At 49.3% G+C, this 141926-nt stretch overlaps 4 protein-coding genes across 5 annotated transcripts in view; 2 read left to right on the top strand and 2 right to left on the bottom strand.

Moving 5' to 3' along the window:
- The window catches only part of TDRD6 (tudor domain containing 6), a gene marked incomplete at both ends in the record, with an annotated part of 8849 nt that extends 2360 nt beyond the window's left edge, over positions 1–6489 (bottom strand). The window contains 2 exons of the mRNA XM_079550413.1: positions 953–1071; positions 1746–6489. Coding sequence (XP_079406539.1) covers positions 953–1071; positions 1746–6489 — 4863 coding nt within the window. The remainder of the gene's footprint in view (positions 1–952; positions 1072–1745) is intronic.
- A 2869-nt stretch (positions 6490–9358) lies between these two features.
- On the top strand, positions 9359–29067 carry CYP39A1 (cytochrome P450 family 39 subfamily A member 1; the record flags this gene model as incomplete). Its single annotated transcript, XM_079550279.1, has 12 exons — positions 9359–9535; positions 11113–11248; positions 12787–12961; positions 13959–14108; positions 16327–16420; positions 18027–18125; positions 19580–19670; positions 20426–20559; positions 21481–21576; positions 24156–24244; positions 27426–27513; positions 28996–29067. The coding sequence occupies 12 exons, from the start codon at positions 9359–9361 to the stop codon at positions 29065–29067; spliced, it is 1401 nt and encodes a 466-aa protein (XP_079406405.1).
- Positions 29068–49688: 20621 nt separating this feature from the next.
- On the top strand, positions 49689–121421 carry RCAN2 (regulator of calcineurin 2; the record flags this gene model as incomplete). 2 transcript variants are annotated; one of them, XM_079550477.1, is made up of 5 exons in its annotated part: positions 49689–49913; positions 88644–88739; positions 110129–110302; positions 112331–112502; positions 121261–121421. In XM_079550477.1, 5 exons carry the CDS (start codon positions 49689–49691, stop codon positions 121419–121421), a joined length of 828 nt encoding a protein of 275 aa, XP_079406603.1. The 2 variants fall into 2 exon arrangements, with proteins under 2 accessions (XP_079406603.1, XP_079406604.1); XM_079550478.1 differs by lacking the exon at positions 88644–88739.
- An 11451-nt stretch (positions 121422–132872) lies between these two features.
- On the bottom strand, positions 132873–137172 carry LOC306958826 (bis(5'-adenosyl)-triphosphatase ENPP4-like; the record flags this gene model as incomplete). Its single annotated transcript, XM_079550412.1, has 3 exons — positions 132873–133240; positions 135423–135596; positions 136353–137172. 3 exons carry the CDS (start codon positions 137170–137172, stop codon positions 132873–132875), a joined length of 1362 nt encoding a protein of 453 aa, XP_079406538.1.
- Between the last annotated feature and the right edge of the window lie 4754 nt (positions 137173–141926).

The following is a 141926-nucleotide window of genomic DNA, read 5'->3' as shown; positions in this document are numbered from 1 at the left end:
CGTCACATTTGGTTCCCTCTACAGCACCCTAGCTCAAACCTCTCCTCGGATGCTAATCCAGGTATTGTGAGAGAGAAAGGCTGGAAAGCATCAATCAGAGCCAGCAGGAGGCAGATTGAAAGAGATGCCACCCTATAATCTGACATTCATCACCTACAAGCAGCTGGATCAGCCTCAGATAGCTAAGGAATTTACTAGCGATGGTCTTGGCTTCTACAACCTCAAGCATTCAGCCTTTCAGAGTTACTGTCATGAAATAATCACTTGAATTTGCAATTGCAAATTACAGTTCAAGGAACTTTTATAGATATACGATGTCTGTGTATGTATAGACATGTCTGTACAAACACACACACCCCAAACTGGAGGAAGAATCACAACCCATTGACAAACTGACTCCAGCTTTAAGAACAGTAGCACAAGGCAGCCCTGTCTGTTGTAACGCAGTGTTCACGTCAACTCCCACCAGCCATACACCCAGCCAAGATGCCTATTTCACACAGTAAGAGTAGTTGTATGTCAGTCATAATACATGCTACAATTTCAATTTCTTTCCAAGTCTTCACCGTTTTAACACTAATTCCTTAAAGAATCAGTAAAAAGATGCCAAGTTCCATGAGCATTTAATGGTAACACAGCTTCAAAGCTAAATACTAAGTTGCAATCCCAACATCACAGAACTACACCAGGAAACATCCCAGAAACCAGGGACACATCTTTCTGTCCTCACAGACCATGAAGGTGAGAAAGATTGTGAAGGCAATATCAAGTACTCAGAGAGCATCCATTCAGGATGAGATGGCTGTTTCTATCCAGCCTAGAAGCCCAGAATCACACTTTGTATTACTAAGTGGGTTTTTTTTCCTGCAGCAGACTTCTGAAAAGTTTGGCATAAGACAAAAGAAGGACCATGCCTTAACAACTACAGCAAGGAGCATTCAGTCATACTTACCCTGGTGCCCTTCTCAGATACCTCCAAAATGAGAGCCTCGCACCACTGCTGAGATGTCCACACCACACACTTGGAGCCAACAGCAAAGCCCTTCAGCTTACAAGTATATCCACTGCATCCTGCAACATCACAGAACCACAGAATGGTTTGGGTTGGAAGGGACTCCAAGGATCACAAAGCTCCAACCCCCCTGTGCCATGCAGGGCCACCAACCTCCCCATTTCACAGCAGCCCAGGCTGCCCAGGGCCCCATCCAACCTGGCCTTGAACACCTCCAGGGATGGACGGGGCATCACAGCCTCTCTGGGCAGCTGTTCCAGCACCTCACCACTCTCACAGCACACAACTTCCCCTGACATCCAACCTCCAGCTGCCCTCCTTGTGACGTATGAATGGAGAAGGAAAGCAAATCAAAAGACTCAGCTCCCTCACTACTGCCCCACAGTCCCCCAGCAGCCCTCCAAACTAGTTAATTACTTACTTAATAATTACTAATTATTACTTATGAATTAATTACTTCATTAATAAGTAATTGGAAGCCAGCAATCTGTTATACTGAACAGCCTTGAAAATGTATTCTTGTTTAGAGGTTGTTACATCAACCTCTTAAAGACTGACTGCTGTGTTACCTATGAGATACTAAACATTCTGCTTTCCACAACCCATCTGAAGTTACCACTAACATAAAGTCCTCACAGCTTATTAGGGAATAAATCAGACTTCTATAGGAAAGCTATTTTCATGTTTAAATGAATATTTTGATTACTTAGCCCCTGAAAATCAGATACTCTACCTGCACTATAGTCAGCCATGTTATCACTTTGCTTTTTTCCTGCTTCTTCGCTAGGTTTACAGTCTGAAGACTGCATGTGTGTAGGAGTGCTTCCACATTCTTTGAACAACTCCTCCATGTCTTGCTGCGTCCATTCTTTCACATAACAGTCATCTTTCTTGTGCAAATGCAGAAGCTGATCAATCTCGGCACTTACTGCTGCCAGCATATCAGGGGCCTTTGGTTGTTCCTCAGGTCTACCATCAGATGAAGGCAGCATGAGGGGAGGCTCTACTTCCATCCATTCTTCTTGCACAGCTTCTGCTCCATGAACCCCAGAGCAATTCAATTCCAGCACCTCTGCAGTCTGCCTCAGAGGCAGAGTATCAGAAGGAAACAGCTCTGCTGTCTTCCCTGCATCACTAACAGAGGGCATTGAGCTCTCTCCCTCACTAAGCGAAGGCAAGGTTCCAGACTGCAGGAGTGCTGAGTGCCCCATCTCCTCACACAGGAGCAGGGGCTCATGTACTTCCAGCGCTTTCTCTCTCGCTTCACTGCCTGAAGCAGTCTGCATTCCAAGTGCCTCTGTTTCAAGTGCTTCCTTCATCTCATCAGTGACTGAGGGCAGCGCTGCTATTTCCTCCAGCTCCAGTATCAACTCTTTCAAGTCATCATAAGAAGTGTGCATTTGCAATTCAACTAGTTCGATCAGTGCCTCTGTTGTATCACCCATCGAAGGCTCTACCTGGAGCCATCCCACCAGCTCTTCTTCATTTCCTGGCAGAGGGCTGGCTGCCTCGCCTTCTGCCTTCACCTCAGCATCCTGCAGAAACAGTAATTCAGGTGGCTCTTGTAGTGCAGATTTCATTCCACCTCCCAAACTGTGAAGACTGCAGCTTCCTCTTGGCTCTAATAATACTTTGCTACTGCTCTCATCTTCCAGTGGAGCAGTCTCTTTCTCAAAGCTGCTTCGATGCTCAGCTGTTTCACATCCACCAGCCACCTCCCGAGACTCAGCAGACACTTTTGCTTCAGACCCACCTGAACACCCACAAGGTTCACCCGAGGAGCACTGGGAACAAAGCAAAGCACTTTCCTTCACTTCTTGAGCTAATCCACCAGTAGCAGTTTCTCTTTTGAGACAAAGACCCGCATCACTGTTTGAACTTCTGTTTCCTTCTAAGGAACCCTCAGGGTCTGGAATATCTTTGTGACCACTTCCCATATCAGCCTTCCAAAAAGATTTCATCTCTTCATTAATATTCCTCCCAGGAGACTCCAGTTTGACAGCACACAGAGGGACTTCAAAAGCTTTATTCTCCTGGGTTCCAAGAACTTCAGCTTCTAGTAGGAGCTCTACAGTCATATCATAAAACTTGTCTTTGGCTTCACTAAGCCACGAGCCCTCTGAGGGACTGAAACCTGACAGACAGCAAGCAAATGCTTGATTAGGCACCTGAAGCAATTCACCTGGAATTGCTTTGAGCATCTCCAAGCTAACAGTCTCCTCACTTCCATAGTCCACATGGATAACAGCTACATCGTTGCCCTTCACGCTGCTGACCTTAGCTCTGTAGAACTTGCCATCTTCGCTGTACTTTGCTAGGCAAATATCACCACTTTTAATGCAGCTGTCCATAGAGTTTAGTCCAAGGTTTTCGGCTTCCTTTATTTTTTCCTCTATGTAGGTCATGTTTTTTTCATCAGCACTGCAACTCCAAAAATAGTCTGGACCATTCACCACCGTGATATAAACATTTACAGTCTGGCCTGCCTCGGGGAACTTCCAGGTAAGTGATGTACAGTCACAGGAAGCTTCATTTTGCGCCCCAGGAGACGAAGGCTCACACGTATTTATCACATCACTTCTATCAAGCATTCCATTTGAATAAGATCTTTCATCCACTAAATCCACTGTTATTTCACCTTGATCATCACTCAGAATAACTCCCCATTTACCATCAACCTCCTCCACAAATTCACATGTTAGCAGAGCCTCACTTACCCTCTTCGTGAAGCAAGGAGCTGCTTTCTCTGCCCAGCCTGTACTCGTTTTGCATTTAAGCCCACCTAGGAAGCAGTGAATGCCTATTGCTGGAATAGATTCTAAGTCTTCAGGGAGCCTGCGCACTTGATCAACATCAACTACTGAAGTATTACCATAATCAATATATCGGACGCTAATCAAATGGTCAGAAGCCTTCTCTTTTACCACAGCCCGGTACCACAGGCTGTCGTCTGAATACAGAGCACAGATTAAGTCCCCAGCTTGCAAGAGCAGCCCGCAGGGGATCTTTGCTAGCATTTCATCCTTTAAGCGTTCTGAAATGCTGTGAAGTTGAGCCTCATCGCTTGCCAGTTGAACATAAAAATCTAAAGGATTATTTACATAGGAGACATATGCCAACGCTGTGAGAGCCGGCAGCACGCTCTGCTGTGGCAGATCAGTTACACGCTTCAGCAGCACACAGCTGCCTTCAGTGTCACATTTATTATCCGACTCTGCATCCATCTCGGCAGAGAGCAGAGACTGCATTTCCTCCACCTTATTTAACAGAGCATCTTTCTTACTGCTGACCTTCCCCTCAGATGCCAGTAACCCAGCAGCCCATTCTCTCTTTGCAGCAGGCTGGAGAAGGTTTACATCTTTTTCTTTGACCTGCATTTTGCTACTCCTCTCTCCTCCTTGGGCTTCAGGTCTGCAGTTTTCACTTTCTCCTGCATTTGGAGGAGAGTGTGCATCCCCATTCCTCTTTTCCATATCCATACTAGAGTACAGAGCTGTACTCCTTACACACCTACACACTTCTGCATTGTTTCTTAATCTGAACTCCTCCTTCAATTTTGCATTGATTTGCATGTTACCATCAAACAGCTCAATCAACAGTTTACCATCAGATTCTTTTGCTACAACAATTGCTTTTAATTGCCTTTCAAGGACAGCTTGCTTAAACCACGCTGTAGCTTCCTGGGGAACATCAGGTACGTCAGCCAAGGAACACTTTATGGCCTGCATTGGCAAAAGCAAGATATCATGAGCATCACCCGGTATAGGAAGCAGATGATCTTCTTCAATGGTCTCTGTGTTCCCAAAATCCACAAAAAAGACTTCCTTGGTGGGTTTGGTTTTTGTAAGGACCCCCCGGTACCAGTGGCTGTCAGTATACCTGGCGAGACACAGCTCACCAAACCTCTGCCAGGTTTCTAAGCCTGACATCGTTCCTCTGAGACGAGAAACGTTTTCACTGAGCTGCAACAGGACATTCGCACACCTTTCAAGTTGGCAGTAAAATGTCTGAGGATCATCAACGTGCGTAATAAAAACATCTTCTTCACTCCCGATTTTGATCTCGTGCATGGAATAATAGAAAGAATGCAGTTGAACGGAGGCTGCCAGAGGCGTTTGAGGCGGCAGACGTTTGGCCACACCTCTGTCTGTCAGAAATTGGGATGCGCTCTGGAAAGGCGTCATTAAATCGACGATGTTGAACAGCTCCCTGTTGTTCCTCGAAGCCAAGGCAAATATGGTACATTGCAGTTCAAACTGATTTGAGGAGGCATCGACAAACTCCTGGAAAGCCAGGATCGCAGCTTCATCCCAAACAAACGGGTCTGGACCATTAGGGTGGATTAGGTTGTAAAGGCTGCACCTGAAGGCCTGGGCCTTCAGCTCGAGGAAGCGCTCATTAATGGAGCGGAGACTCGTTAGGGACACCAGCTCCCTGTTGCCGTAGTCCACATACATGACCTCTACTTCCCCCGCAGGACTGACATCGCTGACAATTAAAGCCCTGTACCACCGTTTGTCCTCTGAGTACCGGGCCAAACATGCCGACTGCGGCCGGGTGTGCGGCTGGGACGCGCTCTCACAGTACTCCTGGATTTCAGCCATCAACGCAGTGAACTCGCTGCACTTCTTCAACTGGCACCAGAAATAACCGGGGCTCTCAGCACACGTTACAACCACATCGACCGTGCATCCCACTTCCAGCTGACCCCCGTAGGAGGGACCGGGCCTCATTTCCACGTAGCTCCGCCCGCACGGGGCCGCCGGCTCTCCTTCGCCATCGCACAGGTGGGCAGGGGAGGCGCCGCTTTCGGCCTCGAGCGGCAGGCAGCGCCGGAGCAGCTGGCCGAAGGCGCCGGGAGACGCGTGCCCGGCCAGGCCCAGCCGCCGCATCTGAGCCACGAGCAGGGGCAGCTCCAGCACCAGCAGCCGCTGCGGCACCAGCAGCTCCCGCACGATGCCGGGCAGCTCCTTGCCGTGCAGGCAGCGCAGCAGCTCCATCGCCTCCTCCGTCCAGGCGGAGCTCGACGCGTCTCCGCACGCTCCGGCCGCGGGGCTCTCGGGCGGCACCAGATCGGCCACCACGCAGCCCAGCGCCTCGGGCGGCGGACCGAACAGCTCCGGGCCGCCCCGCGCCAGGTACTCGGCGGACACCGTCACCGCACGACCCTCGTCGAGCAGGAACACGCGGCGGCCGCGGCCGCGGAGGCTCAGCACCCGGCAGCGGTGCCACAGCCCGGCCAGCTCCACCAGCCCCAGCTCCCCGGCGCGAAGCTCCGCGCCTCCCGCCGGCCGTCCGGCTCCACGCTCGCTCCCCGCGGCCGCCCGGATGTCGGCGCACGGCCAGACGCGCTCCGCGCGGCGCTCACCCAGCGCACCCCACAGCCGCACCACGGGCGCCGTCGGTCGCACGTCCACGGCCCGGACCTGCAGCGAGACGGCGGCCCCGGGGCCGGGCAGCTCCGGCACGGAGCCCATCGCGCCCCGCGTAGACGGTGGCCGCCTCTCCGAGCGTGCAGCGGCGCGGCGGACGGCGACCGGGCAGCAGGTGAGCCCATGGGCGGCCCCGGAGGGGCGGAGCAGCAGGAGGAGGAGGAGGAGCGGCGCCGTCCCGTTACGGCAGGTGTACGCAGCTCCGTAAATACGCGAGTTACCGTCGGGGCGCGCCGAACCGGCTCGGCCCCCCTTCGCCGCGCACGGGCCGCCCCACGCCGGCTGTGCGGTAACGGCACGGCGCGGGGCAGAGCCTCCCGAGCGCGCTTCGCCGCCATTGGCCGAGAGGGCGCCGGGGGCGGGACATAGGAGCGGGGCTTGGCGGCTATTGGCTGGCGGACCGGCGGTGTCAGGGCGGGCCGGAAGGCGCTCTGGCGCTCCCTCGGCGCGGCCTGCAGTTCGGGGCGCTGCCGGCAGGGGGCACGCGCGCCGCCTCTGAGAACGTCTGGCCGCAGCGAAGGTGGGCGCCGCGCTTGGCGGCACTGTGGGCCGCGTGTCCCCGCTCTCACAGACCGGCTGTGTCTCTAGGGACAGCTGGAAGCTGAGAGGGGCAGCTCCGAGGCTGAGCAGGAAGGGATGCTCCTTTAGGGCTCTCTGACTGCTATAAGCTGCATAAGAATGAACGACCAGAGCCCTCCCTTCCAAGCCGGCACAGCACGGCCCGCTGCCCCCAGGTGTCGCAGCGCCCACAGCACAGCCCTGCTTGCACTCACTGCACCTCCCTGCGCCGGGACTTTACTTACACTTTTCTCTCCAAACTGGCTCTCGTTCAGCACTGTCTCCCCGAAGGCAGGCGCTGCTCCTTCCCTGCAGCTTTTCTCCAAAGGGAAGGAAGCAAAGCAATCCGTACAGCCCTAATTTCTTACACTGAATATGCTCAGAGGCTTCCGAAGTGACCCTTACGGCAGCAGAGCTCGGCACAGAACTGGTCAATAAAGATAGGAAACAGGACGGGCCGGGTGGGGTTGCCTGAGGGAAGGGAAATTTGGCTTTCCTGTTCTTTGTTTTGTAAATATTGACATGGTTTTGTAATGTTAAAAAGAACAAACACTGCAGAGCCTTCTGATCTGTCTGTAAGCCAGAATACCGGTGGCCAGGGAGCCTGCTCACACTTTAATGACACACTGCTCAACTTGGTAGAACCACAGAATCACAGGACAGGCTGGGTTGCAAAGGCCCACAACACCCATCCAGCTCCAACCCCTGCTGTGTGCAGGTCGCCAACCAGCAGCCCAGGCTGCCCAGACCCACATCCAGCCTGGCCTTGAATGCCTGCAGGGATGGGGCATCCACAGCCTCCTTGGGCAACCTGTTTCACCACTCTCGTAGTAAAGAACTTCTCCCTGATATCCAACCAAAATCTTCATCTGCTCTCGCTCGGGGCTTGCAGGCAGGGCAGCACAGAAAACAAGGGATGTAATTTTGTAATAACTGACTGTCAATCTGAAACTCAAAGCTGCTTGGTAGTGCATGTAATCCTTCCCCATAGCATTGGGCATGACAAGTATTATAGACATTGTATAATTCCATCTTAAAACACATTTTAGAGCCAAGATTTGATTTTGGCTCTAATCAGTTGATTGAATATTGGCTCTAAATACGTCATTGAATACAATCCTGTGTGTGATTATGAGAATATCTGACCAACACCGTAGCAATAAGGGCTTAATAATTAGAATGTATTGATTTTTGCAGAGTTTGCAGCTGGCCAGGCAGGGAGCCAGGTTGCCTCCCCCTGGGCTGCCCACAGGGCTGCTCTTCAAACACTGCAGGTGCTTAGCTGCCACCCCCAGTACAAAATCCTCAGCAGGCAGAGGACTCGGATTTGTCTTGCAGTAACGTGCAGATACCATGAGAAGCCAATTCTTGCAAAGTCAGGGCAGGCAGTGGGTTGTCCCAGCTCCGGCAGAAGCCGCTCGCATTGACCACAGCAGTGCTGTGCTCATGGCTGCAGGCACCCCAGGCAACCCTACAGGCTTGGGGAAGGACGGCTGAAAAGCTGCCTGATGGAAAGGGACCTTGGTGTGCTGATGGACAGGAGGCTGAGTGTGAGCCAGCAGTGTGCACAGGTGGCCAAGAAGGCCAGTGGCATCCTGGCTTGGACCAGGAATGCTGTGCTGAGCAGAACCGGGGAAGTCATCCTGCCCTGTACTCAGCACTGCTGAGGCCTCACCTCGAGTGCTGGGCTCAGTGTTGGGCACCTCAGTACAGAAAGGACATGGAGGTGCTGCAGCAGGTCCAAAGAAGGGCAGCAAGGCTGGGGAAGGGCTTGGAGAATGTGGCCTATGGGGAGAGACTGAAGGAACTGGGGCTGTTTGGGCTGGGGAAGAGGAGGCTGAGGGGAGACCTGGTTGCTCTCTGCCAGTACCTGAAAGGGATTGCAGCAGAGCGGGGTTGGTCTCTGCTCACTGGTGACAGGACGAGGGGAAATGGCCTCCAGTGGTGCCAGGGGAGGTTGAGGTTGGATGTCAGGAAACACTTCTGTACAGAAAGGGCTGCTAAGCACTGCCATGGGCTGCCCAGGGAGGTGGTGGAGTCCCCATCCCTGGCTGTGTTTCAAACCGTTTGGATGTGGTGCTCAGGGCCATGATTTAGCGGAGGGCTGGTAGAGTTGGGGTGGGATGGTTGGGCTGCGGTTGGACTCCATGGTCTTTAAGGTCTTCTTAACCTGAGCTGTTCTATGAAAGTTTCCATCTGCAACGCCCTACGGACATCGGCTCTGCGGGCACGTCGTTCCTGCCGGCCGTTACTGCAGAGGAGCGGCGCTCCGGTTCACACTCGTCACAGCCCCGCGCTGCCGCCGGCTCTGCCCCTCACGCCGCCCGAGGTCGCAGAGCGGCGGGGCGGGGCGGCGATGGCGGCGGCGCTGCTGCTGGCCGCTGTCGTTGCGGTCGCCGTCATCGCGTGGCTTTTGCGTCCTCCGAGCGATCCGCGCCGCCCCCCCTGCATCGGGAGCCGCGTGCCCTGCCTGGGAGCCGCGCTGCGCCTCGCCGCAGCGCCGCTGGACTTCATCGAGCGAACCAGGGCCGAGGTGAGGCTGCGGGACGGGGCGCGGAGCGGGCGGATGGAGCAGAGTTCCGTCCTAGCAGCCGATACAGCGAGCAGGGCCACAGAAGTGATCAGGGGGCTGCAGCACCTCCACGACAAAGACAGGCTGAGGGAGCTGGGCTTGTTCAGCATGGAGAAGAGAAGCTGCGGGGTGACCTCAGTGCAGCCTGCAGTACCTGAAGGGAGCCTGCAGACAGGAGGGGAGTCAGCTCTTGGAAAGGGGAGATGGCAGCAGGACAAGGGGAAATGGTTTGGAGTTGAGGGAGGGCGGATGGAGGTTGGATGTCAGGGGGAAGTTGTGTGCTGTGAGAGTGGTGAGGTGCTGGAACAGCTGCCCAGAGAGGCTGTGATGCCCCGTCCATCCCTGGAGGTGTTGGAGGCCAGGTTGGATGGGGCCCTGGGCAGCCTGGGCTGCTGTGAAATGGGGAGGTTGGTGGCCCTGCATGGCACAGGGGGGTTGGAGCTTTGTGATCCTTGAGGTCCCTTCCAATCTGGGGCATTCTGTGACTCTGTGATTCTGTGCCAGCAGGTGGGCTTTGAGCAGCCCCACAGGTGCACTGAAATGTACCAAAATCCATCAGAACTGCCCCAGAGGTGCACAAAAATGCCCCAGATCCCCCCCCAAATGCCTTAAAATTACTCCAAAAGACACTGAAAGTGCCTCAAAGTGCATCCAAATCCTCAAAATGCAGCAAAACTGCCCTAAAATGGCCTCCAAATGCACCATAACTGCCCCAGAAGCGCATTGAAATGCACCAGAATGCACCCAAACTCCCCTAAAATGACCCCAGAATACACTAAAACTGTCCTAGAGTGCACCAAACCTGCCCTGAAACGGCCCCCCAAATGCACAAGACTGGCCCAGAATTGCACTGCAATGCACCGAAGCTGCCCTATGCCTCCTGCTCTTCCTCCCCCGTTTCTGTCAGGAGTCCACAAGCTGCAGTTTGGCTCCAGCTGATCCTGCTGTAGTACCCAAACCCCTGTTGTTATACTGCTTATTTTGCCTTCTTCAGCATCCTGTGGCCGTCCATCTGTCCTGTAACCTCATAGTGAACAGCTTGCCCTGCTTTCAGCCGACCAGCCGCTCGTAGGCTGCCAGCTCTGCTACAAGAGAAACTGGCATTCCTATGGGAAAGAGAACTGGCATTCCTATGGAGAAGTGTGTTCAGGCTTGAGAAGCTCCATTGGTTCTGCCCACATTTGCTAGCTCCTTTGGTTAGCCTTACAAGAAACTGTCCAAAAAAAAAAATAAAAAAAAGAACATTAGTATTAGCAAACCTTTAAACTAAGGGAAAATGCATTTAGAGATGCAGGAGGGGGGACTGCTGGTCAGTAAAACATGGATTGAATGAGGTGGAATGGCAGTGTGGGTGCCTTGCTCCAGCAGCTGAGGGATGCGGGGATGTTCCTCCATTCTTCAAACCCAGGTGTGCTGTGCTGTGTGGGACTCTGCCATGGGGGGGATGCTCAGGGGGGGATCTCTTCTGCTCCCAGCCCTGCAGCTTTGGGTCCTCCTGTGGGAGCTGCAACGTAACCCCGCACCCTGCTTTGTTCCAGCATGGGCCCGTCTTCACTGTGTGCGCCCTGGGGAAGCGGTTCACGTTTGTGACTGAGGATGAAGGAGCTGAAGTGTTTTTCACTTCGAAGGACCTCAATTTTGAGCAGGCAGTACAGCGAGTTGTTGAGAATGCAGGTAAAGGAGAGCTGCCTCTTATCAGAAATCACACCTACATGCCCAGCAGCGTTAAAGGCCAAACCAGAGTCCCATGAGCACGTTACAGAATCTGGGGAAAATGGCATTCCTTCCTGAAGGCCCAGCACTGCCGTCTGCAAAGTGGTTTGGGGTCAGTCACAGGAGTGATAGAATCATGGAATCATAGAACAGCTCAGGTTGAAAAGCCCTTAAAGATGATGGAGTCCAACCGCAGCCCAACCATCCCACCCCAACTCTACCAGCCCTCCGCTAAATCATGGCCCTGAGCACCACATCCAAACGGTTTGAAACACAGCCAGGGATGGGGACTCCACCACCTCCCTGGGCAGCCCATGGCAGTGCTTAGCAGCCCTTTCTGTACAGAAGTGTTTCCTGACATCCGACCTCAACCTCCCCTGGCACCACTGGAGGCCATTTCCCCTCGTCCTGTCACCAGTGAGCAGAGACCAACCCCGCTCTGCTGCAATCCCTTTCAGGTACTGGCAGAGAGCAACCAGGTCTCCCCTCAGCCTCCTCTTCCCCAGCCCAAACAGCCCCAGTTCCTTCAGTCTTTCCCCATAGGCCACATTCTCCAAGCCCTTTCCCAGCCTTGCTGCCCTTCTTTGGACCTGCTGCAGCACCTCCATGTCCTTTCTGTACTGAGGTGCCCAACACTGAGCCCAGCACTCGAGGTGAGGCCTCAGCAGTGCTGAGTACAGGGCAGGATGACTTCCCCGGTCCTGCTCAGCACAGCATTCCTGGTCCAAGCCAGGATGCCACTGGCCTTCTTGGCCACCTGTGCACACTGCTGGCTCACATTCAGCCTCCTGTCCATCAGCACACCAAGGTCCCTTTCCATCAGGCAGCTTTTCAGCCGTCCTTCCCCAAGCCTGTAGGGTTGTCTGGAGTTGTGACCAAAATGCAGGACCCGACACTTGGCCCTATTGAAACTCATGCAGTTAACCTTGGCCCATCGATCCAGTCTTTCCAGATCAACATGCTGTTGCTCCCGTGCTGTTCCACACAGTGGAGTGTTGGTGCAGGACAGGGCTGGGGCTGCATGGGGATGACAAAATGACAGTTCCAGGGCAGAGACCTTTATGTGGATCCTCCAGCCTTCCTATCCCTGCCAGACATGTCTGGTTGTACAGCCGAGACCCCTGGAGTCGCCACACTGAGCCTCTCCTTGCACGGCCGAGAGGACATGCTGTAGCATGAAGACCCAAATCCTTTCTTTCTTGGTTTCATTTTCATTGGCTTGTTAGGGTGTATCTGTCCAGCTGTGGGAGGTATGGGAGGAGACACGGCTGGCCATGTGGGCACTGAAGAGCAGGCAGGAAGATGCTGTGTGGATGGACAGAGGCAGAGGGGCTCACTGAAATCCTGGCAGGGCCGGGAGGGAGGCTGCATGGAATCTCACTGCAGACAAATGAAGGTTCAGGCACTTGAGGCAGTCACAGATTACATGTGAGCACTTTCACTCTGCCATTTGCTAACTGCTGTACCTCCATCACGCTTCTGTTCCTTTTTGTCTATAGTCTCTGTTCCCGCAGAAGCCTTCTATCAGAATCATGGCAGGCTGTACAGCATGATGAAGGGGAAAATGGGTCCCTCCAACGTGCACCTGTTCACAGGCACGCTGTGTAAGGAGCTGCACGAGCACATGGCGCACCTGGGCACTGCTGGCACGGGCGACCTCATGGAGCTGGTGAGGTGAGGACCTTCCCTCGTGTCTGCAGTGCGTGGAGCACAGGTGGCACCAGGAAGCACGTGGAGCTCGGGCCCTCAGCCCTTCGTGGCAGCAGCACAGCCCTTGGGTCACCGCAGTCAGCGGTGCTGTGGGTGCACAGAGCTCTGCGTGCTCTCCCATCCCTGGTGCAGCCCTGGGGAACGGAGTGTGCCATGGCCACGGCTGATCAAACCCAGGTCTGATTGGCCTGAAATGTAAAGAAGTGCTCGTGGATTATAAACTGTAGGATCTGTAAGAGGAACCCATGGTAACTTTGTATTGAGTGTGACCTGTTTTTCTGACTCTGCTGGATGAGGTGAGGTAGAAGAATTAGAATGCAATGTCCTGGCTGTTTTATCTTGCTGGCTCAACGTTGCATCCATAGAACCAGCAGGTGGCTCCATCTCCCTTGTGATCTGTAGATAGGCAAGAAAGTGAGAGGCATTGCCTGAGACACAGGGTTAGAAGTAGCTGGAACCAAGCAAAGACTTCCTGGTAAGGATTTTCTGGAGCACAGCAGTCCAGGTCTGGGAAGGGAGCAAGGAATCTGCAGGATGATGGAGGAGCACAAAGGGCAGGGGCAAGATGGAAGGAAGGTAAACAAGCATCGTGCAGTCCAGCAGAGCTGCGGCCAGAGGAGGGATTGCTGTGGGGTCTGGTTGCAGAAGGGGCTGTGCCAGGAGGCTGGCATGGCCAACCTGGAAGAAGGTGGCTGATAATGGGAGCAAGGGGACCTCAGTGCCACCACTCAGGGAACCGAATGCCCACTGATGAAACCTGGCTATACTCGGGGCAGAGCCCGAGGTCTGTGCATCTCCCACCTCTGCGGAGATCTGTGAGAAGGGTCTGGCTGAGGTGCAGATGTTGTGCCAGCACTGTGCTGTGTGCTGCACGAGGCTCAGCTGCAGCTCAGCGCTGTGTCCTGAGCTCCACGTGCTCCTCCTTCCCTGCCGCTCTCTCAGGGCCATCTTGTCCTTGCAGGCACGTCATGTATCCAGCAGTGGTGAACACTTTGTTTGGGAAAGGCGTCTGCCCGACCAGCCAGAGCCAACTGAGGGAGTTTGAAGAACATTTTTGGAAGTACGATGAGGACTTTGAATATGCTTCTCAGATGCCAGAGTGCTTCCTGAGGTAACGGTAGAGTCTGTGCACGTGGTGTGCTGCATGCGGGCACCTTGATGGCTGTGATAGGAACACTTAGGGATCTTCTCCTCGAGAGAGATGTGCTGTCCTGTGGCAGGCTAGGCATGGACTCCAGTGCTGGTTCAGAATGAAGACATTTATTGTAGGTGCTCACAACCACCCATCAGACCAACCCTGTGAGTTTTCAACACGTAGCTTTTGCCTCACAATCAACCATTTTCTGAGGTAGTTGCATTGCTTGATGCCGAGAGGTTGGCTGCGTTATCTGCAGTCCGGTTGCCTCTGTAGGCTTCAGTTGGGAGGATACCCAGGAGGTTGCTGTGCTTCCAAGAAGCAGCAGTAGATGCTGATGGTACAGGGAAGCTGGGCTTTATGGCTCTGGCTGGAACTCATTGCAGGCTGGCACCTGCACAAACCTCTTCCCCTCTGTTGTTTGTTTGTTCCAGCTGTGACTGATTTCTTTCATTCTGATGTAAATCAGAATGTTGCACAACAGCACAGATCACCTTTTATAAAAGAGTGAAATATAGGACATGTGGGATACAGTGCAATAAGGGGAAGAGGTGGATTATTCTTCTCCTTTTAAGAACCCATTTAGAATATGATAATCAAGTGAAATGTGGCACAAACATCAGAGTGTTTTCTTTTAGAGGTGCTTGTACTCCTTGCACTTCATTATTGGATTAAAAGCATACTTTGGAAGCTCACACTTCTTGAGCCTGGTCTGCTGGTTGGCGACCCTGCACATAGCAGGAGGTTGAAACTAGATGAGCACTGCGGTCCTTTCCTACCCAGGCCATTCTGTGATTCTGTGGTTCTATGACTTCAGTGTGACGCTAAAGCCAAAACACACCTGGTACACTTCATCTTCATCTTCCAGACCACTGTCAGTTGTTTTACTTAAAAATGCATTAAGCGTCCAGCTCAATTCTTAACCCAACTTGACCTCCAGCACTGAAATTCTTGCCATCAATGAAGCCTGAGATGGTCAGCTTTACACCAGGTTGAAGAGCAAGAGTATATGTAACCAGTGCCAATCAGGCTGGAATTATTCAAGGCCAGGCTGGATGTGGCTCTGGGCAGCCTGGGCTGCTGGTTGGCGACCTGCACACAGCAGGGGTTGGGACTGGAGGAGCGCTGTGGGCCTTTGCAACCCAGGCCGTGCTGGGATTCTGTGATCCTCATTAGCATTTTCTATAGCCATCTTTCCTAGCAGTATTTCCTGTGCCTTATCACTGGCCACCTGTTTGTCCAGACTGTCTCAGTTTATCAGTGAACTGCATGGAAGGTTCACCTTGCCCCTGCTTTAGGCTGGTAAATGAACATTGGGTCTTAAGCTGCATCAGGGACCTTAGAAAGGCACCAAGGGCTGTCATTGGATTGGTCTAAGGCCACAACATTCAGCTGTACTTGATCCATTGTGGCAGCCCCGAGCAAGGCTTCTGTACCAATGACTTGTAAAGGGCCTCCATTTGGTCCACCCAGATTCTCTGTTGCCTTTTGTTGTGCAGATTCTCTCCAACAGCCCATCATGTATTGAGAACTGGTTAAAATCAGTTGTGCAAAGTCTTGTAATCACGAGGACAAAAAGTGTAACTTCTCATCACAGAGCTCAACAGATTGCTGGTATAAGGGGAGCCCAGCCCAAATTCAAGGACCACTTTTCTGAGCTCTTTTATTATTTGAAAGCTTGTACCCTCCCGTCTCTCCTCTGGGACCCCTCTCTGTGCTTTCTCACACCTTTGCTTCTTGCTGCTGGTCTGACCCTGGGTTACACTGCTGCAGAGCTGACCTTGGGTAGAGGCAACCAGAACCCAAGGAAAGAGCTTGCAGAGCTCTCAGGGCCACAGCAACACCTTGAGTACCTCAGAATCGCCTTCAGAGAGAACTGGGGATGCTCTGAAAATGAGGCTTTTATTTACTCAGAGATCGACCGAAGGGAGCCAAAACCAAAAAGAAAACCTCAGGTGGAGCGACTGGAAGTTCAGGACTCTCAACCTGGCTGCAGGGTGAGCCCTGGCCAAGGGAAAGGGTTCAGTGCTGCTCCTCCATCAGCCAGCACTGCTGCCCGGCACAGTGATGTTCATCAGCTGGCTGCTGCTATGGTGTTTTTGGAAGGAGACCAAGGAGTCCTTCTCATGCAAAAGGAAATGTTGGTTTGTGCTGCCTCGGTTAAGTGCTCCTTGCTTGTTGCTTTTCTTTACAGGAACTGGTCTAAATCCAAAAAATGGCTTCTAAAATTATTTGAGAAAGTAGTGTCAGATGCTGAAAGAACCAACCCTTCAGAGACCACATCCAAGGTAAACATCCGAGGCTCCGAAATAAGAGGACTTTGTTGTATATTCTGACTGAAGGAATGAAGGGCACTATTTAAGTACTGGAAGAAATACACCAGATGGGTCAGCTTTTATAGCTACACATTAATTGTCCAGTAGTGCTGTTTCTTCCGTTAAGCCTTACTTTGTGAGCACTGCTGCTCAGTGTTGTTTGTCTCCTACAGTTCCAAGACTTTCAGATCCTGTGCGGAGTTTGAAGCCAGAGGGTTGGTGCTGTGACCCATCTGTCCTGGGTTCAGTGCTGCAGTTACAGTGAGCAGCTGAAGGAGAGGGAAGGGCCTCTTCATTGAAAGAGGTTTGGTTACATTAGGTTAGGTTAGATGTTAGGAGGAAGTTTTTCCCCCCGAGGATGGTGAGGCAGTGGCACAGGTTGCCCAAGGAGGCTGTGGATGCCCCATCCCTGCAGGCATTCAAGGCCAGGCTGGATGTGGCTCTGGGCAGCCTGGGCTGCTGGTTGGCGACCTGCACACAGCAGGGGGTTGGAACTGATGAGCATTGTGCTCCTTTGCAACCCAGGCCATGCTGGGATTCTGGGATTCTGTAATTCTATGATTCTATGATTCATTGCCTCTCGGGGGCACTGGACTGTGCAATTTCAAAACCTTCCATGTACTATTTTTAAGCCTTGGTGTAGAGTGATTAGATCCTCCAGCAGCCAGATGAGCAGGAAAAAGGCAGATAAGTGGATTGGAAGGCAAGTACCCTAAATATTGCTTGTGTCAGAATGGTGATAAGTCGTCCTGCTGGTTATTCTCCTGTGCCATGGCAGGAATGCTGCTGGTGTGGATGACAGGCTTGAGTGCAGGCTGGCCTGGGAGTTTCCATCTACCACATGGTTATAAAACAGATCATTAAACAAACCATATTTTGGGGCAACTTCAAAAGCTTTGCACGCCACAGTTTCATAAAATACATGAGAATAATGGAAAGAGACCAAGAGGGGAGGAGAGAGGACGGCAGGAATGGGACGTGCAGGGAGCAGGGGGCACAGACTCGGGGTCTTAGGTGGGCAGGAACTTTTGCTCTAAGCAAAAGCGGATGCTCAAACATTCTGAGGCTGCTGCAGCTGCAGGGAATGTTACACCATGAAGGCCACTGGTCGGGTCAGTAAGGAGCACCCAGAGCTGGGACTGCTGGCACTCAGACCCCCGCTGATGGGCCGTGGCAGGAGCAGCAAGAACGTCATTGCTCCTCATCCTGATGGTTCAGTCCGGGTATTGGGCTCTTCAGAGGGCAGAAGTGAGGTGACAATGACGTAGGAAGAGTTTTTTCTTTGCCCCACACACAAGCAATGATGGAAAGTGGGGGAATAAGACACCCTGAAAGCACTGAGGGAGTGGAGGTCGTGCACATACTCAGTGGGGCTCTCACGGCGTGGGTTTCCCTGGGCCCTCTGCGTACAAGGGAGGCTCACTTTCTCTTAGCAGCTGTCACTGCCATGATTTGGGGCTGCTAACATCGTAACTAATGCTATTGCTTTGATGCTACCTCCTTGAATTCCACTAAGTCATCCCCTAAGCTACGTTTTAATGTATTCAGAGGAATACTTTGCATTGTTTATTTATAACAGACACTACTTCAGCACCTCCTGGATAACTTGCAAGGAAAACATCTGGCTCCCAACTATGGTCTCCTGATGCTCTGGGCCTCCCAAGCAAATGCTGTCCCTGTGAGTACCTGGGTGGGAGCAAGGCCTTTCCTGCTTGGAAGCCTGCACTGGGGAAGCACAGTGCTTAACTCCAGGTCACCATGCTGTGTGTATTCCAGGAAGGGATTATCACACCCACCTACATCACCACAAATACACCCAGGTTGCAATGTTGCAGAGGCAGTGACAAGAAAAGTTCGTCCTGTATTTTTCCTAGATCATAACGTCCTGCATTGTAACCTTACGGGAGCTATTAATCTGCTAAAGTCAGAATCTTAAGCTGTGAAAAGCATTTAACTTCATTTTGAAGCACTGTATTATAACAAACACTGTATTTTAAATATTCTGTGTAAAGTGCATCGAAAGCATGAAGTAGGGTAACTTGGCCCCTGTGTAAAACCAGAGTGATTGAGGTGGTTGTGCTGCAGGAGTGCAGCCACGAATTCAAGGCCAGGCTGGATGTGGCTCTGGGCAGCCTGGGCTGCTGGTTGGCGACCTGCACACAGCAGGGGTTGGACTGGAGGAGCGCTGTGGGCCTTTGCAACCCAGGCCATGCTATGATTCTATGAATGCCAGTGCTGTGTCAGGAGAAGAAAAGCAGTAGTTTGATGTTTCTACCTCTTCCATTCTGTCCGTGTTGGGAATGGATGTGACAGATAATGATGGAGGCTGTGCTAATGGGATCAGTGCATCTAACACGGCTGATTGTGACCAAAGCCACTTACTGGAAGTGCTTGGATGAGAATTCCGTAGTGGGAGAGCCGTCCTTTATTTGCTGTGACTGTGAGGCTCTTTCAGTTGTGGTACAGCTGTGATTTAGAAGATGCAGTGAGATACTTTTGTCTGTACTCCCAAAGGGGTACCTGCAGCTTTTGTGGGTTGGCTGCAGCCTGCCCTGAAGGAATGTGGTCCATTTCAGTGGGATTTCTGCAGATCCACGTGTCGGAATAAGGGAGAGGCACGGCCTGCTGCCCGTTATCAGGATAACTGGCATTCCTTCCATAATGCTATCATGACTTCCTTCTGTAATATTCAGCTCTAAATAGACCTGCAGATATTTCGCTGTTTCTCAGAATAGTCACAAGGCTCTGGTGAGTGGAATGAGGAAAAAAGGCCTTTCACCTTCCAAGGGGATGTTTGAGAAGAAACTCTTTTATCCGAAACAACTCTGCTGATTTAGTAATTGGTTTTAACACCTCGATACTTGAAATGAATGAGAGGATTCTGTGTTTCTAAGCTCAAAGCCTCACACATAATGCTCAGTGGAGATCTGTACACAGCAGATGGACAGACCTAATCTGCCAGGGTCTGAGCCCTTGGCTATAGATCTGTATGGGAAGCACAGCTCCTCCTTTGCCCCAGCCACGGGAGGCACCTCCGAAAATTGTAGATGTTTTCTCTTTCCTCTCATAGCTACAAAGATGTTGTGATTCTGTTCTGTATTCCGGAGCTAAAATACTCTCATCTCTGTTTAGATTGCATTCTGGACCCTTGTTTTCATACTCTCTTATCCTATGGTTTACAAGAAAGTCATGGAAGACCTGGCTTCTGTTTTTGGCAGTGCAGGTAATGATTCAGATCATGGCCTTTGAAACTCAGCATGGTGGCTCCACGTTGGCCCAGCACACAGCACAGTGGGCAATGGCTGGGAATAGTGGTTGTTGCTGATAAGGACACTACCAACACCACGAGGTCCAGCTCTGCCTGTTCAGCCTGCGCTCACGACTTATTTTTAAGCAAAAGCACTCTTGGTGTTAGTAAGAGAAGGCAGAAGAGCCGTATGTACTCGCCTCTTCATTCTGCACCAATTATTTAGGCCTAGTTTGTTTTTTCCATGCTTCTGTGGTAGGGTCAGATGAGACCTTGCAGTTCAGTTTGGCCCCTTAGAATCACCACAGAGTCACCAAGGTTGGAAAAGACCTCCAAGGTCATCCAGCCCGACCACCCACCCACCACAGCGTTCCCCACCAAGCCACATCTCTCAGTCCCACATGGCTCAGGAGCATCTCCAGGGTCAGCGCCCCACCGTGGTGCAGGGCAGCCCATTCCAGCCCATTCCTCTTCTGATCAATGCCATAACTACAGCTACCTTAGAGTTACTAAATTACTTTCAAAGGCTTTCCTTACCAGTGTTGGACTCAAATTGTTCAGATCTTGCTCTCTTTATTCACTTGGAAATATAAAGGAAAGTTCTGGATGAAAACAATGTCCTGAAGGCTTGAGGTATTCTGTCAGAAGGTCCAAAGCCACACATCAGCAGGTTTCAAAACAAGTGTGAAGTGGCGTTTTAACGTGACGTCTTCTTTCTCACACCCCAACAGGTAAGGATGACATAGAAGTCTCTGAAGAGGACCTGAAGAGCCTCCCTTATGTTAGGTGGTGCACTTTGGAAGCCATACGGCTGAGGTCTCCAGGTGCAATCACCAAGAAAGTAATAAAACCAATAAGAATTCAGGTGAGCAGCGGGGTGTTGGTTGGCTTTGGGTGCTGGGTGGGTTTGGTTTGGTTCTGGTTTGGTTTTTTTGTTTTGTTTTCTTCAGGGGATGCTTTATGATTCTTCTAGAAAGGCCCCTCTGATGGATGTAGATAAAATTAAGAGAGATATTCCACAGTGTTACGTGTGTGCTCTGTTCAGCATAACAGACTTAATAATCATTGTTAATTTCATCATTATTAATACAAGTGTAGCTTTGCTCCTCTTTCTCACAGTTGTACCTTCAGTGATAAATTGAAATTAAAGAGAACTGAACTGAGAGATATTGCACCAAAGGAATAGGGAATGGGAACCAGACCCAACAGTCTGGTTGGTATGTATGAGGGGGGACCACAAATGTATGAGGAGGGACCACAACGTTGTAAGGGCTGAAGCTCCTCTTCTGTTTGTCCCCTTCATTGTCACACGGATAAGAAAGTGCCTGCATTCAGGGCTGTGACAAATGAGTGTCTGAGGGAAAACCCCCCCCTCAAGGAAATGGCACTCACTGCCACTCTGTGGCTCAATGAAGTCCCATAGAGTCTGCTGTCCTGCAAGGCTTTCTGTGAATTCCTTTTTGTTCCGAAGGAAGCGTCTAAGGAAAGATGCAGAAGGACTAAAATGACACAGTTACATCAAGATGTGGGAAAGACAGAAATGAGGTTTCTGTTACTTGCGCTGCTGACAATCTGGGTTAGGACAAAAGGTGTCTTTCCACATTCTCCCCATTTGGGCCTCCCTGATGGGAGAGAGGCACAACACAAAGCATCAGACATGAAATGCCCACTGTGGCTTTGCCACCTTCCCAAACCTTCTGCCAGGACCTTCTGCTGATGGAGGAGAATGGAAGCAAGGACTGCTTTGTTAGCTGATTTTCTCTTTGTTTTCTTTTCTCCCTTTCAGAGTTTCACCATCCCTGCAGGTGACATGCTGATGTTGTCTCCATATTGGCTGCACAGGAATCCAAAATATTTTCCCGACCCAGAAATGTTCAAACCTGTAAGATGTCCCTCATAATATGGGGATTTTGCAGTCTGATCTCCTGTTCACCTGTTATACCACAAAAGCATCTGGCCATGCTGGCTTCAGGTTGGGTGCTTTGCCTCCTCCAAGCAGTGTTCTCATGTGCAGAGATGTGTGAACCTGGTGAGATTCAACACGGCAAAGTGCAGAGTTTGGCACTTGGGCCGGAGGAATCCCAGGCATCCACACAGACTGGAAGGAGCGGTGCTTGAGAGCAGCCCTGCGGAGAAGGACCTGGGGGTCCTGATAGATGAAAAGATGAACATGAGCCAGCAGTGTGCCTTTGTAGATCGGAAGGCAAATGGTGTCCTGGGCTCCATCAGCAGAGGGGTGACCAGCAGGGACAGGGAGGTGATCGTCCCTCTCTGCTCTGCTCTTGTGAGGCCCCATCTGCAGCACTGCGTCCAGGGCTGGGGGCCCCAGTACAAGAAAGACAGGGAGCTGTTGGAGAGGGTCCAGAGGAGCCACAGAGATGAGCAGGGGGCTGCAGCACCTCCACTACAAAGACAGGCTGAGGGAGCTGGGCTTGTTCAGCATGGAGAAGAGAAGCTGCGGGGTGACCTCAGTGCAGCCTGCAGTACCTGAAGGGAGCCTGCAGACAGGAGGGGAGTCAGCTCTTGGAAAGGGGAGATGGCAGCAGGACAAGGGGAAATGGTTTGGAGTTGAGGGAGGGCAGCTGGAGGTTGGATGTCAGGGGGAAGTTGTGTGCTGTGAGAGTGGTGAGGTGCTGGAACAGCTGCCCAGAGAGGCTGTGATGCCCCGTCCATCCCTGGAGGTGTTGGAGGCCAGGTTGGATGGGGCCCTGGGCAGCCTGGGCTGCTGTGAAATGGGGAGGTTGGTGGCCCTGCATGGCACAGGGGGGTTGGAGCTTCGTGATCCTTGAGGTCCCTTCCAACCCTGGCCATTCTGTGATTCTGTGTATGGGCAGAGGGCCCTGCAGGCACAGCCAGGACTTTGAGGCTCAGGTTTATGTCTCAGATAAGACCACACTACCTCATGTCACTCTGCTCCTGATTCAAAGCCCACTGTGGATGAACACCAATGACTTCACTGTTGAAACAACATCCAATAGCCCTGCTCCCTGGCTCTTGTACAGCTTATCTTTGTGTTTCTTTGTGGTTCTTCGGCCCTTCCAGTCAGATGATTTCTGGTCGGTATTAGCTCTGCTAATTTAGCAGCTCATCTCGAGTTTCTTGCTGATTATTCCACCCCAGGTGGCCATGTGGGCAGGCTTGGAGCTGCTCTTTTTAGCACCATCCGCTGTAGAACATTGGTCTTTTTTTAGAAATACATCAAGGAGTAATTGAAACAAAATTCCCCCCGTGGCCAGCTCTTCACCCATTCAAAATCCCTCTCAGCAGTTCCTGCCTCTCTGAAACCCTGCACAGAAACTCTGATGCAGCAGCTTATCTCTCTAATAACACTTTATTGCTGAAAACAAGGTCGCTTGTTTAGAAGTTAGTTCCTTTCCTCATAGGAATGGGGCAGCTGCCCTTGGACGTTGCTTTGTTTCATCACCACTGAGATCTTCGTCCTGCTTTTAATGCATTTTGGTGTGAACAGATTTCCTCTTCAGAAAGCTCTGAAGAGCTGCAGCTGTATAAAAATCCCAAATAAACAGACATAGGATTCTGTCTTCTCGAAGGGCTCCAGCAGAAGCGATAGCTGCAAAAAGCTTAGCAGGTGTTACTGGAAGGCTTCGCTGGAGTTGTGCTGAGCTTCTGGGGGCTGCTCTGCTTGTCACCCAACGGTCAAGCAATGCACTTCTGCCAGTGTCAGTCCACCTCAGCTGCAGCCTGGCTGCTCTGCTGTTCCTTTCCTCCTGCAGCGGCTCAGGCAGGAGCCAGCAGCCCTCTGGGTGCAGAGGCTCTTTTTGCTGCCATTGCCAAGAGTGTATTTTGTCACCCAGTAGCTCATCCCTGAGAACGGGGTGGTGTAACCTTTCCCTTCCCTTCGTGTGACATAAATACACCTTGGGTTTGTTGATGTGTAACCGGTGTGTAACAGAGGCTGTGATGCCCCGTCCATCCCTGGAGGTGTTCAAGGCCAGGTTGGATGGGGCCCTGGGCAGCCTGGGCTGCTGTGAAATGGGGAGGTTGGTGGCCCTGCATGGCACAGGGGGGTTGGAGCTTCGTGGTCCTTGAGGTCCCTTCCAACCCAGGCCGTTCTGTGATTCTGTGATTCTAACACATGGGACGTGCTTTGTGGGAAGGCGCTGCCTGGAGCTCACATCTTCATTGGCATTTCAATAACTCAAGCAGCAGGTTTAGAGAAATAGGGATGTTGAGGAAGATGCTTTGTAGGGGTGATTTTGAGAACCCTTCCGGCATTTGGAGGGTCTCGGTGTGTTTCACATGGGACCCTTGCTTGTTTCCCTGAGTCACTGCTGGTTTTTGAGGCAGACTCCTACAGTACCAGGTTGAAGGCAAAAAATGGCACTAGTGCAATTTGGGATGGAGGATTAGCTGTTCAAGGTCATTTTTAGCCTGGAGAAATAAAGTTGAGCTTTATTTATATAAGTCTGATTTGGAAAAAAAAAAAGTTTCTTCCCACAGGATCGTTGGAAAGAGGCAAATTTAGAGAAGAATGCTTTCTTGGACGGCTTTGTGGCATTTGGAGGAGGGAAGCATCAGTGTCCAGGAAGGTCAGTGAAACAGCTGGGGTTTATTTATTCCCAAACCCTGCAGAGAACAACCCTCCCGAGCTGGGCTCCTCTTACACTTGGAGATAGGCTGTTCTCATTGTTTCGCTTTGTCAGTGCTCTGACGTTCAGCACTATCTGGACTTTATTTAGATTAATTTGAAAGTGGCTTCTTTCCTGGAGCAAGACAGGTGAAGCCACAGTGTAAAAGCAGAACCTGAGATAAGTGGCCCAAGGGATGCTGCTCAGTGAGAGTCAGCCTAACTGTGCTGCTGCTGAGGCCCCTTTACGTCAAGGGAGAGTTGTTCCACTTACAGACATGCTAGTTTACAGACACGGGCTTTAAGGTGCCACAAGGCACTTCCAAACAAAGAACGTTTCTCTGCACTGACACTCTCTATCCGTCCTCTGCCATCTTTGCTGATCTTCAAACGTCTTGAATGGTTCCTCTCTGTTTAAAGCCCTTGCGTTTGCATTACGGCCCACACAACTGTATGATGGCTTAAATTGCAGATCCTGCCTCTGTTCCTTCCTCCAGCAATGCCAGCCTCAGTGCTTCCTGCATTCCTTCTGCTGTTTTCTCTGTGGTCCCTCTTCCTGGAATGATTCCCAAGGAACCAGCTGCTCCACGTTTCTGTGTTAAAACATCCCTGTGCTCATTTCTCTGCCTTCAAAACCCAATCTTCTTTAGGCAGCAAATAAACAAGAATCCTCAAGAGAAGTCAGTTGAACTCAAGAGTCCTATGTGGAGGAAACCAGAGGATGTTGTAAGGGAAGCGAGTTCTTGAGTCTGCACCCTGTATCAGGCTGGGCATGAGCATCAGGTAGACTTTGTGAAGGCATTGCACACGTAAGCAATGTGAGTAAAGCTGTTCAGGCTTGGCAGAGGAAAGTGCCCACTCACTGCTGTACCTCCCCAGCTTGTACAATGTTCCTGAGCTGAATGTGAGCACAGCCTCACTGGCAGCAAAGGCAACAGCCGTGTTCACAGCAGGCACCCACAGGGCACAGCGTGCTGCCCTGCTTGTTTATAACACGGGCCTTTGTCTTTGATCTGGCTGATCTCTGGGCTCTGACAGTATCTCTAAAGTAAGTTTGGGGTGAAAATGAAAATGACTGTCACTGTATAGGCAATGGGTGGAGAATCACTTCTGACAGATGCTGTCCTTGCAGCCACACAGTGACACCTCCACACCTTTTAGTAGTAATTCTGAGAGAGTGACGTGGTGGCCCTGGAAGAAAGGACATTGAATCAAGGATGTGTCTGGATCCCAGGTTGCAGATTTCCATGGCATAACTGAATCAAATAATGATATTACAAGTTTAAGATGTGTTTTCATTTAATTCACTGCTGGCATTTGTAAATGAAGTGCACCAAACATTTAGCTTTACTCCTCGCATTGCAAAAGCTCATCATGAAATTCAAAGCTAGTGCAATCAAACTGAAAGCTAGAAAATGACTTGTTAAATATCCTAGCAAAGTGGTGTGGGAAGAGCTCCCAGAAAACCATTTCTGAACCTAAGGGAAAGGTTTGATGTCCCTAAACCTGCAGTGGGACTTCTGTCTGACCAGGAGAGCTCTGTGGGTGCAGCTGTGCTTATCTCACATGCATGTGTCTGTTGTCTCTGATCTTCTGCTGACATTATAAACCCTTCAGCACTAGAGGTGCCGTTTCATTCTCAGGCTCTGTTTGCTGCAGGATCTCAATGCCTGGGTGCCAGCACCAACAGGTATGTAGCGGTGTGCTGGGGACAAGATTCCAGAAGGTGCATCTTTGTCAAACCTCCTTGGCACTAAATAGAACAGGACTCAGAGCTTTTAGGGGAAAGCTGCTCGAGCACCCAAGAATATGAAGGACAAGTGGGAACTAAAGGGCATTCTGCTGCAGGAGAGCTCTTGGATTCTGACTGGGATGTGGCCAGGAGGAGAGGGGACCTCAGCCGTCTGTTAGCATCCTTGTGCCTCAGCATCTCTGCAGACAGGAGGAATGGCAGCCTGTCTGCAGCAGCACTGTGCAGTCTCGTGGTGGGATGCAGAGGCAGGACTTCAGGAGCCAGCAGCACCAAGCAAGGACTGCAAGGAAGCCGCCTTGGTACAGTGCTGCTGGCATGGAGTTTGGGCTAGGAAGTCCTGCTGACCTGAGCTCATTTCCATTCAAGTATCTCTGCTCTGCATTCCTCTGAGCTCAAGGTCACCAAAAGCACCCAATCTCAAGGTACTGCAATGTGAAACCACAGGGATAATTTGGTTCTCAAGCTGTGTCAAAGCAAGCAGGCGTCTTCTCGCTGCAGAGCGCTGGGCAGTGCAGTGTGCAGATCTGAATGGTTCTGCAGGAGCTGCCTTGGGTCCCATGGGGCTTATTAGCTTCCTCTTCACACCTACCAGGCCATAGCCAGGCTGACACTGTGTGCAGTCATGCTCTCTTCTCCCCAGTGAGCTTCCCAATGGGTGTTTTATTCAGCAGTTCTCACATATTGGAAAATAAACTGTGTAGAAGAGCAAGGTAATATTCCTATTTTAAGCAGCTCTTTAAGACGTATGTCTAACTCCTGCAGTGAGTAATCCCATGAGCTGGCATAGGTAGAGCTGGTGGCTGAATGGAGGATGTTCTTTTACACAGCAGCATTTAAAAATAACAGCTGGGCAGAGCTCACCTGCAGTTACTGCTGCAGTGTGGCTGACTGAGAGCTTTGTGAGCGTGTTGCAGGCACACACCGTGCCCTTGGGTTTATCCTGCATTTGAACACTGACGCACTGAGCACCAACTCCTGCTGTCACATCTACTCTGATGTCACCGGGCTCCCAGCTGTATGGCACGACTTTATATAGCACAATTAGTCATAGAGCCTCTTCTATATTTGACTGTCTGCTCAGTCCTAGGGAGTTATTTCAAATCAGTAAGTCTTAGAAGAACATCAATGTTTACACAGTGGAAAAAACCCCTGATGGCAAGGAGTTGTTGTGAAATGGGCTGTCGGAGGCTACGGCTGCTCTGAAGTGTCCCCAGGCAGAAGGGACGGCCACCACGTTTGCATTCTTCACTGGACAGCATTTTTGTCTGCTGAAGATAAATGCACACTGAGGCATGGAATGCAAGATGTGCAAGAGGCAGCATGCTGCTTGTCTGATAACATGTGTGAGCTGCAGGATGGACACCCAGTGCTCTTCTTCCTTCTCTTGCAGATGGTTTGCTATCATGGAAATCCAGTTGGTCGTTGTGCTGTTCCTGTACAAATACCAATTTGTGCTTTTGGATGCAGTACCAAAGGAGGTAAAAGATCTGTGCCTTTTTCTGGCATTCCACATCTTTAAATCCTTCATGCACTGGGCTCAGCTGAACGACCGTTCTCAACTGAGTTTATGTGTAATGAAGCAGAATGCTTTGAGGGGCATTTGAAAACACAGAATCAATAATTTGATCTTAAATTTTTACTCAGGAAACGCAGAGCAATTCCAGCAATGCAATGGGACTGTGATGTCTATACAAGTGCACCTATCAGAGTAATTTATCTCGTTGTTGCCTAAGCATTACAGGAGGTTTTATGATTTCTGCCACTCACAGCAGCAATGAATTACAGTTAGATTATTGGTACCTGAAGCAGGCATTAAATGAGATGCAGCATCTTAGGGACGTGGCTCAGTGGGCATGGTGGTGATGGCCGACAGCTGGGCTAGATGATCTTAGAGGTCTCTTCCAACCTTAATGATTCTATGATTCTTTGATTCTGTCATTACCTGTGCTCTTCTGCTCCATATTGAGTGGGGGAAGAGAACCAAACAGAATCATGGAATCATAGAATGGCCTGGGTTGCAAAGGCCCACAGCGCTCCTCCAGTCCCAACCCCTGCTGTGTGCAGGTCGCCAACCAGCAGCCCAGGCTGCCCAGAGCCACATCCAGCCTGGCCTTGAATGCCTGCAGGGATGGGGATCCACAGCCTCCTTGGGCAACCTGTGCCACTGCCTCACCACCCTCGGGGGGAAAAACTTCCTCCTCATATCCAACCCAAACCTCCCCTGTCTCACTTTAAAACCATTCCCCTTGTCCCATCACCATCCACCCTCACAAACAGCCGTTCCCCTCCTGTTTATATGCTCTCTTTGAATACTGGAATAGGGTAAGAATGAAGGAACAACCATGACACAGAGGGGTTTTACTGTAAAGAAAGAGTGGCATGATCACTTCTTTCAGCTGTAATTCCCTTCCTCATTTGCTCAGTGTCCCTTTCCAAAGCCGTGGTTCTCACAAACCTGCTGTGAAGAGAACCTGCCTGCTGTCACAGCCTGAACAGGGACACGTGCCCTGCAGCTGAACTGGCAAAGAGAACAGGCAGGAGTTAAAAGTGCCCTGGGCTTTGTGACATTGCCCTTCAGGCTGGAAGTTGAAGAATCCTTGAAGAATGTGAGAGGTTGCTCTCAAGCAGTACTAGGCAGCCCACCCACAGTATGGAGGAAGGTTGGCTCTTCCTGCCTGGTGCTGACTGACATCTTCACCCACCCAGGCGTTATGGTGGTGAATACACTCCAAACCATTGGGGTTTTTAAGATCTCATGTCCTCCTCTGCCACAGGAACTGGAATAGAAGTAGAAAGTAAAGCCCTTTTCAGCTACTCCAGGGGAGCCAAGAAATATTCTCAGTATTTGGTCTTGTTTCTAAGACAAAAGCTCTAAGAATATGCTTATGTATAAATATTAAAGCAAGATGATAATTCCGTTAACTGAACTGACTAAAGTGTTTCTGTCAATCTCTTTGCAGAGCCCTTTGCATTTGGTGGGGACACAGCAACCCCTGACACCATTCCGGGTCCAGTATAAAGGCTGGGAATGAAGGGAGCCCAGTACTGACTTACCTTTCTTTGCCTGGATGAACGAACTGCTGAGCTGCTTCTCTGCTCTCTGTATTCATAGAATCATAGAATCATAGAATCACCAAGGTTGGAAAAGACCTAAGAGATCATCCAGTCCAACCGTTCACCCATTCCCAATAGCTCCCACTAAACCATGTCCCTCAGCACAACATCCAGCCTTTCCTTGGACACCCCCAGGCTCGGTGACTCCACCACCTCCCTGGGCATCCATTGCAGTGCCTGACCACCCTTTCTGAAAAGTAATACTTCCTCATGTCCAGCCTGAATCTCCCCTGCCGTAGCTTGAAACCATTCCCCCTGGTCCTATCACTGATGACACGAGAGAAGAGGCCGACCCCCAGCTCACTACAGCCTCCCTTCAGGAAGTTATAGAGAGCAATGAGGTCTCCCCTGAGCCTCCTCTTCTCCAGGCTGAACATTCCCAGCTCCTTCAGCCTCTCCTCATATGGCCTGTGTTCCAGATTCAGACAAGTTCTCTGCTGTTACAGTCCTTAATCCCAACTTTACATTGTGTACATGCTCTGCGTTGCAATAAGCCATGACAACACAGTCTTATCTATGGTCTTCTTCCCAGTTGCCTACCTCTAGTACTGCAAAATGAAGCTGTCCTGCCAAATTAGTCGCAGTCTAACTGATAGGCTGCACTCACCAACCAGACCTTCAGGACACAAAACTGCTACGTCTGAAAATCCTGCAAGGAAGTGTTGCCAGAGGCAGCAGAAAAGCAGGTTCCTCTTTCCTGCAGGTGTCTTCAAGCCAAGGCCAAAGCTGCAAGCGTGAGAAACAGCTGGGATGCTGTTCCACTGGAGCACCTTCCATGGCTGCTGAGTTTGGTTTGCTCAGAACTGGTCCTGGCATGAATACACAGTGAAAGCTTGATGGTGGTGCTGGCTGCAGTGCAGAGCGATGGCAAGAAATGCCATTGCTCTTCATTAGTTTGATGGTCTGGAATTGGGAACCTTTTTATTTTTAACATGATTTACAGAACACATTAATAAATCTAAAACTATTCAATTCTGTGAGGAGTATCTGGTAAACGTTCAAGGAAACTCTCAAGTAAATAAGTTCAGATACCAACACTTTAACTGCTGTCAGATTTCATGTACAGCAATAGCAGACATGTATTTTTAGTCTTCTAAGTAAAGATTATTCATCGTTTTATAAGTGCTTGCAAAAAAAGCCACTCCAATGGCCTTTGGGCAGTGGTAGGTATGGGAATAACATCCATAGGAAAATAACACGGGATATAATTCATTAACTCAGTTATGGATAGTACAATTTAACAGTACCTGCTCTAGACAGCCAGAGAAGCCAAACAAGAATGTGAATTAGAGTGGCTTTGTGAGTCTCCCTCTGAAATCCCAGCACTGTGTGACTGCCCTGTTGTCAATGGCAAAAAACCATGTGGGGTGGATTAGTAGAGTAGTGTGGTAGTCAGGTGATAGAGCTGAACAGGGTCTTCTACCTGGAAATAATTCAAAAGCTTCGGGGAGAGGGAAGTCCAGCACTACCACTGGGACAGGGTTAAACAGATGTTGAAAGCTCATGGAAAGGCCAGGTTGGATGGGGCCCTGGGCAGCCTGGTCTGGTATTAAATAGGGAGGTTGGTGGCTCTGCCTGAGGCAGGGGGTTGGAGCTTTGTGATCCTTGAGGCCCTTCCAACCCGGCCATTCTGTGATTACAATCCCTTACACACAATTGGATGAAGAGCTTTTAAATCAGTATTTTTCAGATGTCTGTCCAGTCTGCTTTTAAAAATGGCAGTGCTGAAGTTCCGAAGCGATTGTTCCTCTCACTGATTGAAGGCTTCCCTGCAGGTCGATGGGGGTCACAATGAGCTTTTTATTCATGCTACTTGCTGTATGGAGCAGGAGGCTTTAAACCCAAAGAGAAAAAAGGGACAGTATTTGGCCTGTCTTTGTGTTGCTGTCTCCTATATGAAGTATGGATGTTAAAAGAAGTGCAGTGGGTGTCCTGTGGCATCTTCAAACATGAATTATTCTACGTCCAGATGGGCGGCATCCATCAGAGCACAGCCCTCAGCCCGGGCCGGTTGGGATGGTGTGTTGGCATTCATATGGCCAGGAATCAGTGATACCTATTTCTGAGCCACTGCAACAGATGTTAAGTCTTTTTAAGAAGAGAGCAAATGTAGAGTTGTGAGGAATGAAAAATGCAGCCCTTTCAAACTAAGTTTGCTTTAATATTTTTTGGATTTTGTGGTACATTAAAACAGAGCTTCTAGAAGAAACAACACAGGTATTCCCACCAGAAAAGCCACCCCACTGCCGCCAGACATTTTTGATGCTGTTGAGGATGGTAGAAATATTTCATATTTTCACTGCAACAATAATAGAATCACAGAATCACAGAATGGCCTGGGCTGGAAGAGACCTCAAGGATCACGAAGCTCCAACCCCCCTGTGCCATGCAGGGCCACCAACCTCCCCATTTCACAGCAGCCCAGGCTGCCCAGGGCCCCATCCAACCTGGCCTTGAACACCTCCAGGGATGGACGGTGCATCACAGTCTCTCTGGCAGCTGTTCCAGCACCTCACCACTCTCACAGCACACAACTTCCCCCTGACATCCAACCTCCAGCTGCCCTCCCTCAACTCCAAACCATTTCCCCTTGTCCTGCTGCCATCTCCCCTTTCCAAGAGCTGACTCCCCTCCTGTCTGCAGGCTCCCTTCAGGTACTGCAGGCTGCACTGAGGTCACCCCGCAGCTTCTCTTCTCCATGCTGAACAAGCCCAGCTCCCTCAGCCTGTCTTTGTCGTGGAGGTGCTGCAGCCCCCTGCTCATCTCTGTGGCTCCTCTGGACCCTCAATAAATCAGTGGAAATTCAATATTTGGCAGAAGACTCATGAAAACATTTTCTATTAAAATTGTTGAACTGCTGCAAGTGAATCCTCTCCAGTCAGCAGAGTGAGAAGATAACCCTTCATATCAGCAGCCGCCTCCTGGAGTAATTGCAGCTTCTTTCATGTCTTTCCTGTAATGAGCCTCTTGTCTGTGCTTAGCAGTCAAGTACTTGGAGTGGTCTCTCTCGGTATTAGTGGTGGTATCCGACCTTTTCTGTGCTGCTGATTATCACAGAGACCAGAGGTTTGTGTGCCTCCTGCAAACAGATTACTGGGAATGAAAAGATAGGGCTGTGGCCATTGAGAGGTAAGCTAAAAATAATTACTTCCTTTCAGAAAGAAATGCAGCTAAAGGCTGTAGTTCTGTGTCGTGCTTAAACATTGTGTCGACAAAATCCAATTACGTGTTTTGCTTTCAGCAGATGCTTAATTGATTTGCAGAGTAAGAATGGGTTTCAACTCAAGCACATGCTGAAGCACTTCCCTGTGCCAGTCCCGCTGCCCTAGCTGCTCGCCTGCTCGCAGTCTCTCCTGGTGGTTGTGTTGTAATTTTAGGGCTAGATAAGAATCAGTGGAAATACCGAGGTAGCTTTGCTCCTTTCAGGTGAAATTGGCAAACATGAAGGCTTCCAGGAAAAGTATTCTTTTAAAAGCACAGTTATAGCATAAAACAGTAGGCTTCATTGGCAGCAAGCATCTTTCCCAGTTATTTGGTACATTCTAAATGTGTGGCTCATCATATGGCAAAAAGTATTCCCTCTCCACTGGTATGCAGTGGAAGGGGAATTAGACACAGGAAAGGCATTCAAAAGATAGCGAGCGTTGGATTGAAGAACCAAGGAGAAGCTTTCATCATGTGGCCATTCTGAATGACACTGGGCATGTGAGTGATGGGCACAACGTGACTTATTGTGACTTTGATCATAAAATTACTAGGAATGGCTTAATGGAGTTATAAATATCTTGTTTCCATGAGAGTCCTGGGAGGGTAATTATAGCACTGAAGTCTTTACAGAGATAGAGCCTTTATACAGTGATATTATCTAAGGACTGCAGTGCGTAAGGCCGGGAATTCTGCGTTCTGTGAGCAGCTCTGCTCTTGACCCAGTGCACTCGTTGGGCAAATCACTTCATCCCTCCGTGACTCCGTTGTCCCATCCATACAGTGGGGTAATGATAACGACTGCTGCAAACGCACTGAATTACAAGTTGCATTACTCAGACTCAGCAAAGCCTGCTTATCAGTAGGGATGGATGTCTGCAAGACTTTGGATGGGCTCCGTGCTTTCCTTAATTGTACCGGCCATGTGTTATCGAGAATCCACATTACTCTACTAATAGCAAAAAGAATCAGAATAAATGCTTCATATCTCTCAGTTCACACTTGTTAGGATGCTATGTAACAGTTGGATCCTGGACTTCAGGAATGTTTTGTCCTTCGTTGGACTCCAAAGACTTTGGGGAGTTTCTTGCTGAGTAGAAGCACAACCTGCTTGCATAACCCAGCCCCTTGGTAGGAGTGTTACCTAGAAGGGTGTCCAGCACGTACCTGTGAGAAAATAACTACACTTACACTCTAACTTTCTGCAGTTCTGTCAGGCTTTTCTACTTGTGCGCTGTTCTTAAGGCCAGGTTGGATGGGGCCCTGGGCAGCCTGGGCTGCTATGAAATGGGGAGGTTGGTGGCCCTGTGTGTGGTGGGGGGTTGGAGCTTCGTGATCCTTGAGGTCCCTTCCAACCCAAACCGTTCTGTGATTCTGTGATTCACTGCATTAGGAGATGGATACATCATCTTTCTCAAGTACCAAGCAGAGTATTGGAGTGACAAGTACAGAAGGAGTATGTGCAAGTACGGTGCAACTCCTGCTGTTCCATCTTTGTGGCTTTGAAACAAGTCTGGGAGCAGGAGGCAAACGACAGACAACAGGGCCAGATCCAATGGGTGCCGTGCCTGAAAGGGCCAGCGTGAGCTGGGGCCTGAAAATGAGCTGTGCTGCAGAGGAGACACTGCGTCCTGCGCTGAGAATGCTGTAACCACAATGGCTGTGGTTCCAAGGAGTACTGGTAGCTGTGAAGGAGCTCAGAGTCGAATCTCATTGATGAAAATGCTTGTAAGCCTGTCAAGACTTGTAGTCAATTTGTTCAAGTTAATAAAGTGAAAGCTCAGAAGTGTCTCGAGCTGAGGTGTAATTCTCTATTCCTGAACAAAATGAATCCTGTAATGGATGGGCCTTTGGAGCTTGCTGTACCTTTCTGCAGCGGAGTGAAGTGAAATCTAGCAGATTGCTACCTGAGAAAAAAATGCGGATCAGAAAAGGGGGCAGTTTTTGCAAGGACTGACATTACATTTATACATCAATAATTCTGAAAACAAAATTGCGTATTTTTTCTGAAATAAAAGCCTTTTATCTGCTGTCTGCGCACTGGAGTGGAGAGAGGTGGGAAAGCCAACCTGATTACCTCTGCAGAGTCTGCAGAACGTGTATTGAAATATTCTCTACAGGCATTCCCTGACATAAAGCATCTTTCAGTGCATTTACAAGGGCAGAAAATACCTTTGCTGAGGGTGTGATAGTGGTCAGACCAGGCAGGGTTTGGAAGACATCCGATGGTGTAATTGCATCTGGTCCGAGCAGCCTGAGGCTACGGAGGATCTGGTTCTTTACAAAGCCTAACTAGGGAGTGGTGAGATTTGGCATTCTGTTTTCCTTTGGTTGTTTCTTGGGTCTGAGCCGCGTGTGCCCTGAGGATGTAGACCCTGAGCACTGCCTTCCCAGTCCCCTCTATGGAAGGGGTCTCCGACTGGTAAAGTGTGCTGTGTGCTGCAGCCTGGAGGTGAGGCTTTGTTGCTTTCTCATGCCACAGATCTCCATCATAAGTGGACAAGACTTTCTTCAGTTAAATACAAAAGTTTCAGTGGATTTCCCTGTATCAGTCTTTGTTATTGCTGACGTAGATCCAGAGGCAATTGCACGGCACTGGCCTTTTATCCTGTCCCTGTTCTGAAAACTGTCTTGCTCAGAAAAGCATTAAGCGTGCCCTTGTATTTCCTTGATGCCAAAAGAGCACAGAATCACAGAATCACAGAATCACAGAATCACAGAATTGTAGGGGTTGGAAGGGACCTCCAGAGATCATCGAGTCCAACCCCCAATGCCAGCAAACAATGAATGTTTGCCAGCACTATGGCACAGCTGGCTGGATGTCATTCCCAGGCTAAAATGAGGATTCTGAGATAAAAAGTACGGTGTGATGGAGTTCTACACAATTCATCACAGCACGAGACACTGCCTTTGATGCTCTTTCTCTGTCCACATCTTGGTATTACCATTTGCTATTTAAGCTTGCTTATAGAACTGGAATAATGCACAGATAGAAAAGATGATGACAAGGGTGCTTTCAGGCATTACAACTGAGGTTTGGAGGATTTTTTTTTTTTTCCAGAAAAAAGAAACCAAAGGATGTTTTACTTTCTGAAAGCCTAGCAACTGGGCTTTGCTTACTATGAGCTTGAATCGACCACAGTTTGCTAAAAGCCAGTCTCAGAATGATCTGGTTGTTCCTTAAAATAATCAAAAGACCTGAATGAGCAGGAAATGGTCACCCTGTGTCCTTCGGGCATCAATCAACATATCCAGCCCTGCTGTTTGGGCCTAGTTCTTCATTCTGGCTCAGAGGTTGCAGGCACACAGTTTGCACACGTAGGCACACGGCTCTTTAGGAACAAACTGGGTAATGAGTTCTCTAAGTAGCCATAAGCTGTGCAAAGCCAAGTGACAGAACATAGCAAAGGTTGCAATCACTAAAGCATCTGCCCTGAGCTCCCACACCTGCCAGCGCTGATCTGCACATGACAAGGAACATTTGTCCCCCCTGCATGAGGCAGAACTGCACTGGCATCTTCGTGCAGGGCTGGAAGGTGGAAGCTGGGCAAAGCGAGCCAGGGCTGCCGCACTGCTGGACTCTGAGCATCTGTAACTGCTGCGCTGCTGAGCGCCTTCGTGGCCATGGTGTCTGGATAGGACACCTCCAGTGCAGACTCCTTCTGTGGGTAGATTGATGGGATAAATTGGCAGCAGTTTTCATCCCAGAGTTGGCCCTGGAGCAGCCCTGAGGCAGAACTAGCCCAGAGGCCCTTCTCTTCCTCCTCTTTTAACTTCCTTTCACTGTTTTCATTCACTCTGTGAGCTTCATTAGTGCCTTTAGTCACACTCCCCAGCTCAGCTCTAAACCGAGCTTGCTCTTTCCTTCAGGGTTTTCAGATATCTAACCAGCCAAACATCTAGAAAGCTCACAGTGCAAAACTGGATAGTCTAAAAGGGGTAAGCGCCAGTCAGTGCCTCAACAGCACGTAAAGCTGCAAGGACTGGTTATCTCCTGGGGCTGAAGAAGGGCAGACTTCTCTCTGGCTGCTGTCAAGGAGGGCACTCTGCAGAGGCTGCCGTACCGCAGTGCTCAGAGCCATGGAAGCTGTGACACCCCAAGAACGTTTGTGTCACAGCGAGCTTCTCCATTTCGCCGTGCCCAGCGCTCACCCCTCACAAGGGTGCACAGGCACTGGCACCATCTAGGGGCCAACTGTCAGCCATTAATGTGTTTCTAGATCAGTGCCATCAGACACAACAATGATACAGAGAGAAGCACACCTTAACATCATTTGTCTAACCAAAATATGTTTTAACACAAATGTTGAAAAATGCAGCTAAGTCTTCACTTCTGCTCACAACTCAGGAAGAAAAGTCTATTCCCAGTCATTATTACCTGCTTGGGCTGCGTGTCATCTATTAACTGAGATGCTGTGGTGTTATCTGCCACCGCATCACTCACTCACACTTCTCTGCTTCCACTGCTGTAATTATGCCTTCAGTTGCCTGGAAGTGTCAGAATAAGGAATGAAGATTGCAGAGAGAAGGAAAACATACAAAGCCCTTAAAAGTATGGATCACTCTTGTGAATGAAGAGCACAAATATCTTTCAGTACAAACAAAACTCCTTAACCCGGCATTTCTGAAAGCCTTTCTGTTGTCACCTCATTTATTATGGGTAAAAATGAATGCAAAGCAAAGATCATAAAATCACAGAATCCCAGCATGGCCTGGGTTGCAAAGGCCCACAGCGCTCCTCCAGTCCCAACCCCTGCTGTGTGCAGGTCGCCAACCAGCAGCCCAGGCTGCCCAGAGCCACATCCAGCCTGGCCTTGAATGCCTGCAGGGATGGGGCATCCACAGCCTCCTTGGGCAACCTGTGCCAGTGCCTCACCACCCTCTGGGGGAAAAACTTCCTCCTCATATCCAACCCAAACCTCCCCTGTCTCATTTTAAAACCATTCCTCTTGTCCTGTCACTATCCATCAAACCTGTCTTGCACTGCTTCAGAAGTAGGGCTCCTAGATTCTATTTCTCAACAATTAATAAACAATAGTTACCACTTCACTTCACTTCATCGGAGTAAGTTGTGTCCTGCAGTTGATTATACAGTGTGGCTTTCTAATTAGCACGTGTACAAATACTGTTTGTAGAACATGCATTTTCTTAGCTGTTTACATTCTGAAGCAGATTAAATAATATATTCAGAAGCTCGCTCTATATTTAGATACCTAAATAAGCCTCTTGATCTTTTTCAGAGCACCTACAAATGTCAGAATCATACAGTGCTTCTGAAAATCAGGCCATTTAGTTAGGTGTCTATATTTAGGTACATGAGTTTGAAGTGTTTGGCTTGAGGTCACATAGCTACGGCTCATTGCCTTTTTTTATTTCCATTTGGGTCACAACGAGCAAGTCACTTCTGATAATTCTCATCACAGATCTGCGAAATAACGGAGCAGTGATAGGAATTGCTTATTAATACCATCATGGTGATTAGCACTTCCTAAGACATGTGAGGTTTCTTTCCTAGAGAAGAAAAAAGCAGATCAGGAAGGTGAGGCGCTATGTTCTGCTTAGACTGCGTTCATTTCCTGGATATTGTCTGGCATCTTTGGCATTCCCTCTCAAGCTTATGCTCATTTTGACAAGCCAGATGCTTTAGCTTCCTGTATGTTGGGTAAATCCTAGAAATCAAGTGCTTCCACATGTTAACACAAACCGACATTTCATAGAATCACAGAATCCCAGCATGGCCTGGGTTGCAAAGGCCCACAGCGCTCCTCCAGTCCCAACCCCTGCTGTGTGCAGGTCGCCAACCAGCAGCCCAGGCTGCCCAGAGCCACATCCAGCCTGGCCTTGAATGCCTGCAGGGATGGGGCATCCACAGCCTCCTTTGGCAACCTGTGCCACTGCCTCACCACCCTCTGGGGGAAGGAATTCTTCGCAAGGAGTGTGAGCTGATGCTATGACGTGCTGTTGGATTGTAACTATACTTCCTAGACTGCTTTAGAACGTGCACACTAGCTCGCACAGGCCTTGCCCGTAGTGAACGAGTTATCAAATGGAAAGTAAGGTCTTTTGTGTAGGAGTACAGAGAGAAGATTGCTGAGAAAAGGCCATCGGGAGGAGAAGATGATCCTTTCAAGAAATGAGGAAGCAGATTCCTTAACAGCCTCGTTCTGCAGCCTGTCAGCCCCTTTCACACAGCGAGGAGCTTGGAGCTTTGGAAGCAGATACACAGTCAGCAATTCCCACTGCACTGCCTTAACTTTGTACAGGGTGACAGCTGAGAAGATACAGGAGACCAATAGCTGAACACCTCACACGTTTCAGCTTCCACATCCCTGGTCATACGGCGTCAGATTTGAGAGAACCAAGCTTGTACTCTAAGGCAGTATTGTTACAGTACAAAATCTTTCATTTTGCTTTTTTGTTTCTTTTCTTTCTTGAAATAGAGATTGTTTTACAAGTCAAACTCATTTTTCCCTTGATCTGTCATGCATTCAGGCTAAAAAAAAAAAAAATCATCTCTCTGTTAAAAATACTCCTTAAGCAGAAATTGGAACATAGCATTTTTGCTGTCTTCAAAACCAATGGCTAGCTGCAGAATAATACAGCTCCATTTTGTTGGACTAGATGTTGGATATGGAATTTTTTGCAATTTCAAATCAAAAAGACCTTTCCTTCAGGCATTCTCAGAACTGGATAGAAAATGTTGAGTCCTTGTTCCTGTTCTCATTGCCTTAAAGCACAGCCTCCTGTTCCACCTCTGTCTCACCCTGGAAATGCTCAGAAACAGCTGGGCTACTCCAAAGGTTGGGTTTGGGGAGCAGCAGATCCAAATGCAGGGGCTGTCCTGCTGCCAGGGCGGGAGTTCTGGAGTTGTAGAGAAAGGATATAGAGAAGGACAATAAGAAATGGAACAGCTTTTGTATAGGAAGCAGAGAAAACCATATCAGCTTGAAAAAGAGAGAGCTGAAGGGAAATACAATTAAAATCTGCAAAGTAATGATGGAGAGAAGGTTAAAAAGGAAATCTCATTCACTGCCTCTCACAACAAAAGTCATTTAAGAAAACAACCAGGAAATGGACTTGAAATGGTTTTTGCACAGTGAAGAATTACCGTGGCATGGCACAGTGTGGAAAGCAGAGCCAAAAATGGGCTCAGAAAGAGCCAAGGGCAATTTGGAGAGGACAGGGCCACTGGCAGCACTGGTACCACTCTGTACAACCCAGAAGTCCCTAGCTTGCTGCTGGAAAATGATAAGGTAAATAGGAGCGTGGTCTATTTTTACAGTGTTCACTATGCATCCTGCCTTGGCTGCTGAGACAAGACACAGAGCTGGATGGATCCAATTGTTTTCATATTCTAAAAGAGTAACAGAAACAATCAAGGGTGCAGTGATGCTGACATAGCCAGTGTTAATTTTACTTGCTTTAGCCACTCTAATCTCTGGACTCGACCATTTGCAAGAAATCATAACCCATACCTGGCCAAAGAATTTGGGATTATTACAGTGAGCGGAGATGTATAAGGAACACTCCTTGAAAATCTGCTGATTTTGTGACAGTAGTTCCTCATTTCTTCCGAAAAGAGAAAACCTGGCTCTTGAAGGGCTGCAGGAGCGAGTTAGTGCTGACGTCCTGCTGGTCAGAAACCTGCTTCTGCTCTCAGTACTTCTGCTGTGCAATTCACTGTGGTTGCTTCAGTCCATGTGAGAGGCTGCTTTCGCTTCCAGATGAAATGTGTAGATAAGAAGCAGGTGCGAGCTGAAGATAATGAGCAGCTCAGGGTTGGGATGAGACAGTCTAAGCTTGTGCTGTGAGATATCAGTAACCAAACTCCCACTCAGCTCCGTGGGAGCAGGGCTGCAGCACCGCTCACAAATCACGCCACCGGCAGCTGTTTTATCACCTCCTTGGGTATTCTCTCCATAATTTCACCTTCCTCCACATTTTGGTACTCTGCAACTGCCTGGGCTGTAGGAAGATGCCCACAGCATTCTGGAAGCACAGGGTGCCCACTCTGGCTGCATGGCCTGAGCAGCACTAGGACCAAAGCCCACCCGACGCCAAGCAGCTCTCCCACCCAGTCGCTCTCACTCTGATTTTGCAGCACTACTTCTGCATGTCTAAATAACGCACTGTTGGGTGACTTTTCCTGATGAACATTTCCTGACGTCCTGAGAACATTACTGCTTACAGCAGGGAACGCTCAAAACCCTGTGATTATTGCCGAACGTTATTATTGATTACTATTAATAATTTGAAGGACATCTTTTACTGTAAGGAGTGGAATGTGGTAGTTTTCTCCCTGTTCATCTTAGCAATAATGTCTGGATGCATACAAAAGCATTCCCAAATACAGGCTCCTCTCCTCTCCTCTCCTCTCCTCTCCTCTCCTCTCCTCTCCTCTCCTCTCCTCTCCTCTCCTCTCCTCTCCTCTCCTCTCCTCTCCTCTCCTCTCCTCTCCTCTCCTCTCCTCTCCTCTCCTCTCCTCTCCTCTCCTCTCCTCTCCTCTCCCCTCCTCCCCTCCCCTCCCCTCCCCTCCATTTCTATCCCATTTTACAACTCCCTGCACCATCCTCACTTCATATATCCCCCCATCTCATCGCTCACCCAATCCCCATCTCCAATCCCCATCTCTAATCTCTAATCCCAATTCCCAATCCCTAATCCCAGTCGCCATCTCCAATCCCCATCTCCAATCTCCAATCCCAATCCCCACCCCATCTCCCCTCAGCCCACTTTCCCGCCGCGAGGCTCCGCCCCTTCCCACCTGCCCCCTCCCACCTGTCCCCGCCCGAAGCGCCGCCCCGCACACCGCCGTCTGATGCGCGGCGCGAAGCGGCGGACGGTGCGGGGCGTCTCCAGAGGGCTGGGGGGCGGGGCCAGCTGTTTCCTCGTATTCTTACTGGCGGCGCCGCCCGCCCGTTAGGGCGGAGCGCTTTGGTGATTGGGTGTCGGCCGCCCCTTCCCTCCCGCCTCCTCCTCCACCTTCGCCTCAGCGGCGCGGCCAGCCGGCAGCAGCGGGGCGCTCGGCGGGAGCTCGGCGGCGGCGGGGAGGCCGAGGCAGCCGCAGCAGGTGAGGGCTGGGCGACCGCCGCGGGGCTCGCGGCAGCCTCGGTCCGCCCTGCCGACCTCGGGGGCGTTATGTAAGCGCCCTGCCCGCTCCCCGGCCCCGCTCTCGCCGCGGCGCTCGCCGTGCCTTGAGGAGACGGCCGCGCGTTGGGGGCCGTTCCGTCGGGCGGGTCGCGGGGCGGCTCGGGGGGTCGGGCGGCCGGGACTCACCGCGCTCCGCGGGGCGATCCTGGGGGGCGGCGTGGAGCCGGGCAGAGCCCACAGCCGGGGCTGCTTCCCTCCGCTCCCTCCCCAAGGACTCCGCGGGGTTCCTCGGCTCCGTGCGTCCCTTCGGAAGCGCCTCAGCGATGTGCGGCCGCTGTCGGTGCGCTCCGCTGCTGCCTGGGGCGTCGCGGCAGAGCTGGGAGCTGTGGGTGCCCGTCTGCTGCGAGCCGGTGGAGGGCTGAGCGCTGGGAGAAGGCAGAACTCGCAGAAAGAGCGAACGCCTTGGATTGGAGTGGCAGAGGTTTTGGTGCGTTATCGGTTCTGTTACTTTATCTAAGTTAAGCCGGAGCTGTGTGCTCCCCTCCGAGGGACCTGTCGGCTCCGTGCTGTAGCTCTGCCCGCCTCCAGGCTCCACAGGGCATGGGCACAACCAGGGGCTCTGCGTGGCGTTGTGCAGAGTTTGTTTGTTGTCTTGGTTTTCCCATTGTAAGTTGCGTGTATGCAAGTGTATGGACAAGAGGGGGAACGGCTGTTTGTGAGGGTGGATGGTGATGGGACAAGGGGAATGGTTTTAAAGTGAGACAGGGGAGGTTTAGGTTGGATATGAGGAGGAAGTTTTTCCTGCAGAGGGTGGTGAGGCAGTGGCACAGGTTGCCCAAGGAGGCTGTGGATGCCCCATCCCTGCAGGCATTCAAGGCCAGGCTGGATGTGGCTCTGGGCAGCCTGGGCTGCTGGTTGGCGACCTGCACACAGCAGGGGGTTGGAGCTGGGTGAGCTCTTTGCAACCCAGGCCAGTCTGGGATTCTATGAAATGCACCAGCAAAGAAATGTGAGATTTTATTCTGAGTTATACCTGAAGTTTTATTGGTGTTTAAAGCGATTTTATGGTTTGAATGGGTGTTCTTTGTTCTGAAAAACATGGTTTATTAGAGTACATCTTCCTTGTTCCCCTGTTTTGAGTCTTTAAGCATGACAGCAAGCAGCAGGCTCTCAGGCCACCACCAAGCAGGATGTGTGCTCTCATGGCAGGCAGCAGCCCATGGCTCGGTTCTTGGGCTCTTCTTGTCACATTAGTTGTCATCATGGTGTCTGACTCACAGAATCATTATAATTGGAAAAGTCCACTAAGATTATCTAGTCCATGGCTATCCAGCCATGCCCAGTAACCATAGAATCCCAGCATGGCCTGGGTTGCAAAGGCCCACAGCGCTCCTCCAGTCCCAACCCCTGCTGTGTGCAGGTCGCCAACCAGCAGCCCAGGCTGCCCAGAGCCACATCCAGCTTGGCCTTGAATGCCTGCAGGGATGGGGCATCCACAGCCTCCTTGGGCAACCTGTGCCAGTGCCTCACCACCCTCGCGGGGGGAAAACTGCCTCCTAAAACCATGTCCCTATGAGTCTCTTCTAAGCACTAAACACCCTGAACAGTTGCATGTTGCTCTGACTTCGTGGCTTCTTCCTTTCTCCTCCTCACAGGGAAAAAGAAGTAAGTCTTGGTGAGATTTGCAGTGTATGTATGAAGGGCTGTTACACTGCCCTCTGTGTGAGGTGACAAATCTGGCTAAAGGCCGGTGGTGGTGTCACGCTGTGCACCCCTTTAAAACTGGATCGCTTAATAGAGCAGTGCAAGGGCCAAGTGAAGGTAAGCAGAAAGCTTGCTCTGGTTTCTTTGGATTTGGGGAAGATGATTCTGTTTGAACACATTAACATTATCATGGAACCTTTTGTGTCTGATGAATGGTAGCCCAACTGCTTGACCTGAAGTCCCTCAACTCTTGGAAAGGGTAGATGACAGCAGGACAAGGGGAAGTGGCTTGAAGTTGAGGGAGGGCAGATGGAGGTTGGATGTCAGGGGAAGTTGTGTGCTGTGAGAGTGGTGAGGTGCTGGAACAGCTGCCCAGAGAGGCTGTGATGCCCCGTCCATCCCTGGAGGTGTTGGAGGCCAGGTTGGATGGGGCCCTGGGCAGCCTGGGCTGCTGTGAAATGGGGAGGTTGGTGGCCCTGCATGGCACAGGGGGGTTGGAGCTTCGTGAGCCTTGAGGTCCCTTCCAACCCAGGCCTTTCTACGGTAAGGTCTTCACACCTGACTTTGGTTTTCCAGGTGCCATCTTGCATTGTGGCAGGGCTGAGCACAGCTGTCTGCTGCCTTGTTTCCTCCATGCCTGGAGACGCAGAATGCTTGGCTGAGTTCCTGCACCAGGCGTAGGATGCAGCCCTGGCGTGGGAGGCACTCTCGATTCTGTTGAGCAACATGCAGGTCTTGAACAGCTTGAGCCGGGCAGCCTGCTTTAGATGAATAGAAGTGAATAGTCCCTTTGGATGTTGAAAGCCTCCAAAAATAGTTATAAAGGCTCAGCTAAATTTAATACGGCTCTAATGTCAATGGAAGGATTAGAGCTTTTGGGATTTGCACCAGTTAGCATAAAAAAAAAAAAATCCTCTTCCTCTCAGCTCTACCCCTTCTGTGCCGGGGCAGCGGAGCCTGGCGCTGTTCGGTGCGGCGCTGACCGGGCGGGAGCTGAAGTACAGCTGCCATCCGCGTTGTGTCGGGCCGTGGCTGTGGGCCGGGCGGGGTGAGAGAGAAGGCAAAGGAAAGGGGAGACCGTGGGCTGTGCTGCGCTTCAACTGCAGCCCTTCGCTAATCCTGTCACAGGAGCTCCCGTTCTGCTTTCTAATTAAAATGTCTCCATTTAAATTCCCAGTGAAGAATTAGCACCATGTGCAGATAACACCGATCTCCGGTGCTCATTTAGCAGGAAGGAGTGCCGTTGCAGTGGGCTGTTGCTAGCTGGGCTTGTGTGCCTTCCTCCAAGTCTGTGTGGGCCCAGCTGCCTTCAGCAGGAGCTGCATCCTCAGGGTAGCACTCAGACTGCTAACCCTCCTGCTTTTGGGGAATGTTTGAAGTAAGAACTAATTGTTGCAGGAAAATCTTACAAAGGGGGGGGGGATTGGATTAACAGTTCTTTTCCATCTCAGAAATAGGGTAGAAGTTACTGATTTTAAGTTGGAGCTGAGGTGAAATCCTATGCTTTCTCTGGACCCTCCTAGAAAAACAATGCAACTACATTGCTCTGGTTTTCCCCCAATTTCTCTGTTCCTGCAGATTGCTGTTTTCAGGTTTGCAGTCAGGACTCGATAATACTTTTCGTTTATGGTGATTATATTTAAAGCTTGCATTTGTAACAGTTTGTTTGCTTTATTCTATTTTTACTCATGTTGTTTGTCATGGCAAGCAGTGTTTAATAATAATAATAAAAGTAAAGTTTCCTAGCAATTTGAAGAGTTATGGGCCTGTTTCTTGGTGTCCCAAAGGGATTCTTTTTAAAAACTCTTAGGACAGGAAAACGGTCACCAAGGAAATGCCTCCTTGCTTTCCATAAATACAGTGGGTAAGTCTATACATGCATGCTGATGTTTAAGTAGCTGGCCCATTGAAACACAGTAGGGGATGGTGAAAACCTCTCACGCTTGGTGTTTAGAGCTATTGCTAATTACAAGCTGATGGACTCCTTGGTCACAGGAGAAGGAATTCTGGAATCACTGCTACTGGTGTGAAGTGATGCAGACTGTGCCCAAATCGTACAGCAGGAGTCCAAGGGGGTTGCATGGGAGGCCTGCAGGGTGCTGGTTTGCCGTGGGGTAATTGCTGCAGTTGTTGGGATGCTCTGTGGTGTATTTTCTGAGTGGAAGTTTTAGGGTCAAAATTCAAATTCAGAAATAAAGCTGAGGAATACAGATTACTGAGATGGTCAGAGGGCTGGAGCAGCTCTGCTATGGAGAAGGGTTGAGGGAAGTGGGCTTGTTTCTCTTGGGGAAGAGAAGGCTGTGGGGTGACCTCACTGTGGCCTTCCAGTGCTTGAAGGGAGCGGATAAACAGGAGGGCAACGGCTGTTTGTGAGGGTGGGTGGTGATGGGACAAGGGGAATGGCTTTAAAGTGAGACAGGGGAGGTTGAGGTTGGATATGAGGAGGAAGTTTTTCCCCCCGAGGGTGGTGAGGCAGTGGCACAGGTTGCCCAAGGAGGCTGTGGATGCCCCATCCCTGCAGGCATTCAAGGCCAGGCTGGATGTGGCTCTGGGCAGCCTGGGCTGCTGGTTGGTGACCTGCACACAGCAGGGGTTGGGACTGGAGGAGCGCTGTGGGCCTTTGCAACCCAGGCCGTTCTATGGTACCCTTATGGCAGTGTCTTCCCAGGCTTTTGTGATGGTACAAAGGGGGCCATGGGAGGAAATGTAGCTTTCTCAGAAGGAGCTCTGATGTAAGTGAGAGCACCTTCCAGTGATTGTGTTACTGCTGCATGTAAGACAACTTTCAATTGTGTTGACTTTATATTAGGATCCAGCTCATGCAGTAAATGTGACTTAGGGTTAATTGGTTTAAGGGATTTGAAATGTAAATTCTTTTGGTCTAAAGTGATAGAGTAAGTAGAGGATTTTTTTGACAGGGGACTTGTGAAATGGCTGAGTGCATTCAGAAAAGCCATAAGCCTCCACCAGCAACAACAGAACACTTGAGTCTTAAGGGGTTTGGTAGGTTTAAGGAAGGACACATAGTAACGACTTGTATTATTGGGTGTCTAATGCTAGCCAGGGTGAACAAGAATTCCTGCTTATGTCTGGCTGAAAGAAACTTGTCATGTGTTGTTTTGTTATGACAATTAATGCAGAGCTTTGGAAACAGGTCGTAACTTCATGAATGCTCTAAGTAGATCAGATGCTGAAAAATGAAATCCTGGCCTTTGTTGTGACCTTTCTTGACATGGTACTTGGGGACATGGTTTCTGGGGGTGGGTTGATGCTTGGACTAGGTTCTCTCAATGGTCTTTTCCAACCTTAATGGTTCTTGCAGCCATGAAATACATCAAGCCAGCTAACAGCATAGTGGAATTAAGCCTTCAATTTTCAACTCGTTCCATGCCACCAAACTTGCTTCAAGTGAACTGAGTTGTTGTGCCATGAACGTTCTTCAGTATCAGGTGTTGGGGGCCTGCTTCCACGTGGGAAGCTGGGGCTGGAAGTGAGCAGCCCCAGGTGATGGTTGGGTTGTGGCTTTTGGCAGCAGTGCTGCTTTGTTTGCACACAGCTGGACGGTTGAGGAGCACCAGCACACACTGTTGATTCAAGCACTCTTGTCCTCACTGGTTGTCACTGGGCTCAGGATCATCGGTGCCTTGTTTTGTTGGGCATGTATGCCTCCTGGTAGGGAGATCTCTATTTCAGTTGTCTCATGTTAGTCAGTCCTAAGTTTTTTTTTCTTTTCACCCTGCAAACTTTACCATATGATAGTCACTTCATGCAGATGATCTTAGTTGTGCAGGATCCATCCGAAACTGGGCAGAGGATTTAATAGCCAGGTTTAAAAGCCTGATGACTTGGAAAATCAGTCAGCACTTTGGGTGCATCTGAAGTACAGAAGGGGCATGTGTGTGAACATGCACCTCCCCACCACCTCCAAATCCTTAAAGAGAGATGCTCAGAAGGCATGCAGGACAGTGACCCTCATTAGAGAGCTTGCCTTGTGCCCAGAGCTCACGTCCCCCTGAGAAATCTGCCTCTGCACTTGGCTGACGGAAAGGAGCAACCTTTCTTTTTACTTAAAGGCTTTGGCAGAACGAGACTGGCACACTGCAAGAGTGTTTATTGCCTTGCCAACTCAGGTGGAACTTTGATGCCTGTATATGAAGAATCACCTGCTGTATTTTATTCTTATTTCCCTGTTACTATCTCAGATGCTTACAGGCCAAAACTTGATTGTTGCAACTCAAAATTCTGTTCTGTTTAGCTGCTTACTGTTGTGGTTTTGCTCAATTTCTACTTTGTAATGTCTTTATGTACTTTACAATGCAAACACAATAATATTTCTCCTGCAGAAGGAAAAAAGCTGTTTGGCAAGGAGGCCAAAACCTCAAGCTTTGCCCTGCCGGTTCTGTGTCAGTTCCTCCTCATCACTAGAAAGCCCAATGAGTCTTAATTCACACTGGGATTCCTGCAGCTTCTGAGCATTGGTTTGTATTGCCTTTATCCTCTGCAGCCTGCTGTGTAAGGTTGCTTTTCAGTCCCCCTCAGCTGAGTGGGCTCCTCCAGCACAATGCTTGCACATGGGGCAGAAGGCTGTTACCCACAGTGCCCATAAAATGTCCTCGCTGCCTCTCAAGCGCCTTCACCAGCTGCAGGCTGCTTGCCTGCTGGGAGTCAGAGCCCAGATCCTCACTGGTGAGTTTCTCACCTGAGATAAGCTGAGAGCAGCTGTGCTCGGGTCAGGCTGAGCTGGCAAAAATGCTGGTATGTATCTGAGAGCTGAGGAGCCTGTCCTCAGGGTGACTCTGTGGAAGAGATCGTTAGCCTGAGGCTTTCCTATTACTCCTACTTCCCTAAGGCACTGCATCCTTTTTGTTTTAAACCCCTCCCTCGTAAATTAAACATAAGGAATGCAGGGCTCAGAAACCGTTCTGATGTTAGCTGTGACTTCTGGTGCCCAGAGAAAGGAGTGCAGCTCAGATCCTGTGACCTCCTGTGCAGCCCATTATAGGTGCTGTGAGTGCTGCAGCTCAGTGTTCAGCAGGTACGTGGCGGTGTACCTCTGGGAAAGGTCCTGTGCTGCTCTGGTGCGAGCTCATGGCTTGGGCTCCGTGATCTCTGCGCGTGCCTTCCAACCCTGCTGCTCAGTTACAGGCTGTGCAATTGGGCTCCATCACACGCTGTGAGAGCAGAATACAAGTGGACTCAGCTCTGAGCTGGCTTTCGAGTAGGACCCCGGTGTGTTTCCGTGCGGACTTCAGCAGTGCTGATTTCTGGCACTTGTGTAACGTGGTGGCAGAAGGATGTGCTCGGTCATCGGATGTCGCTTCTGAGCTGCAGCAGGAGTGGGGTTAGGTGAAAGCCACAAGCATGGCAAATGAGCTCTGTCATCATTGAGATCGAGCCTAAATAAAGTGTAGAGCTGAATTTTGGACAGCGGTTCCGCAAAATGTAATTGAAGCAATATTTACAACTATTAATAGAGAATAGCAAGTATGCAGTATGGGAAGGGCAAATCTGAAACAGATGAGCACGCTGTGTTTGTGTCATTGCAACTCCTGCTAGGAGCAGTCAATGGCTCCATGTTGTTATTGCAAGAAACATCAATACGAGGGAAGTAATTATTCTTCTGCATTGCTTCCAGTCAGCTAGTTAGAGAGCTCTGGAGGGGTTGCAGCTGTAGCTGTTTAATACACCTCTGCTAGGACTGTCTGTGGCAGCCACAATAAATAGCAGCATTTATAGCAGTGATTTCTTGAACGTTTCCTTTCTCTCCCCCTTGGCTGTTAAGAGGTTTATTCTTGTATCAGTGGTAAGGATGTTGCTCGATGGCCTGTTCCTTCCGTGTCCTTAGAATGGTCTTCCTGTCTGTACTGTGATGGATTTGGGAGTAAGGGCTCCAAAGTCGGCAGGGTTTTCCTAAAAGGTGGTGAGAATTATCACATGGCTCGTCCTTTCCCTTCGCTTACCTCGTTGTTTGCTTCCTAGTGACATCAACGTGCAAAGAAAGGAATTGCTAACAGGCATGGAAAACCAGCGTACGTTCTGTCCTGAAACTGCAGAAGCATTTATCTTTATTCTCTGTAGTCATGTTTCTTAGTTGTGCTGTCTTTATATTATTGCTACTTTTCAATAGGGTTGTCTCTATTCCTTGTTTTTCTGTTAGTCTCATCCTGTGCATCATTTTCTCTGAGCAAGCTCAGAAGCACTAGCCTGGCTTCTCTGGAACAAACAGGACTCCTGAGCACGAATGCAACATGCTATTTTCTTACAGGGTGAGTGAAACTCCAGTCAGGCTTCATTTCTGGCCGTGCTCAGCAGCTTGTGCTGACGTGCTCAGGTTGTTTCCATGCCAGAGAATGAACCTAAAGCAGAGTCCCTGTTTGAGCCTTAGTGAGGCAGGTGTTAGTGCCCAGTTTCACACGTTGTGTTGGAATAGCCTGAAATACACGTCCTGCACATTAAGCCCTGAACTGTGAATTTCTCTACTCGTGTACGTGCTATTGCTAAGTGTGGTGTAACTGTGTCTCTCTTCTTCCTGCTGCTAGGGATGAGGGGAGACTCCTACTTGTTTGGAATGCGAGGCCTCGGGCACTATGGCTGCATCCCAGAGGATGGAGGACAGTTCTTACTCTACTCTATAAACGGTGACAGCGATTTAAAGAGATGTTTTACAGAGGAAGATTTTCATGAAATCATTGACTTCAACGACCTCCCAAATTCTCTCTTTGCCTGTAATGTTCACCAGTCCGTGTTTGAAAGCGTGGACAGTAAGGTACAGTGCCAGTTTCCATCTTTTCAGTGGAAGAGAAGCATATGATTGGTGTGATGTTTGTGTTTGTTGCAGTTTTGAGGAACCAGCAATACTTCTGTCTGTTGTATCCAATCCAGCTTTGCATGAGTTTTTTTCTGAGGTGGCCAACAACATTCAAGAGCCTAAAAGCCTTTTTGCCAACTATGGTGAACTTTGTTTGTTTGTTTTTTTCAGTGGTTCAGGTTTGTAGAGTACTGAAATGTGGGTACGTGTCTCTGTAGCAGCAGAAGTTGCAGTTGTGATGGAGGTGGCAATGTTAAACACATGAAGGGCATTTCTCCTTGCTGATCACACCACTGTAACAGGACACTGCTCTTCTGCATCTTCTCAAGTGCTTTAAGTTATGTCTCTTACCTGGAGCACCTAAATGAATGCTAGTGCAACAAATCAAAGAGCACGAGAATATCTTCTGACTTTGCAATTAGTCTGAAATAAAATAGTTGCTTTCTGTGTTTTATTTTAAGAAGAGCATGTTGTTTTCATCCAGTCAGACAGAAAAACTCCTACATTCTGCGATACGTCTTCAGGTCTGACTTCTAAGCCTACTATGTTTCCTGAGGGAGACGTCAGGAAAGTGGAACTGATCATTTGGGGCACTGATGCCTGATGAGGTCAGTCTGGGCAATAGTTACAGGCACATCTGAGGCTATTTAAGTTTCTTGTCCAGAAAAGTCAATTTGGAGACAAGCTTGCAGCAGTGCAGCCGGGCTTCAGCTGCAGAGCAGGTTTGGTGAGACTGCAGCATGGCCAGGATGGGCGGTGGGCCTTTCTTATGGTAGGAAGATTACCACCTGAAAGGGAATCAGAGCTGGACTTTTAGGGGTCCCTTCATTCAAAGATACTGAGCGAGCTTCCTGGTGAGGCTGTGCTCGTGCCATTGCTTGCAGTGCTTTGGAGTATTTTTTCAGACCTCTTTGTTATCCATACTGATGTCATCTTTGTTTGAGTAATATGGATGAAAAGGGAGTAATGTTCAGACAGCACAGGACTAAACAAAGTGATGTATTCATGTATTTAAAAATCCCACAGACAAACTAAACTGCAGTCTTGGAAAGCGGTGAATCTTTTCTTTTGCCTTTAAATCCTTTTGCTAATAAGCAGCTTGCATTTGTGCTGTGCTAATTTGTAGAATTTTGTAACAAACTGCTAAATAGCTTCAGCTTTCCTAAAGTTCATTATGCATATTTTAGAGGTTTGGGAATGTCTTCCCGGGTGGTTCTGGCATTCAAAGGCTCTGAAAGTACATTTTGAAAGGGAGACAACAAAAGCCTGCCTAGAACTAGGGAATTTCTCTTCCTTCAGCACAGATTCTATCCCTGCTTGCTTCAAAGCTTTCCCTTTTTGAGAGCTGTGTTCCAGTGGTGGCTTAGTCAGAAAATGAAACAGGAGATTATGTAAGTGGGAGAGCAATCCCTGTGGACTTACAGGACTTAAGGATTTGTCTTAGAGCAGCTGGGCTGTAGAGGTGCATCCTGTTCTGTGCGTGGCTGTTAACTGTCACTGCCATGGATTGAACAGCTCTGCTGGCAGGTAAGCCGTTGCTCCTGGAGGGCTGTGTTTAACTGGATGGGATTACCTCCAGATTTCTCATTAAATCGAAGGCCCTGGGGAGGTTTTATTATTGCTGTAGAGCACATACTTGTGTTCCTGGTGGATTTGTACTTGTAGTCCTTTCTATTATTAACTGTTGCTGCAGGATAATGGCATGCATGACTTCAGGAAAAAATGTTTCAACTTCAGATTCTCAATGGCAATTAATTAATACGTCTAAGAATGATCTCATCAATTACGCACTGATCCAGTATATAGAGGTATTTCTACTGCTGCAAAATCTCTTCTGAGAAGATGACCGTCATCTACAGGAGGTTTGTTTTTAATCCATCCTGCAGGAGGTGAAGATGTTGCAGTGTTATCTTTGACTTTCTGGCTGCTGGCCTACACCTGTAGGCGGGCTGCGGAGATGTATTTGATTGAGAAACTGCAAGTCAGTGTGAACGGTTATTTTGGTTTGGCCTGTGAACTTGCTGCATAAACGAAGCTCATGTGTACATGCTTGTGAGTGGCTCTGGCATACATACAGCAAGATCAGTGTAAAGAATTCACTCTGACAGCTTCTGTTCTGTAACAAGTTCTGTTACCTGATGGTCATAGGAGCTGTCAAGTTGAAGCTTTTAATGTGTATCTAAGCAAGACGCTTACTTTGAAATACTCATCTTTAGAATATTTAAGGCACTTACTAATTGAAAGGCATTTAACTAGTATCAGATCTAAGGTAGGTTCTGGTTTGTGCTCAGGTATAGGCTTGTAACAGCCTTGAGGAAAAACATGGCTGCACGTAGGATCAGCTGCCTCGCTTCATCTGTCCTTACCTTGTCCTGCCTCAGTCCATTCCTGCAGCAGCATCGTGTGGTTGTACAGTGCTGCTTAACAAGTCTTCTTGCCTACCAGACAGCTAGAGGGAGCCTGAGTTTGAAGGACTCCCTCTGAAGAGGAGTTCTTGCAGCTGAGGGCTGGGTTCTTCACAGAGAAACTGCCATGCCAGGCTTGAGTTCTATCCTGGTTGGCACCTTCAGATCTCAGTGTGAACAGAGGGGAAGCTGCATGGGAGGACTTCTGCTTCATTTAAACAGCAGCAGAAGAAAGTGAAAATATAGATTACTACTGGCTGCGTGTCTCTGATGATGCTACCATAACAGCACCTGATTGGAAATCTTTCTCTATCTTTTAGACCAGTGTTTGTGACAGAAAGTCTTCACTTAGTCAGGAGAATTTCACATAATTCACACTTTTTCCCCCAGAGGGTGGTGAGGCACTGGCACAGGTTGCCCAAGGAGGCTGTGGATGCCCCATCCCTGCAGGCATTCAAGGCCAGGCTGGATGTGGCTCTGGGCAGCCTGGGCTGCTGGTTGGCGACCTGCACACAGCAGGGGGTTGGAGCTGGATGAGCGCTGTGGGCCTTTGCAACCCAGGCCATTCTCATTCTGTGAGAATGCCTTGGACAGCTGGGTTGATAATAATGGGCTTTGGAGGGTTTGCACGGGAGGGTTTCCCATCTTCAGTGCTTTAACAGCTTGCTCCAGCTAAAGGAAGGTTGTTCTGTTTATGCACACACCTATCATGGACAGCCTGCCCCTCACAGCAAGTGCTGCTACATGTTTTTTACATTGCAGTTAAAAAATACCGTGCTGCTTGCACAGACACTGAAAAACAAAGGCCTGGAGAGTTTAATTAACAGGGCCATTGCAGAGCTGGGATCGGATTTGGCTGTGTCCCCATCATTGTGTTCTTCCTTTCTGTCCTGTGTAATGAAAGGAGCAGATTTTTGAGTGTACAGCACTGCCTTGCTTGGGTCTTAGAAGTCTGATTTTTAAGTATTTGAAGAATGAAATCACTCCTAAATCCTGGAGTTCATCATGCGCCTCTAGGAAAGAAGCTGACGTGACTCCTCATGTTGGCGAGGTGTGGCAGAACTGTGCTGTTATTTTTGGCTGATAATGTGACCGACTGAGAGGTGCTGCTCCTCTTATCTGACCAGATAGAGCTGGTGGGGTGAGGAGCCCAAGGGCACAGCCCTGCTCCTGAGCTTGGAAATACATTTGTTTTAGCAGCTAATTGCTGCCGGTAGCTGTAGGGCTTTCCAGATGATAACACTTCTCCCGTGCTTTTCTCATATTTTGTTTTGTGTAACTCCTTTCTGAACCTTCTGTAGTGTGACTGTATAATTCCCCCAGGCTGATGCTGCTAAGCACTCTGCCACAGTGAGGCCTTTTTGTCTCAGGGTGTTCTTTAGGTGCTGTAATGCCCTGGCAGGTGTTCACTCAGAGATGTCTCCACTGGAATATGTTTACATGTGGGGAAGGTGTGTTTCTTCAACTTGTTTGGAATTTGGTAGGGGGCACGAATGGGACGCAGGAGGCTCCCCTCCCATCAGAAGCAGTTCTGTACTGCACAGGTAGGTGGTGGAGCACTGGTGCAGGTACCCAGAGAGGCTGTAGAGTCTCCTCCTTGGAGATTTCCAGAAGCTGAATGGATGTGGGCCTGGGCACCCTGCTGTTCATGTGAGGGATTCTTATACCTTATGTTTTTTCACTGTTAGCTGTTGGACGACTTCTTGCTTTTAATGCAGAATGCTACGTTAGACTTCCTTTGATTTTTATTGTTTCAGGTTATTGAACCTGAGTCTGGTTAAGGTTATCTCAAATGAGTGCTGGACAGTTTGTCTGAGGAGGATGCTCTCAGATCTCTAGCTATATTTAGGATGACATTTTTTCCCATTTGTTCTAGCTTTCTCACCAAAGCAAACTTTCATGCTACAGTTATGTTTATAGTGCACTGAAAGACTCTGGGCAGCTCAGTGGTCTGCTGTGTTGCCTTTAACTTTACATGTTAATTCTGGAACTGAAACTTCCTACTGATGCTTTGTGACACCAAAGCATGTAATTGAAATGGGTTTGTCTGTTCTGTGTGCCTTTTAACCAAAGTGGAGCCGGTGCGTCTGCTGCCATGCATGTGATGTTGCTCCCTTTTGCACAGGCTGATTCGGGAAGACACTCCAGGAGGCAGGCTGTGTTTCTGCAGGGTAAGATCTATTCCTTCTGCCTTCACTCTGAAGATCTGGATTGGGAAGTCAGGATCTTTTTGGCTGTATTACATCACTGAAGCCGGTAGGTGTTGAGTCATCATTATATTTAGGGGGTGGCACACTTCTTTTTATTCTAATATTAGTATTCAAGCCTGGCCTCGGTGGAAAGTCACCCTAGCAAAGATGAAGTCACCGCTCCAAGGGTGGAATGGAATGCAGGCTTCATTCTGCCTTCTTGGTACTCTCACCGTCGCTTTCTTTTACTTTCAGTTTTTCTACCTTTTAAGGTTGTCTGCTGATGTGATAACATTATCAGAAACTGCCACTCGAAGCAGGCTGTGGCTGGTGCTGTGAAATCTCTGCCTGCTTTGTTTTGTTCTGCTTTGTAAATGGGGTGTTATTCCCTCTCATTCTGATTAAAAAAATAAAATGCACTGTACATGCATCTGCTACTAAGAAACGAGAAGCTGTGGAAGCAGTGTGCTTCAGCACTTTGTGACTCAGACTGTCATGCTGCTGTCTAGGAATCCTGTTGTGTGCCCTTCTCTGGCAGCTGGTTCTGAGAAATAAGATCTAAGAACTTTCATTTCTTAATGATCACAAAGATTGGCTTCCTGTTGGACTTGGTTCTGATCTGACAGCAGGCAGTGCAGAGCTCTGCTCACTCCTGCAGCCCTCGCTACCAAAAGCTTGCACACACCCAATACACTGAGGCATTAACTTACTGGGCGCTCTGCTGCAGATGCAGGAGCCTGTTCATGCTCTGAGACTCATTCTGATAACTCACTTAGTGTGGCATGTAAATTTTATTGTGTAATCAATCTCCAATGCTTTGCTGTGATTCATACAGTAATGCAATACAGTATTTCAGCTACAAACACCTACGAACTGTTCTGGTTGCATCAGAGCTCCCATCTAAGTTGCATGCTGTGGTGATAATCGTAACTAACTGAGCCCCACAATCAGAGAATCGTAGAATGACTTGTGTTGTGTTGGAAGGGACCTTAAAGCCCATTCAGATCCAAGCTCTGCTGTGGGCTCTTTGCCACCCAGCTGCTCAGCCCGGTCAGGGACCCATCCAGCCTGGCCCTGGGCATCTCCAGGGGTGGGGATGGGGTATCCACAGCTTCTCTGGGCCATGATAGAAGTTCCTGTCGCAATCGGCGCTCTTGTTGATCAGTGTTTATAAATGTACCTTAGTTAATTTCCAGTGATATATCTGCTGGACTGCATTAGTGTGTAAAGGAGGAGGTGTACAAATACCTCCCAGGTATTTATATGAACTTTATACAAGGGGGTGAAGAGCCCCTTGAGAGCAGCCCTGTAGAGAAGGACTTGGGGTCCTGGTGGGTGAGAAGCTGGCCATGAGGCAGCAGTGTGTGCCTGCAGCCCGAAGGCCAGCTGTGTTCTGGGCTGCATGAAAAAGGGGCGGCCAGCAGGAGAGGGAGGTGATCGTCCCCCTCTGCTCGGCTCTTGTGAGGCCCCATCTGCAGCACTGCGTCCAAGTGTGGAGCCCCCAGTACAGGAAGGACAGGGAGCTGTTGGAGAGGGTCCAGAGGATGATGAGGGGACTGGAGCACCTTCACCAGGAAGACAGGCTGAAGGAGCTGGGCTTGTTCAGCATGGAGAAGAGAAGCTGCGGGGTGACCTCAGTGCAGCCTGCAGTACCTGAAGGGAGCCTGCAGACAGGAGGGGAGTCAGCTCTTGGAAAGGGGAGATGGCAGCAGGACAAGGGAAATGGTTTGGAGTTGAGGGAGGGCAGCTGGAGGTTGGATGTGAGGGGGAAGTTGTGTGCTGTGAGAGTGGTGAGGTGCTGGAACAGCTGCCCAGAGAGGCTGTGATGCCCCGTCCATCCCTGGAGGTGTTGGAGGCCAGGTTGGATGGGGCCCTGGGCAGCCTGGGCTGCTGTGAAATGGGGAGGTTGGTGGCCCTGCATGGCACAGGGGGGTTGGAGCTCAGTGATCCTTGAGGTCCCTTCCAACCCTGGCCGTTCTGTGAAAACAAAGCTCCGTCTCCACGCAGTCAGACACATGTGCTGCTGTATGGGCTACCTGACCATGGCTGGTCTTAAGATCCCGCAGACAGTCTGGTGAGCAGCAGTGGTAACATGTTAAGGCCTTCCTGGAGGAAGGGAAGCAGTGAGGTCAAGTCACTGACATTTGGGTTCTCTGACCCGTTCGCTCCAGGTTGAGGGAAGAAAGCACTTGCTTTGTCTGGTGCTTGCTGATTCAGCATTTTAACAGGTATTTGTAGGGAAGTTATTAGAGCTCTTGTTGCTGCTAAGAAGACAACTTGCTAAGGGTACTAAAAGCAGCTCTTAGGTACTTATGTGTTTATATGGGGCCTGACGCCAGTCTTTGAAGCTATTGCAGAATTTCTGATGGGACTATAAGGAGCAATTACTGTGATTTCAGCATTCCTTCCTTTTCCTTCCCCCTCAGGTGGTTCTGCCTGTTGCAGCCTCCAGCGTTTGCATGGTTTTTCTGGAGCTGTACATCAGCTTCATGGTTTGGAAGCACGAGGGCGCACTGGGCGTATGGAGGCTGCACAGTGTGAGCAGTATGGTTGGGTTGAGTCTGTGCACGTGCCCTGTTTTGCTTGTGAAATTAGAAGACGCCTTTAGCCAAAGTTATTCTGCTTGTGTCCAGGAATTTGCAAGCTCCAAATATTCCTCAATTCAATGAATATTTATTTCCTGCTCTGAAAAGTTCTTAGAGAAAACAAAACCAAAATAAACAAAACCCCAACTGAAGTAACAAGTCTTTGTGGGCCTGAAATACTGCTCCCTGTAACGTGGATGCTGTCTAATCATTTTTATAGTAGTTGGGGTTATTTTCCCATCTATATTCTGGGTGCTTGGGAGCACAAATGCCCTTGGTTGGATGGGAGAACGTGCCTGGCCTGGGACCAGCTGGGTGAAGGGTGGGCCTGTGTTTGCTGCAGTTCCAATCCGGAGCTCCGAAACATCTAGCTATACTAGTCATTGTAAATGACAGAAATAAACTGATTAATGTTCTTTCCAGACCACATAAGCCTGCAGTTCAGCCTGCTCTTTAAATTTGGAAACATACTTTCTCCCTCAAAGCAGCTCTGGAAAAATGATAGTATTAACTTCTTGTGGTCGTGCTCTACCCCGTGCAGACTGGAAGGTTATCTCATGGAATTGGGATGGGTGGGAAATCGTTCCTGGGAAAGGCCCCTTAGGTTATTTGGCATTTTAAACTATTATTATTTTTTCTTAATGCAGGAATATTATTTTCTTATCAGCTTTGCTAAAATATTGAGGACTTTACGTAATGAGACACATTGAGGTGGTTGTTGAATTCATGCACCGAATTTACCTTCTGTTGGCTCTTGAGAAAACATCTCTGGGAGCCAAAGGGAGTTACAAGGTCTGAATCTCCAGACAGTATTGGATGACTCCTGTTTTAACTACTTCCTTTGGCACAGTGGGCATTGTAGGATGAACTGTGCTGGCTGGATCCACAGATCCCTGACCACTGGACAAACGTAGATTCAGATTGCGCTTGGCAGCTGTCTGTCTCCTGTAATAGGTGGCTCAGAATGCCTGCACTCAGATGCCTTTTGATCTTTGTGGAAGTCAGGCTGTGGCTGCTATGCCTTTCCTCTTCTTGTGCTGTCAGTGCCTGCCAGGACCCAGAGTTCAACCAAGGACTTTGCCTGGTGGAGTTCTTCGTCTTTACTTTCCTTCTGATTATCCTGTGCAGTGGTATTGGAGAGTTTGACTGCGTGGAGGTAGAACAGTGCCTCTCCCCATGATTATTTTTGGATGGTGATGGGACAAGGGGAATGGTTTTAAAGTGAGACAGGGGAGGTTTAGGTTGGATCTGAGGAGGAAGTTTTTCCCCCCGAGGGTGGTGAGGCAGTGGCACAGGTTGCCCAAGGAGGCTGTGGATGCCCCATCCCTGCAGGCATTCAAGGCCAGGCTGGATGTGGCTCTGGGCAGCCTGGGCTGCTGGTTGGCGACCTGCACACAGCAGGGGTTGGGACTGGAGGAGCACTGTGGGCCTTTGCAACCCAGGCCATGCTGGGATTCGGTGATTCTATGATTATGGCAGGGATGATAAGCAGGAGAACCTAGCAGCCATCTCTTCTTACAGTTTCATGTTATTTCCTATCTGCCAGGATAGAGAAGGTGTGATGTAATTGGTGGCACTTGTACTTGCAATTCTTGATCAGCTTTGCTCCCGGTGTGTTTTTTACCTTCTGTTTGTTCCCTTGGCAGCCACTGTAAGGTGTGCAGCATGTTTTTTGTAAGGCAGTCTAAATGTGAGGAGAGAGAGATGGCAGGCTGCATTTGCTGGAGTAAAACTCAGCAGTAATTTCTATGGGAATTTCCTTGCATCTGATTGAAACTTCTGTGGGCACAGAGCTCGTTAAGGAAGTCAGCCTTTCTGGTATCTGTTGATGCAAGCAAATACTGCCTCTTTTAGGAGGAGGAGGGGGAAGAAACCTTTATATTGTCTGTAGTGAAACAAACCAAAGGTTTCATCTGCTGATTCCTGCTAATGATGAAAAGCAGTTTTGCTCTCTCCTGCAAAGTGTCATTCAGGAGCCAACATAAACCTGTTTCTCTAGCTAATCAAAAGCTGTAGTAAAGCCATTCTAATGTGGTTAGGACAGCAGCTGTTCTTTGCTTTAATGCCATCAGAGGTACTGTAATCCATCCCCAGGTTCTGATATCAGTTTTCTGGCCCAAGGAAAAGGCTTCTAAGTGAAGGTCAGCCATCATTACTAATGCATACAGATGTTGCTCTCGAAGTAGCTACGTTCTGGTTTAATCACATTCAAAATAGTAAATCTGTAATTCTAACCAATTAACTGAAGGGAATTTCTCAAATGTTTCCTAAAAAAGTTAATGCTGAACCAGAGTTCAATGTAATTAGTAAATAATGCTTTACAGAGCTTGAAAGAAAGAAGAATACAAGCTTGAAAAGGCAGGTAGTATTGAAAAATAAGAGATACTAAGGGGTGAGTTCAGGTCATGCAAGGTTTGAAAGAGAGCCGTCAGCCTGCAGGCTGCAGCATTGCTCAGGACAGATTCCACCACAGGTCTGAGCAGAGAGGTGAGAGTTGAATCAAGGTGAGAGGAATTAGCAGTTGGTTCTGTGCACTTACCAGCCCTTCTGTGCCAGACAGGTAAATCCCTGTTTCTTTCAGGTTGGTGGATGCTGTAGGATTTGCTGCAGTAGTGCTGGGATTCCTCCGTGGCTGTGTGCGATTCAGTCCTCATGCAGCGTAAGCCACAACAGATATAAGTGATACGCTTCTGTCCGTGGGGATTTGTTCCACTTCATTTCCTAAGCAATACAGTCTATGAATGGTGTTTAAAATGAAGTATCTGGCACTTTTTTCAGTTGTCTTACTTCAGTGTGGTTACTTGTAATGATGGAGGTTCTTTACTAGAACTTGATTGCGTTCTGTAGACGCTTTACCCTGCTTGAGTTACATGACTTCTGTCCTGTGCTTTGAAACTTGATACAGAGGCATTGCAAAGATGCTAACTGTGATGTGTGCGTCTCAGAGGGACGAGAGAAACCTTTTCCATGCAGTAGAGACAGAAGAGCTGGAGGTCAGGATGACAGTAGGATGGGGAAAGAGAAATTACAGTATCTTGGCAAGGGAGTAATGAAGGCATCTATTGCATAGCAGCGGGGTGGATTCAAATCGGTGTGCGTTGTTTCTTAACCGACTTTGCAATTAGTCTGAAAAGCATGAGGAGGTCGTCAGACTGCTGCATGCAATCAGTTAGAAGCTCCTCATTTCATGTTACTGTAAGTAATGTTGCAGAGCTGTCTGATAGTTTCCTCCTGGTTTGGTGGTGTGACTGGCCTACAATGGAAGAACAGAACCAACAAGCCTCCAAGATGCTGAGAGCGTAGTGTGCGGCCCTGCTCGGAGTGAGAGCTGGCCCCTTCCTGACACCTCAGCAACTTGTGTGTGCTCTGGGGATGGCTTCTAAGGGCCATGGGGAGCATCAGACAACGCATCTCTTCTGTGTCCATTCGTTGTGGCTGCTCGGAGTGCTGATCCCCAGTGCTGCCCCTGACTGCAGGCAGTTTGCTGGGGCTGAACTCCCCGTTCCCTTTGCTTCAAGTGGCGCTGTTTGGCTGGCTCAGGTTGTGCTGCAGCAAGGCACGGGGCTGCTGGAATCAGCTTTATGCTGCTTTGGTAACGAGTGGCGTTTTTTGGGTTTGTTTCTCCAGTTCATGGGAACTCACTGATGTACAGAGAGCTTTGTCACAGCACAGGCTCTAGTCCTGAGGCAGCTCCTGTGCCACTTCAGGCATGTTTAATGCACTCTTGCATGCATTCTTCTGACATTAGTTTCTTTCACTTTCTTGCCTTTACAAAGCTTTCAGGTGGATTCTCCTAAGAATCTGTGTTTGACAAGCAAAGAGAAAATCTGAGTCATAAAATAATTGTGAACCTCTCATTCACTTGTTCTGTTTGTGTTAAGATCTTGTCATCCGGTTCCTCTGAATCCGTGTGCGTGGCTGCTTCTATCTGTCTGCCCTATAAGTGTTGCTCGTGAACGGTCCAATTTCCTTTAATTTCTCTCAGCAAACACTGCAAAACCACCCCACAGAACAGCGTTAGGCTGTCCTTCCTTCCCGTCCTCTTCTTACACCCGGAGCTGCAGATCTGCCCTGCTGTTGCAGCCGCTCTCCTGCAGGCGGCGCTGCGCTGCCGGCGGTGCGCTCCGTGCTGCTCCAGCTGCTGCCCCTCCTCGGGCCGTTCGAGGGGACGCACGCAGCGCAAGGAAGATAATCTCTCCCCTTTCTTAGTCCAGTTTCAAATAAGTAACAAAGCTTGTATCTTTCCAGAAGTCCTTCCCGGAGACGTGTTCGTATTCATGACTAATTGTCTTAATGCACCACCACTGAAGTTTTGTAGCTGAGGTTTTATCTGACTCCTCACTGGAGATGTACAGATGCTTCGAGTCCTTCATTGTAGTGTATGGGCTGCTGTTAACACAAATAAATGAAACCTGGGTTGTGTCAGTATCCTGCACAGCTGGTCTTTAGGAGAAGCTCCAGATTCCAGTTCTACTTTTTCTAAGCATCATGATGCACTTGAACTGTTTTCTTTTTGCCATCGTATCTTTAGGTATGTAAGGTTGGGGGGAAGATCTGACACTATGATTCTCACAGAAAAAAACTGTAGGAACATCTATGTTCTGGAAATAAAGATTAAAATTATGGGTGTGGAACGCACTGTTCCTTCTGATCTCTAGTTGCAGCAATTCACCTTAATGGTGGAGATGAACGAAATGGTTGTAAATTAAGTCTATTCATACAGTACAAATCCTGGCTGGGACAATAAATAACAACACTTTGGTGAGTTCTTAGCAGTGTGTGAGCTGAAGGACATCAGCAGATATGTGCTGTGGGCTCACCAAGTGCCATGGGTGCCATCTGCTGACTCCTGCGTGCACAGCATAGCTCTTCAGCTGTGGAAAGGAGGAAGAAGCAGGTACTGATTTTAGGAATGTAGTTCTTAATGTCTTGCTTTGTATCTGGTGTAGTAACAGAACTCAGAGAAGGGGCAAAGTTAACAGGTAGAGTTTCACTAGATCCTAGGCTAGTTAGTAGCGTGTTCATTAGATCAGTTCTAAGGGGAAAATTTGACTTCCTTGACATGGTTGTCTTTAAAATCTGAATTGATGTATTACTTTGTGTCACTCAAATAAATGTCAGTGAGTATCTATTGAAAAGAAATCTGATTCTAACGGGCATGGAAATGTAACATGCTGTAGTCCCAGGTTACGTTGCTGCTGTAAATCAAATGATGTTCTGGCACAGGTTCCAGTGCTGTAATGTGAGATCATCTTTTCAACTGAATTGTTAAAATGGTCCATGATGTGCTTTTGGCTGAGGATGAGGAGTGCTTTCCCTTGCAACTTCCAGGAGTGATCTGAGGGTCCACGTGGGCCCTGAGATCATTCCCAATGAACATTTTGGAAGGCAGGACTTATCAGCATAGGGTTCAGTTTCTGTGACTGGCCTCACCTTCTGCTTATTGGCCTAGGAGCTCTGCTTAGGGCCAGGATGGAGCCTTCCCTCCTGGCCTGAATGATTCCATAGTTTAGCTGTCTCAAGTCCTGTCCTCAGGCCGGTGTGTTAGACTTAGTACTGGAGAGGCTTTAGCACATCTGTCTCCATCTTCTGTTCCTGCTGCTCCCTGTGTGGATCCGCACACCTTCCTGCTGCTTGCTGGTGCTGTGCTCAGCACCCTGCTCTGCCTGCTTGTTCTGTGCTGCAGGGCTGGGCACTGGGCCTGGAGGACCGAATCTGTGTGCTGCCCTCCCTGTGCTTTAACCTCTGCCATGGGGCGGCTCTGCTCCTGCTGCTCCCTGACGGTGGGCCTCAGGCCTTGGCAAGGGGCTTTGGCATTGCTTAACTTTCTTGTAGGAGTAGCTCTAGTGTCCTGATACCAGCTTAAGCTATTGGATTAATTGGAGATTTCTTATGATTGCATGATTGAACATGTGGCAAGGGTTTAGCTGGTTATTCATGAAGTATTGTGTGTGAAATAGGGACCATCATTCTAAAAGCATCTAGTAGAGGAACTGTAATAAAGAGTTGTGCCCATGCTTTGGTTGAGCGCATCTTCTTTATGTGATCCTTTATGCAAATCCAGGTTTGCATCAGGGACTCCTGGAAGAGCTGAATGCAGACTGCAAAGGCCCATCCTGATGGAAGGCAACTTGAACCTTGGAGAACATCAGTGCCAGTCTGTGTGGTGAGCGTACTTTGTTAGCATCATGGCCACACAGCAAGTGAGCACTAAAGCACTGAACTTACACTGGGAAGTAAGAAATGGGTATTGGGAGAAGCATAGAAACACTTTATTTTTTTTAACTGGGTTGTGATCCTTGGAAAATAGCTTTTATTTTATTTTTTTAAGCTTTTACATGTTGTTGGTGCAAGTCATCACAGTAAGTCTTAAACACGAAGTTTGAGTTATGTGAAATTTCAGACAGCTTACAGAGCTGCTCAGATCACAGAATCACAGAATGGTTTGGGTTGGAAGGGACCTCAAGGATCACGATGCTCCAACCCCCTGCCACCAACCTCCACGTTTCACAGCAGCCCAGGCTGCCCAGGGCCCCATCCAACCTGGCCTTGAACACCTCCAGGGATGGACGGGGCATCACAGCCTCTCTGGGCAGCTGTTCCAGCACCTCACCACTCTCATAGCAAAGATGTTGAATAAAATGTCTGCCAGCTTGGACTGTTTGAACTGGAGCTGTAGGAGTCGCCTACAGGGTTTGAACAGAACATTTTCTACAAGTGAAATTTAAGTGCTCTGCAGTGCTGAAGGCAGTCTTCCAAAAAGCAAGTATTGATACAATCACCGCAGGAAACCGATTTGCTTCTTAGTGCTTTATATTAATAAATTGCTTTTGATACTTAATTGTCTGCTGAGCTCAGAATCCTAATGCATTTTTAAATGTCTCCTGTTTCATCTCTGTGTGTATACAGCTCGTGTCTTTGTGTCTGTTCAAGGCTTTGTGGGTCTCCTGCTGTGGCAGCTAACTTTGGATGAAGTGGCTTTACTGCTCTGCTGGTAACAGTGAGCTGAGGCTGGAGAGTTTCTAACCCAGCACTTAATACTGTGTTACATCATAGAACTCGGCCAAGTTAAAGGTTCTTCAGTGCTTCAAGCTGTGTGTTTCTAACATGAGGTGTGTGGCTGGTAGCTTTACAGCAGATAAAAAGGTATCTGTTCAGAAATGGTTTTGAGTGTATTGTTGAGGCATTGCTGAATAGAAATGCAAAAAAAAACCAAAAAGTCTTCATAGAGCCCTAAAAATGTCCAAAGGAGCATGTTATTTACAGGAAAACAGGGTGCTTTCCCTTGAACCTTAAATGGCTTTTGTTTTCATGCCCCACCAACATGGCTATGCTGCCGTGTTAAAGCAGCTGCAGTCTCTCTGTATTGCTTTCTCCTGGTGTGAGCAGGAAGGTCTGTGCAGCTGAGGAAAGCAATGCAGCCACTTGTTTTTCTGAGGGCAGCATCTGCTTCTCAGCATCGACAGTAAATGGGAGCTCTTCTCTGACTGCTGAGGTACGTTTTCCTTCTCACTGCTGGAATCTGATGTGTGTTAAAGGTTCACCAGATGGTGGAGATAAGGCCCTTTTCCAAGGCCTGGAGAGGCAGCATGGGAGCTTCTTCCTTCTGCTTCTTAGTGGCACTTCACATTCAAATCAGGGATGGATAGGAATGGCTGTATGAGCTTTGTTCCTCATACCAACTGACACAAGGGTGTTTCTACCTGCACCTAGGAAGTAAGTGGTCCCAGATAGATAGCAAGTGGGCAGTTTGGAGTCCATGCGATGGTGATGAAGCGTAACTGAGCAATTACAGACCTTTGAGACCCAACTTCCATTCTCAGCTTTATCTTTCTATCCTGACATTGCTTCATCTGTGTGCTAGAGAGCTCTCTTATCTTCCCTAGTGTGACAGGGATGTTGTTAGGTAGCTGTGCTGTGAGGGTTTTCTGAAGCACTCAGCACGTCTTGCTATTACAGGTAGCCCACATTTCTTTTTTTCTCCTTCATTTTAAAAAGGGGAAGAAGGGAATACTGTTGCATGAAGAGAATTGGAATCTGATCCACATTTGTGCATATTAGGTGTCTTCCTTGGTGAAGTCTTTCTGAAGTACTTGGGTTATTTGGACAGCAAGGTAAGATGGATAAAAGATGAGGCAGCAATGGTAACGGGAGGACGGTTGGATGAGATGATCTTGTAGGTCCTTTCCAACCTTGTCATTCTATGATTCTATGGGGTAGAGCAGCACGTGGGACCAACATCATAGCAGCAGTACGTCATCTTCTGAAATGTACAGTGGCTTTTAGACAAAATGGAGAGACTGAGTGCTGCTTTGTGGAGGGAGCAGACGAGGTAAGGAGGCTGGGTTTTGTTTGGAAGGCCTTTCAAATACAGTAAGACCCAGATCATAGAAACATAGAATCATAGAATCACAAGGTTGGAAACGACCTACAAGACCATCTAGTCCAACCGTCTCCTCATCACCATTGCCACCACAAGCACTAAACCATATCACGCAGCTCCTCATCCAGGCGCCTCTTGAACACTGCCAGGGACAGCGACTCCACCACCTCCCTGTGCAGCCATTGCAGTGCCTGACCACTGAGAGAAAAAGTTCTTCCTCATGTCCAACCTAAACCTCCTCTGGTACAACTTGCGGCCATTTCCTCAGGTCCTGTTTGTTGCCTGGGAGAAGAGGCCAGACCCCTCCTCATCACAGCCTCCCTTCAGGAGGTTGCAGAGTGCAGTGAGGTCTCCCCTGAGCTCCTCTTCTCCAGACTCAACAATCCCAGCTCCCTCAGCCGCTCCTCATCAGCCCTGTGCTCCAGACCCCTCACCATTTCGCTGCCCTTCTCTGCACACGTTCCAGGGCCTCAACATCTTTCCTGTAGTGAGGAGCCCAAAACTGAACACAGCACTCGAGGTGCGGCCTCACCAGAGCTGAGTGCAGGGGATGCTCACCTCCCTGCTCCTGCTGGCCACACTGTTTCTAATGCAGGCCAGGATGCCATTGGCCCACCTGGGCACACTGTCGGCTCATGTTCAGCCGAGCATCAACCAACACCCCCAGGTCCTTCTCTTCTTCACACTCATCCAGCCACTCAGCCCCAAGCCTGTAATGCTGCATGGGGTTGTTGTGCCTAAAGTGCAGCACCCGGCATTTGGCCTTGTTAAACCTCAGCCCAGTGATCCAGCCTGTCTAAATCCCCCTAGGTCATCAATAAAGATGTTAAACAAGATGGCCCCAGTACTGACCCCTGGGGGACACCACTTGAAGCGGGTCGCCAGCTGGACTTCACTCCATTCACCACGACCCGCTGGGCACGGCCCTGTAGCCAGTTCCTTACCCAAAGAAGTGTATATATCTGTTCAGACCACGGGCAGCCAGATTTTTATCATCTCTTTGTGCCTCCTGTTCCCATTGTGAGCACGTGTTGCTTGTGTCCTCCTGGCTCTGTCTGGGGGAGCAGTGTGGGGTGTCCATGCTTCCTGAAACATGTAGTAGCTTACATGTAACACTAAAAGGAACATTAAAGATGATATAAAATATTACAATCCTTGCAATCAGGATTTATCTCTCTGATGATGTGTGATTGAATTTCACTGCCCTGTCCTGGAAGCTGTCACAGAATCACAGAATCACCCAGGTTGGAAGGGACCTCAAGGATCATGTAGTTCCAACCCCCCTGCCTAGCAGGGCCACCAAACATCCACATTTAGATCAGGTTGCCCAGGACCCCGTCCAACCTGGCCTTGAACACGTCCAAGGACGGGGCATCCACAACCTCCCTGGGCAGCCCGTTCCAGGGCCCAACCACTCTCCTTGTAAAGAACTTCCCCCTAACATCCAACCTAAATCTTCCCTCCTTCAACTTGGATCCATTTCCCCTAGTCCTGCTATTGTCAGCCCTTTTGAAGAATTGACTCCCCTCCTGGCTGTAGGTTCCCTTCAGGTACTGATAGGCTGCAATGAGGCCCGCAGCCTTCTCTTCTCCAGGCTGAACAAGCCCAACTCCCTCAGCCTGTCCTCATAGGGGAGCTGCTCCAGCCCCCTGATCATCTTAGTCGCCCTCCTCTGGACCCTTTGCAAAATTCAGGCTCTGCTGTTGCAAATTCATTTAACCCTCGTGCAGAATGACATGAAGGAGTTGAGATGAGCGTGTGGTTTGGGACACAGTCACTTCACAGATGCTGTAGCAAAATCCTTTTCATAACGTTGTTCTGTTTCATGTATGGACTCAGGGAAAAAAAGCCACGGCCAATAAAATAAACCCCAAGCAACTGGATTTTGTCATCACCGAGCAGTTGGCGCTGCAGCACTGCCTATGTGGGAGCGTTTCCTGTAAGTTCTTGATATCAATTTCTGTCTTTTGTAACTGATAGATGAACTGTGTGCAAATGGGAAGGTTTGGTCCCTGTGGCTGTACTGAGCCCTTCCAGCAGTGCTGGTGTAGAAGTTGGTGTCCCAGCATGCCAAATAGAAGTTCTGCCCACAGAAATACTGCCTGCTCAGTTACTGGCTACAGAGTTCCAAATGCCAAGCCACTTCTAGCCTCTCATTATTTCACATATTGAAACGTGATGAAACTTTCCTCACCTGTCCCTTGTGCTCTTTGAGGCCATGCCTTAGGTTCTTTTCCAGCAGAGATCACTGTGCTAGGCAGGCTGTAGAGGGATGAGCAAGACCAATATTAATAATCACAACTAGTGGTGCCAGGAATCCTTTTTTTAGGTAGATGTGACTCGTGACTCATACTATTTTGTAACATCCTAAGTGATCTCGAGGTGATGTTGTATTTCTACATCCCTCACTTCTCAATGAATGTGCAGCCAGGCTATTTCATTACAAACTTCCTGTGTTTAAGAACGGCTTTACTGTGTGTGGAAGAAATTAACATAATTTACATTTACATCAACTGAGTGTGGAAAACCTGTGGGTGTTTTTAATATTCTAAGAAAGTAAGGGCAGAAGGTAAATCTTCCATCAGTTTCATGGTTTTTTTCATTCTGAGTGCATGTTGCACATAGCGTGCTCAGGGTATCAGCGTGCCTACTTCAGAAAAAGAATCCTAATGCAGAATGCTAGCAAGAAAGTCAGGTAATTTTAAGTAAGCCAATTCAGAGTTGGCTCGCTGAACTACAAGCAGGCTCCTAACTGGAGCAGGTGAGGTTACTGAAATTGAGAACAAGAAGCTTGAGTAAGTACAGGGCAGCACAGCAGTGATGGCATGGAATATTTCTAGGCAGGGAGACAACTCCTCACTGCAGAAGTGATAGTTCTGTTTGCAATCTGACTTGTTCTCATTGACATCCAGACTTGCACTGTGTCCATTGCTGCCCTGAGCACTAAGTTCTCAATTGCATCTTCATGCCATCGTAGAAGTGTTGGTGGGAAGGAACGTGTGACCTGATGAAAGTGGGGATTTGCCAGCTCTAGATACAGTCAGCTGTGACTTGTTTTGTGTTTTTTTTCCTTCCAGCAAGCTCTTGAAAATATCCAGGAATCTCTAACCTCTGGGTACTTGATGCCTGTGCTGTGTGACCGTTCATGGAATGTTACGGTTGGGAAAGACCTCTAAGATCTTCTAGTCCAACTGTCCATTTACCAGCAGCTACCCACCATACGTGTCCCTTAGTGCCGTGTCTGCCCTTAAACACCTGCAGGAACGGTGACCCCACTGCTTCCTTGGGCACTTTGTTCCAATGCATTTGCACTCTTTTGGAGAAGAAATGTTTCCTGACACCCAGCCTGACCATCCCCTGGTGCAACTTGAGGCCGCTCCCTCTTATCCCATCTCTGTTACCTGGGAGCAGAAGTTATCCCCATCTCACCAGGGAGTTGTGGAGAGCGATAAGGGCTCTCCTGAGCTCCTCTTCTCCAAACTGAACAATCCCAGTTCCCTCTTCTGTTCCACAGAAGGCTCACGTTCCATAGCCCTCGCAGCACTGCTGTTCTTCTGTAGACACGCTCCAGAGGCTTTCCAGTGAAGAAATGTTCTAGTGATACCCCACCAAGACCTCCAAAATTGTAACTTAAGTATTTATCCCTTATTTTACTCAGGTTTATTATAATCTGCATTTTCTACAGATTTGCTGTTTGTCTCGTTGTCTGAAGTGTTTCAGAAGATACTGAACATTGTCTGCTCTGATACTGATCTTAGTGATATTCTGCACATTTCTAGTTGCCAAATGAGTGTTCAGCACTCAATTACTAGCATTTCAGCCTGTCAGTTCATCCAGCTTTCAACCCACAATAAGCCTGTTCATGCAGAACATGTGTGCACTTCTACAGCTTACAAATGAGATTGTTAGGTGAGGACTTTCATCAGCTGGCATTTCTCCACGCTCTCAGAGTGCCTGTGTAACAGGTGATACTTGAATTACAATGCAATGCCAAGCGTTAGCTGTGTCTGTGTGTTTGGGGTGACGTGTTTGTGTGCTTTTTGGTGGGTGGGAAAGCTCAGTTTGCCTTCTGTGAGCTACTGGACCCTGTAATGTGTGCTGCTGGACGGTCAGCCGGATTTCACTTGAAAACTCTGGGAAGTTCAGATGGGTTTCATTGCTGCCTTCACTGCTGGCGAAGGCTTGGTCAGAACAGCACGAGGCTCCTTGCTCGTGTCCTTGCACAGGTGTGGGAGGAGGGAAGGAAAGCATGGAACAGTGGTACCAGTAGGATTTGGTTTCCTATACTAAGGGAAGGAAAGAGGGAATAGGAAAGAATTCAATTGGAAAATTGTGGAACCATAGAATTGGAAATAGGTTGGAAAAGCCCTTAAAGATGATGGAGTCCAACCGCAGCCCAACCATCCCACCCCAACTCTAGCAGCCCTCCGCTAAATCATGGCCCTGAGCACCACATCCAAACGGTTTGAAACACAGCCAGGGATGGGGACTCCACCAGCTCCCTGGGCAGCCCATGGCAGTGCTTAGCAGCCCTTTCTGTACAGAAGTGTTTCCTGACATCCAACCTCAACCTCCCCTGGCACAAAATCCACATTGCGTTCCTCATCATAAGAAATAAAATATGCTGCTCCTTCTTCCTGCCCCCAGTGTGTAACAATGTGTAATGCTGTTTAAAGAACAGGCTTACTCAGACTGATTCTATTCAGAGAATAATCTTCCCCCTCACCTATTTTTTTTATTATTACTGTTTTCTGAGCTCTTAAGAAAATGAGTGGTTGATCACTGCAGTGTTTCCAGCCTTCCGGGCTGTTTATAAATCACAACTTCCTTTTGAATAGCTGCTTCAAGAGAAATAAGTGCAGTTTCTGGTATGGTCTCAGTGTTCTTCAGCCTTGCATTTAAATTGCTGTGAGAGAGGGACGTCATTTTCTGACAGATAGTCTTGCATGATGTGGGAACTTCATATCAGCAGTCCAGCTGATGTGTGTTTAAAAAGTGTTTTTATTTTCTAATTATAGAACTATTAAGGTTGAAAAAGACCACTGTGATCATCTAGTCCAACCATCTACCTACCACCCGTATTGCCCACTAGACCATGTTCCTGAGTACCATGTCTGCCCTTCCTTCAACACCTCCATGGACGATGACTCCACTGCTTCCTAATGTTTTAGAAAACAAAATGCAGCTTTTTGTTGAAATTGCTGATGGCCAACTGAGCATCCAGGTTAGCAGTCAGTGACCCAGAAGCATAGAATGATAGAATCCCAGCATGGCCTGGGTTGCAAAGGCCCACAGCGCCCCTCCAGCTCCAACCCCTGCTGTGTGCAGGTCGCCAACCAGCAGCCCAGGCTGCCCAGAGCCACATCCAGCCTGGCCTTGAATGCCTGCAGGGATGGGGCATCCACAGCCTCCTTGGGCAACCTGTGCCAGTGCCTCACCACCCTCGGGGGGAAAAACTTCCTCCTCATATCCAACCCAAACCTCCCTTGTCTCAGTTTAAAACCATTCCCCTTGTCCCATCACCATCCACCCTCACAAACAGCCATTAAGAAAGCTGAGTATGAAATGCTGTCCAGCCATTGGAGGGTGTGACCCAGAGTCAGAGATCTCTGCTGGGTGGAGGGGAGAGGAGGAAGGCAGGCAGTCTGTGTGTGCTCCATTGTGCTGGAGAAAAAGGCTCCGTGGTAAGTGTGAAGTTGGGTTGAAGTAACTGAGAATGTTGTGTTGTGTGGCTGCTGAAGAGACATCTGCAAAGGCGTTGCTGTGCTAGATTACACTTGGTTGAATCTTGGACATAAGCGGTGAAATAGAAAGCTGTGGGAGTAGAAAGGCAGCCAGTGGGGAGAGAGAAGTGAATCAGATTGGGTTCATTCCTCAGACTTTTGTGTCACATGCTGTAACGTGCTGAGAGTATGGAATTGATGCTTGAGCAGCCTGTTCTGTAGAGAAGCGATACGCTCGGTAGATGAGAGAAGAGGGGTGGATGTTGTTTATCCTGGGTTCAGTAAGGCTTTTGACACTGTCTTCCGTGGCATCCTTGTATGCACACTGACAGGAAGGGTGCAGTCGGTGAGTGGACAGGAAATTGGGCTGTGGCTGTGCAGGCTGTGGGCTTACAGAGGTGCGATGGGCACACGGAGCCCAGCTGGCTGAGCGCTGTGCCAGGGGCTGGCAGTGGGGCCGGTGCTGTGGAGCACCTGTGTAAATGGCTTGGGTAATGGCAACAAGTTTTCCTACAGCAAAACCTCCAGGTTTTTTTTATCTAAAGGCATATTCTACCAAAGCCTGCTTGCACCCGTGCAAATTAATCATTGTAGACCAATTAATTCAAAACGATCCGTTACTTGTACAGATGTAGTGGGCATTAGAGTAGTTTTATTGCACAGATTTGTGAACTTCTCTGTCCGGCACTTCTTGGGGTTTGTACTCAAACTAAAATCAGGCTCTGTGGTAATAAAGCAGCTTCTATAGTCTCCTTATATTAATAAACTCCATTATACTTGGAGTTAATGCTGTGTTCCCAATTTGCTGATGATACATCAGCTATTGTTGCTCCACTCCATTGTTTCTTGTGGTAGGAACCTTCTTTCAGTTGTCTCAGAACATTCCTTTTTTTAACCTGCCTTCAGCTCCAGCTTTTATGCTGCTGACAGAACCAGCTTCCCACTGCCTACCTGCCTTCCTACATCCAGTTGGCCTCTTTTAATGGATTTTCTCATCCGCGTGTGCTTTGCTAGTGGCGTAAAATTTGAGTGACTGAAAATGAATTCCAGTTCCTTTTGTGATGTCCTTCTTGTTGTTTTATGCTGAGTATGTTGTGTCCTTGCCCTGATTCCAGCTGTCAGAGCTGGACAGTCCATCGCCTTCTATGCTGAGCGAACTTCAGCTTGGAGAACCAATCTTTTCTTCTGCTTCTGCTGCTGGAAAGAGCGCGGTGGCCATGGCCATGGCCTGGCTCAGCTGACCACCAGTCTGGGTTTTGTGCCTCCCACACTTTCTCTCATGCTTTTTCATTATCAGAAATTGCTGTTGGGCTTCTTTATGAATCACTGTGGCCATGATTCTGATGATGCAGCATGGCATAGAATGATAGAACAGCTCAGGTTGAAAAGCCCTGAAAGACCATGGAGTCCAACCGCAGCCCAACCATCCCACCCCAACTCTACCAGCCCTCCGCTAAATCATGGCCCTGAGCACCACATCCAAACGGTTTGAAACACAGCCAGGGATGGGGACTCCACCACCTCCCTGGGCAGCCCATGGCAGTGCTTAGCAGCCCTTTCTGTACAGAAGTGTTTCCTGACATCCAACCTCAACCTCCCCTGGCACCACTGGAGGCCATTTCCCCTCGTCCTGTCACCAGTGAGCAGAGACCAACCCCGCTCTGCTGCAATCCCTTTCAGGTACTGGCAGAGAGCAACCAGGTCTCCCCTCAGCCTCCTCTTCCCCAGCCCAAACAGCCCCAGTTCCTTCAGTCTCTCCCCATAGGCCACATTCTCCAAGCCCTTCCCCAGCCTTGCTGCCCTTCTTTGGACCTGCTGCAGCACCTCCATGTCCTTTCTGTACTGAGGTGCCCAGCACTGAGCCCAGCACTCGAGGTGAGGCCTCAGCAGTGCTGAGTACAGGGCAGGATGACTTCCCTAAAATGAAATAGAAAGAAGCTTGAGCACACTGCTTTCTCCAACCCTGGCTCTCTGACATATCCATGCCATTATTTCATCACTGTATTTCAAGTTTTTTACCATCTTTAGTCTGCATTTCTTCTCTCGTGTTTAATTTTTTCATCTCCTTGTCTTTTCTAACAGCAGGCCAGTGTTGTCCTACTAGTGGTCCCATAGGCATCTTAGAGCTTGTTGTAATTGCAAGCATATATGTGTGTGCTCTACCACCATAATAGCTCTGTGAACTCAGTACTGAGTTAGCTCAAGTTGTGAGATGGCATAATGCTTTGTCTCCTCCCCTAGAAGCATTGTGCTGCTGAAGTGCCTTATTGCGAATACTGACTCTGTTACTCTCCCAGTGCTGCTGCAGTGAACCTGTAGTCCTGGTCTTGATCTTTGGTGCTTTGGAGACTCCTCTCACATTAAGCCACTGGCAGCTTTGTGGGTGCCTTTGTGCTGTGTGGGTTGTCACAGGTTGTGCGTGGGTTTCCATTAGCGCATAAAATCCCTCCTGATAATCCAATTCAATAGAATTGCTTTTAATAGTCTCCCTCCAATCCAGTACTTCCTCTGCCTGTACTGCCTGCAGTCCTTTACTGCTGCTGGGGTTTCTCATTCTCATCATAGAATCATAGAATCCTAGCATGGCCTGGGTTGCAAAGGCCCACAGCGCTCCTCCAGTCCCAACCCCTGCTGTGTGCAGGTCGCCAACCAGCAGCCCAGGCTGCCCAGAGCCACATCCAGCCTGGCCTTGAATGCCTGCAGGGATGGGGCATCTGTTCTGTATTAACAAACAACTTGGGTGTCTGGTGCTATATCAGATGATCTCTTGCATGTGATCTTCCTCTCAGATATCTGAAATAAAGCCTGCTGGACAAAATCCATTCAGGACTCTTCAGAAAGTGACTATTTATTTATTTATTTATTTCAAAATGCAGCAAAAGTTTAAAGTTCAAGTGTATGTTTTGCAATGACCTCTTCAAAGAATCACAGAACAGCTTGGGTTGGAAGGGAGCTCAAGGATCACGAAGCTCCAACCCCCCTGTGCCATGCAGGGCCTCCAACCTCCCCATTTCACAGCAGCCCAGGCTGCCCAGGGCCCCATCCAACCTGGCCTCCAACACCTCCAGGGATGGACAGGGCATCACAGCCTCGCTTCCAAGTTTGTTACAACTTGTAAATAATGCACTAAATCAAGAAAACTCAGTAATGAGATCTCAGTCCTAATGTAAGAAACATGATGAGTTAGAAATCTTTACAAATAACAGGAGGAGTCTATCTTATTAAATATTTTTTCTCCACCTCCATCAGTTCCCAGTGGCTCACTGCCTGCAGCAAGTCCTACACATCCCCCAGTGATGATGTATGAGGCCCCAGAAAGAAAGGAGGCTGCTGTTGGCTCTCTGTTCTCTGCCATTTTGAAAACTGGACTCTGTCATAGATCCATTTCTGCCACCACCCCCCTAGGATTCTGACTGGGCCTGGCTTTTAGCAGGGTGTCACCAACCTGTACAGTAAGTTCCTGTGGTGTGAAGCAGGTGTGGAGGTCTGGTGACAACTCAAGAAAGACCAAAAGAAAGTGTTTCTGCTGTGTCCTGCCTCAGTGAGTAATCTTCATACATTTCTTCAGTCAACTCGATATCTTCAAGATGTCACCTTCCCCTGCAGTTCTGTTCTGAGTTTCCAGGTGGTTTTCCATCAAACAAATGAATCAGTATTTCAATCAGAGAGAAAGCAGATGTGGAAAGAAATTCTGTTCAACTGAACTCTGTCACTTCACAGGTATTGCTTGTCCAAATCTAAAGTCGTTTTTAGTTTATATTCCTATCAATATGCCTATATTCTTATTAGTTATTATTACATATTATTAGGGTATGCTCTGGAGTGCAGCTGTCTGCAGGAGGACAACATCTCTGAGGATGCTGATTTTTGCTGTTCAGAAAAGATAGCTCCATTCTCATTTTCAAACTACTGTTTCTTTGTTGCTTCAGTGCTTGTTCTAGAAGTAGCATCAAAGTAGTGCTTAACCCTTAATCCTGTCTCTGTTTTTAGAAGGCAAGAAACTGTAAATAATTTTTTAAGCTTGCATGGATATTTCACTTCCAGAAATGTATATAAAGAGAAGTAAACCAGTGAAAATAATTACTCCTCTTCATCTCAATAAACTAAAGAATGTATTTAGTAAATGGAAACACAGCAGTTATCATAGCCTGGGAATGGTTCAGAGGCTTTAGAGGAAAAGTCTTGGACTCAGGGCTGGGTGGTCGGTTAGTGAGGCATTATAAATACATCATTTTTCCAGATCTTAAAATGGCATTTACAAAAAATAAAATTATCTCCAACCCAGCGTGGCCTTGAGGACTCTGTAGCATTCTTTTGCATTTGATACTTTTCTGCCTGCCTTCCTGAAAGGCTTTTATCTGCATTCTTTCAAAATGCCAAGAGATATTTAAAAGGTTTAGCATTATTTTACAGTTTTGTAATCAGAGACAGTACAGTTCTGTCTCACATATAACCAGAGCTTAATATAGATTTATTTTTCCTGTCGGTCATTGATCTGCTCCTTCATATCTTTGCAGTCTCAACTTACTGCTTTGCTCCAGAATGGCAGATCGTGAAGCTTTGTGAATGAATGTCTTTTCATAGAATCACAGAATCACAGAATGGCCTGGGTTGGAAGGGACCTCAAGGATCACAAAGCTCCAACCCCCCTGTGCCATGCAGGGCCACCAACCTCCCCATTTCACAGCAGCCCAGGCTGCCCAGGGCCCCATCCAACCTGGCCTCCAACACCTCCAGGGATGGACGGGGCATCACAGCCTCTCTGGGCAGCTGTTCCAGCACCTCACCACTCTCACAGCACACAACTTCCCCCTGACATCCAACCTCCAGCTGCCCTCCTTCAACTTCAGACCATTTCCCCTTGTCCTGCTGTTATCTACCTTTGTAAAGAGTTCAGTCTTTTATTCCCTGCTGGGATGGGATGGGGAGGTCTGTGCCTGTGCCCTGCCCCTTCACAAGCATTGCACTTCCTGGCTCACAGCCGGGCTGCTGGGGTTGGCTCTGAGTGCTTTGTGAGATGCTCTCTGTGTGTCCTGTGTGCAGATTTTAGCACTAAGCCCAGCACCCTTCAAGACATCGAACCCACGCAAGACTTCAGTAGCCATCTCTCAGGAGGTTCAGTTATGGGCTGGCCTCTGCCTTGTGGCAGACTGTGTCTTAGTGTAGGAACATGTTACTGTGCAAGGTCTCGCACCCCTTCAAAGACGAGGCTGCATCTTTGGTGTACATTAAATGCTTTGTAAACAGCAACCAGACATTACAGTAATATCTTAAGATGCTATAAGAGCACAGACTGAACTGAGGATGTGCAGCTCTTTCAGTTGCTTGGTCCAAAAGATAAGGAATTATTTTTTGTTCAAGTATTAATTCATTTATCTTCAAGGAATGTCTCCTGGGTCATGACTCTTCAGTTACATCCTTATGTCATAGAAACGTAACCACGCTTGAGAGACACTGAGTGATGTAGAGGAGGCATAAATCCACATCAGCCTCTGTGTATATCCTCGCTTGTGAAGTGGTTGTTATCGTGTGATGTCAGCCAGCGTAAAACAGTGATCTGTAGCAACACAGAACTTCAGCTCCCTGTGTGAGGGAAAGCTGTGAATTCCCCACCCAGCTCTACAAACAAGTCAGCGATGGACAAATTTGTATGACTAGAATGGAATGTTATCTTAAACTCTTAGTAACAGATTGCAACAAAGAAACAAACAAATATCAGTTCAATTGTTACTGCATTTTTACAGAGAATTTGAAGAGCTATGAAGAAATAGGAGGAAGTTTTTCAGCCAAAGGGTGGTGAGGCACTGGCACAGGTTGCCCAAGGAGGCTGTGGATGCCCCATCCCTGCAGGCATTCAAGGCCAGGCTGGATGTGGCTCTGGGCAGCCTGGGCTGCTGGTTGGCGACCTGCACACAGCAGGGATTGGGACTGGAGGAGCGCTGTGGGCCTTTGCAACACAGGCCATGCTGGGATTCTATGAATTACAAAAACTACTGAATATATACTGATTGACATGAGGTGAGGTGAGCTGTGATGAGGTTGTGAGCACAGCTCAAAGCAGGAGAGAATTGTGTCACAAGTGCTGGTGTTCCAAACAGCCTGTGATGGAATATCCAGAGCTGGCAGGGACACTGGGGCACATCCAGCCCCACTGTGGGCTCCACACCCAGCAGCCCCAGTTTGCCGCTGTGAGAGCTCCCAGTGTTCTCCTTTTGTTCTCCCTCTTGAAGGCTGTCAGAACTGGAATGAATTGGAAGTTTTGTGTGGAAGCTTTTTTTCTACTGGAGAACGTCTTCTTCAGTGAAATGGAATACATTAGAATTCATTGCAGCTCCGTGCTTCAGAAGAACGCTGGTTGTTTAGCTGTAGGTAAGGTGCTTTGAAGTAAGATCAATTCTCTGTCACTCACTTGTATTTTCTAATATACTTGCTATTTAATTTCTGTCAATTTAGTATTGAAAGCACATCATGATTCCTTTTATTGTTTTCTCCAAAGGGAACCAAAGTGCACAATGACCCAGTGATTTAGAGCTGTGTTAAATATGCATCTTCTGAAACCACTTGATTTTTATATTAAAAAGTAATGAAATAGTGAGCAAAAAGTGCAAACCAGAGGGATGGGAGACTGGTTTTGTTCCTTCTCTGTTGGAGAGGGAGCAGAGGAGCCACAGAGATGATCAGGGGGCTGCAGCACCTCCACTACAAAGACAGGCTGAGGGAGCTGGGCTTGTTGAGCATGGAGAAGAGAAGCTGCGGGGTGACCTCAGTGCAGCCTGCAGTACCTGAAGGGAGCCTGCAGACAGGAGGGGAGTCAGCTCTTGGAAAGGGGAGATGGCAGCAGGACAAGGGGAAATGGTTTGGAGTTGAGGGAGGGCGGATGGAGGTTGGATGTGAGGGGGAAGTTGTGTGCTGTGAGAGTGGTGAGGTGCTGGAACAGCTGCCCAGAGAGGCTGTGATGCCCCGTCCATCCCTGGAGGTGTTGGAGGCCAGGTTGGATGGGGCCCTGGGCAGCCTGGGCTGCTGTGAAATGGGGAGGTTGGTGGCCCTGCATGGCACAGGGGGGTTGGAGCTTCGTGATCCTTGAGGTCCCTTCCAACCCTGGCCATTCTGTGATCGCTCTGTCTCAGATTTCAGCTTTTGAAACATCCGTTTTTTTAGTGAGAGGAAAAAAGGGGAAACTGATTTCTTATACCCATAACTTGAGGGCCCGATGATTTGCAGTGTTGTTTCTGTCTCTTCTGTGTTTGTGAGATGATGAGAATGACATCAGCCTTGTGGGGACAGACTCAAATCAAACCATGTCATGGAAAAACTACATTTGCTTTTGCAATGAGGATTGTTTCCCCTCCAGCCACCACCTGTACGCTGCTCCAGAGGCACTGGAGAGACGTTACACCTCAGTATGGGTCCCGTATCATCTAATCTCCATCTGTCACGTGAATGCAAATCAGAAAAAATTGCAAGGAAAATTAATAAGGCAGTGCATTCTGTCTTAAACAAAGAAAGTAACAGATACCATTACTGAGTAAAGCTGAGTATTCTCACTGTGGGTTTTTTGGCTGCAGTTGGAGGAGGGATTTTACAGAAGATCTGATTTAAGGAAGTGCTGCAGCAACACGAATACCCACTTCCAATCCATCCTGTGATACGAAAATAGCAATTACTTCAGAAATCCATTATTCATTGCTTCATTACTTGGTGTCTGGCTGCATGTTGTGTGACAGTTTATTTTTTTCCCTTTGAACTGCACCGCTGCTCCCGGCTTGGCAGCAGGCGCTGCTTCCTCTCAGCACAGCCATTAAATCTCTCACCTGCGTGTCCTGTGCAGTGCTGCTGCTGGCAGATAAGGCTGGTGTCTCGCAGCTGTGAGCATTGGTATTCCAGGCTCCTCTTTCAAGGGCATTTTGCTGTGATGAAGCATCTCAAATGACAAGGAAAACATACAGCCCTGTTAAATACCCTTGCTGGTCCGAGACAAGAGAGGGTAAATGGAAAGGATTTTAAAATGCGTTTTGAAACCTTTAACAGAGCTTACGGGTAACAGTAAATCACATTTTTAGGCAGGAGCATTACAGGCCTATTCCAACCAGCATCATCCATTAAATGTCTACTAATGGAGAGTAGCTGTCCTTCCCAGCGTCCGCTCAAAGTCCAAATAAAGCACGGGGAGGCTGAGCTCTTGTGAATATGTGTTCCTGCACCTCCTGTTCAAGGAGGTTGTGCAGTCAGGAGCTGAATCCAGCTCTTCCAGAGCCTCTCTGAGCACTGCAACCACCGCCATGGATCAGGCACAGGGAGAGACTTGTCTTCTGTCTGCTGAAAGTGGCCACGTGCACTCATTTCCTTCCCCTGCCCTTATATGTGCAAGCTATGAACTAGGAATGGTTCTGCGACATCAAAGGTAGTCGTGCAGTTCTGACTCAGAGCTACAACTTGTGTGTTCCTAAATGAGACGACAAAATCATCTTGGCTAAGTGACAGTCACTGAAGTCACTGAAGCGTTCTGACGTTATCAAATGTGGCACATGAAGTCGCTCGATGTTTACTGAAGGGGGGGAAGTATTCCCTAATGTCTGATTTATTTTCTGACTCTTGGATTCTGAGAGCTGTAGGTGTGAGGGGTGGGAAGTTGTTACTTACAGAACATCAAACTGTTACTTAGAGAGAAGTTTCCCCTCCAAGGAATCAAGGGTGGCCCAGACATGGCTCATCTGACAGATGCTCTAAACTCTAGATTTTATATACTTACAAAGAAGCATATTGATTTGGCCTCATTCTAAGTTCAGTTAACCTTCCGTGTTTTTCTGGCCCAAACTCCACATCCTTAAAAGCATTCAAACAATAGGAGTGATTATGTGCTGTGAGAAGAGGTGATTCAAAGCCCTCCTCCCCTCCTTCCCCCATAATTACTGTTAATTCAGAATTTTTAGGAACTTTAGCTTGGGGATCAAACTCATCTTGGAAAGGCTGTGTAGCTGTTGGGTAGCATCTCAGACTGGGTGCTTGGTTTTGGGCCCCTCGCTTCAGGGTGGATACAGAGCTGGTGAAACACATTCAGAGAAGAGCAGTGAGGTTGGTGAAGGGCTGGAAAATGATGTGTGTGAGGGAGCTGGGGTTGCTTAGGCTGGAAAAGAAGAGGCCATTACTCTACAACTACATGAAGGGAGCTGGCAGTGAGGATTTGTCAGTTTATCTCACATGACAAGTAATAGGACCTGAGGAAAAGGCCTCAAGTTGCCTCAAGGGTTCTTTAGATTGGGTATCAGGAAGAGTTTCTTCATGGAGTGCTGGAACAGGCTGCCGGGGAGGGAGTGGAGCCCCCATCCCTGGAGGTATGGATGAGAGGTGTTGTTGTGGCACTAAGGGACATGGCTTAGTGGGGGACTTGGTAGTGCTAAGTCATCTTGGAGGTCTTTTCCAACCTACATGATTCTCTTCATTCAAACTTTCAATTCACCCGGAGTCTTTCAGATATTCAAAGATGCTCTATTTCGTATCTTGTTGTGTTCTTGTAACAACTTTAGTTCATCTGGAAATTGGTGAATCTGAATTCTGAATCACAGAATGGTTTGGGTTGGAAGGGACCTCAAGGATCACGAAGCTCCAACCCCCCTGTGCCATGCAGGGCCACCAACCTCCCCATTTCACAGCAGCCCAGGCTGCCCAGGGCCCCATCCAACCTGGCCTCCAACACCTCCAGGGATGGACGGGGCATCACAGCCTCTCTGGGCAGCTGTTCCAGCACCTCACCACTCTCATAGTAAAGAATTTCCCCCTGACATCCAACCTCAATCTTCATGGTGGTTTTGGTATCTACCAGGATCCTAGGGCAGAGCAGCCCTGTGCAGGTAGCTGCCCCAGCTGAATACTTTGTTGTTGCACTATTGACTGTGCTCTTGTAAGAATTCATTCCTAGCTATTAATGCAGTGTTGGGGGTTTTAATCTGTTAAAACAGGTACACATCAAATGTTAAAATCCCCTTAAACAGAGGCATAACTGGTAACATTTGGTGGCCATTATGTTCAAAAGTTAAGAATGGGAGTGTTATTTCCAGGTAACAGCGAGTTAATCTAGTAGAGCTGGCCCAGCACTGGGTAATGTTGTGTCCCACTGACTTTCGTGGCTTCCTTGGCCCCAGTGCCCTGAAGTCCCAGCCTGTCACCCGCACCTACACACAGCTGGAGGTGCTGAGATCCTGGGTCTTGGCCTGGGTTCCGTGTTCCGATGTGTCCCCAGTGCATTCCTCTGGCTGGGTTTATCTGCTACTTCCATCCTTTTAGAGGGTAATCTATTTTAGCACAAGCCAGTGCTCAGTGCAAAGAGGGTAAAAAAGAATGAAGAAAAATGCACTTTTTTGTTGTTTTCTGGAGTTTAACTTCAGGTCTTTGTGGAAGAAATAGTCAGAGACCTACTGCTCCAGCTGGACTGTCACAAGTCGATGGGGCCAGATGAGATCCACCCGAGAGTGCTGAGGGAACTGGCGGAGGTGAGAGCTGAGCCGCTTTCCATCATCTGTCAGCGCTCCTTGTTGACTGGTGAGGTCCCAGAAGACTGGAGGCTTGCCAATGTGACTCCCATTTACAAGAAAGGTCGTAAGGAGGATCCGGGGAGCTACAGGCCTGTCAGCCTGACCTCGGTGCCAGGGAAGGTGATGGAGCAGATTGCCTTGAGGGAGATCATGCGGCATGTGCTGGGGGATCAGGCCCAGCAGCACGGGTTCGTGAAGGGCAGGTCCTGCTTGACCAACCTGATCTCCTTCTATGATCTAGTGACCCATCTGGTGGATGAGGGAAAGGCTGTTGATGTGCTCTACCTAGACTTCAGCAAAGCCTTTGACACTGTCTCCCACAGCATTCTCCTGCAGAAGCTGGCAGCCCGAGGCTTGGATGGGTACACTCTGTGCTGGGTGAGGAGCTGGCTGGAGGGCCGGGCTCAGAGAGTGGTGGTGAATGGAGTCAAATCCAGCTGGCGACCGGTCGTGAGTGGTGTTCCCCAGGGGTCGGTGCTGGGGCCTGTCCTCTTCAATATCTTGATTGATGACCTCGATGAGGGCATCGAGTGCACCCTCAGTACATTCACAGATGACACCAAATTGGCTGGAAGCGTGGATCTGCCTGGGGGTAGCGAGGCCCTACAGAGGGATCTGGACAGGCTGGAGAGCTGGGCTGAAGCCAATGGGATGAGGTTCAACAAGGCCAAATGCCGGGTCCTGCACTTCGGCTACAACAACCCCAGGCGACGCTACAGGCTTGGGGCGGTGTGGCTGGATGAGTGTGAAGAAGAGAAGGACCTGGGGATATTGATGGATGCTGGATATTGAACATGAGCCGACAGTGTGCCCAGGTGGCCAAGAAGGCCAATGGCATCCTGGCTTGCATCAGAAACAGTGCTGCCAGCAGGAGCAGGGAGGTGAGCATCCCCTGTTCTCAGCACTGGTGAGGCCGCACCTCGAGTACTGTGTCCAGTTTTGGGCCCCTCACTGCAAGAAAGATATTGAGGCCCTGGAACGTGTTCAGAGGAGGGCAACAAAGCTGGTGAGGGGTTTGGAACACAGGGCTGATGAGGAGAGGCTGAAGGAGCTGGGAATGTTCAGCCTGGAGAAGAGGAGCTCAGGGGAGACCTCATTGCTCTCTATAACTTCCTGAAGGGAGGCTGTAGTGAGCTGGGGGTCGGCCTCTTCTCTCGTGTCATCAGTGATAGGAGCAGAGGGAATGGCTTCAAGCTACGGCAGGGGAGATTCAGGCTGGACATGAGGAAGTATTACTTTTCAGAAAGGGTGGTCAGGCACTGCAATGGATGCCCAGGGAGGTGGTGGAGTCACCGAGCCTGGGGGTGTCCAAGGAAAGGCTGGATGTTGTGTTGAGGGACATGGTTTAGTGGGAGCTATTGGGAATAGGTGAACGGTTGGACTGGATGATCTCTTAGGTCTTTTCCAACCTTGGTGATTCTATGATTCTATGATTCTAACTCTTTGGAGGTGCTCACTTTGCTCCTGGAATTTTTTGTTTGCCTGAATTGATCTTCAGCTGCAGACAGAATCTGGAGTTGTTTGGATCTGGGTTGGTGGAGGGGGTTGTTTGTTTTTGGACATTTCTTTTCCAAAATAGTTTATGTTGCTGAAGTCTTGTCAGTGCTTCTTCGTTTTGTTTTTATATTTATCTTTTATTTTCCTGCTGAATAAATAGAAGCCTCCTTTCACAAACAGAATCTTATCCTATGGACACACACGAGAGCTTGGTTTAAATACCTTGACTTTTGTGGTAGGCTGAACAAGAAGGAGCTGCACATTGTTGAAAACATTTGAGTCAGACATAATGTGAGTCTATTTTCGGATCCCATTCAGCACCTATGGGTCATGGTTGTAGGGCTCTGTGTTACTGTGCTGGATTTGTGCAGCACTGCAAACAGCCTGTGAGCAGAGCTGCAACAGAAATAATCCTGCTGTTTGGAGTGGTAATGAGCACAGCCACGCTGGCTTCTGAATGTGGGCAGCATCTTTGTTGCAGTGCTGCTGTAACTGTGAACTCTCCCTAAGGCTCAGTCAGCAATGGTTTGCTTGCAGAGAGGGGTCAAGATGTTGTGCAAGTGGTTTTAATGACTTGGCAGCCGAGCTGAAGAATGTGAAGTTGGGGCACTGTTTGTACGTATCAGGCAGGGCTGGCTTAAAACCGTGGTAACACCAGGCAGAAACCAGAGCCATGCACAGAGGAATAAAGGCTGCAGGGCAGGGCTGCGTGGTCCCACACTGCACAGAGCACGGGGGAGAGGCTGACCCTGGCTGCAGTGTGACTCATTGCCTTCCAGCTTTGGGAGCTGCTGCCTTTCTGAAGGGACTGCTGATTCAGGTATGGGACTCCATCATCACGTGTTCATCATCGGAGAGCCTGAGGATGTTACTGCATTGTGCTGGGTCTTGGGATGGAAAATAACAACTGGAATTACATTTCATCAGCGTTATTCTCAGTTCCAGAACTCGTTTGGTGACTGCGTGTGTCTCTGTAAAAGCTTTGTATTTCTGTGTAGATGTGCAAGCAGATCCGCTCAGTTGCTCCTAAATCCACTCTGAAATACTCCCCTGGGATATCTGCACACACAGTGCCCCTTTATTCCACACACAATTGTCATTATTGTCAAAACGTGAAACAAACGACAAAGCTTCTGAAAGCCTTTTCATAACACTCTCCTTGTTCTCATTCCCAGGAGCAATGTACGTCCCCAACCCAGCATATGGCTGGTAGGGGGCAGCTTTAGGGTCGTGTACTGTGAGATGTCAGTGCTCTCCAAAATGCCCTTCCATCCCTGCACCTTGGCTCTTTGGTGAAGGTTGATGGGATGGACGTGATCCCCAAATCCTCCAGCTTAGCGCCTGCCAACAAGAGAGGGGCTTTCCTGCACTGCTGGGACAAAAGCTGTGGGTAGAGGCATGTGTGTGAGGTGCTGAGGTGCACAGGTGGCTGTGTCAACAACTGGGTATTGAGCATCAGACTTTGCTTTATGTATGAAATAGGGCTTCACTGCTTCCGGGGAGTCTGCTGAACTAAATGTAGCAATGCTGTAGCCAAAGGTAAGGATGGCTTTTAACTCATTTTGAGGGCTGGAGCAGCTCTGCTATGAGGAAAGGTTGAGGCTTGTTTAGCCTGGAGAAGAGAAGGCTGTGGGGAGACCTCATTGTGGCCTTCCAGTACTTGAAGGGAGCGGATAAACAGGAGGGGGAATGGCTGTTTGTGAGGGTGGATGGTGATGGGACAAGGGGAATGGTTTTAAACTGAGACAAGGGAGGTTTGGGTTGGATCTGAGGAGGAAGTTTTTCCCCCCGAGGGTGGTGAGGCACTGGCACAGGTTGCCCAAGGAGGCTGTGGATGCCCCATCCCTGCAGGCATTCAAGGCCAGGCTGGATGTGGCTCTGGGCAGCCTGGGCTGCTGGTTGGCGACCTGCACACAGCAGGGGTTGGGACTGGAGGAGCGCTGTGGGCCTTTGCAGCCCAGGCCATGCTGTCAGTCTATGATTCTCGTTGATAGAACCTTTCAAAAATAAGTTTGCTCTGGGTGCAGCAGACAATGTCAATCTAACAATTTAAAAGTAGATGAACATTTATTAACATTGGGTGAGATTATAAGGAGACCGCATGCCTAAAAATCTCAGGTGGGGATTGCATCATGATTTAAAATCAGAAATGCGTAGTGCTGTAGAACACAACGCATGTTGGGAGATGGAAGTTGAAGTCCTGAAGTGCTCTGTAGAGTTCTTGTGCCTCGTAATCGCTGGTTTTGAGATGGGAACCAACTGGGGAGCTTCTGTAAAGAGCTCCCAAAGTACCCCAGTGAGCTACAGCGGCTTGTAAGGGAAAATCTAGGTTATGCTTAGGGATAGGTGAGAAGAGACAAAAAATGAAAGTAATTGCCATCTCAGCAAGGTTTCTTTACCACGATAGAGAGGAAAAATTGCAATAATTCTATTTTGAAGAGGGATGAATAGTAGAAGTGCAGGAGTAATCACGCAGAGGAACAGAGCAGTTTGCACACCGTGTACCAGCTTTCCTAAGGTGAAGGAGATGCACTGCTGAAATGGGCAGAGGGCAGATGGAGAAGTGGGGAAGAAAAGGACAATGTGAGGAAGCTGTGCTGCTTAGCTGTGTGCTGTGACCTGGGCTCTGTCACTGCTGGGGGAGCACACCGGGCCCGGAGTCACCGCCACGTGCACTGCTGAGGATGCTCTCCCAGTGCTTGGCAATCAGCATTGTGTGACTCTTTTCCTTTTTCATAGAATCACAGAATCCCAGCATGGCCTGGGTTGCAAAGGCCCACAGCGCTCCTCCAGTCCCAACCCCCTGCTGTGTGCAGGTCGCCAACCAGCAGCCCAGGCTGCCCAGAGCCACATCCAGCCTGGCCTTGAATGCCTGCAGGGATGGGGCATCCACAGCCTCCTTGGGCAACCTGTGCCACTGCCTCACCACCCTCGGGGGAAAAAACTTCCTCCTCAGATCCAACCCAAACCTCCCCTGTCTCACTTTAAAACCATCCCTCTTGTCCTGTCCCCTTTTTGGAGATTATTACTTTTTTATCTCGTTTTGGCCGTGCTGTGGATGTCTCACCAGGCTCACATACACATGACTCATTGCTGCTCTCAGAGCTTCTTCCAGCTCTTGGAAAACCACTTAGTAACTTTTCCCTTTCCTGATGACGTGGTTTTTCCATTGCAGCCTACTTAGAACTTCGCTTCGGCGTCTGTCGCTGTTTTCTGAGCTTCCACATATCTGATATTCAAATACAGGAATTGAAGTTCTTCTTAACAGGCACAAAAATGGTAACTTCACATTCTTCCCTAAAAATAATTTACTGTGGTTTGTGCAAATACCCAAAGAGATGCAGTGGATGGTGATCAAACCAGCTGGTTGCCACGATGGCTGTGTCCATTGCTCTGCTGCCTTGCTCTATCTGAGCCATTGCTGTCTGTCTGTATGTTCTTGGGTCTTTAGTCCTGGGATATGTTTCTATTCTGGTTTTGGATTCTCCTTTGTAATTGTTGCTGGTTGGGATTACTATAAATGCAAGTTAGGAAATACTGGGCGAAGAATTGAACAGGTCTTGGAACAGAAATTGCTGCTGTTAGGTGTCAGCTTTGTTGTATCAGCATCTAAATTTACTGCCAGCTCTTGGGGTGAGGAGCTGACGTCTCTGCAGAGATTCTTTCATTAGGTAACGTGAAGTTCCCTGTGCTTCCCAGCTGGAATGGGGAGCTGGGCAGTGTGAGCTGAGCTGAGCTCCTGCTCTTATGTCCATGCCATCCTTTTGGTGCAGGTGTCTTTGTTCTGAATTTCAGCAGGCACATGGCAGGCTGCAGCCCTGTCTGCGCTTCTGCAGAGGCACTGGAGCTAGTTCTACACAAGAGGCTTTAAATATCCAGAGCAAACTATGTGCATCCTCCCAAAGCGTGGCACAAACTGCAGCATCTGGCAGTGAGGCTCAGTGAGTGCCTGGTGTCACATGGAGCTGTGTGCTGTGAGGTGTGTACCAGTAAGGTGTGTTTGCTTTCTGCAGTATGATACCCTGCACTAGTCAAATACTTTAATTCTGCCTGTTAATCTGACTTGGCCATAAGTGTCACAGAATCACAGAATGGGTTGGGTTGGAAGGGACCTCAAGGATCACGAAGCTCCAACCCCCCTGTGCCATGCAGGGCCACCAACCTCCCCATTTCACAGCAGCCCAGGCTGCCCAGGGCCCCATCCAACCTGGCCTTGAACACCTCCAGGGATGGACGGGGCATCACAGCCTCTCTGGCAGCTGTTCCAGCACCTCACCACTCTCACAGCACACAACTTCCCCCTGACATCCAATCTCCATCTGCCCTCCCTCAACTTCAAGCCATTTCCCGTTTCCAGTGTTATCTGTGGGGCTGCAATATCTGAAAGTAACCTACAGATAGTGAGAATGGAAAGAGAAGAAATAATGTTGCCACTTTGGGATAAAGATCGACTTCCAAACATTTACAAAGTCAGGACTTCTATTTCGCAGTACATCTTTGCTGCAAGCAGCCCACCTGACAAGGCACAAGCAGTCCTAATGAACCAATGGATGTAAAACCGCTTTTGCTGGATGCTGAAGGAGCATCTGTAAGGGCAGAGGGTGCAAAGGGTGCTTTGAGGGAGCCTTCTGTGCTCTGTGCTTTGAAGGGGCATTGAGTTCGAAGCGCAGCCAGGTGCTCCTGTGCTCTTCCTGAAGATGAGTCGCAGTGCACGGTGTGTGTGGAAGTGATGGGATCCCATGTGCAGGTGCTGACTGCTCCCGGCGGCAGCTCTGAGTGCTCACTGACCTCATGTGCGGGGTTCTGCAGCCTGCCTGATGACAGAGACGGCCGCTGGTAAAGCAGAACGCTGCCTTTCTTGTTTGTCTTTCGTTAGCGCTCTGCTGTGGGTTTTAAGGTACAATGGAGTAATGAATGGCACCGTAAGGCCGGTAGCTTGAAATGCGGGGTTAATTTACACTCGGAGCGGAGCTCTCAGTGCCAGGCGATCCTTTTTTGCCAACATAAGCACTCAGCTGAAACAACAGCTATGACTCAGTTGCCAGCAAACGCTGCTTGAATTGATTTAGTCCCGGTTCAGATTTAGCACATAATCATGTTCAATTTGATCCACTGTGCTGCCGAGAGATAAAAGGGCTGAAAAAATAGACGTGGCTTATGTCAGTGGTGGCGGTGATGTCATTGCCACGAGAGATGGGCTGTGCACAGCGTTACTATGCTGTGCTGCTCACTGCTGCCTGTGAGGGAGGCACGGAGCCGAGAGCAGCTGGCCGGAGCCAGCCCAGAGTCTGGGGCCGTTCCATAGCAGGAGCACATCGACGCTTCCTGCCTTCTTCCCACCGCTCCATCCCCTGAGGCTGCTGAAGTCTGTGTGCAGCAGGGGGGGATGCCAGCCCGTAGCATGGACTGTGATGTCTCTACTCTGGTTGCCTGCGGGGTCGATGCGGAGATCTTTGCCAACCAAGAGGTTCAGGTACGCACCTCCGAATCTTTTCTTACGGATGCTTCCTAAAAGCCCTCGGGGAGCAATAGGAGTTTGTAGGTAGCTGTCGGTGGTGATAAGGAGGCAGGTGAGGTTCTGCTACAGTAGTAGCAGGCACGCAGTTAAACAGTCTGCTAATTAGCAGAGAGAGCTGCGGGAATGAGCTGCTTTGCGCGGCGTTTTGCTAAGCTGGAAGCAGAGCCCGCTGTTTGCGCCGGACCGAGATCAGAAGCAGGTTATGTAACTGACAGCTGTGTGTGCGTGCCTCATCTTCCTAACGAATCATTGTTAATTTTGTACGGCTGTTTTTAGCTCAGCCGCGCCGAGAATGTTGTTGATCGATATCGACCACCTCCGGGTGGCTTTGCTCCTCTGGGCGGCAGCTGTTCACTGCTTTCAGACCCCAACCAAGCATGCGAGAGCAGCGCCTTCGTGAAGGGTTAAAAGTTAGTGGCAAGTGATGCGCCTGCAGCATGGCAGCACACAGAAAGTTGTGCATCTCCCTGTCGTGTGAATAGCTCAAACCCAGGGCTTCATTCTAACGCTCGGTATCCCGGGCTCATAGTCTCTTAATTAGACATCTGCTGTAGAAAAATCATTGTATGTAATTGCTCGCTGTTGAAATCAATTACCTTTCTCATTTATTACATTACCGTGGGAAAACCACTGCAAATGAAGTTTGAAAGAGGAATTTTAAGTATGCTTTTCGCAGATCATCTGAAAGAGCTCCTAGGCATCATACAGTGCAAGTCAGCACTTTATTTAAAGGGCAATACAGATGGCATTTAATTTCTAATCTGATTACTGTGCTCCTCGTATGAAAATAATGAAGTGGGGGCTGTACGAATTTGAGGTCAAATTCAGAACCCCTCTCTGTTTAACTCTGAGTCGTACATTGAAGTCAACGGAAATGTCTGGAAAAAACGTTTTCATTTGCCAGAGGTTGTGATTTTTATTCCTGTTGGTCGGTTAGGTATCACACATGCTTCTACAAATGCTTTTAGGTTCCAGAAGAGAGTCCTGCTAATTTAAAAGGTTTTCTCTTTCCAATTTAATATTGGGTTCAGAGATGAAACTGATAGAGAGTAATTGTGAGGAGTGGCTGAGGAGGATGGGCCTGCCTGCACCGGGACGCATTTGCTGGGCTGTTCTGAGTGGTAAAATGTGTGTTCTTACTGCCTTCTTTCATTAGAGACTGAAATTGAGAAATTCAGAAATCAATCTGCACTGACAGAGACTCAGAGCTGGAGCGGCTCTTTTAGTGCGGTGTTTGACAGCAGGTTGCACAAGAAATTCAAGGTGTAGGGATCTTCTTGTACCCTCTGAATAAGGAATAATAGCAGTGAGGAAGTGCAAATCTAGATTCCATAAAATCAGCAGAAAGCTTTCCATTGACTTGGATGAGACTTAGAGTAACCTGGTTTAAACTGCAGCATCTGGAAAGCGTGGCTTGAAGTGCACGGGATAACAGTGAACTAAAGGGTTACAGGGATGCTATGGGAACCAAAATCCCTTTCGTGTGCCGTTTTACTTGGTCTTTCTGTGCTTTGTTTGCCTTGGTTAAAACTGTCTTATTCTTGATGTCTGAGTTCAAAGTGAGTGCAAAGGCTCTGGGCATATTTACATTGGAGACTGCACTGCAGACTGCAGTGCAGCTTAGGAACACTAAGTCGACTTCGAAGTCATCTGGCTGAGATGCTGAGAGCAGCCTGTCCTCGCTGACCCACGGCTCCATGCAGAGCAGTTTTCACCTACCAGCCAGCAAACTGGCGTCACAGGCAGCCAGCAGTGCTCTGCAGCCAGGGCCCAGCACCGGGGCACAGTGTGGGCATCCTCCTTGTTGCAGCTTGAGCACTGCTGGTGTTTTAAAGGTGGGGAGAGCTGCTACAAGTTCAGCATAAAGGACACTGGTGTTTTTGTTTGCAAAAAGGGCTCCGTTCTGATCGCACCGTATTTGTGTTGACTTTGATAAGGGAATCATCAAGACTTAAGGTTGGAAAGGAAGAATTGTAGAATCATTAAGGTTGGAAAAGACCTCTGTGATCATCTAGTCCAACCTTCGACCCATCTCCACCATGCCCACTAAACCGCGACCCTAGGAAGGCCATTCTGAGAAGAGATGGGTGTGGAAGTTGCAGGAAAAGATCAAAAGCAAGCACAGCAGTCCCTGCATTCAACTGGAAGACCCAAGTACTGAAAACTAGAGTTACATAGAACCATAGAATCACAGCATGGCCTGGGTTGCAGAGGCCCATGATGCTCATCCAGTCCCAACTCCCTGCTGTGTGTAGGTTGCCAACCAACAGCCCAGGCTGCCCAGAGCCACATCCAGCCTGGCTGTGCTGCTGTTGTGGCCAGGAGCTGCCCCAGGCCAACAGTAGAGGTGCTTAGCTTGTGTTTGCTCCATAGAGCAGCTGGTAATGGAGCTGGGGCTGCTGCTCTCTGGAGCAGTGGCCCAGAAGTACAGGACTGCACTGCGGGGTTTGGAATGGAGAAGCTGCTCAGCTTCTTGCTGCTCTTCCACCCATGGAAATGACCTTAATTCTGTAGGCTCAGTGCCCTTAGCATCTGGCAGCCAGACTCAGAAATGCTCTTTTTCCATTTGGCCTCTGAAATGGGAGAATAATTACTTAACGCAGAAGGCAGAGCTTTGCAGTTCCAGCACATGGAGCGGCTCATCCTTTCGACAAACGGAGGCATGTATGGGGGCCTGAAACTGGCAGCCGGCCACTGTGCTCGCACCCATGGTTTGCCATCCATGAAGCCATGCAGCAGGCCTTTTGCTTTCTACCCGCTGTTGCTTTGAGTTGCCTTTTGTAGCCCAGTAATGAGGTCACGCTGATGAAGGTGCTGCTGTCTGTATTGTGCCTGTATGTATTGTGCCTGTACTGTGCCAGGAATTGGCAAACTTTAGGGCAGGCATGGAAATCATAGAGTGCAGTTCTGCTTTGTAGTACACCTGGATAATTGAGATTCCTCTTTCAGCACCTCTAGAAAATCATTTTGTATCATGTTTGTTACATAGCTAATTAGTTAATTAATATCTTAATTCTAGCAGAGAAATTCTAGACAGTACTTACATACTGGCAGAGAACTTAAGCTCATACTTACTACTCTAAGCAAGACTTACATTATTAATTCTTACCCCATAGAACCGGAAGATCATCTTCATGATCTTCAGTTATTTTCACATGTACCATTCTGCCAGGCAGCATGATGGGATAGAGACAGCAAGGTACAAGGAAACAGAAGGCAAACTAATGACACAGACTGATGGAATTTGCATCTGAAGACTGTAAGGTAATTTAGAGTGGAAGGTTGACCTCATTGTGACCTTCCAGTACTTTAGAAACAGGAGGGGAACGGCTGTTTGTGAGGGTGGGTGGTGATAGGACAAGGGGAATGGTTTTAAAGTGAGACAGGGGAGGTTTGGGTTGGATATGAGGAGGAAGTTTTTCTCCCCGAGGGTGGTGAGGCAGTGGCACAGGTTGCCCAAGGAGGCTGTGGATGCCCCATCCCTGCAGGCATTCAAGGCCAGGCTGGATGTGGCTCTGGGCAGCCTGGGCTGCTGGTTGGCGACCTGCACACAGCAGGGGGTTGGAGCTGGATGGTTGTGCAAAGTTTAGATGTATGGCTAAATGCCTTTCTAGCACAAATGAATCCTTGGCTCTTGAGGTTTTTCAGCACCACTTCATTCTCCATTCGTAAAAGTGACTCATTCAGAGACGTTCTGAGGTTTGCAGCTGAAGTGCTCTAAGGTTGGCGTCAAGTGAAGAAAGCTGTAGAGAAAAGTGCTGCTGCCCCTCTGGGTACTGCAGCTGCCCAATGGCAGAAAGCAGGTCTTGTCTGCACAGTGTCTGCATTCCCTTTTTCAGATTTTTCTCCTCAGCTGTGTAACCTTGATTTATGGGAAGAGACTGCTGCACTGTGATAAGACTGCAACAAACTAGAGATAAGGAGGAAGCAAACAGCAGCAGGACTACCAAAAGAATCCTGTTAGCTAAAAGACCTGTTTTATAACCTCTTCCGTTCGTGTTTTCTGTACCTGATAGTTATTTTTATATAAACTTTTCCATTTGTGAAATCTTTTATGATCCAAATAAAGGACCCAGATCTTCTGGGTTAGTTGGTTTGTTTTTGTGGGAGAAGGAGACAGGGAAGTTCTTTTTCCCAAAGAAGTTTCAGGTCTGTAGTGATGTGATTTTCCTCTGCAGCTCTGCGTATGCACCTCGTTTTCTCTCAAGCATTACCAGTAGTTGTTGCTTCTTAACACGACCGAAGGTTTGATGTTGAGAGAAGCTGCATTTTTTCAGACAAACATCTGTTCCATCTCTATTTTAACAAACACTTTATCTGTAGATTAATGGATATGCTTTATGGTTGGCTGGTTCTTCCTTTAATATCTAAATAATCTGCTAAGTTTTCATCATTCACATGCCAAGCAACATATTTGCTTTGGAAGATACCATCATATGCAGAATGCAACAACCATGACAGTGTGATTTCAAGCAGTGAATTCTTCCTTGGTGAGGAGATGCTGAGCGAAAAGAGGAGCAGGGTTTATCAGACAGCTGAATAACACGCATTGCCAAGGCTGAGAAGCTGGCCAAGCAAAGCGGCTGACTGCTGCTGACTGCTGCTCAGTTGTTGCAGGGCTTTCTGCTGTCCATCCACATGTTTAGACTGGTGCTGGGGCTGCACGTGTAAGCTTAATTATTATTTTTTCTGGCCAAATAGTAAACCTTTCCCCCTTTTTCTCCTTGGCAGTGCATCTCAAAGCATGTACAGCCATAAGTTTGACTCCAGCCTATGCTTTCTGCCTGGATAAGAACTTTATTTTCTGCTTCGTTCATGTTAATTCTGACAGCAGATCACTTTCTCATAACATCAGTGTTCCTACGATGCATTTAATTGCCTTCATTTGGTATTTCTGGTGATGCTCAGAAAAGCCCTTGACAGCACTAGCTGTGTGTAAGCAGCCCCACTGTCACTGAAGGATCCCGTGCAGCAACTGGTGCAGTGGGAAACCAGATCCCAGAGTCACCACAAACCCCCCGGAGGACATCGATTCCAGCCCCAGGCCCCACACAGCACCCAACCCCACCTGGCTGAGTCTGGTGTCCCCATGCTCCCTGTGAGGAGCTGCAGCCGCCGAAAGGCCTCCTGTCAGCCTGCTCTGCTCGGGGCCCAGCCACCTAAGGGGCCTTGGCCACCCCTCAAATGTCCCCTCGAGGCCCTTCTCCACTTTTGTAGCCCTCATCAGAATGCTCTCTAACAGCTTCGTGTCCTTTCAGGACTGTGGCACCCAACACTGCACCCAGTGCTGGAGGTGAGGCTGCACAGAGCACAGTGGGACCTTCCTCCCCTGGCCCACTGGCAGTGCTGGGTCTGGTGCTCCCAAGGCAGGGCTGGCTCTGCTGGTTCCTCAGCAGCCTGCTGGTTCCTGAGCACACGGAATCACAGAATCACAGAATGGTTTGGGTTGGAAGGGACCTCAAGGATCACGAAGCTCCAACCCCCCTGTGCCATGCAGGGCCACCAACCTCCCCATTTCACAGCAGCCCAGGCTGCCCAGGGCCCCATCCAACCTGGCCTCCAACACCTCCAGGGATGGACGGGGCATCACAGCCTCTCTGGGCAGCTGTTCCAGCACCTCACCACTCTCATAGCAAAGAATTTATTGATCCTCAGCGCTGCCATAGGAGCAGGGCTGCTCTCCAGCCTCTCATCCCGTGGTCTGTACTTATCACCAGCGTTGCCCCATCCCAGCTGCAGATTTCCCAGGCGTGCAACTTGTCAAGGTCTCTTTACAAGGCCTCTTCCTCAAAGGAGTCAGCAGCTCCTCTCAATTTAGTGCCATCCAGTCTTACCCAATGTTCCTTCAAGTCCTTCATCCAAGCCACTGATGAAAAGGTTGAAGAGGCCCTAAAATGCAGCCCTGCAGGAGCCCACCACTGGCTGCCAGTTTGGTGTAACCCCATTACTGGAACCTTTGTAGCCCAGCCTGTCAGCCAGGTGTTCATCCATCACCTACCGTAGGTCTTTGCCTTGTTGTACACTGGCCTTTTTTTTACAGAAGGATCCTGTCAGAAACAGTATGGAAGTCTTTAGTGAGATGTAAAAAGGTGGCATCAACTGACTTCCCTTGGTCAGCAGGGTGGTCAGAGGAGGTAAGGTTAATTAAACAGGATTTTTCCCCTGTGAACTTGTGTTGATTAAGCAGGGTAGTATCACTGATAAATAATAAATAAGTAAATTAATCTTGAAAGTTCATCAGTGTCCCAGCACCTTTTGGAGGCTCCCTTCCTGCCTCCAGGTTACAACCTCCACGCAATGTTCCTTGGCTGCTGCCCCTCTCCTTTTATCTTGCTGCTCAGAAGGCTTTGCCATTACGTGTCTCCCGCAGGACTGAGCAGCTGGATGGGGCTGAATGAAGCTGCACATGCCTGTGGCAGAATGTACTTTGTAAGCCTTACCAGGACCTCTTATATTTTCAACACATTTTTACTCTGTCTTCCTTTCTGCTTCATCTTTCAGAATGTGAGGAGGAGCCGCTTTCCCTTCTTGTTAGTCCCATGTAGTAGTCGATACTACTACTGAACGACTCTCTGTATGCACTTTTGATAGTTTCCAAACAGGTTGAGATGCAATGTGCCAAATTGTGAGAGTGTTCTGGGTGATTCTGGGTGACACTACTTTCAGCAAATGGCCGCAGGTAATTTCTGTTTGATTTCAGATTTCATTGTTAGCAGCTAATGGAAAAAACTGTTCACGGCAAGTACTTCTGATGGAAAAGATGATGAAGTGAGCTTCTGAAAAGACAGTCTGAGATCAGATGGGTGAGGAAAGTTATTTTCTTTGTAAGGCCATCATCTCCAATCTTACGGAGCTTAATAGTGTCTCCTGAGCAGATTATCCAAGCACTAAGGAGGGCACGACAATTAGCAGTTAAAAAGGCACTTTTCAGTGCGTAATGCACATTATCCATCCTGATGCAGAGGACAGATGGGACGTACATTACGAACTTGCTGTGGCTAGATCAGCATTTCAGGGATTTATATGTGAAGTGACAATCTAGTTACAAATCCTAGAATCCCAGCATGGCCTGGGTTGCAAAGGCCCACAGCGCTCCTCCAGCTCCAACCCCTGCTGTGTGCAGGTCGCCAACCAGCAGCCCAGGCTGCCCAGAGCCACATCCAGCCTGGCCTTGAATGCCTGCAGGGATGGGGCATCCACAGCCTCCTTGGGCAACCTGTGAACAGTGCGTCGCAAAATGGACTTCAAATATTGGTGAATTTTAAGGAGAGCAAGAAAAGCTCTGTAATGCCTTAGAGGAAGGAGCACAGTGTGCAGATCCACTAACAGCAGGAAGACAGCACATCGTGCTGCAGAGAGAATTCATGTATGACCAATTTCTTGTGTGTTTGTATAAAGAGTTGGACAGATAATGGGCTAACAGTGAAAATAAAGCCATCCCTCTGATGTCATTCCTCTGGATGTCAGGGGAAGTTGTGTGCTGTGAGAGTGGTGAGGTGCTGGAACAGCTGCCCAGAGAGGCTGTGATGCCCCGTCCATCCCTGGAGGTGTTGGAGGCCAGGTTGGATGGGGCCCTGGGCAGCCTGGGCTGCTGTGAAATGGGGAGGTTGGTGGCCCTGCATGGCACAGGGGGTTGGAGCTTCGTGATCCTTGAGGTCCCTTCCAACCCAACCCATTCTATGATTCTGTGAAATCAGCCACCTTTGTTCTTTGGCAAGGCAACAGGGCAGGTGGCATAAAGCAGATGTGGAAAGGAGGTATTTTGAGGTGTGCTTTCACAGTGCTCAGGCTGTCATTGCTTTGTCACTTTGTAGCTCCTATAAGGTGGGTGCACAAGTTTTAAGCACTGCCTAAAGAGCAGTGTGCCAGCTCTGGCTTTGCAGTGCTTGTGAAGCTGTTGCTGAGGGTGGGAGTGTGGCCCCACCTGATGCTCGGGGTCCTTTGCAGCAGGCAGGCAGTTGCTGAATGCACTGTCAGGCTGTGAGTAGTGCTGAGACCTTCTTGGACTCACGGTGATCCTGTGGAGCAGCAGTTGGTCAGTCTGGGCTCTGTGCTGACGTGGCCACAGCAGGGTTGAGGCTTGCTGCTGCAGGTGGGCTGTTGTCTGTTCAGCCTAGTTAGGCTTTTCAGAGGTACATTTTTGGTCTGTAAAATGAGATGTCATCATTGTCTTGTTTACTGATCCTAAGAAGAAAAGTACCAAGTTGAGAAGCACTGCCTTTAGCTTTACAAACAGCTGGACTGCAGGGCTGTGCGACCAGCCGGCTTCCTGCAGGCTGCTGCTGGGCCCTGAACCAGCACCACATCCCTGAACTGAAGGAAAGAGAAACTACTTTCTTATTAATGATATCAGCTGGGATCAAAGCCAAACAAGGGGCCATAATAGTAACAAGCACGCTGCTTCTGTTAGGCAGAAGTAAATTACTGATGTACTTAAGTTTTAGAGATTTGGGAGGTTGATTTTTTTTTAATGGTGAATGAATAAAGATGAAAGGTTTTGAGATGTCTTTTTCTTGCTTTCATAGCAGATAACCAGGCTGGAAGTGTTGAAAAGCGACAGTGATTTACAGCAGAGATTTAAGCTGCACATGGTCCTAGCTCCCAGAGCAGTGCTATTTCTTGGGCTGAGGGGAAGGACCTCAGAGTCACTGAGTGCTGCGGGATGAACACGTTTGCTTGGCATCCAGCAGCAGTCCTGAAGCAGATGACCCAATGCCTGCTGCATCCAAAACGTAACAAACATCTCTGAATGTCATTGGCTAGATGTTTGCTGTAAGTGCTGCTTAGGATGTAACTATTTTATATAGTGTGAAGCAAGAAGAGCAGAGGGGCATGAAGGATTTTATGCACGGAAAGTTCCAATGTGTTCGATCAGGAGAATTTACTTTGTGGGAAAAGTAATTTGTATAGATATGGGAGAACTGATAAATGGGAGTTGCCAAGTGTGTGTAAAACATAGGAGACAATAGCTGCAGATGAGCATATTTTCAGTGACTATTTTGTGGCTTACCTGTAAGATACTGCTATTGCTTTCAAGCTCTTCGTTTCTCTGACCCTACATGTTTTCTACCAAATTGCAGGTGTATCTGTACCAAGCCTGGATCTACTGGGTTTATGGTCTGTGTACCTCTTAGGGAGTCTGTGGCTGTGCTGAGGGACTTACAGGCTGAATGGGTTCACTTCTAGTTGATCATTTGTCCTTAATTGAATCTCAGTATCCAGTACTGATTAAGTACTGGAACACCTGCACCTTCAGCTCCATTTGTACTGAGACTGAAAAGTGTAAATTCCGTTCTGGAGCTTCTAATGAACGAGGCCTCTGCAGCTCAGGGCTTTGCAGGTGGGTGCATGCACACCAGGCTGGGCCATCAGGACCCTCTCGACTTGCTGTTCTCATGGATTTTTATGTCACTTACAGTGTAGATGCACCAAACTCAAGTGCTTACTTCAAAGTCAGACTCCTTGAAATGCAGACTATGGACCTGTGTGCCATTGGATGACTTCAGGAGACAGAGACATAGCCAAACAGTGCCATGCAGCAAGAAGCTGCACTCTACAGGGTGCCACCTATTTTTATATGTCCTACTTGGTTTTATTATTAAAAAACAGAGTCCCCACTTGGTTACCCTTCTGGTTGCCAGCCACTGCCTTTGTTGCCTTCTTGCTGCCTCCCTAACAGCTCTGGATACGAGCCTTAACAGAGAGCAGCTTTGGTTTCATAATACCGGTCTGGTATCCTTTTAATATCGTGCTGTTACTGATATATTTTTCACATCAGGAAATGAAAATGATTTTGATGAAAAGCAGTGCTGTTTTTAGCCGTAAGATAGGATTAGTCTACTTTCCAGTTCTTGTTTTGAAACAAAATCCGTGCCAACTGGAAATCATCCAGTTGGTTGAAAGATGACATGGGAGCGCTTTGGTCAGGAACGTTTGCTTTTTCACCCTGGGCTTTCTTCCACCTGCCCACTAAAACAATTATAGCACTGCAAGACTGAAATTCGCTCCTCTGTATCCTGTCTGCTAGTGGTCAGTGCTCGTGGCTACAGAGACAGGAAGAAACCACTGCCTCTGTGCTCCCCATGGAACACACTGGTACCAGCATGGCACAGGGGGGTTGGAGCTTCGTGATCCTTGAGGTCCCTTCCAACTCTGGCCATTCTGTGATTCTATGATTTTTTTCACTTAGTATACAGAACAGTGCAGGGCGTTTCTCAGTGCTGTAGCAGCTCAGGGTGTTGGAGTCCCCCAAAGGCTGTGACCTGTCTTTGGGGATAAAACAACCTCACAAAGTACAAATCACATTTTTTTTAACCAAAATTCAAACTGGAAAACGTTGTTTTTTTCATAGGAGAGTGGAGAAATGGATGTTACAGTGACAGTATAAAAGCATCATAGAGTGAAGAGTGTATGATCTTTGTTCATGCAGATCACAGAATCACAGAATGGTTTGGGTTGGAAGGGAGCTCAAGGATCACGAAGCTCCAACCCCCCTGTGCCATGCAGGGCCACCAACCTCCCCATTTCACAGCAGCCCAGGCTGCCCAGGGCCCCATCCAACCTGGCCTTGAACACCTCCAGGGATGGACGGGGCATCACAGCCTCTCTGGGCAGCTGTTCCAGCACCTCACCACTCTCATAGCACAGAACTTTGCTTTCCATCCATCTTCTGCTGTGACCTGCAGAATTAATTCACAGTTAAGCTTTCCAAAATGAAAACCACATTAAAACCAACTGTATCCAGCAGATTGTGGCTGATCCGGGGCTCCTCTTTGGGCACCCAAGGAGTGGGACAGAATGCTGTAGTGGCAGTGTCTTACTGTGGCCTCTTCCAGTACGACATGCAGTCATACATGCAGGACCACTGCAGGCCATGGAAGTTCTGCCACTGGAAGCAGGAGGAACAGGTGGTTACCTGTAGTTATCCTTTGCTTTTTCCTGTGAGAAGACAGAAATGCACACACTGGTGGCTTTGCACTTTGTCATAGTGTAGTTCTTGTTGTGAGAGAAGTCTGCATCCTCTGTAATAATAAAAAGGAATTTATTTGATAGTCTGCTTCCAGTCAGTGCAGCATCCCAACCACCTGCGATTCTTTTGTGCACAGCTTCATTTTTTACATACTTTAACATTGTTTTCCTCTTCCATCATCCTTTTTTCCCCATTTAGGCCATTTGAATATCTAGGAAAGGAAACAGGAGCTAGAACAAAGAAAAGCATCTCAAGAGAATGATATGGATAGCTTTTTTTTGCATTTTAGCAAAATGTGGAGAGGCACGCTGCACTAACCAGGCACAGATGCAGGCAGGTGTGCTGTGTTGTGCTGTAAGCATCTCTCGTGTGTTCTGAACCCCCACGTCCTTATGCAGCCCATCAAGCAGCGTTGCTTTGGTGCCGTTGGGTCACAGTGCATGGCTGTGGGAGCAGCTGGATCCCATTCATCACCACGCTGAGCTGCACAGGGCAGAACATTTCTGGAATGGCTCCTGGAAGGGCTTCCCATCTCCCTCCCTCTGCACTGTGTGTAAGCACAACACTCATCTCCATACACCCCTGTTCTTATCCAACCCACGCTTGATTTTTTTCTTAGTTTTCTTTCTTCCTCATCCTTCCACATTTGTTTCTGATGAAAGGTACTGACACAGAACACTTGTGGATAGCATTAGCCTTGAAACACCATTCACTTACCATTTTTGCTGCATCGAGTCCCTTGGTTGGCAGCAGCCCGCTGCTGCTCTCGCTGTGTTTTCTTGTGCACTGAGGCTCCTGACTTAGCTTTAGGAGCTGCTCAGATGTAAACAGCAAACAGAGCTGCTTGAACAATTTACAAACTAAGTGTAAGACAGAATGACAGATGGTCCAGGCAGTCTGGCAAGAATACGGAACAGTAAAACAGTGCAATGGGAGTGTTAGACTGTGGTCACAGTGCTGCATGTTTTGTGCTGTAATTACAGAGAATGGCAGGGGAGGAGGTGAGGCCTTTGTTTTGTGCCTTAGTGCAGAGGTGCAAAGCCCTTGGGTGCAAACTGACTGCTACGTTTCTGCCTCTGCTCAGCTGTTTATTGTTTTTTGAAGGTCTGTTTCAGAAGGGATTTGAGCTTCTAAGAATGTGTGTTGGTGGGTCAGTAATTTTTCCAGTTGTTAAATATTAAATCTAGACAGTTCACGAAGGAGCTAGAGATTTTCTTCTCCTATCCTGCCTGTTTGCTTTTAATAGGGGACCCCCTATTTCAGCACTTTCAGCACTGATTTTCATAGAATCACAGAATCACAGAATGGTTTGGGTTGGAAGGGACCTCAAGGATCACGAAGCTCCAACCCCCCTGTGCCATGCAGGGCCACCAACCTCCCCATTTCACAGCAGCCCAGGCTGCCCAGGGCCCCATCCAACCTGGCCTTGAACACCTCCAGGGATGGACGGGGCATCACAGCCTCTCTGGGCAGCTGTTCCAGCACCTCACCACTCTCACAGCACACAACTTCCCCCTCACATCCAACCTCCAGCTGCCCTCCCTCAACTCCAAACCATTTCCCCTTGTCCTGCTGCCATCTCCCCTTTCCAAGAGCTGTCTCCCCTCCTGTCTGCAGGCTCCCTTTAGGTACTGCAGGCTGCACTGAGGTCACCCCGCAGCTTCTCTTGTCCAGGCTTTCTGTCCTTTCTGAATCCAGACAGGCTAAAACTACATTTCTAATCATGTTAGCACAGTTTGCATTTGTTTGCATTTTGCACTGGGACTGGAAAAGAAAGAGCATTCCCCATGACTGTGATGAGAAACAGCTGAAAAGCTGTAAATGTTGATCACTGTAGGCGAAGCAGTAAATCAGGAATGGGCAAGGCAAGCATTTTATTTGTTTAAACTGTCCCATGGCTTTTTCTTGTTTATTTTTCTACTTAACTGGTTTGGCAAAGGCAGGGAACAAATAGCATGTATTTTATGGATGTTTTACAACATTACATCTCCAAGTGCATAAATGAAACAAATTTCTTCATCTCCTGAGTGTTTTCTTTCTTTCATTCTTATATTCTGCTTCTGCCCACTGGGGTTCTGACTGCATCCCTTGGCACTCCAACACACGCAGGGCCAACTTTGCAGAGATGGAGCTTCTAGACCAGCCAGCTTTCCAACTGGATTTCTGTGTGCTTATAGAAGGACCGTGCTCCTGAATGGGCGTGGGAAATGGAGAGCGGAGGTGACTCTTAAGTTTTCAAAGATCACTGAAGATTCCTTCAGCAACTGAAGGAACTGGGGCTGTTTGGGCTGGGGAAGAGGAGGCTGAGGGGAGACCTGGTTGCTCTCTGCCAGTACCTGGAAGTGAGTGCAGCAGAGCGGGGTTGGTCTCTGCTCACTGGTGACAGGACGAGGGGAAATGGCCTCCAGTGGTGCCAGGGGAGGTTGAGGTTGGACGTCAGGAAACACTTCTGTGCAGAAAGGGCTGCTAAGCACTGCCATGGGCTGCCCAGGGAGGTGGTGGAGTCCCCATCCCTGGCTGTGTTTCAAACCGTTTGGATGTGGTGCTCAGGGCCATGATTTAGCGGAGGGCTGGTAGAGTTGGGGTGGGATGGTTGGGCTGCGGTTGGACTCCATCATCTTTAGGGGCATTTCCTACCTGAGCTATTCTATCATTCTGATTGAGGTCATTTTTCTTCCACACCTTTGTTTGCTCAATTAAGGTAATAGGTAATTTAAGAATTACTGATGCAGGCTAGATATATGCACAGCAATTTGTTGTGCTGCCAATTAGCTGTTGGGTTCAAATGTCTCCAGCAATAAACAGAATTGATAGCTGGTGTCTTACTGGCTGTGTTCTTAAATCCAATGCAGAACAGCTCCTTGGAGTTCACTCTGTACCTTATTTTCTCATTTACTGCTTGAATTCTTAAATAAAATAATTAAGAAAACCAAGCAAACAGCTGAACACACCAAGTGCTCATAGCAGGGCAGCCTGCTGGAATCTTTGCTTACTGCTGGATTACTATCATTATTTTATCATTCTCAAGCCAAAATGCAAAGCCGATTTTTGGAAATGCAGGAATTGCTTTCGGTCCTTCCCAAACTTGCTCTTCCTTTTTTCTTTTTCCCTCCCTGCCAAATACAAGCATAAACAAATAAATGCTGCCCAAAACAGCGTCCAGCACAGCAGTCAGGGAGCAGAGCGGCGTCTCTACAGAACGCTTCCTAGAACGGGGGCAGAACGAAGAGCTCTATTTATATCGAGGGCACCCGGCCAGATGGTTTGAAGGAGTGCTTCCATTATTTCAGGAAGCTAATGTGGCATCTGGAAGCGGAGTGCTCCAAACGTGGAGCATTCCCAGAGCTGTCGCGGGCAATGCAGTGAAACAGCAGCGCTCCTATGAAAAAAAGAAATGTAAAGCGTGGATTTTTCTTTTAGCTCAATCATTGGGTGTGAAATTGAATTGAGAAGTCTCCAAAGTAGATTAAATCACCCCCTTGGCATTGCCACGGGAACAGTTTATTTCATCTTGAAGGCGCCTTTGGTTTCCAGATCAGTGGAGCTGAGCGGGAGGAACGTGCGTCACTTTGAGGTAAACAGGGCTGTGAGGTGGTTAAAAACAGAAAAGGCAACGCAGCAAAATCCTGTGCCTGACATTTGTCAGCCACTTCTGAATCGTGACGGCTGCTTCCATGGAGCTGTGGGGCAGATATTATCGCTGTCCCTTTCGCTGTGCCGATGAGTTGGAAGTGCAGTGTGAATGGGTTTGGTTCAGTTGATTCGGAGAGGCACGGCTGTCTTGTTCTGCTCCCCAGGAGCTGTGCAGTGCTGCTGTTCCTCATCAGGCTGCCCCATGCCCCAGCACAGGAGGATGTTGTGCTCCTGCTGCCCCGGCCCCAGCGTGAGGTGGAACTCTCCAGATTCTTCAGCCTGACGTTTCCTGCCTGGTTGTTTGTCAGCACCATCTTTGGGGAGATGACGAATTGCACGTGTTTGTGTCACACTGTGTAATGTCTGTTATGTTTTCTCAAAGTCCCTTTCTGGAATGAGACGCCGAATGTGTAAGCAGAAAGCCTGCTGTGTTAGCTGGGGCTGGGTGGGTGATCCCAGGAGGTCCTTTCCCACCCTACATTTCCGCAAACATCTTCACTAGTCCTTTTGGTATTAGAATGCTTCTGACATGCAATGAGGGAACCCTGAATGCAGCCTTCAGGGTGTTCCAGTGCTACATAGGGGCCTCCAAAGCAGCACTCATCTGACACAGCAACACACACGTTAGGGCATGCACAGACTGGGGCTTCCTGCAGAGTGCTTTGCAGCTGGTGTGTGTTCTGGGTACAACTGGTTCACTGCAAAGAGCACAGCAGTAAGGTCACTCATTATGTGGAATACAAAACGTGTGTTCTTTCTTATCCCATAGCCAGACCTGAAGGCATTGAGAACCTCAGCAACATTAGTCGGATTGCAGTAGTGCAAATGAATCGGTCCTGATGTAACCAGAGAAGAAGATTTATTATTTGTTGCTTGTTTTATTTGTTTGTTTGCTCTGTTTCTAACCCCTCCCAAAGTGCAGCCTTGGCTGTTCTGGGGTTCACTTCGTCTCTACTGCTTCACTGACCTCCACCCCTCCGCAGAAGGGCGAGCACAGAGCTGCAGGCTGTATGTAGGAGACTTGTGTGTGTGTGTTGGTGTGTCTGTGCGCTGATTGCTTGTGCGGTCTTGCAAGATTGGAGCGCTGAGTTTAAAATAAATAACAATGCTGGATTATGAGGAATCCATTTTGATAACAGCAGAAACTTCCCGCAAGGCCAGGCAGCAGTGCCCAGTCTGAGTGCTGCAGGTGGCAATGCTGCGTCCTGTCGGGGAGGGAAGCAGGATGACCTCACACTTTTGCCTATAGCTTCCTCTGGTGGGAGGTGAAATGGAAAGCTGGGGTGTGGACACGTCTGCCTTAAGGTGATTTCTGCATGATTAATAACCCTTTTATTCTCTTGCCATTTATTTCTTAAAGGGATAAGGATGAGACCACGCTGACAAGGTGTACATTTTTAGAACCAGAAAACACAACGGTTGATGAGGCTGCTGCTCACACTGGCTGCTTGCAGGAGCTCTTGCCATTTAATGCATTTTCACCCTTCACTTGAGTTGCATCAGACTGCTTCCCTGCCTTCTGTGACTCATGAAATAACTGTTAGAAGCTCCTGAAGTGAAGTGAATTCTTGGCAGTTTTGTTTAAACAAGTTTTTAGAAATGAGCCCCTTCTTATGGGCTTTGGAAAATAAAGGTGTATTGACGTCCCCTAATCTTTTCTTCCTACCTTTTCATGAAAGTAATTAGCCTTTTTTGAATGCCTCTAGGCCATGGCATTTCACTTTTCGTTTCACAGACCTAATGCTGAATAACCTTCTGAAAATGAGCCCAAATCTTTTAATTGGCACTCTTCATTTCCTACCAGCACTGCTGGCTGTTTTAATGCAGTTCGTTTCCATCCCTTCACCATTCCTGCTTTCCTCAGATACGACATGTTTCTGCTGCATCTTATTCTTTGTATCCCAAGCAGAGATCACCCACCTTTGCCTCCTGCCACAGGCTCAGCACCATGGCCATCCTGCAGTCGCTCTCCCAGCTGCCCTCCATCTTCCTTGCTCTCAGGTGACAAAAGCCTACACAACCACATTAACCCATTCCAGTGCCCTTCAAGTGGCTCCAGCATATCTTAGTGGTGAATTTACTTCCAGCTGTTGGAAGTGGTGTCATGTATTATGATATATGATCCTAGAAAACAGGATGTGTATTGTATCAAAGCAACTCATAGTATTATTTAAGCGTTCGGCATCAGTGACCGTCTTGTCCCTGTAGGCTGAGCAAGCCCACCCAGCCTTGGTGCTGTGAACTGGGAACTGCTTCGTTCGTAGGGTGGCTTTGTTTGTAGACTGAAAGAACACAGCCTTTGCACAGCCTGTCCAATTTCATCTTCCATCTTGCACCATTAAGAGGTGTGCAGTGTTAGCACTGCTGTGGCTGTGTGGAAACAGAAGGCATTGAGCTCTGAGAGATGAGGTTCTTCTGGGGAAACTGATAACAAGTACAGAATTCAGGAGGAACATATTTTGTTCTTGTCAGTTATGTCTTGGTTGTTGTACATGTTTGGTTGCTTGGATTGGCCAAGTGGCCAGCAGGGACAGGGAGGTGATCGTCCCCTCTGCTCAGCTCTTGTGAGGCCCCATCTGCAGCGCTGCGTCCAGGGCTGGGGCCCCAGCACAGGAAGGACGTGGAGCTCTGGGAGCGGGTGCAGAGGAGGCACTGAGATGTCAGAGGGCTGGAGCAGCTCTGCTGTGAGGAAAGGTCGAGGGAACTGGGCTTGTTTAGCCTGGAGAAGAGAAGGCTGTGGGGTGACCTCATGGTGGCCTTCAGTGCTTGAAGGGAGCGGATAAACAGGAGGGGAACGGCTGTGTGTGAGGGTGGATGGTGATGGGACAAGGGGAATGGCTTTAAAGTGAGACAGGGGAGGTTTGGGTTGGATCTGAGGAGGAAGTTTTTCCCCCCGAGGGTGGTGAGGCAGTGGCACAGGTTGCCCAAGGAGGCTGTGGATGCCCCATCCCTGCAGGCATTCAAGGCCAGGCTGGACGTGGCTCTGGGCAGCCTGGGCTGCTGGTTGGCGACCTGCACACAGCAGGGGTTGGGACTGGAGGAGCGCTGTGGGCCTTTGCAACCCAGGCCATGCTGGGATTCTGCAATTCTCTTTTATGTAATGAACATGAAGAATGGAAATAATTGAAAAATGTTTGCCTTGTTTGCCTACAGAACTCCAGGAACAAGGATCAGGCTGAAGTTTTCAATCAAGCCATCTCCTAAATCCAGTGTGCAACAGCGGTGATAATGAGTGCAAACACAGTGAACAATAACATGCCATTTGTGTGCTGAGTTCTAGGGCTCCAATCCAAGGCGCACTGATGTCTGTGGAAAGACTTCCATTGATTTGAATTAGGCCTTGGCTTCTGTCCTGAATGAGCACAGTACCAGTGAAGCTATGCATGAAAGGAATGTTTGGAAATAAATCACAGGGCTGTAGAGCTGGAAGGAACTTGCTGTGGCAGAACCCCATTCTAATTCTAATTCGGGCAGCCATGTTTTCCAGTGCTTTGTCATAGTCCCTTACACAAACTAACCAGATTCAGCCCTAGAAATATCTTTTGCTGCTGCTGCTGTAATTGGAAGGCTATTTCCGAGCCATTATCCTGATGTTTGCAACCTTTCTGCCTGCTTTATGCCAACACAGCCTTTCATTTCAGTTCTTGTTCTTTGCCCTCTGTGTCATCCTGGTAAATTGCTGATGATGGTCAAGTCTCCTCTCAGGATTTGCTTTGCTAAATAAGCCAAGCCTTTTAATTTCTTATTTAGTGAGTTGTTCTTTTATCTTAGTACCTTTATCTGAACTTATTCCCATTTGGCTTAATGCTTCTGGGACACAGGCAACAAAAGCTGTAACTTTAATGAGGTGTAATGGCTTTATGTAAAGCTGTTTCACTCACTTCCTACTCTGGTACAGCAGTGCCACTACTTGCACTTGGATGTTCTTGTCTTATTTTTTTCCAAGAAGTTTAGAAATTGTACTGGAAGTTCAGAGGCTTCTTAAAAGCCTTTTAACAATCCTGGATCCTAAGAGCACTTTAAAAGTCTTGAATTGAGATGATTGTGGGTCTTGAATTATTTATCCACCAAACTTGAAAGGGAGAGAGTTTGCTTAAGTCTTGAAAGCACATGTGATACATTTTCTTATAGATCAGGATGGCTCTGAAAGACTTTTGTCCAAATAAGTACCCTGAGCAGTTATTAGAAGTCACAGCCCATAGCAATTAAGGCATAAGACATTTCCTGGGAATTAATATCAAGCTGGGAGGAGCTGGGATGGCTCAAGATGCAGCTGAGGCCCATTAGCTGCCACTGATGATTAATGACCTCTGCTGAGGTCATTATTATTATCAGCTGAAAATGTGCAAAAACCTCAGACTAGGGATCTTTTTAATGTGCTGTGCAGTTTCAGTGGGGGCAGGAGATGTGCCTGCACTGTGGGTAGGCTGCTTTGTGTTAACTGGAAATAGAGGGCTTGACTCCCTCCTCCCCCCTGGTGTTTTTTGGGCCTGTTAATCAAAGTGAGATCTCTAAAGCTGCAGCAGTATCGCACTGAAAAGCGAGCAGAACAAAGTCCACAGTGCCTTAAATGTTCTCCCAGTGTTATGCTTGGTGTCTGGTCCTTCATCAGCTTGATTTGGAGGTACTCCCATCTGTCCCTCGTGGTGCCTAACGAGAATGGATCTCAGTATTGTTCAGAATGTTGTGCCCAGAATGTTGGCTCTGCTCACTGCTCTTGGGACCACATTTGAGACCATGGAACCCCACCCCACCGTGGGCTGGCTGTCCAGGGCAAGGAAACACTGCTGTGCTGGTAAAGGGAAAATAGTTCTCCTACTTCGTGTTCAATTGCAATAGAGAGATACTTCCCTAGTCTTTGCAGTGGTGTAACATTGTTGACCTGTGGTTCAGCTGCTGCAGGGGGCGAGGAAGTGTTCTCCTTGCTGCTTACTTGTAGCCAGTGGGACTGCTGTTGTAGTGCACTGATTGTCTCCTGTGTGTGTGTGTGTGTGCATATGTGCTTGTTTCCTTTAAGGTGCTGTAAAACCAACCCTGCTTCAGAAGGCTGAAACAGACAGAATAGGCAGCTTTCAGATGGAAGCTTTAATTAGCTTCTCACTGCTACTAATTACGTAGATGATGCAGAGCTGTGCAGGCTTCTGCACACACTGGTCCCCTGTACCCCTGGCTCCTTCACCTTTGTGACCAAAACTCCCAGCATGGCAGGGCTGAGGGCTGCTGCTCTGGGCTGACCTTGAGACAAATGCCACTCAAAACAGACTTCAGCTCAGGGAAATTGTGCAAAATGTAAGAAAAAAGCAGCAAAACAACTCATGTGAAACCAAGGTGTGACGTGGTGGCGGTTTGAATGGCGGGCAATAGGACTAGACTGCTTGTGCAAACCTATCAGCTTCCTGCAGGCTGTGGCATTTCTGTGTGCCTTTATCCACCCTCAGCCAAACCACCGAGCGCTTTGTTTCCTCCCAGCTATCCTCTGTGGTGAGAGGAAGAGGTGAGGGAGGTCAGGCAAAATGAAATGAAAATCATGAAAGCTTAATAGACCACGGGGAGCTTCTTTTGAAGGGATGCCAGAGATGGAATATCAGCTCTGGGGAAGAAGACCACAGAGCTGGCAGTGAATGAGAGGAGATCTGGTACATGCACATCAGTTTCCTGCTCCTTGCTGTGATCTGCTCTCCTGGTTAACTCCTCAGCCAGCATACTGTGCTGACATGGGGCTCCCACCGCTCTGTTAGCGTCCCAGGTACAGCTTCACAGCTCCAGGTTTATCTTACTAACGCATTTTGGGCTCTTGGTCCTGCTTGGAGGATTAACAGATGAGAACAGTATTGATCAGATGACATAAATTGAGTTTTCTGCTCATTTCTAGTTCTACCCATCTCAGACCTCCCTACGCAATGCTAAAATCTTCATATTTATGTCAGGTGCTTTTGAACATGCTGTTCTGAGCTAAACATTTTTAAGCCTGAAGTTGGCCCCTAGAACAGGTCACTATTTTCAGTTACATAAATATTTTTCTTGCTGCTACAGTGACTCCTGAGGAGTAGGTGTATCTGTGCTCCAAGGAGCTGAATGACAGAACATCCAGTAGAACATAATGCACCCAGAGAGGCTGTGATGCCCCGTCCATCCCTGGAGGTGTTGGAGGCCAGGTTGGATGGGGCCCTGGGCAGCCTGGGCTGCTGTGAAATGGGGAGGTTGGTGGCCCTGCATGGCACAGGGGGGTTGGAGCTTCGTGATCCTTGAGGTCCCTTCCAACCCGGTTCATTCTATGGCTCTATGATACACAGTGCCAGCAGCAGAGATTTGGAAGTAACCCTCGGTTACAGCAGGGCTGACTTTGTCTGCTGACCCTGCTGTTATTCAGCTCAATGTCTGCTTTTGTCCCCATGAGCTCACATGGCCTGGCACTTCCACTTGGATGCCCACTGCAGCTTTGTTTGGGCAGTCGCTGTGCTATCAGTTTTGCTCAACATCCACGAGAGGTTTACTTGCTGGTGGGCTCTCCATTTGAAGCCTCCTTCCCCCAGTATTTTCCAGATTTTGTCACTTTCAGACCGGTGCTTTCTGTGGCTTCTGCTTGCGGCAGCCTTTACTCCTCGCTGGGCAGCCAACCCCAGGAGCACCGCTGCACCGACTGCCTGAGCAGCTGTCACCGAGCTCCAGCTCGTGGTTGAACACGGACTGATGGCACCCAGCACAAACTTCATGTTCAGCATTATTTCTTTTTCATTCGCAGGAAAAATTTGAAGGCCTGTTCCGTGCCTACGACGACTGTGTGACATTCCAGCTGTTTAAGAGCTTCAGACGCGTGCGGATAAACTTTAGTAGTCCCAAATCAGCTGCTCGTGCCAGAATAGAGCTGCATGAAACACAGTTCAGAGGAAAGAAGTTAAAGTTGTATTTCGCGCAGGTAATGAAATCTATCCACTTCTGTGTGAGTGTGTGGCCCTTATAGAAATACTGTCCAATAAAGCTGAATCAAAACAAGAGATGTTTCTCCCTTGCCCAGTATTTCTGCTAAAGCATTACTCAAATGTCGTTGTGTTGCCTGAGCTGTGCCTGCCCAGTTGGTCTGCAGTTAACTGAAAGGATCACTTGGGACAGGTTGCTCATTCAGTGCACAGTGCCACAGCTCAGAAGTGATATACAGCATTTGATGCTGTGGGTAACACCCTAACCATAAAAAACCAGGAGTGGGAATGGTTCATGAAAGAAGTAGGTCCAAAGAGCAGAACCTTGAGCCACAGTTAGGCAGAAGTGAGAAGCAGAAAGTCTGACTGAATGAATGTGAATTTTTATTAAAAACAAACAAACGAAACAACCCAACAACAAAAAAAAAACCACCCAATCCTACAACAAAATAAAAACCTCCTTAATTTCAAGTGAAAGGGAGAAGGGAGGGAGCAGAGCCATGTCCCGGCCTGGGGACATGATTGGATCCATCTAATGCAAGGGGGAGCGGAAGGTTCCGTTCTTCTTGGCCAAGGGAGAGGAGCCCAGATCTCCCAGCTGGGCACAGAAGGGTGAGGGAGGTTGAGAATCCTGAGCTGAGAATCTCTTCTTAACATATGTTAAGAAAAAGCATGGCCTCTGTGGTTTGTGGGATACTGATTAGTGCCTAGAAGTAATGACATGTGCTTCGAGCTGCCAGGTTAGGGCTTTAGAGCTTCTAGGATCTGTTCTGAAGATCTTCATCAAAACTAAGAGGCAGGTAAATTCCTGAATCTTTACAACTGAGGCAGGGTAAGTGCTGATCTGAGCCTTGCCTGAAGCAGAACCTTCTTAGGAAGGTGGGAAACTACAGCTGTAAAAAGCCCAATGTTCTCAGCAGGTTAGGTGAGTTCAGAAGATCTTACAGTTGGATTTAGGTGTTGAAGATCTTCCTCAATCCCCTTTTACATGCCTTAATCTCCTAGATGTGGCTCAGAATTTATTTCAGAAAGATTTTGAAACCTGTTGGTAGGCAGGCTGGAGTTATTGCACTCCAACTGGACGATCAAGAGGTTAATAGGAAGATAACTCCAGAAAAACAAAATCATGCGTGATAGTGATTACTCTCCATGTCTAAACTGGTTTCCTGTGAAGCCACTTAGGTATCTTCTCAATGTTCTCCAGTGCATGTGAGCTCAGAGCTTAGTAGCTGTGTCCAGGGAATGAAGAAGTGGAAGCAGCACAGTGTCTGGAGCAGCGTGTGTCTGTATGGAGCTGAGCCAGAACAAATAAGCACTTCCAGAACTACAAGTACTGGGGAGCGTGGAGTGGAGCAGCACAGAATCCATTCACATGTAGCAGGGTGTTCATCTTGAACTTGCTTTCATGTGAATCCAGAGTATTGCTGCTGAGTTGGGTATGAAGTTGCTCAGCTATGGCTGCAGCTGTAATTCATGTATGCCAAAGCTTCTTTAATAACACCCCCCAAAGAAAAGCAAGAATCAAACTAGATAATTTAAGATGGATGGAAATAAAACGAGTGTAATGATTTGCAAACGACTGAGGAACACGATGGACTCCTTTATCACTGCATCTCCATGTACCAAATCTTCAGAAAGGTTTCTGAACTTACTGACAAGGCCTCGGTGCAGGAATGGGTGGTTTCTAATCTATATCTGCTTTTAGCTAGGACCTTAAACCAGCACAGCTCAACAATATCTATTGAGTTCACGACTCTCTGAACTTAGCAGCTGTGGAAACAGAAAAAGCTTTGCCCTTATCCTCAGAGGACACATACAGGAGGCACAAACAGTGCAGCCCTGCTCACATAACAGCCCCCCACAGCCTGTGTACCGCAGGGAGCCGTCTGTAAGGTGAGAGCAGATCCCTGCAGGCCTGGTCTGCTGAAACCCCGCCTGGGTGGCACTTGGGATTGGAATTGTATGGTTTGAGTAATCGTTCCATTTCCCCATTCTAAACTAAACGGTGTATTTGTTATGCTTTAAAGATTCAGACCTCTGAGACAGATGGAGACAAGCTTCATTTGGCTCCGCCACAGCCTGCAAAACAGTTTCTCATCTCGCCTCCAGCCTCCCCACCTGTAGGGTGGCAGCCCATAGACGATGCAACACCTGTCATCAACTACGACCTCCTTTATGCAGTTTCTAAGCTAGGACCAGGTAAGCCTGTGGTCCTTGGGTGAAAATCTGTTGGAAAAAGCAAATGAGAAATGGCAGCATAGAGAATAACTAGAGGCAGTTGGGGTAAAGGCTGCAAGTTGCGTTACAGCTTTGGAGTTAAGCTGATTTGGGGCAACTGGTTCTTTGCTTAACGTGTTGTTTGAGTAGCAGATGGAAGCATGCTCGCACAGTTTATCCTTGTGCTTGCTTTTATGTTTAGATGAGACAGCTGATGGTTTGTGCAGGGGTTGGACAAACGCTTGTCTGTGAACCTAAAGGGCATTTGCTTTAAATCACACTTGCTCAGCAGTGCTTTCCAAGATGCAAAGTCCTTCAATGATTTAGGCATCACTGCATGTCCAACAGAGGGGAGAACGTCTCAGTTAACAAGTTTGATGAGAGAGGACCACCATTCCCCCGTCCCTGCAGGACTGCTCTGTTGGGACTGCTCGTTTTCTATTGAAAATGTTATGCAGAAGGAATGGGATTTAGGTGTAGTCTCTAAAAAGTGAAATAGGTAAGAATGGACAATGCATACAGATGTATTCTGTCTTCCCATCCTCACCAGCTGATAAGGTGTGAAGCTGGTTGGGATCTTTGAAAGGTGCTTTGCCTTTAGAAAATGCTTATCTGATGAAGCTTAAACTTTTCATTTAGCAGATATTTACTTTTCAATTTAATTACCATGTATTTATGGAGAGCTTTCTTTGACTGCTGTTAGAGCATCCCTTTTACAATTCTTAAAATGGAAAATGCTCAAGTTCCAGCCCTAAGAAATACCATTTAAAATTAGTCTAATTTACATTCATAACCTATAAGGAAAAATGGCACGTTGAATTATCCTCATGTGGAATTAGAGCAGAACCATACAGTCACCAAGGTCGGAAACCACCTCCAAGGTCATCCAGCCCAACCATCCTCCTCCCACCGATCCTTCCACCAACCCACATCTCAGTGCCACATCTACAGGCTCTGGAGCACCTCCAGGGCTGGTGACCCACCCCCTCCTTGGCAGCCCGTGCCAGTGCACTTCATATCAAATCCAATAACAGTTTTGGCGGGCTGGGGAGGAGAGCTCATGAATATTCAGCAGAGTTGACTTTTGAAATCCTTACGGGATACGGGAGTTGTCCTTGCAGCTCTACTGCTGCTGCTGTCTTGCTGTGAGAGCAGCCATCTGCTGCAGGCACCTCATCCCTGTGCTCAGTGTTACTGCCTGGCTGCCAGTGTGCCAGGGCTGTGAGGTGCAGGGAGCTGCTTCTGGGTCAGTAGGTTTGTGGGACCACCTGGCTTTATTCTCCCGTGGGATCTCTCCCAGGGGGACAGCATGTATCCAAGGGAAGATTCTTGCATTTTACTTCCTTTTGGCTGGGAGACCACTGACAAGGGTGTCAGGTCTCACTCTTAGTCCTGCGTGGCAGATGATTACTCCCAGAATTGATGCTCTGCTACTAAACTGCTGAACAAAAGGAAAACAAGAACTCCTTTTTTTTCCTTTGGTGCAGCAGTGTTATAAATAGAAACATGGAAACGAATTCCCTCGTTATGTGGACAATAAATCAATCCCTGTTCTACACAGTGGGATGTGAAATATCCCTCATTGCTCCACCCTCTGCGTGAAGGTCAGATCCAGCCTTATTGAAGGAGCCTGCAGGGAGCAGCAGCAGAAGTCACTGTGTGCTCTTCTTCCTATTTTTAGCACTCGGGAGAGAAATCGATTCTTGTTAACTGCAGTGGTGGCTCTAAAATAGTACTGCAGGTCTCAGCTGTGTGTTACTATGTTGAGGATTTCACTGAAAAACAAATCCCAGCAAAGCTTTGCTCAGGATCCCATCGCTGGAGCTCGCTGCTGTGCAGCAGGCAGTGCTGTGCTCCTCACTGTGCTTACAGTTAGCTCTCATTCCAGCAGCACAATGAAAAGTGTAACTACGCCTTACCCAGCAAAAAGGGCTCAATGTTTGTATGAGCCAGAGCCAGAATTCGGTGACTCTGACTTGTGAGGAATATTACCTTAACGACACTGATTCAAATACACTGATTTCTGTGCAGCCTGGGCTGCTGGTTGGTGACCTGCACACAGCTGGGGGTTGGGATTGGATGAGCATTGTGGGCCTTTGCAACCCAGGCCATGCTGTGATTCTATGATCCTATGTTTTGGTAAAAATTAATACCTGAGGACCAGAAAAACTCAATTAAGCATGTAAATAATGAACAGCTTCCAGCTGTGCGCTCTTGCAGCTTGGAAAGCAATTGGTATCCCGGGCTCCATCAGCAGAGGGGTGGCCACCAGGGTCTCTGCTCTGCTCTTGTGAGGCCCCATCTGCAGCACTGCGTCCAGGGCTGGGGGCTTCAGTACAAGAAAGACAGGGAGCTGTTGGAGAGGGTCCAGAGGAGCCACAGAGATGAGCAGGGGGCTGCAGCACCTCCACTACAAAGACAGGCTGAGGGAGCTGGGCTTGTTCAGCATGGAGAAGAGAAGCTGCGGGGTGACCTCAGTGCAGCCTGCAGTACCTAAAGGGAGCCTGCAGACAGGAGGGGAGTCAGCTCTTGGAAAGGGGAGATGGCAGCAGGACAAGGGGAAATGGTTTGGAGTTGAGGGAGGGCAGCTGGAGGTTGGATGTCAGGGGAAGTTGTGTGCTGTGAGAGTGGTGAGGTGCTGGAACAGCTGCCCAGAGAGGCTGTGATGCCCCGTCCATCCCTGGAGGTGTTGGAGGCCAGGTTGGATGGGGCCCTGGGCAGCCTGGGCTGCTGTGAAATGGGGAGGTTGGTGGCCCTGCATGGCACAGGGGGGTTGGAGCTTTGTGATCCTTGAGGTCCCTTCCAACCCAAACCATTCTGTGATTCTGTGATTCTTTATGTGCCTTTATGTGCATGTGAGTCAAGCTTGCTTACTTTGCTGGGAAAGTAAGACACAGCACTGGGACCCCAGCCTCTGCAGTCCTGCCCCTTCCACATGCACGTGTCATCTCCTTTCCCAGCACTCTTCTATAATGGCTGCAGCTGCAGCATGGACTCAAACCATCCTCATGTACACACGGGGAGATTCACTCCAGGGTGAAATGAATAGCTAAGAAATCAGTTAGCAAATTGGCTGTGTGTTGTGATTGTCCAGGCTCCATCTGGGGACAGGTGCTTCTATGCAGTGGCTGTGGCTGCAGCAATGCCTTCCTAGCATCTTCACTGGGCTGATGGACTTCTTTTTCCTACACACCTAGGAAGCTGGATTTTGTTCTTCCTGCATTACATTGAGCTCAGGGAGGGTGCACTAAATTCTTAGGGAAGATCTCAGCACGTTTATTTAGTTTCTGGTTGATTCATGTATTTTTTCACTTTCTGCAGATGTAGTGAGAACTTTGAAGGAGATACAAACAGAATGCAGCAGCTCAGTCAGTGAGGTGGGAACCTCCTCTGTGCCTGGTTGTGACTGCTAGCCTACAACTTCTTCAGTACAGAGGAATCATGATATACATAAAAAATAAAGAAGTGGGATCATTAATCTCTGATGAAAACACTTCCACTGTTGAGAGAATTTCCAGTAGGTTAACACTGATGATGCAAAGATGCTGCACTGACCTGGGGGTGTGGTTGGCTGATGGCTCTCCAGGCCCAGCTCTTTCCTTCAGGAGCACTTGCAACCCATCAAACTGCTGGCTAATTTAGGCCTTTGTGTACTGGCTAGTTTTAACAAGGAGTAGTGACATCCCAGTGAGGAATACAGGAAATAATTTTATAGGAGAACTATTTGCAAGAAGGCAAAACTGTCTTCAGGGCAGTGCATATTCCAGAGTTTCTCCTCAAGGACAAAAGGCCTCTAGGTTTGCTCTGCCCTTTGGTGTGCAGTGGTTTAGAAGCCACCTTCCTGGCACTGCAGTTAGTCCCTTCCTCTCAGGGGAGCAGTGCTACCCCCATCCCTGCCCTCTCCCAGTGTGCACATTTCTTTCTTCCTTTCCCCACTGCTGCTGTTTGGCTTCCATCAAATCTGTTACCCCAGATTCTCCACAGCCTGTGCTGCTTCTCCCTGCAGCTCAGCCTTTGTATCTCAAGCTACAACCACGTGGATCTTCCGTTTTGTGCCTTCCTCCTCAAATCAGACCTGTCCCCTTCCCACCAACCGCCCTGCCTGGCTTTTTGCAGCACAGCATGGAGCAGCCTCCCCTTGCCACCTGCAGTCTGATGTACTGAACTGCTCCCTGTGCTCCCTGCTGCCTTCTGTAAGCGCTCATCCTCAAAGTCTCAGTCCCCATCTGAAAGCCAGTGCAGGCCAGGCACTGTCTCCAGTAGCCCTTACAGACAAGCTGGTACCAGCTTTGGTTCTCTCCACATTTCCCAGTCTCCATTGGTATCCCAGCAGGCTCTGCCCCTCCTGAATGCCCTCAAGCAAACACTCGTGCAAAAAACACAGCCAGAGATGAAGGTTCCTCTGTGTGTGTTCTGAAGGGTTACAGGTGATAGCTCCTGCACTGCTCTGCCCTCTTTGCTTCAGAGGGGCAGCAGAGAAGAGCAGGAAGCCTTGCCCAGAGCTGCCTCACGTGGACCTGCACACCACCCACCCCAGGTATTTCCAGACAGAACACTTCCTAGAGCTTCCAGTTGGGATTCAGAGGAGGTGGAGGGGCAGGCAGATGGGTGATACGGAATATTTTCCAGCTCTGTCCACCCTCTGTGCTCCGTTCTGTGGCTCACGCTGCCCTTCGCTCCCCTTGCCAGGGGCTGTGTACGAGAGCTGCTGCACTGACCGTGCAGAAAGCACTCTGCCAGCAGAGGGACAGGCTGCCCCTGCCATCAGTGACACTCCCAGAGAGCAGCTCCTCCTCCCTGGGGAGGGCTCACATGGCATGGGGTATCGCTTCTCTGCTGCCCACCCGTGCTATTTGTACAGCACACGGATGGGAGGACTGCACATGGAGGGTACTTTATTGATGCTAATGACATTGAACGTGGAGAGCACAGCTCTGAACCCATTAACCTCTGACTGCGTGGCAGAATCAGGGAAGAGTTAGCTGCACGACATCATTACCTTTTCTTCATGATTAATTAAGTATACGAACATTCTCTTTGCTGGACAAAAGAGCCTCATTAGATGAGAGATGCATCATCGGAGCAAGGTCACTTTTGCTTGACCCATCTTCTGCCCTTAGCTGGGAAAGCCCATATCTCATAAGGCTGAGTTGGTTGCAGTGATTCAGGCATTCCTCTGCCAACTTAGCTGCTGTGGATTTAGGTAAGTTTTTAATGCTGGAGGTGGTGTTAAAGAAATAATCACAACCAACAGGATAACCTGGCTGTGTCTATTGAATTTGTGTTTTGTATTCATTAGCTGAGTGTTTTTCTGCAACCAGCACTTAGGTTTACAAGGGACAACTCCATATGAGTCCCTTTTGCTCCTGCCCTGTTCCCAGCTCAACTGTAGAAAGGTTTTCTGCATTCTGAGCCACAGTTCTGCAGGCACAAATAACTGTGAGTACAGAACTGAGTGCACACTTCATTTGTGCTCAGAAATAACTGCATGCCTTACAACCCAATTTGTGAGTGCATCACATTTTGATTTGCAAAGTGACATTAATTGCTGTTGCAGTGACTTGTGCCAGAGGCATCTGAATATTTTTCCTCGTGTCTGTGCTTATTTCCACTGTTCCTTTTCAGCACATAGAGCCCTGCAGGGAAGGGTTTGAGCAGTAAAAGAACGTGGCATTTGAACTGGGATGATTACCTTTGAAGAGGGCAGTGAATCTGATTTCCTTGGTGGTGTTGGTGCAGGAGAGGCCCGGTGCTGTGTGTGCACAGCCCTGCAGAGCTGCTGGGAGCTGACAGTGACCAATGTGGCCTTCAGTGCAGGTTGGCAGCATTGACGTCAGCCCAGAGCTGAGAAATTAGCTGAAGCCCGCAGGGAAAATAGGCAGAGAAAAACCATATAATTTCTCAGCGCAGCATAACCGAGCTATTTCTCTTTTTATATTTTAGCCTATCAGCAAGACCTGTAATGCTTTGCTCAATTTGGATTCAGAGGAAAGGCTGCCAAAAATAGAGCAGTTAAATGTCAACATTAATGGTATCACAGCAGTGAAATATTTCTCACAGCAAGATGTCAGACTTGTAGCCATTATTCGGTAGCTGCCTTCTGTTTTTTAGGCAAAAATGCAGCATGTCCTCTAGTCCCAAGCCAGCCAAGTTTTATTTGGACTGAGAACTTTTCAGCACAAACAGCTTGTGATGACAGACCCAGAACTGTGTGTGCCAGTGCAGGACCAAACCCACACCACTTTCCTAACATGAACTGCTCTGCACTAAGCTGCAATAAATACAAGTCCAAATGAAGAACACGGGCAAGCGATGGGTGCTTTGAGGTAGGGACTGCTATCTCTCTTCTAATGTACAACACTGAGCACAGCCAGTTGTGCTGCATTTAGGTATGCAGGTATGTAGGAGCTACTGCACCTGAGTGCAGGTCAGCTAGTGATAGTGGGACCTCACCTTCCTCTTGGAGCATTTGGCATGCAATGTGCAGTGGCTTTGGAGTCACAGAATGATGAAAGATGGGAGAAGACCACTAAGATCATAGAATCACAGAATCACAGAGTGGTTTGGGTTGGAAGGGACCTCAAGGATCACGAAGCTCCAACCCCCCTGTGCCATGCAGGGCCACCAACCTCCCCATTTCACAGCAGCCCAGGCTGCCCAGGGCCCCATCCAACCTGGCCTTCAACACCTCCAGGGATGGACGGGGCATCACAGCCTCTCTGGGCAGCTGTTCCAGCACCTCACCACTCTCACAGCACACAACTTCCCCCTGACATCCAACCTCCAGCTGCCCTCCCTCAACTCCAAACCATTTCCCCTTGTCCTGCTGCCATCTCCCCTTTCCAAGAGCTGACTCCCCTCCTGTCTGCAGGCTCCCTTTAGGCACTGCAGGCTGCACTGAGGTCACCCCGCAGCTTCTCTTCTCCATGCTGAACAAGCCCAGCTCCCTCAGCCTGTCTTTGTCGTGGAGGTGCTGCAGCCCCCTGCTCATCTCTGTGGCTCCTCTGGACCCTCTCCAACAGCTTCTTGTACTGAAGCCCCCAGCCCTGGACGCAGTGCTGCAGATGGGGCCTCATGAGAGCAGAGCAGAGAGGGACAACCACCTCCCTGTCCCTGCTGGTGGAGCCCAGGATCCCATTTGCTTTCTGAGCTGCAATGCACACTGCTGGCTCACGTTCAGCTTTTCACCCCTCAGGACCCCCAGGTCCTTCTCTGCAGGGCTGCTCTCAAGGTCTGCTCCTCCATTCTGTATTTCTGCTCAGGGTCATCTCCATCATCCAGCCCAACCCAGCCCATCCGCACCGTGTCCCTCTGTGCCACGTCTCCCCTTGTCTTGAAAACCTCCAGAGATGAGGTCCCACTGCTTTAGAGCAGTGTTAGGAAGATGATCCAGCTGTGAGGTGTACGTGTGGTCATTGTTAATCCTGTCTGAATGTAAAGGCAGCTTGTGGGTCTCAGAGATGAGAGAGATGACATGCAGTCCAATGTATAATAGTGCATTACCTGGAATGGCTGCTAGTTTTTAGTGTTGCTTATAGTTATCTGACCTTTTTAAAAGACCAATTCATCCTGTCAGAAGTCTCACTCTTGGGACTTCTTTTTTCTTTCTAGTCTTAATTCCTTGCAAGGTAATAACCAGTTCCTTACATGTTGTGTACAATCCAACAATTGTAGTGGCAGCTGAATGAATGCAGGGCTGAAAGCCCAACGTCTGATCCTAACTTTCCTCACTGAATCCATTTCTTCCAAAGACATTTGCATCTTCCTCACCAGCTGGAGATTTGGAGTAGTAGGTAGTTTGAAAATCTGATGTACTGCATAAGCATTTAGCCTGCTGGTAAGCATTTATAGAGTGTAACCTTACCTCTGGAGACAGAATTTGTTGGAGCCCCACATAAAGAGCATTGAATTTCTAAGTCCATCTGGAACTGATACGTGGTGCTTTATTTTTAATGTATGGAGATCCCTGTACAGGTATGTGTGATGTTTCTGCCTGCAGCTGGCATGCTGCAGAGCCCAGTGGATCTCCAAGCAGGGCCTTTGAAAGAAAAAAAACCCACCAGCAGTTTTAGTTACACCTTCAGCCCAGTGGGTGAGGTTCAGTTCTAGACCGTCTTTTCAACCATGAACTTCTGTGTTTGTTCTCTTCTCTCTAGTGCTGTTGGTCCCTTGTGCTGGTTCAAAACACCATTATAGAATCACAGAATCCCAGCATGGCCTGGGTTGCAAAGGCCCACAGCGCTCCTCCAGTCCCAACCCCTGCTGTGTGCAGGTCGCCAACCAGCAGCCCAGGCTGCCCAGAGCCACATCCAGCCTGGCCTTGAATGCCTGCAGGGATGGGGCATCCACAGCCTCCTTGGGCAACCTGTGCCACTGCCTCACCACCCTCTGGCTCAAAAACTTCCTCCTCAGATCCAACCCAAACCTCCCCTGTCTCACTTTAAACCATTCCCCTTGTCCCACCACCACCCACCCTTGACTGCTTTCCCCTGGGCTCCCTTCTGCTGCACTGGTCTTACTGTTGCCAGCCTTTATGATGGATGCCCTTCAGGCAGTGCCCATGCATGGGGCAGATCCCCACAAGCTGCAGTGATGGTGGGTACAATCTGCCACACAGATCTCTCACTGTAGGTAGGAGCAGCACGTGCCCATTGCCTTACCAGAATGTGGAAGCCCAGAAGTGCCAGCACTGCCACTCGGGCCGTTTTCCTCCCATCTAACTATTTTTCTCTGCTTCCAGGAGAGAAATACGAGCTACATGCAGGAACAGAATCCACCCCCAGCGTGGTAGTGCACGTCTGTGACAGTGACATGGAAGAAGATGAGGACCCAAAGAATTCTCCAAAGCCAAAAATCATTCAAACTCGGCGCCCTGGCCTTCCACCTCCTGTATCTAACTGAGCCCCCCGGCAGCAGCGGCCCTTCTCTCCTCCAGCACAGCTCTTGGGTTTTTTGTTTGCTTTCTTTTTCTTTTCTTCTTTTCATTTTCGAAGGCAGACTTTGCCTTTTGAGTACCAGGACAATAAGCTTAAAATCCCTGTGCAGTAATCAAGCCTGTGTAACAAAAGGGCTAGGGAAAAAAAAAAAAAAGATCTTTGTAATATGTAACCATATCACACACCGACTAATAGATTTGCTGGGAAGGACAAAGCAAGGCTGAAGCAGGGAAGGTTTCAGGCTGAGGTTTTGCACAGCTGTAATTTGCATGCTGAAACACCACCAGAGGGATCCTTCACGGTGGGTGATGAGGCTGATAGGCTTAGGATGCAAACGCCTGGAATGCTTGCTGTGCCCTTCGTCAAGGAGCCTCTTTTCTGCCCTGGGTTCCCTGCAGACCTCGGTCTTTTCCTTTCCTCCTTGTCTCCAAGGGGAAGGCGTGCGTTGTTTTTAATCTCCTCGCAGCTCGGTGGCCTCGTCACCCCTCTGGAATTTTCTGTAAGGAATGCCATTCCTGCAAGCTTTTTAGGAAACAACAGGAAAATGCCCTCTTCAGCAGCACTGTGAGCTGGGCCCTGGTGGAGATGGGTGGGCTGAGGGGACAGGCAGCAGCGTGCTGAAGCATTGCCTGCCTGGCAGCCACGTGTGCGAGGAGCAGGAGGGACTGTCACTCTATCTTCCATAGAGGCAGGAGTGGTCCTGCTCTCTGAGGTCGAGGAGCCTGGCTGCTCGGTGCTCTGTGTTGCTGCTGGAAGCTCCAGCAGTGATGGAGGCTGAATGCTTTCCTGGCCGTGTGTTGGGCCTGAATCTCACTGATTACATGCCTAAGATGCAGTTCTTTTCACCCCCTTTTCCCCCTTTAAAGCCCTCCTTGAGCTGTATGCAGTTTGGTTTGTGGAGGTGAGGAGACGTTGGTGTTCTTTTGTTGGGTTTTTTTCTTACTTTATTTTTTTTAGGCCAAAGAAAACAGGACCATAATGACACACTTGAAATTAGACTGCATGCAACCGAGTTCCCTTTTTTCACTCTGTCCCGCATGTTTCTTTCACTTGCAATGTATCCTGGGTTACAGAAACTGTTCTGTGTGTCACCGTGGCTGACAGCAGGCAGATGCTGGGCTCCCTGTCTGCTGCACCTCCCATGATGGCTTTTTTCGTGTGTATTTGTCATGTTGAGAAGATATTTTGTAGCCATCTGAGCTCAGATTTTGCATATACTTAAGCATGCGCTTAATTTATGCACATGAGTAGTTCCACTGGAATGAACACTGCAGAAAATCGAGCCCACGTGTAAGATACAGTGGGATTTTTGAGCTAATGAGCTGCAGCTGTACTCCCCAGAATGACTACAGAACGGCGCAGTGAGATCCCGTGGTTTAAAAGCCTTCAAAATAAGCGTTCGGATCTTGGAAGCTCATCCCAGGGGCTGAAAAGTCAGCTCAGGCCGTGCAATCAGGCTTCTTCTCTAGCACCAAACATTCAGCTTTCCAAGGGAGGGCTCCATTCCACCCCGAGTTCGCACAGAGCCTTCAGGCTGCACCAAGGCTCAGCCCTGTGCTCTCAGCTCCGCCGGGCTGAAGGGCAGCTCGCGCTGTCGGCCTCACTGCATGGAGAGGGCGGCTTCGGAAGGAAGGATTCACCATCCTCATCCACTTTATCCTCTGACCACCACAGCTCCTCGATGTTCCTGTTGCAATTAGTGCTTATCGTATCTGTATCTCTAATGTGGTGACTGTCAGTACTCTGTGACATCATCGTGTGTGTGGCACTGGGAGAAGCACGCTGAATGCAGAGCCTGGACGAAGACGGGGCGTTCGTGTCTCCGTGTCAGAGTGAAGTTGTCTCCAAGTGACTCTTCAGAGGCCAATTATTCATTTAGTTGATTGAAATAAATAATTGTTACTTGCTGCCCTGGGACTCCCATCTGCTGTTCCTATTGCAAGTACCACCAGAGGCCACCTGCGACATTTCAGGAGGAACAACACTGGTACGAGAGCGTACAGATTTCGGACCTCCTCTGGTTCAATACCAACAAAAACAGGGAGGTTTGCTGGCAATGCATGCTGTGTGGAAGGGATCTGTGGCCTCTCGTGGCTTGCCCCAGCTGTGGCTCAGCACCACGCGCTCATTCGCTCATTCCCTTCCCTGTGGAATGGGGAGAGAATGGGGAACACAAACCAAGCACAACTCGTGGGCTGAGATAAAGCCATTTACTAAGGTAGAGCAAAGGCAAACAGTTACGACCGTACGTACAGAGGAGTGCATGTAACAGCTGGTGCACCACAATTGTCACCACCCCAGCGATGCCCAGCTTGTGCCCAGCAGTGCAGGAGAGCGAGATGAGCTCCCACCCTCTTCCAAACTCCTTCCACGTAGTGTCATGGGCTGAAATACCCTGTGGCCACTGTAAGTCAGCTGTCCTCGCTCCGTTCCCTCCCTGCTCTTTGGGCTCTTTGCTGTGGACAGCCTCAGCTCTGTGCAGCGCCGTTAGCAGCAGCTGTGACCATCGGGGTGCTGCCGGCATCTCCTAGAACCAAAACACAGCATCGTATCTGGCACTCTGAAGAAAACAATTCCATCCCTGCTGAAACTAAGGCATGCCTGCGTCCTCAGCAATCAGTCAGTGATCAGGGATCTGCTCCAGAGCTGATACTTCAGGTTTTTACATCCGAAAATGTCGGAGGCTGAATTTAGTCATGACATCCACATACCCAAAGCTGGAAGAGATTTGGTTGTGAACGATGGAATTTGGCCTCCAGTGACATAAATCTGTCCTGCTTTGGGTCTGAGCAATCTTTCCTGGAAGTGCATGTGCAGACAGGTGTGGGAGCAGCTCCAGTGCAGTGGCAGCTCTTGGTCAGCTCTAGGAGTGCTCACCCAGGACAGGGTGAAACGCAGTTCTGTTCATTAAAACCTGGAAGGAGAAATGCAGTTCCAGGCCTGATGTAAGTGTGCTCAGCATCTGTCCCACTTCCACCTGGTCAGCAGGGATCAGCTGTGCAGGTGTTAGGGAACGCCACCAGGGCAGCGTTACAAACAAGAAGGGAATCTGTAGGAGCTGCTGCTGCTCTGTGGCACAGCCTGAGCCTGGTGCAGTGTGCTGGGGCCCTCTGCTGCCTGCGAGCACTGCGAGCTGCTGCCAGCACTGCTACAGCACGGGGGGAGGCAGCATCTCGCAGTCTGCTTTTCTTCAAGTCAAAAGAATGGAGAATTTCTGTGGCCTTGATTTTTGCATTTAAGCTAAAGCAGCCCCCTCTTGTCAGTGTAGGTGTACACACTTGCACACACATCCAGCTTCCGGGCTGGATGTGGCTCTGGGCAGCCTGGGCTGCTGGTTGGTGACCTGCACACAGCAGGGGTTGGAACTGGAGCAGTGCTGTGGGCCTTTGCAACCCAGGCCATGCTGGGATTCTGTGATTATTTTCAGCAAGAAAACACAGCAAGAGCATCCCTTCCTGTAATGAGAGTACAGACACAGTCACTGCAGAGTGCTTTATGGCACTGCAGACCAGCCCTAACACTTACAGCTCGCACGTGGCGCAGATGGAAGGTGTTTTTGTCCTGGTGTCCCCCAGCAGCAGGAAAGGACCTTCTGCCAAATGACTGTTTGTTCTGTGCACAGCGCTGCTGAGCTGCAGGGCCGAGCACAGCGCCGGGACGGAGCACGACAGCTTTGCCATCATACTGTACATACTTTGGAGATATTCTATTTAGTCATATTTTATAGGAGTGTGAAAAAGCTATGGGCGAATTAACCACTTTTACACTTGTATAATTCAGAGCTTAGTTTAAAAAAAAATAAATATGGCAAACGATGGTTGTTGTGTTGTTTGTGCCGGCTTGGCGGAAAGCAGCAGAGGAAATGTCCGGGAAAAGGTTCTGTTCCTTGTGACAGATGGAAAGCAGCTGCTGATGGTGCCTTGCATCAACTGGTGCTGCGCCTCCAGGCACTGGCAGCAGGCTGTGTTTGCAGTGTCGGTGTCCCGTGTTCCATCTTGTGGCGGTCACTCAGCTCTGCACTGCGAGGGTTTTCCTGCTGTGCGCCCAGCCTGCAGCTTTACAGCTTTGTAGCAGGAGCCACGTGGGCCGCAGGGCAGCACTGTGTGGATGTGCACGGGTGCAGCACACACTGGGTGCGGGCAAACAGACCGGCTTCGTGCTGGGTGCTGGGGGTGGTGTGCAGCTCCCTGCTGCCAGGCACTGCATGACGGCAGCCAGCAGCATCCCCTCCGGTACGGCACTGCGCTGCTGCTGCCTGCCCTGCAGCCACAGGGCCTTGTCCTAAGCTCTGGGACGCGCCACGGCTGCGCCGCTGTCAGAGGGCAGCCCCTACAGCAGCACTGCAACGTGCTTGCAAGGAGAACAAGCAAACAAGCAGAGCCCACCGAAATGGGGCTGTTCTTGATTTAGCGCATCTTCTGGGATCCACGCAGCAGTTCTCAGCTGTAAGGAATGTTGTCCATAGAGCTGAGGCCGTGAGGCTCTGCTCAGTGACGGGTCCTGCAGTGCTGTGTGCTGCTGCGTGCCCCACGCACGGCTCCTGTTCTCCAGATGTGACAAATCTGCATACATTACAAATGAGTGCTATTTTCAACCACGTGATTTGTACGAATCTCACATCAGCGCTGTACTTCAGTGAAACCATTACAGCATTCAACAACTGGGTGGAATTAGCAATTCTTCATCCCGTGTGTGATCCTCACTGGGAGCTCCCAGCCAGCCCGGGAGCAGACTGCCCCTAACGGCCACGTTGTGCCGTGGGGAGGACCCGACCCGCACAGGTACAGCTGTGATGTTACAGACAGGTTTTCTTCTCACTCCTTTCAGGGCAGTGATGGGGTCACCATCCTCAGAGGTGTCCCAGAAACGCGGAGGTTGCAGTCAGAGGGCACGGGGGTGGGCTGTGCGTCTCAGAGGGCTTCTCCAACCCCCCCTGACTGCATGGTTCCCTGCAGCTCCTGGGGTCAGGTCCCTGCCCTCAGAACCTCACTGCGTGGCTGAGCTCACATCCTCGCACTGCATGGCTGAGCTCAGAACGTGCGCGCGTTTCGCGGCGCCTACGCGGCTCCCAATGCCGGCAGAGGGCGCTCCGCCCCCCCCCCGGGCACCTACTTTTGATTGACAGCGCCGCTGTCCATTGGGAGCAGAGGAGGCGGGGCCGCCGCAAACTCAGCGGGTCACGGCGGGGTGGCGGCGGTCCCACGGCGGCGGCGCGGAGCAGAACGGCAGTGAGGAGATTCGGCCCGGCCCGGCCCGTCCCACCAACATCCGCCTCTGGCGCCGTCATCCGACGTCAGAAGACACGAGGCGTTACTTTCGGAGCAGCCCCAGCAGTGCTGCGCTGCCCGGCACGGCTTCCGGCGATTCGTCGCGGCGCTGAACGCTCAAACCCTCGGCTCACGGCGTTGGAACGGAAGCTGATTTCCAGCTCAGGAGCGGACGCCCCAGGTCCAGCTCTGTGCTCGCTGCCTCGTGCATCCCGCAGACAGATCTGCCGCTCGGTTTGCTGTCCGTATCCGTGCTGCTGCCCCTGCACACGGGTGCTGTTGGTGTTGGACGGCTGATAGAATCATAGAACCATAGAACAGCTCAGGTGAAAAGCCCTTAAAGATGATGGAGTCCAACCGCAGCCCAACCATCCCACCCCAACTCTACCAGCCCTCTGCTCAATCACGGCCCTGAGCACCACGTCACGATGGTCCCACATTGCTGTGAGCGGCCGCAGTTCCCCACACAGCGCTCCGCCGTCCATCCGGAGCTGCAGGGCCCAGCTGCACGCCGCTCTGTGTGGTGCGCGGGTCAGCGCTGCAGGGCTGCGTGCTGGGGGCGAGTGGAAGCGCAGGAAGGAGGGCGGCGTGTTACGGTGTCTGAACGGCCTGGTTCCTGTGTGTGAAGGGCGAGGAGCAGCACGTGAGGAATTCTGCAGCTGCTCATCCTTGTGACTTTGTCACGCAGGTGAACGCAATGAAACCCAGCTTTCCTCTGCAGATGCCAGGCTGCCCCAGCACAGCCCTGAGCTGCTCCTGCAGAGCCCTGGCCGTGTGATTCCAGTGCTTACTGCTTCCAGCCCCTAGGGAGCCTGAAACAGGATGGGAGACAACTCTTGGAAAGGGGAGATGGCAGCAGGACAAGGGAAATGGTTTGGAGTTGAGGGAGGGCAGCTGGAGGTTGGATGTCAGGGGGAAGTTGTGTGCTGTGAGAGTGGTGAGGTGCTGGAACAGCTGCCCAGAGAGGCTGTGATGCCCCGTCCATCCCTGGAGGTGTTGGAGGCCAGGTTGGATGGGGCCCTGGGCAGCCTGGGCTGCTGTGAAATGGGGAGGTTGGTGGCCCTGCATGGCACAGGGGGGTTGGAGCTTCGTGATCCTTGAGGTCTCTTCCAGCCCAGGCCATTCTGTGATTCTGTGATTCCTCTCTGCACGGCAGGACCTCCCCCAGGTGTTGGTGATCTCTTTTGATGGATTTGAATGGGATTACAACTACAGTCTTGACTCTGAATTTTCACGATGCCACAGAAAGTGGTGTTGGTGTTAAACAGATCACTGGTGTGTTCCTAACAAAGGATTTCCTCACTGCTGTACAGTGCAGTGGGTTTCTGTGCAGAAAGCCATGGTACAGTTGCCAATGAGGAGCGTGATCCTGTTGTGAATGAAGCTTTGAACAACACCCAAAGCTCCATTCAGTAATTCCAAGTTCTGGGAAGAAGCCATCCCAGCATGGGTAAGAAGCCAGAGAGAAGGACAGAAAACTGGAGTGGCTGCATGGCCTGGAATGCACCTGAAGATACTGGAGTCCTTCCTACATGTGCTATGGCATACAGTGAGTCTGTTGGGAGCAGCCTGCTAAGATGGACCCAGCAAGTCCGCTTGCGGGACAGGCAGTTCATGCTGTGGATCACAAGCTGGGATGTCTGATATCAGAGGAGAAGAAAACGAAGCTGTTGAATGTGGCAGATGTCATAACCTCCAGTGATCATAGAATGTCACTGCCATCCTCTGAAGGGCTCATTGGACTTCATTGGGATGTGAGCAGAGAGCTGTGCAAAGTCCTCGGCTGTCCTGCGTGGCTGTTCTGCCAGAAGGCCGGAGCTGTAGCACTAAAATCCTCAGAAGAAAATCCTTGGACATTAGAAGTGCACAGACTTCATTCCTGAATGGAATCTGTCATAGCACCAGCGATGCCATCCGCCTTAACAGGAGTTCTGGCTGGAGCTGTGCCGTGTTACTGCTGCTGGCTCTGTCAGGAGCCTGAGTTACGTTGCTAAAATGCACAGTGAGCAAATCTGTGTCTTGTTAAGCAGTACTGCCCCGTGTGCTGTAGTGCTTACGAGCAGTGAGATGATCTGAAGGTGTTACAGGGCTGAGCAGCGTTCTGCATGGATAGCTACCGAGTGTCGCAGATCGTGCCTTCTGTCAGCATGCTCGAGCCCTGGATAGAATCAGATTTGTGAGGCAGGAACCTGAAGCCAGATGTGGAGCTGCAATCCATAGGGACTGCGGTAGCTACTGGTAATCACACCGAATCACAGAATGCCTTGGGCTGGAAGGGACCTGATGGAGCTTCGTGATCCTTCCCTCTGAGGCACGCAGGGCCACCAACCTCCACGTTTCATAGCAGGCCAGGCTGCCCAGGGCCCCATCCAACCTGGCCTCAAACACCTCCAGGGATGGGGCAGCTCTCTGTCAGCCCCTCCCAACGAGCACAGGCAGCAGTGCTGGTCGGGACGCTCTCATTACCCACTGAAGGAGCTGCTGTAAAAGGAAACTTCAGCATCAGGAGGGAGAACTGACTGTAACCCGATTCTCTGAGTTTGTTTTCCTGGAGTTCAGATAGCTATTACACATGACAGTAAGCACACATCAGCTTGGAGTACAGCTCACGTCGCTTCCTCCTGCACTGTGAAGCAGTAAGCCTCGTGCCTTGTTCAGCTCTGAAAGGGCTCAGGCTCACTGACCCCGTGCTGTTTTCCAGCTGTTATTCATTTTGTCCCGTCCAAGTTTAGCGATTCTCTTCAGTTGTCAGTTTGAGATCAGAAACAGAACGCTATTCTCTGTTTTCCTGCAGGATTCCCATGCTGTGCCTGTGCTCCACTGTTAGGGAGGAAGGGACGTGCCCAAACATACAGGTTCCTAACTTGTTTTCATGTCCTGGCTCCTCCTTTCTGCTCGCTGGCTTTCCAGCTTGTTGTTACACAGACTTCTGCTAGAAAGCAAAGCTCAGAGGCCAGAGATAAGCAAATGGGAATCTGGGGGTGGAAGCTGCTTGTTTCTTTGGCAGTCGTAGTACAGCCCCTGGGTTTTGTTGCTCGCTGCACAGCAGACGATGAGGGAAGGGAAAAAAATACCCTAAAAGTACAAAGGAGTGAGTGGTGCTGTTTCATGATTGCATACACAGTTGGTGACAAGGTCTGAAGTGCCACCTGCACCTCCCATCCCGCCTGTCCCTGTGGCTGGTGCCACGTGCTGCCAGCACAGCATCTCGGCTCAGCACACCTCTTCCTGACCTGCAGGCTGCCTGCGGCTGCTGGAGGGTTAACAGGAGCTGCTTCTGCTCCCCCCTGGGCAGCAGGACTCCGTACCATGATGATAAATGGAGCACAGCAATGAGCCAGCTAGTTCTGAGTTAGATAAACTCAGCACCTGAAGATGAAAATTGGGATTCGAATGAGGTGAAATACCTCGCTGCTTCCTGGAAGATAAATAGTCAGGTTCACTCAGAAAGCCTTCATTCAGGCTTTCAGAGGTGCCAGGATGCAGTGTGACATCTCCCTTTGGCACTGGGAAGGAAGAAACTAGCAATGTGCTCAGCAGAAATGCATCTGTGCTTCTCTTTCTCCTGAAGGCAGGATTTGCACTAAGGTGATGTTGGTAAACCTATCCATGGTTTTGGATGCCTTTGGATGGCTTTTCTGCTCGTTTGCTTGAAGGCTGTGTCTGAAGCTCCAGTGCTCATCCCAACACGAATGTCTGTAACAAGGATGTGATCCTGGCATTACATCACACACAGCCATAACATTCAGCCAGCCTTACCAGGCTGATGAACGATGGGAAACTGCACTGAGTCCAATCAATTTCAGTGCAAGTGTTCCATCATCACAGTGTTTTGCTTTATCTTGAGTCAGGGACCCTGCACAGTACTTTCTATCCCAACCTCAACCAATGCCACTGAAGAAACAACAGCAAAACAAACAGTGAAGCCAAATATGTGGAGTTACACAACTAATTGTATATTTTATTTATGGAGATGGATAGGAGAATATTCTCCTTGGTGGAATAGGAAACACCCAGTATTAGTAACGGAAAGAGACTTGGTCTTACTGTCTCATACAGCTAAACTTAGCGAGGTGAGGTCACTGCGTGTGTTGGTGACCACATCCACGAGGCCTGAAGAGATGCAGCACACTGAGGACTTCCTGAGAGAATGAAGAAGAGTGATAACAGAACATGGGGGGGTTGGAGCAGCTCTGCTATGAGGAAAGGTTGAGGGAACTGGGCTTGTTTAGCTTGGAGAAGAGAAGGCTGTGGGGTGACCTCATGGTGGCCTTCAGTGCTTGAAGGGAGCGGATAAACAGGAGGGGAACGGCTGTGTGTGAGGGTGGGTGGTGATGGGACAAGGGGAATGGTTTTAAAGTGAGACAGGGGAGGTTTGGGTTGGATCTGAGGAGGAAGTTTTTCCCCCCGAGGGTGGTGAGGCAGTGGCACAGGTTGCCCAAGGAGGCTGTGGATGCCCCATCCCTGCAGGCATTCAAGGCCAGGCTGGATGTGGCTCTGGGCAGCCTGGGCTGCTGGTTGGCGACCTGCACACAGCAGGGGTTGGGACTGGAGGAGCGCTGTGGGCCTTTGCAACCCAGGCCATGCTGGGATTCTGTGAAGTTGGTGAGCACAGCTGCTGCTTTCCCCAGCACTGCTCGTTTGCAAGTGCTGTGTTACTGGAGGAAGGTTGGCTTTCTGAGAGCACTCAGTTTTTGCCCACACGTGGGGTACCCTGTTCTGTTCCTAGAGAGCCGTGAGGTGTGATGACTGTGACACTGTACAGTTATTTGCCTTAAGGTTACGGTGCATTCTCAGCAATTTGGGGGGAAAAAAAACCCCAAACACCCACATTCTTCACCTTGGGGTTTTGAGATTTATTCCAAGTAAGTGGAACAGGTAAAGTAAGCTTTAGCTAATCAAGAAGGACGCGTGGAAGGGAATGCTCACCATTTTCATGGCTGCACAGCAGCAAGGACCTGCTCTAGAAAGAATGCTTAATGTTCTCACGTGCTGCACTTTGTTTGGGCTGGAAAATAAACAGTGATGCAATTAGGATACTTTGTTCCCTGTTTAGTACTCAGTAGAACTTTCCCTGTAAAGCAAGTTAATCTTGGTGATGGAGGGAGGAGGAGATAAGGGTTTATGAGGAGCCCTTCCAAAGGTGTGACCTGGAGCAATGGGCCAAGGCCTCATTTCCTCGCCTGTGCCAACAGCTGGTGAGAGCAGGGCTGGCACGGTTCAGTCTCGCCACGCCTGCCAGTTCCCATGCCAGCCTGATCTCCTGCTGTATGCAAGGAGCTTCGAACCTGCAGGGTCCATGTGCTCAGGTGCTGAGGCACTCTGCAGCTAATACCAAATCCAGGCAGTTTTAGCAAGAAACCACATTGCATACCACCACCATGTACTTCAGCTCTCTCATTGCATTCGTTCTTCAAACTGTCAAACAAAGAAAAAGGACTTGGTGACCACAGCTCTATTTTGAGGTTTGTGTAACAGTTTAACCTCACATCCTTTCCTCACTAAAAGAGGAGGTACCACAAGGGCTTTCTAAATCAAACTCATTTTTGTGTATGAACTTGCTGGATCTGACAGTTAAAAAGGAGAAAACCACCAGCACTGGTCTTCACCACAGCTTTGAACCCACACCAGTCAGATACCTCAAAGATCATCATCTCATCTCTGAAGTTTAACCTTTCCCTTTAAATTGCCAGTTTAAAATAAAAGCTTGGAGTCTTTGCTTGATGGCCAGCACCAGCTGGCAGGTAGGGCAGCTTCAATCTTTGGTGTAAGCACACATTCAGCAGTCTGCACCTCAGAACACTTTCCATAGGGTTTGGAAACAGAAGCTCTGGAATTTCATTTTAAAAGCGCTCAACGACTCGAGTGAAAAATTAAACATCTTTATTTTCTTAAGCACTTCCTCCAGCAGCAAATGACCCATTGAGGATTTCTGAACACCTTTTCACAGGACTACAAATCAGGTAAGACGCACACAGAAGTTAGCAGGTCTGGGCTGTACAGTATTTTACACAGATACTGATAAAGTGCATCAGAGAATGCCCTGCAGTGCAAGATCACACGCGCTCGCTGGAATCCCTTCTGCCAGGCAGGCTCAGCTCAGCGCACGCTACCCAACTAAAGGGACAGCTACCCAATTAAAGGGTCAGCTACCCAATTAAAGGGTCATCGTCATCAGACTGCAACTGGAGCCGGGAAAATGGCCGCGGAGAAGCGATTCTGTTCTTTGTGACCATTATGACAACGCAGGTGAAGGTGGTCAACATCAGCAGCCCCCCAGTCACTATCCCAATGGCCTCTGGGAGCTGAAGGCACCACTGGTCGGCCAGCAGGCACTTGGTGTGGCTGAGAGTGCCGTTGTGCGGCTGCGCTGTCAGCCCCAGGATGTGGCACATCATCGGGTAAATATCCACGTTGTTTATGGTGCTCTGCCGGTAACCCCGACGAAAAGCAGGGCCACGGGCAGCCAGGAATGGATGCATACTTGGGAGAGAGTTGTCATAACCGTGGTCACCTACTGGAGAAATGCAAATTCAAGAGGTAACATGGCAGCTTCTGTCTGCATGTCGAGTGTTCTCCTCCCCCTTCACCCCCCGCTGCACGAGGCACTTTGACCAGGGGCTGAGGCAGGCACTAGGAGGAAGTTTTTCCCCCCCGAGGGTGGTGAGGCACTGGCACAGGTTGCCCAAGGAGGCTGTGGATGCCCCATCCCTGCAGGCATTCAAGGCCAGGCTGGATGTGGCTCTGGGCAGCCTGGGCTGCTGGTTGGCGACCTGCACACAGCAGGGGGTTGGAACTGATGAGTGCTGTGGACCTTTGCAACCCAGGCCGTTCTGTGGTTCTAAGGGCAGCACTTGGATCACACACTGATGAAACCCAGAGCTTCCCTCTTCCAGCCCCCCCAGCAGTCTTTTCTCATACCAATGTTCCTTTCCCTACCCCAATTAACCTTTGCTCCCCCTCCCATTCCAGCCAAAGCTGAAAAGGTGTTACAACTCCACAAGCTCACGGTTGGAGCACAAGTTTGCATTTCTTAGATTTTGGAAAGACCCTCCTCTTAGCAAAGCAGGCACTTCTGAAAGACAGGCACCTTCCCACTGATGGCGCTCAGTTCAGGTCTATGATCTGATCCTGCTTATCAGGTTAGGTCAGGTGAATGCGTATCAAAACAAATTCCTATAGACCACAAGAAGAAACAGCCTAACAGGGGATAAAGATCCAAACATCTAGCAACACCTTGTGGCTGCAAGGTCGCTGGTACTTGGGCAGCTGGTAGATTTGTAAGAAACACTGACTTTTGGCAAAGTATCAACAGCCATGGCCCAAATTCCTAATCAGAGCACACCTGCAGAACCCATTCCAGGTACCAACAGTCCCACACAGCACGCTCAGCACAGCATGAGTGACTGCATCTCAGTTTGTGGCTCATTTCTTAGTACCAGTTCCGTGGGTCACCTCCCTCATTAAAAGCTGTCCATCTGAAACATCAGACTCCTATTGCTTTAGACCACACTCACCTCTTAACATATTCCACCACTGCATTAGTTACTGCCAAGTTCTAAACAAGATACGGTGCAGTACTGTACTCCTACATTTCTTGATTAGACTTTTTCCTTCTGCTACTTGCTTTGAACGGAGATGTTCCAGTGGAGCTTTGAGGAAGAGGAGTGCAGGTGTGTGCTAAGTGCTGGGCACAGAGGGGTGCTGCCACTGCACAACAAACTTGTTGGGAAGGCAACAAACAGCCAGGCAGGCCAATACCTCCCCTTCCTGCTTCTAGGAAGCCATAGCTAGCAAAATTGTTTTGCAAAGTGATTCACTTCAATGAAGTGAGCACTGATGCAGTGCTGTTACTGGTCTCTATATATTTATCAGCTATTTTTAGGTACGTGACATTGAATCTGAGCACGAAAACAGAAGAGAGCTCTGTTGGAAAACACTCCAACACCTTAAACGTCAGTGGGAAGACGAGTGACAGATGCTGGGGGGAGGTGGAACACAAACATGTCACAAGCTGCACCTTTGTGCAAACAACGGCACAGGCAGCAGGGTGGCAGCAGGGGCTGCACTGCACAGTGCTCTGTCCTGGCAGCAGCCAGCCCAGCCACACACTCCTTAATTTCTTCCCCCCTCCCCCATATGTGTATTTTATATATAAGCATTTAAACAACACACTGGTGAAATATTAAAATACAAGAGAAATACAAGGGAAACCCAGAGGTGCATCTCAGGCTATAAAGTTCAGCGTGGCCAAGTGTTTCAGCCAATAGAATGAGTCATGGAACCATAAAATAGCTCAGGTTGGAAAAGCCCTTAAAGATGATGGAGTCCAACCGCAGCCCAACCATCCCACCCCAACTCTACCAGCCCTCCGCTAAATCATGGCCCTGAGCACCACATCCAAACGGTTTGAAACACAGCCAGGGATGGGGACTCCACCACCTCCCTAGGCAGCCCATGGCAGTGCTTAGCAGCCCTTTCTGTACAGAAGTGTTTCCTGACATCCAACCGAAACCCTTTCTTCCTTTGCAGTGGGAACCCCCAGGTTCCAGCTGAGAACACTCTGAAACGCTGAGATGTTCCTAAAGGAGCACAGACTCCACTTGCTAAACCAGGAGCAGCCCATGGGTTGCTGGGGTCAAAGCAAAACCCTCTACCAGTGTAAGTCACGTGAGCTCAGATGGGGAAATCCCACTTACGCTTTGAGAGGGCCTCATTCTGCACAATTGTCCAGCCTTCATCTGCAATCAGGATTATGGGCTGAATTCTCCCGTTGTGGCGATAATGAAACCTGTCTGGGATTTCCTCCTTGAGATACACTTTCATGTGACGCTCATCACACTGCTTCAGTAAGTTGTACACGTATTTTTTATCTGCCAAGAAAAAAAATGCATGTGAAACAATTGGAAACGAGGTCTTTTTTACTGCAGTTATCTGTCATTAAACCCGAGATCCATTTTTGCCCCCAAACAATTACTTCTTACAAGGCAGTGATTGTTCTGCCTCCTTCATGAAATGCCACCTGCACCAATGCGGACGTCGCAGCTCCCCATGAAGTCGGGTGTTTTGTGTCTGGGGCTGAGGACCTACAGTTCAGCTTATCCTGTGCTTCTGGGGGAGCGAGGTGCAAAGTTCGAGCAGCGAAATCAAGAGAAAGCAAATCATACCCTCTGGTAGCCAATATTTTCTCCAAAGCAGTGAGCATAAAACCTTCTGTTGATCTATAAATGGTTTTGTTTGCTCTAATTGCTTCAGCCTGGCCGCACTTGAGGAAGCTGAGACCAGCTGCATCCGGAGTCACACCTGTTACTGACTACCTCCAGATACAGAAGCTACAGCTTCACTCACAAAATTAAAGTTGTGCAGCAATCCAGGTTGGTTGTAGACAACCTTTTTCGTTCTGAATAACCCTGAGGGCTTATTTCATGCTCCTTGCAAACCTCAACTGGACAGAATATACGAGCAACAAGGGAGCAGGCACACCAAGTGCCTAGCTCTGTTCTCTATAAACTGCACCATGACCACCATTAATGAGAAACCCCTCAGCCCATCAATTGCCAAAACAAAGTAATTTCTAGACAGACAGCGAGCCACAGCAGCATGACAAGGCTTCAAAAACTACCACGTACTGTTCTTTGGCAGCACTGCAGCAACTGGACTCCTGTCGATCAGAGTATAGTTACCACGACCAATACAGTTGTCCAGGACGATCAGCTTCTTTGGAGAGCACTGGGCCATGCCGTGATCACTAGTTATTATGACATTGATACTGTCCCACAGACCCGATGCCTTCAGTTTACTGGTAAGGAAACCAACGTGTTGATCCACCTGCTCTAACACTCGGCGCATGTTCTCAGTATCATCTGGTCCATACTTGTGCCCGCTCACATCTGGTTCTTCCCAGTACAGCGTAGCAAAATTGACGACAGGATCAGAGCTGTTCAACCACTTCACAATTTTCTCCACTCTTTCCTCAAACGTCACTGAAAAGTTATACTTCATGAAGAAGTGAGGGGTCGTGTTGTTAATCCTCACATCAGTACCGGGCCACATGGCAGCAGCACTCGTCCCATTTCTCTGCTGTTGATTTGTCACCCAGATCGGGACCGCTTCGTTCCACCAGAAGGGATCCGAATCATTGAACTGCGAGAACTTTTTCTTGGCCTCTGGGTCATACATGTCGTTAGCCACGATGCCATGGCTTTCCTCATATAAACCTGTCACTATGCTGTAATGGTTTGGGAAAGTCTTGGTGATGAAAGCATTTGTAACTTGCTTTACAAACACGCCGTCTTCAATGAACTCCTGAAGGTGAGGAAGGTTATAGGTTTCCAAGTAATCAGCTCTGAAGCCATCGAAGGACACCAGGAGCAGCCTGGGGGCTGAGCTACCCAACTGACTGCAACAGCTGACTATGGCAGACACAAACAGCACTACCAGCACGCTCATCCTCAGAGCCTCAGGACGCTTCCAGCAATTAATCCGATGCAGCTGAGGAAGTTAAAAAGATGAGCCATAATTCAGAAGGGCTGTAGTGCAACCAGCACAACGAGCTGTATGTTACACACATCTTCCTCATACAGCCTGCTGTAAACAACCCCCGAACAACAGCCAATAGCAAGTTCCACAGCCAGCTTCAGAAGCTCCAACCCGCACATTATCAAAACAAACGAGCAAGAGACGGCCTTCAAAGCAGGCTGAGCGCGAGGAAGAGCTGCGCCGCCGTCCCCCGCTTCTCCCATCAGCTGCAGGCAGCAGCTCGCCCCCCCCCTTCTGCTGTCCCGCCCCGCTCCCCTCACACAGGCCGTGCTCACAGCAGGAGGCTGCGCAGCGGGACGGCCCCACGCGGCCGCACCGGCCCCGCGTCCCAGCGGTGTCCCAGCGCTCCCTCTGACAGCTCGGGGCCGTGCTCACCGCCCTCTGGTGCACAGCCCTCGCCCTCACCCCCGGCCCTCCCCCGCCAGCGCCAGGCCCGCAGTGCCGCCCGCCTAACCTGCAGCAAACGGCCGAGCCCCGGCCCGAGCGGCGCGCGCAGCCCTCAGGACGGCGGCAGGCCGCGCTCACCTCCCGCTCCCCCCGTCTCACCCGGCGGCGCCGCCGCTCACCTCACGACCCCAACGGCAGAGGCGGGAGATGGTGGGCGGGACCCGCCGCCGCCTCGGCGGGCTGCGATTGGTCGGGCCGCCCGCTGGCGAAGGCTCTGATTGGCTCCGGTTTGAGTGGGCGTGGATGCGGAGCGGGGATTGGGGGGGGTGCGAGGAGGGTCGGGGGAGCGTTAGGACCCGAGGGCGGGTTGGAAGAAGGGCGGGAAAGCTGGTGAGGGGTGTGCGGCTCGGGGCTGGTGAGGAGCGGCTGACGGAGTTGGGAGTGTGCGGTGTGGAGAAGAGGAGGCTCAGGGGAGACCTCACTGCTCTCTGTAACTGCCTGAAGGGAGGCTGTGGTGAGCTGGGGGTCGGCCTTTTCTCTCGTGTAACAGTGATAGAACTTGAGGGAATGGCTCCAAGCTGCGCCAGGGGAGATTCAGGCTGGACGTTAGGGAATAGTACTGCTCCAAAAGAGTGGTCAGGCAGTGCCATGGGCTGCGCAGGGAGGTGTGGAGTCACCGAGCCTGGAGGGGTTCAAGGAACGGTTGGACGTCGTGATGAGGGCCATGGATTAGTGAGAACTGTTGGTGATGGGTGGAGGTTGGACTGGGTGATCCTGTGGGTCTTTTCCAACCTTGGTGATTCTGTGATGCTATGACTTCTGTGCTGGGAGCAGGGTGAGGTCTGCCTCTGTTAGAAGGCATCAGCAGTTCTGCAAAACCTGTCTCGTTACTGTGGCTGAATAACGATGAAATCACCTCTGTGCAAGAAGGAAAATGTGTCCTTTAACAGAACAGAGCTGAAATCACAGCTCCATTTTCGATTTCATCCAAAATAGTGAGAAGCAGGCATGGTCACAGCCCCACGGCAGACATGAGGGCCAGACAGGCCCAGAGCCGGGTGCTGCTCCAGCTCTGCTGGTACCCACGAGGCTGTGTGCAAAAGGGGAAGGTCCCCTGGCAATGACTTTACTGTGTTTGCTTCACAGCACTTACTGTGAGTGAGCTAAGGGTCATGGGGAAAGGTAATGTGTAGTTTTTAATCCAATTATGATTTAGTTTTGTATAATGAGGACTGACGTCTTGTTATAAATTTATTCCGAGATGCAAGGATTTTAGGCATCAAAGGCAACTTAGCAGGTAATAACCTGCTTTGGCAATGGGCTTGCTCAACCATTGGGGCCTCAGAGGTGAAAGATCTCCTTTGCCCTTACCTGCCTACTCTGAGACCTGTTTGCAGTATTCACTGTGTCCAGTTTGACACTTCCAAAGGCAGCTCATGGTACCATCTCTGTGCTTCTGAGCCGTGCTGGCAGCAGTTTTCACATGGCATAGAGCCCTTCTGCTTGGAAAAGACCTCCGTGATCCCCAGGCCCAACCCAACCCCCCATGCCTACTGACAGTCCCGCAGTGCCACATCTCTGTGATTCTGGGGCTCCTCTTCCCCCATTGCTTCCTCAGTACAGGTCCGGTTCTGTTGGCAGCTTATGCCTACAAGGCGTGGATTTATGTACATACTTGCATTAAGAGAAGTAATACTGGGAACTGCCAAGAGGTTTCATCACCTTAATCCCTCTCTGTACTGTATTTCACCCCACATTCATCTGCGTAGGCTGTAGCTCTGAGCAGCAACCTGTACAAAATCCTGCCCAATGCCCTCTCAATTTGCTGCTGTGGTAGAGCTGAGCAGAAAAGCCATGAGATGCACTTGCTTGTGTCAGAGGAGTTCAGGGAAAGACAGAGGCGAGGTTTGGAGGCACACCTAGCTGCTAGGTGGGCAGCTGCACTCCTGTTGGTAGTGGCATGAGGGAAAAGCAACTCCTTTTGTTCAGGTGGAGAGAACATGTTGCACTCAAATAGTTTAGGCATTCACAGAATCATAGAATGGCTTGGGTTGGAAGGGACCTCAAGGATCATGAAATTCCAACCCCCCCAAGAAGGGCACTTTCATTATGTTAAGCAGCTTAAGCAATGCTAAGTTGAATATTGAAAGAGAAACATTTTTTTTCTGTATTTCTCCATTCGTTTCTCAGAGTTATTCATTTGACAGATCTCAGTTTTGCTGGGTCACTTCTTTAATCAGTGCACCTTCTATCGTTGTGAAGAATCACAGATCACAGAATTGCAGGGGTTGGAAGGGACATCAGCACATGGAGTCCAACCCCCCTGTTAAAGCAGTACCCTACAGTAGGTCACACAGGTGGGCATCCAGATGGGTCTTGAATATTTCCAGTAGAAGGAGACTCCCCCACCTCTCTGGGCAGCCTGTGCCAGTGCTCCGTCACATTTACTGTAAAGAAGTTCTCCTGCACGTTAGCACAGAACTTCTTACGTTCCAGTTGTAGGCCTCTGCTCCTGGTCCTATCGCTGCACAGCACCTGGAAGAGCCTGGCCTCGTCCATTTGCCTCCCACCTCCCTTTGGATGCTGTCCTGCTTTTATCAGAATTCCACCCACAGGAGGATGCAGTTAAGACTCAGCTGCTGGTGCCCATTTAACCTGAAGGACAGGCTGTACACAGAGACCAGAGACAGAGCCCTTCGCCCCACATCCCCTCAGGCTGCTGATGGCTTGATACCCATCCCTGTGTGATGGGGCCATACCTTGGTGCTGTCCCCATAGCCCCGCTGCAGCCTGGCTGCTGGGCTTCCTGCAGGCACAGCATTTTGGAGTAAACAAGGGTGTTGAAAGGATGCCAGGCTCCAAAGGCAAACAAAAATGTTTTCCTTGGAGCTGTTGTGAATGTAAAGTCAATATTTCTCAGGCTGTCAGGTATTCTAGCGTAACCATGGAGCTGGAGAGCAAAGTGGTACAAAAGGAACGCAAAGACCACTGAAGGCCTTTGAAACATCCAAATCAGTGATAATTGTTGAGGCCCTGCAGCGGGTGAGAAATGTCTGCTGGCTGATAACACCTGCTATTTTTAACTACAAGTTGTTTATAATATACAAATTGAGTGTCTGGTGCAAAATAATCCGGTATTCTTTTCCCATTTCAGTGGAGAAGTGTCTGTGGCCCTCCCAGCCACACAGCCCAGGTGCTGCTGAGCAACACGGGCTGCTGCAGGCCCTGCCATGGTGACTCAGTGTGATCACACCTGATGGCCAAAGGCCAACGCCAAGCCACTGCTTCCTGCAGTCCTTCTCTCTGTTTTCTCTCCTTATGAGAACTGAAGTAGAATGCTGCTGTGGCTGCACAGATCAGCAGTTAACATGAAACCAAGAGGAAGCAGGTGTTTCAGAAGGTGAACTAACTCTACATGCACTCCAGAATTTTTCAGCTTATCTTCTTGTCCCCCTCCTAATGAGATGCTGCTAACCCCTTTTATGTAAAAGCGGAGACTAAAATTTTGCAAGAAAGTTGGCTTGCTGTTATTTTCCAAGTATGTAGCACGGTCAGGAGGGAAAATGAAATTGCAGTTTCCTTGTAATATGTCTGCAAACCATCAGCAGGCTTCCTCTGTGAGCCCACGGGGGCAGGTCTGGTGACCACTTGATGGGTAAGAAACTGGTTGAACGGCTGCAGACAGAGGGTGGTCCTCAATGGCTCTGTGTCCAGGTGGAGGCCGGTAACGAGCGGCGTTCCCAGGGCTCTGTCTTGGGAGCGGTGCTCTGTAACATCTTCATCATGACAGCGATGGCGGAATCGAGGGCAGCCTCAGCCATCTGCTGACGACACCAAGCTGAGCGGTGCGGTGGAAGGACATGCACCACTGGTGGAAGGAAGGGATGCCATTCAGAGGGACCTCGAGAGGCTGGAAAGATGGGCAGAGGGAACCTGAGGGGGTTCAACACGGCAAAGTGCAGAGTTTGGTACTCGGGCCAGAGGAATCCCAGGCATCCATACAGACTGGAAGGAGCGGTGCTTGAGAGCAGCCCTGCGGAGAAGGACCTGGGGGTCCTGATAGATGAAAAGCTTAACATGAGCCAGCAGTGTGCCTTTGTGGCTCGGAAGGCAAATGGTGTCCTGGGCTCCATCAGCAGAGGGGTGACCAGCAGGGACAGGGAGGTGATCGTCCCTCTCTGCTCTGCTCTCATGAGGCCCAATCTGCAGCACTGCGTCCAGGGCTGGGGGCTTCAGTACAAGAAAGACAGGGAGCTGCTGGAGAGGGTCCAGAGGAG

This window comes from Tetrao urogallus (genome assembly GCF_951394365.1).
Source record: "Tetrao urogallus genome assembly, chromosome: 2".
In the NCBI taxonomy this organism is placed as follows: Eukaryota; Metazoa; Chordata; class Aves; order Galliformes; family Phasianidae; genus Tetrao; species Tetrao urogallus.
The sequence above is the reverse complement of the archived record's forward strand: the minus strand, read 5'-3'. Positions and strand labels throughout refer to the sequence as shown.